Source organism: Lissotriton helveticus, chromosome 3_1 (genome assembly GCF_964261635.1).
Source record: "Lissotriton helveticus chromosome 3_1, aLisHel1.1, whole genome shotgun sequence".
Classification (NCBI taxonomy): domain Eukaryota; kingdom Metazoa; phylum Chordata; class Amphibia; order Caudata; family Salamandridae; genus Lissotriton; species Lissotriton helveticus.
The window spans coordinates 1,831,410,006-1,831,554,184 of NC_136061.1; positions in this window are offsets into that span (position 1 = coordinate 1,831,410,006).

The window sequence follows — 144,179 nt, forward strand, 5'->3', positions numbered from 1 at the left end:
TGCTTGGTTGTCTTTCAACTGAGCAGGTGGCTGTGAGGAACTTGTCACTCTTGGCTGCCTCAGTCTGTCATTATTGTATGGTATTGTAGTTAAACTTGTAAGGTGCTCAGCTACCCACATGGGGTCTCCCGGCGCCGCTTGAGGTGACACTAAAAGTCCCGACAATTATCACTGAGGGAAGAGCCAGGTTTTGAGATCTCTACGAAATTTCATCCAAGAAGGTTCGAATTTCAACGCAACAGGGAGAGAATTCCACAGCTTCGGAGCCAGACAGGAAAAGGAGCGTCCGCCCATTCTCGTCAGCTTAAAACGTGGGATCAGAAAGTTCCCTAAAGATGAAGATCTGAGAAGACGAGGTGGAGAGTACTGTTGGACCAGGGACTGAAGGTATGCCGGATTATATCCTCCACAGTTCCTGTCAGGCAGCTGGCCTCAGTGCATTAATCTTTCCCCCGGCAGTTGCAGTCCAGATTCTCCCTCAACTTGATCATCAAGCTTTGTGGAACTAATGATCACTCAGGTCTATGACACAAAGTCATTACTCCATTACACAGCCAAAATCCATTTTGTTATCAGCATCTTGAAGATCTTAGAATGGAAGAGATAAAGATACTTCATGGACTCCACCCTCCTTTTCTTCTACAATGTACAGAGAGTAGAACTTAACAGAATTATTGCTCCGAGTTGAGAACTCTAAGAGGGTCTGCTCAAGCAAGAGCCACTGAAGGGAGAGCAGATGAAGGGACAAGTGGAAGATGGGTGAAAGGCTGTAGCATATCGCAAAATGACGGAGCCCGCCTGCTAAATAGTGATGATTGGTCCCTGAGTCTTCAACATCCAGCAGGGGTAACTAGTGCTATATGAATGCAAACCTTTCTTCCCCTTTTATCCCTCCGCTATTCTTCTCACTCCACATAACTGACTAATATCCACCACTGAAATTACTTTCATATTTCACCATACTAATTCACCACTAATCCTTTATGGGCTTCCGGAGTAGCGTGCTTCAACACCCCATCAGGGGTAACAAGCGCTATATAAATAAAAACCTTTTTTCCTCCTCTATCCTTCTGATATCATTCCAAATCCAAATAACTGACTAACCTATACACCACTTAAAGTGTACTTGCATGTTTCACTATACTAATTCAACTCTAATCCTCTATGGGTCCCGGAGTAGCTTGCTACACGCCGAAAAAGCGATTCGACGCCTCGTTAGGGGTAGTAAGCGCTATATAAATGCAATTACAATACAATACAATATCTCACAGGTATTCATTGACCTTGTGATGAAGGGCCTCTTGACGGGTTGTGGGCCCCATAAAATGTTGGCAGATCCCCTGCACTGTAGGGGCTTCAGGGCATGTGTTAAGCCCCTGGAGAAAGGTCAAAGAGGGAACACAACCCCCTACATACCCTTCCATGAGTCAACACAGGCACTCTGCACACAATAGGAGTGAGATGGTAAGTGATGCTAAAAGTGAAGTGTTGGAAAGAAGACTGGCATTTCATGAAAGTATTTCCTATTGCTCAAGGTAGGAAAAATGTTGACAACCCCTCTCGGTGAAAGGGGATTTCCTGCTGAGGAGCAAGAAGTCTGAGCGCACCAGATAAGCAGGTTTGAAATTATGCCACATTTAGAAATTTGAAGCAAAATAAGGAAGTATGAAATTGTGCCACGTAATACCCTACCACATGCAGGGAGAGTACTTCAGAGGACCTCCATCAGGCAGAGTTTGAATAATTCCATTCTGAGGAGCAAAAACTAGACGGGGCTCTAACTACTCCTAGTTTCAGAAAAAAGAACTAGAGGACGAGGAGCCATACCTACCCACAACCAAGAGAGCTGCACTTGGCCGGGACCTGCTTTGGGGAAATGTGTCGAGTTTCCTTTGCGTCGGTTCGACGCTGATGATGCTGGCTCTGCTTGAACCGGGCACAAGGGCTGCATGGTTCCCTACGTATGTTGATCTACAAGTTCCCATAGGAAATGTTCAGTGGGAGCAAATGTGCTTGAATCGATGCGCTCGGAAAATAAGTCCAGCAAACAGATGCAGCAGGAGCGCTGTTTACACATCGGGCAGCTCCACCTCTTAAACTGACGGAATATCTTTTCCATTAAAGAGTGTACATATCCTGTTCCTGATTTGGGAGCGCACATAAGTGCACGTGGTCCCGCTAGTAATGACGATCGCTCCAGTGAACTGTGTCGTTGTCGCAGTCCGGTAATCCGTGCATTGTCCTACGGCGGCCGCAGGTGTTGACAGCAGCTCTACAGCCGGATGGAAGCCAAGTTCTGTTTCCTGCAGTGATTTGCTCCGCATCTTTAAGTTTCAGGCCTGCACTTTCGTCATTCTTCTCTGCCAGCGTTTTCTGGCAAATGGATAGAAAGTGCTGGAACACATGAAGCCTCCTGTGTATTACACATCAACCCACAGCCCATTCTCTTCTCGTCATTGTTGCAAAGTCATCCCTTGCAACCCCTCGTTTACTGGCTAACTGGACTTAGGGTGACCAACCGTCCGTAAATTTCACGGACAGTCCGTAATTTCGGCCGTCTGTCCGTGAAGGATTCTTTAACGGAGGCCATTTGTCCGTCATTTTAACAGGGCACCGGTTGCCTCACCCTAAAGCCGGCACAGCTTGCCCCCACCTCCCTTCTTCACTCCGATGCTGCACCAAAGCTCCTCAGATACTCAGCAGCACTGGAGAGGCACAGCGGGATGGCAACCCTCACACCTCCCGCCCTTAATGACCTGTTAAGAGGTGCTTCGAAGGTGACTGAGAGGGAGGGGCTGCAGGTTCAGGAGCAGCGACATCTATTCACATGCAAACAGCCCTCAATGCAACATGTCTCTGCTATTTAGAGGGGGGCTCACACATTCCATTTCTACCCAGGGCCCCAAACATCCTAGACTCGGCCAGATTACACCCCTGATTACACCGAGGCAGCATGTGCTTCTCTTCCCCGAGCTTAATTACTGTCACTAAATTGTAAGCAAACCTCGGTACTTCAAACATGCAGTCTATAATGTAATAAAAAAGAAATGGCACAATCGCACCCACACTGATTAACAAAGTATGGAGGAAAATCAGTTCAATCAGTTCTCTTAGAGTATCTCCTGTAAGTACTGTACATCACAGTGGGGGATGGCATTTTGGACAGAGAGCCTGTCTTCTCGTTGTCTTGTGCAGGAGGGGGCAAGGAGCCCAAGATGATACTAGAATACTGCATGCTCAACCCTGTGCCCACCCTGGTGGATCCTGTTCACTCTCCTGTGATGGCTCCTGTCCCCCCATGTGGTGGCTCCAGTCCACCCCCCGCCTATGATGGCTCCTGTCCCCCCATGTTGTGGCTCCAGTCCACCCCCGCCTGTGATGGCTCTTGTCCCCCCCTGTGGTGGCTCTTGCCCCCCCCTGTGGTGGATCCTGTCTCTGCCCTGGTTGGCTTCTGTCCCCCTCTGTGGTGGCTCCTGTCCCCCCCTCATGTGATGGCTCCTGTCCCCCCCTGTGGTGGATCAATTCCCCCTCCCCCCCGCCTGTGATGGCTCCTGTCCCCCCCTGTGGTGGCTCCTGCCCCGCCCCCGCCTGTGGTGGCTCCTGTCCCCCCCACCCCCCACCTGTGATGGCTCCTGTCCCCCCCTGTGGTGGATCATGTCCCCCCCCCCCGCCTGTGATGGCTCCTGTCCCCCCCCCCGCCTGTGATGGCTCCTGTCCCCCCCTGTGGTGGATCCTGTCTCCGCCCTGGGTGGCTTCTGTCCCAGTCCTAGAACGGCCCCTGCAGCGAGGATGAAGTTCTTGATGGGCCTCTTCTCAAAAGGGCTCAGCTCAAAATTAATATGGAAAGGTGGACGAGTAAGTAAGTGAAGGGATGGGTGAATGGCTGGATGAATTAGTGAAAGGGTGAATGGATGAATGAAAGATTGAATAAATGGATAATGAGAGAGGATGGATGGATTGATGAGTGAGGGGAAGGATGGAGAGAAAATGTAAATAGCTGGATGTATGGGTGGAAGGGTAGCTGGATGATGGATGATGGATGAGGGGAAAGATGGATGAGGGGAAGGATGATGGATGAGGGGAAGGATGATGGATGAGGAGAAGGATGGATGGGTGGATGGATGGAGGGGAAGGATGGATGGATGAGAGGAAGGATAAATGAATGGGATGGATGGATGGGTGAGGGGAAGGATGGATGATGGGTGAAAGGAAGGATGGATGAGGGGAAGGATGGATGGATGAGGGGAAGGATGGATGGATGAGGGGAAGGATGGATGGATGAGGGGAAGGATGGATGGATGAGGGGATGGATGGATGGATGAGGGGATGGATGGATGGATGATAAGGGGAAGGATGGATGATGAGGGGAAGGATGGATGGATGGATGATGAGGGGAAGGATGGATGATGAGGGGAAGGATGGATGGATGGATGATGAGGGGAAGGATGGATGGATGGATGATGAGGGGGTGGGTGAAAGGATGGATGATGTGGGGGTGGGTGAAAGGATGGATGATGAGGGAATGGATGGTTGATGAGGGGGTGGGTGAAAGGATGGATGAGGGGAAGGATGAATGGATGATGAGGGGAAGGACGGATGGATGGATGGATGGATGATGGGTGGGTGAAAGGATGGATGGAGAGTGGGTGGGTTAAAGGATGGATGGATGATGAGGGAAAAGGATGGATGGATGATGAGGGAAAAGGATGGATGGATGATGAGGGAAAAGGATGGATGGATGATGAGGAGAAGGATGGATGGATGGATGATGGGTGGGTGAAAGGATGGATGGAGAGTGGGTGGGTGAAAGGATGGATGATGAGTGGGTGGGTGAAAGGATGGATGAATGATGAGTGGGTGGGTGAAAGGATGGATGGATGGATGAGTGGGTGGGTGAAAGGATGGATGGATGGATGAGTGGGTGGGTAGATGGTGGGTGGGTGAAAGGATGGATCAGTGGATTGGATGGTGGGTGGGTGAAAGGATGGATGAGATGGTGGGTGGGTGGATGGTGGGTGGGTGGGTTTCTGGTGGGTGGGTGGGTGGGTGGATGGTGGGTGGGTGGGTGGGTGGATGGTTGGGTTGGTGGATGAGTGAAATGATGGATGGATTGATGGATTGATAAGTGCAAGGGTGAATGAATGGACATATGAGTGAAAGGGTGGATGTAAGGATGGATGAGTGAGTGAAAGGGAGGGTAGATGGACAAAAGGATGAATAGATGTGTGAAGGAGTGAAATGATAGATGGATGAATGATAGGGTCAATGGATGGATTCATGAGTGGATGAGTAGATGGATGGATGGGTGGGTGGATGGATGGATGGAAGGAAGGATGGCTAAATGAAAGGGTCAATGGAGAGAGAAAGGGAGGATGGATGGATGACTAAAAGAGTGGATGGGTGGAAGGATTAGTAAATGAAAGGATGGCTGGATTGGTGAAAGGGTAAATGGCTGAATGGATGAGTGAATGGATGGATGGGATGAAGAGTGGATGGATAAGTGTACAGATGGATAGGGTGAAAGGGTGGATGGATGGATGGATAATGGAGGATGAGTGAAAGGATGGATGAGGGGATGGATGAAGGGATGGATGAGTGAAATGATAGATGGAAGGATACATGATGGATAGGTTTGCAAATGGTTGAATATATTTGGAAATGGCTGGGCTTACTTATATACTATTGCGCGACCTCTGATGTGTCTGTAAAACGTACCTATTGTCCTGAAGTTTTGTCCTGAATTTTGACCTCCTGTCCTGAATTTGTGTCCTGAATTTTGACCCTTTGTCCTGAAATTTTACACTCACCGTCCTGAATTTGCACCAATGCCAGTTGGTCACCCTATAACTGGTACTGGTGGTAACTGGCTCCGACTGTCCCTGGGCTCTGTCTAAGCAGGCCCACAATCACTGCTATGTTGAAAACCAGTGAAAACACACAAACATGAGGGTACACTTTATATCATTGTACACTTATAATTGACATGACCTACCCTATAAGTCCCTAGTACATAATAGGGCAGGGGGAGTTAAACTACCTATAAGTCACTAGTATTTAATAGGCGAAAAAAGAGAGAGAGAAAAGAGAAGAAGGGCATATACGACAATCAATTTATATTTCTTGTACGTGAACTAATCGGTTATCCAGGTCACAATTAGCATGTGTTCCCTAATTTAGTTCCAAACATGCTGATATGTCCACCAAATTTGGTCTGTTCCAAGCGTCGATGTGTTTTTGTGGTATCTGCCCAGTTTAGACTACCTTTTTCAAGTCTCGATTAATTCCTCTCAAAAATAATCTACCACCAATGTGATCGATACCGTTTCTAATTGTGAAAGGCTCCCACTGGGACTTTTTGGATTAATATATCAAAAATGGTAACCTTCTTTTAGAGAATACAGTACTTTGTGCTTGTGTATATTAAGACTCCTATAGGACCTCTTCCACCTCAACAGATCAACTGACAAGGTTATAGACCTGCAGTATTCCATTTCCACAATAGAACAAAAAGATTCTTCTAAGACAATGAGCTAGTGTTTCCCTTTCTCCTTGGTTACGGCATGCTGTGACTTACCCCAAGTAAGCCACAGCATGCTGTATCTTAAATGGATGTAGTATGCGGGTCTAGTCAACCGAGACGATCATAGAAAAACGTGAGAAATATATTGCTATAGATTGGCTACGTCATAGAGCAGAGGGACGTCCAGTTTAGGCGGACTCCTGGAGTTCTAACTGAGGAGAAAGGGAAACGCCAGCTCATTCTCTTAGAAGAATCTCTTTGTTCGCATTGTGGAGACAGAATACTGCAGGACTATAACCTAGTCGGTTGATCTGTTGAGGTGGAAGAGGTCCTACATGAGTATTAATATACACAAGGACAACTATTGCTCAATGAACAAGAAATATAAATTGATTGTCGAATATATGCCCTTCTTTTTTCTCTCTCTCTCTCTCTATCTATCTTTTCTTCTTTATATCTCCCTTTTTTATACTGTTTGGGTTTTTTATTACATTATAGTGAATTTAGAATGATGTTCTAACGACTTTGTTTTGAATATTGGTGGTGTTTTTATCCTATGATACAGCCAAGTATAAAGTTTAATTTATTGATGTTTGTTTCTGCTGTATGGAATCAGTTTTTAAATTATTGAACTTATTTTATGTTTATTTATGAACAATAAAAATGTTTTTTAATATAGTCTATTGTATGGTACGGTGAACATAATCAGGGTTGAGGTGAAGGAGTAACTTGGTTTGAGATTGGATGTGGAGAGACGTCAATTGGGATGTGATTTACAAAAAGGGAACTATTTCTAGACATGGCAGTTTAGAGGCCAGCAGTCCTTTCTACACTTGTATGTGTGTACTGCTGAGAGCCTGGGGTCATCTTAAAAGCTGCCCTGTGTTGCAGCACTACTTTTAAATGTAAATTGTGCCCAAACTCGACTTTGACAGTAGGGGCACTTAAAAAGTGATAATCTACAATAATTTGACATATTAGGTACCCTCAGTGTCTCCAATCAACTAACAATTATTCTGGGGTTCAAGGGGTGTGTTTTAAGACCATGGCACAGTTATATCCCCCGTAGTAGCATACAGAAAAACAAAAAATAACTGTGGGTCTGACAGAGAATTCAAAACATGCTATGTGTAGCTGGCTATGTGTCTGTTATTCCTCTAGAGATGGAAGACAGATTGGACAGTAAACCACTGTGGAAAAATGTCCATCAGTTACGCGATAGTGGGCGCCCAGTACATCATGTGGTCTACTCCACAGTAGTATAACCACCACTCTATCACCATAGATCAATATTGGAGAAGAAGAGTGATGGATGGATGTCTGGTGGATTGAGTTGTCGTAACTGTGAGCAGTGCACAAAAATAAAAGTGTGAAAATTGAAAAGTATAAGATTGGATGGTGCATACAATTATATTTTATTCTGGCGTTACGCACCTCCAAGGTTAAAAATAAAGTGCAAGTAAGTCAGGTGGTTCAAACAAATACCTTCTGACTGGGCTATCTGGTCGACATGTTTCTGCGGTTATTGGTCAAGTGTTACCATCCGCTTCCTCAGGACCCATTAACTTAGTTGCTACTGCTAAATAAATAATAGGTGAAAATAGGACATTATACAAACATACAAAGTGTCACCTGTACACTTCCATTTTTCTCCTGTGAGTGTCCATTTTTGATATAGCCAGCGAATCCACATGTAATGAAAAACACAATAAAATAGCACTCACATTAGTTAAGGCTATCCCAAGACACAATTTGTCAGTATTTATGATACTACCTCTAGGTCAAAGCTACCTTAGAGTGTCCCACATTGTTAAAATAATCAATGTCTCACCTTAATTTGTAAGGGAAAACGCCTCACCTCACCTGGCAAACAGCTCAGGAAAATGAAGCACCGCTCTGTAGTGCAGAAAAATGTATACAGGGTCAGTGTCAAAAAAGCAGTGTCAGGCAATTACAGAAGCACATCCAAGGTGGGTGCCCAGAAAGACTACCCACGCGTGGGGGGCCCGTTAACCTATCGTAATGCCCGCAAATGGACTGGATTCGGTGTATTCAACATATATATACCGTGATATCAACAGTAAGAGTGTTTACAGAGCTGTGGTGTTGTTAATTGTTATGTCTCATTTGTCATTCGCCAAAGATAAAGAGACAATCAAGAGAAAATCAAGAGAAAATCCCCCAATTGACGAAATATAATCATGGTCTCTCAATGTTAGTACCATCAAAAAATGTACATCACTATCGGTAATGTCGCTCGCTTAAATAAGACTAAGACCGAGTGACAGGAGCGCTCCCACCCATTCAGGCAAGCGGCATATAACGCGCGCTGCTGGTCTATCAAGGAGTTAAATGAAGCCCCTCCTGCTGCCTTACCTATCCGTCGGTAATTCTGACAGCCGGCCGGGCTGTTTGGGGAGGTGCCGTGTACGACGACGTGCACTTCCTTATTGATTCTGTGCCTGCGCATCAGGTCATGCGCGCAGAGGCCAGAACTACAGATACTCATGGGAAGTGTAGTCCGCATGGGTAACAACGAGCGTTTCTGCGCGCGAGTGTGTTCAAAAAACTACAGAATAGGGAAATGTAGTTTTTTTGAAAAGGCTTCACGATCGCGCTCGATTCAGCCAGTCATTAGACATGATGACACGTCAATGACCACCACACCGAGGGGCATGGATCTAGTCATACCTATATTCAGGCTCAGTTTATAATACTCTTCAGTCAGATATCAACACTAATGACATGGTGATGTAATCACAACTATAATCGCACGGAGGCTCCCTGGTTGCAAAAAGACTCAGTGGTGTTCGAGCTCGTGTTCTCTCTTAATGTGGTATCATTAAGTCCCCTGTATGTGAACGGCCAACACACATAGCGATTATTAGTGTGATGAACAGGTCTTAAGTTCTAATATTAACTTCCTAATATTTTCTGATTTTAATTCATGATGGGGCTCCCCGCCCGAGAGTGCGCGACCAGAGGTGTCTGCACGCCCCACGGGGGAGTAAGGATATGGATGCATCCTAAGTTAGGGGTTCAATCATTGTTGTTACTATAGAGAAAAGTGTCAGTCATAGGATGGTCAAATGATCTGAAACTCTCTTGTTAAGAAGCGACCCAGTGTGTATAGAGCTAAATCCTCTATCTCGGTGTGAAACAGGGGATTACTATTAAGTAGTGGACCTAACAGTAACTCTATCTGGATACCCTCTGAGTAGGCTCTGTTCCATGTCTCGTGGGCAGGACCTAACTCAGGATAGCAGACGATGGCCAGCCAGACAGACTTCTCAGAGTACATGCATTCCTGGAGTGTCTACAGTGTCATCCACGGGATGTCTTCGTTGAGCCCGTTCTTATCGCAGTTAAGCTTATAGACCCATTTTTGTTCGATTCTGAACAAGTATCTGGATATATCCGTGATTTGGTTGGGAATGTTGGGTTGTTCTAACACAGTCCACTCAAAATCCGTGGGTCTGTGCCCCACTTGAATGAAGTGATTGGTCAGTCTTGTTGACTGCTTTTGGCATCTTATTGTGCTCTTGTGTTCTGAAATCCTAGTCTTCACCTTACGGGTGGTCATGCCAACATATCTCAAGGCGCAAGGGCAGGTAATTAGATAAATCAAATTGCTGCTGTTGCAGTTAGTAAACCTTCTCTGCTCCCAAGGTCGAGTGGTTCCTATGTCTACTGAGGTAGTTCTTCTCGTTTGCGGACATGCCGCACAGTTGCCACAGGGGTGATGTCCCGTCACTGGTGGCATATTCCAAACAGTGCCCACTTGATGGATTGGCTTGGGTGGAGGTCTGGTATGTACAAGTCTGTCTCTCAGACTCGTCGCTCTTTTGAATGCAAATAGTGGTTGCGGAAGGGAATCTTCTCCTGTATTCAGGATCCTCCAATGTTTGCGGACAATGCGTTGTATGGCGTTGGATCTTGTGCTAAAAGTGTTGACACAAGTACTGCACCAACAAGGAGGACACGGTCAAATATTCAGATGATCTGACATCTAAACTGGCTGAACGGAACTACCCCAAGAAACTGATCCGGCGCTCAAGAAAAAGAGCGGCTAACAATAATAGGGAATCCTTGTTGGAACCACCGGTCCCCAAGACCAAGAACGACAGGCTTACTTGTGTCAACACTTTTAGCACAAGATCCAACGCCATACAACGCATTGTCCTTGTACATACCAGACCTCCACCCAAGCCAATCCATCAAGTGGGCACTGTTTGGAATATGCCACCAGTGACGGGACATCACCCCTGTGGCAACTGTGCGGCATGTCCGCAAACGAGAAGAACTACCTCAGTAGACATAGGAACCACTCGACCTTGGGAGCAGAGAAGGTTTACTAACTGCAACAGCAGCAATTTGATTTATCTAATTACCTGCCCTTGCGCCTTGAGATATGTTGGCATGACCACCCGTAAGGTGAAGACTAGGATTTCAGAACACAAGAGCACAATAAGATGCCAAAAGCAGTCAACAAGACTGACCAATCACTTCATTCAAGTGGGGCACAGACCCACGGATTTTGAGTGGACTGTGTTAGAACAACCCAACATTCCCAACCAAATCACGGATATATCCAGATACTTGTTCAGAATCGAACAAAAATGGGTCTATAAGCTTAACTGCGATAAGAACGGGCTCAACGAAGACATCCCGTGGATGACACTGTAGACACTCCAGGAATGCATGTACTCTGAGAAGTCTGTCTGGCTGGCCATCGTCTGCTATCCTGAGTTAGGTCCTGCCCACGAGACATGGAACAGAGCCTACTCAGAGGGTATCCAGATAGAGTTACTGTTAGGTCCACTACTTAATAGTAATCCCCTGTTTCACACCGAGATAGAGGATTTAGCTCTATACACACTGGGTCGCTTCTTAACAAGAGAGTTTCAGATCATTTGACCATCCTATGACTGACACTTTTCTCTATAGTAACAACAATGATTGAACCCCTAACTTAGGATGCATCCATATCCTTACTCCCCCGTGGGGCGTGCAGACACCTCTGGTCGCGCACTCTCGGGCGGGGAGCCCCATCATGAATTAAAATCAGAAAATATTAGGAAGTTAATATTAGAACTTAAGACCTGTTCATCACACTAATAATCGCTATGTGTGTTGGCCGTTCACATACAGGGGACTTAATGATACCACATTAAGAGAGAACACGAGCTCGAACACCACTGAGTCTTTTTGCAACCAGGGAGCCTCCGTGCGATTATAGTTGTGATTACATCACCATGTCATTAGTGTTGATATCTGACTGAAGAGTATTATAAACTGAGCCTGAATATAGGTATGACCAGATCCATGCCCCTCGGTGTGGTGGTCATTGACGTGTCATCATGTCTAATGACTGGCTGAATCGAGCGCGATCGTGAAGCCTTTTCAAAAAAACTACATTTCCCTATTCTGTAGTTTTTTTAACACACTCGCGCGCAGAAACGCTCGTTGTTACCCATGCGGACTACACTTCCCATGAGTATCTGTAGTTCTGGCCTCTGCGCGCATGACCTGATGCGCAGGCACAGAATCAATAAGGAAGTGCACGTCGTCGTACACGGCACCTCCCCAAACAGCCCGGCCGGCTGTCAGAAGTACCGACGGATAGGTAAGGCAGCAGGAGGGGCTTCATTTAACTCCTTGATAGACCAGCAGCGCGCGTTATATGCCGCTTGCCTGAATGGGTGGGAGCGCTCCTGTCACTCGGTCTTAGTCTTATTTAAGCGAGCGACATTACCGATAGTGATGTACATTTTTTGATGGTACTAACATTGAGAGACCATGATTATATTTCGTCAATTGGGGGATTTTCTCTTGATTTTCTCTTGATTGTCTCTTTATCTTTGGCGAATGACAAATGAGACATAACAATTAACAACACCACAGCTCTGTAAACACTCTTACTGTTGATATCACGGTATATATATGTTGAATACACCGAATCCAGTCCATTTGCGGGCATTACGATAGGTTAACGGGCCCCCCACGCGTGGGTAGTCTTTCTGGGCACCCACCTTGGATGTGCTTCTGTAATTGCCTGACACTGCTTTTTTGACACTGACCCTGTATACATTTTTCTGCACTACAGAGCGGTGCTTCATTTTCCTGAGCGGTTTGCCAGGTGAGGTGAGGCGTTTTCCCTTACAAATTAAGGTGAGACATTGATTATTTTAACAATGTGGGACACTCTAAGGTAGCTTTGACCTAGAGGTAGTATCATAAATACTGACAAATTGTGTCTTGGGATAGCCTTAACTAATGTGAGTGCTATTTTATTGTGTTTTTCATTACATGTGGATTCGCTGGCTATATCAAAAATGGACACTCACAGGAGAAAAATGGAAGTGTACAGGTGACACTTTGTATGTTTGTATAATGTCCTATTTTCACTTATTATTTATTTAGCAGTAGCAACTAAGTTAATGGGTCCTGAGGAAGCGGATGGTAACACTTGACCAATAACCGCAGAAACATGTCGACCAGATAGCCCAGTCAGAAGGTATTTGTTTGAACCACCTGACTTACTTGCACTTTATTTTTAACCTTGGAGGTGCGTAACGCCAGAATAAAATATAATTGTATGCACCATCCAATCTTATACTTTTCAATTTTCACACTTTTATTTTTGTGCACTGCTCACAGTTACGACAACTCAATCCACCAGACATCCATCCATCACTCTTCTTCTCCAATATTGATCTATGGTGATAGAGTGGTGGTTATACTACTGTGGAGTAGACCACATGATGTACTGGGCGCCCACTATCGCGTAACTGATGGACATTTTTCCACAGTGGTTTACTGTCCAATCTGTCTTCCTTCTCTAGAGGAATAACAGACACATAGCCAGCTACACATAGCATGTTTTGAATTCTCTGTCAGACCCACAGTTATTTTTTGTTTTTCTGTACCCTCAGTGTCTCCCCTAGGTCTCCCCTAGATGTCCCAAGGGTGGGCCATGTAATTATGAGGATAGACCTTAAAAAGTATATTTTATATGCCCTGGGGATAGAAAAACCGCACATTTCACCTTCTCCACTTTAGTAAAGTGCCTCCCAAATTTGACTTTCTTGCTAGGAGCACTGGGGAGTGACGATCTACACTATTTTGGTATATTCAGGACCTCGAAAGTCTCCCCTAGTTGTCCCAGGGTCAGGGGGGATATATTACTATAAACAGGGGCCTTATAAAAGATGTTTTATATGTCCTGATGATGGAGAAATTGCAAATTGCAGTTTCTCCATTGTAGATACTTAGCCCCATAGGATAACATTGCAATAGTTTATGAACTCATACCTATAACTAGGAACTAAATGATTCGGAGAACGGTATTGCTAAATCCAATGTTGAATTTATCCTAAAATATACAGAACAGAAGTTAAAAGACTTTATTGGCTCTAAGCCAAAATTCAGCCTTTCTGTGGGGCCCCTTGGTTGGCCAGAGTTAACAGGATTAGCCAGGCTGCTTTGATGAAGTTATAAGTGGCTTCCCCAGAGAGAGGCAATTTGTTGGAGAGAGCTCTGCAAAACAGGAATGCCAGAGCAAGGAGGAGAGGTTGTGAAGCATGCAGTTCTAAGGAGGAATTCGACAGTTAGTGAATCCCAAGTGGAGAAGCGTGGGTCAATGGTTAGTGCGGCAGACCCTGATGCAGAGGTCTGGCCCGGGACCAGGGTTCAATTCCCACCTCGGCGGCTCTTGGACTCAATTTCCCCGGACCTGATCATTCTCGCCTCGGTGCCCAGTCTAATCATGGGTCCCACTCTGTGACTCTGGGCAATAGCTTGCTTAATCTCCACAACGGCCCCAGCAGCACTTGGATGCCTGGCTTCACCTTGGGGGTGCCCAGGAGTGGACATTTCACAGGAAAGCCAGGATGGGTTTGACAGTGGTATGAATACAGCGCTACAAGACCTCTGGGTAGAAGTGCGCTATATAAATACAAACACATTTACATCTACTCTCAGCCCCTCTGACCCAGCCAGACGGCAGGAATTTGCAGATGATAGAGGGAGGAGAGCTATGGAAATGAGCCATACCAGAGGTTGGTTTATCTAGTTCTTGCTCCTCTGCTGGGATTTCAGCCATACTGAATTGTGTAGGAATAGTACTTTCTGAGAGAAGATTATGCCACACTTTGGAATAAGTGGCCATGTTCTGGGGTGTTACCCTGCACCTCATTGGACAGGAGTGGTCTCCTACTTGACCCCAGAGAACACTGAATACATATGTGAGGGGCGCAGAGCCTCTCAGATCTGCTGCATGAAACTAAAAGAAGACAAAGCCTTGCCAAGCTGGAAACTTGATTTGCACCATCAGGCCCTGCATTCTGACTGATTGTGCCTGCTGCATTATTGGGAACTACAGCCCTTTCGATGTACTTGGCTTCAGGAGGACAATAGAGTGGACTCCCTGCAAGATACTGGTCAACAGAGCTCACCTGGACCATCACCAGCAAGAATCCCCTGCCTGGAGTGCGTCCAGTAGGCTTGTAAGAGTTTTGTCCAGGTGCATTGTGGAAATTGTGGTACCAACCTTTCAAGGACCATCTTGGAGATTCCAGACCCTTAGAGTATGTTTGGGACACGCTGGACCCTCAAAAGGAACTTCAGGAAGAAGTTCCAGAAGTTTGGAGCAACTTTGGAGAAAAGCTCCATAAGGGCACCGACTCAACCGCGAGAGCCAAGCCGGCCGCCTTCAACTGCGAGCCATCCTTGCTTGCTGGCTCGTCCAGTTGAAAAGCTCCGGAGGCTAGACTTCCAGAGTTTGACGGAAGCTCTATGGAAAGCAAGCCGGGAAACCTTCACTAAGCCCGGCCTGGTGAAGAGCATCGAGGGACCTCAGCAGAAAAAGCTCCAGAAAAGTTTCTGAGTCCAAAGGTAAAATCTCGACCGAGGGCTATCGCAAGCGGTATCTGAGCAGGGCTCCATTGTGGTCGGCCTGAAACTTTGAATTTGTCCCCATCAAGTGTGCCCAGATGTCCCAAGGTGGTACTATAGGTTTCTATGTGCCATATAGTGCTAAATCTTTCAAAATTTACGTTGTCGGTTGCGTACATTGGATTTTTGGCATTTTGCTGTCATTTTAAAGATAACAATATGTCCTAATTTTATAAAGTAGTGTGGGATTTTTATTGTGTGTTGAGTATTAAACATTAAATGAATTGGTGTTTTTAAATGCTTTACATACCTGTCTCCTAAGTTAAGCCTGCCTGCTTGCAGCCAAGCTACCAAGAGTTGAGCATGGGAATAATTTATTGAGCATCAAAACAACATGACCCGGTTCTCCAAGGCAATTGTTTTGAAATTCAAACGTGTACAACGTATTGGAATTTTTTGTATAAACAATTTTCTCCCCTATCCTTTGTATATTTGGGGTAGAGTGTCACACGTTTTCTTGCCTGTTTAATAAAAAGCCTCCATCCCAATTAAGACAGCCTGTCTGAATACAAAACCAAGAAGGAACTGAGGTACATGTAAACTTTCAATACATTCAGTTCACAGCACTCACGATGTGACAAAGTGAAAAAAATGTGTGTGGGCGAAATGAACCCTCACGGGCGAACCACCATCGGGATACCTGGCAGGTACTCACCAGACAAGCCCATTGTTATCATGATCGGCGGTCATTAAGCCCAAAATAAACGTGTCCAAAAAAATATACGTGCAGTGAAATAGTGAAAAATCTCAAAAAGTGGGTTAAAATCAATAGGTATACATGTCACTATCACTTTTATTCTTAATTTCGTGAAACCTATCAAACTAAAAAGCAAGGCTGGCTGCTAAACATGCATACAATTACCATAAGCCAACATGTTTCATTGCCCGGAACACTTTTAGGCAATTTCTTCAGGGCCAAGATTTTTTCGTCACTGCATCAAAGTTGGACACACCATTCATACAGACCTTACTAAGCCGCGGCGTCTCCTACCGGCTGCAAGGTCCAATTAAAAAGAAGAAGAAAAGCCCCTCATGTGAGTCTCCCTCTCAGATTCAGCTCTCAGTCGTTCAGTCGTTATATGAATCGGTCGAAGCCTCACGGAGCGTGTCGCCTCCTCCTCCAAGAATTGGCCTCAATAATTTATTGAGACCAATTCTGAGCCCTAGACTGTGTTAGTGGCCTAGTACCACTACTAATAACCACTTTCCAACAATCATCATTAGGAGAGAAAAAAAAAATAGATGAAGTACTGAAGTCCCTCTGGAACATCAGACTGTAGCCTGTGAAAGCATTCCTTGTAGGGGCATTTCAGGGCCCTTCTGATGTTGACTGTTCTTTCCATTTCAAACCTTTCCTTTCTCCAGAGAATTGCTCTCTAGCGAATTGGCTGTCTGGAGATAGAAAAGAGCGATGCTCCAAAAACTCTAAAAGCTGCATGAAAATGCCACCATAATGCTTGTGCATAGGCTATATTATCTTAGGCTAGGTTAGTTATAAACCCAAGAACTGCATAGTGATTACAATAACCAGTGAGAAGTGTGCAGGTCAGAGTTTATCTCAATGTCTGTTTGCAGGGTTAAATGAACTGTCACTAGGAAAGCGAATACCATCCCTGTGACACAGATAGTTCTTTCTAGTATAAGGTTCCTCACAGATAAAAAAAATCAGGAGCAAATATCCACCCTGTCGCCCAGTCAGAAATGTAAAACATTTAACTGGAAAGCACTCGCTGAAGCCAGACATATTCAGGAATACAGAAATCTCTCACCTCCATTCCACAGAGAAAAGAACTTCTATTTAGACATGCTCAGGGTTGGATTGGTAAGGCAGGCACTCAGGCAATGGGTGATCGGCCGGTATCTGAGTTGCAGCTGTGGGCTGTTTTTTTTGGATAGTGTGGTGGCCGATTTAGTCTGTGTCTGTGTTGTTACAGATGCCACCTCCAGCCCAGTGGGGGCCTAGGCGACCTTTCCAAAGGCAGATGTTCCTCCATTACCTCCCTTTTACTAACAGGGCAAAGGTATACTTCCCAGTTGTCTCTCGCTGGGCCGGTCCATTAATGTATGCAGATTGAGTAGGGTCAGGGGGCCTAAGCAGAGGGGCCTCACTTATATTTAGGTGTGGTTTGCCATTGTGAACTAATCTGTGCATAAAGAGTCCTAGAAACATTTTTTTATTTTTTTTACTCAGTGAAGATAAGAAAATATGCCTCTTTCAGAGAACCCTCCTTCCCCCATCTTTTCACAATACTTAAACACACTGAAGCAGTGTTTTGTGAAAAAGCTCAATCCGCAAATGTAAGCCTCTGTTTTTTAGAGCGCCGGCTTATTTTTAAACCCAATCCAACCCTGGACATGCTGTGAAGATTCTGGTACTCCAAGGAGGGCAGAGCCATACAGCTGCAAAGGTAGAACATTACACTAAAACATGCTTCAAATCAAAGCCACTTTTTCCAGTTAATTGCAATATTATTCACATTTAGACCTAAGGTAAACCTAACTGGCACAGAGATTCTAAAGGCAGTAGTGTATATTTGACCTCCAAAGAGCACACACGTAATTCTATGTCAGGATCGGAGGCAAGGATTATGTGCTCTTTCTTCACTTTATTAACAGCAGCCATTAAGAGAAACAACAAAAAGACTGCATTTCCCATAACCCTTGGGGAACCTAGTCAACATTTCTACAATATGCAATGCTCAATCAGATGAGGCCAGAACCCCTGAATAGTCCTTTGCTGCTGTTGCTGCCTCCACTTTCTTCACTGTTCCAGCAACCAAGTTAAGTGCCTCCAGCCTCTGCCTTATTATCTCTTCTTCATTCCATTTTAAACTTTGTTATTTTGGTGACTTTTAATTGTTTATTTCTCTGATACAACTGCGTTCCCAAACAAGTCTTCATGGACCACTCTCAGCCTCCACCCCTGGTTCCCAAGAATCCAGGACTATCGGGGACCTCTTTCCCCTCCTGTCTGCTGACGCCCCACAAGAGTCAGATCTCAGGCCCCTTGACCTGTATGTTAGATACGGTGGATGGCGCCAAGCCATTGGGGACTCTGATGTCCCCTGAGGTCCTCTCAGGTTAGGCCCAACTGTGCCTTCTCTACAGAGTGGCACCATTCACTCCTCATTAAGATTAGCCCCAAACAGAGGAACCTCACTACCTCTGAAGTGCGTCCCATTTCCCAAGAGGGTTTGTTCAGCAACCTGTTAATCCCGGAGCTAGGAAAATTTGAGCAAACCTTTAATTTACTGGACAAACCCCATATGTACATAAAATGCATTTTACACCCCAGGTGTTTACTAGTGTTTTCGAAATTAGGGGGCATTCGGCTGGCCGCGCACATCACCCAGCCTCCAGCAGAGGATTTAGCGCCAAGAGGGGACAATATCAGGATGCTTAAAAGTTTGCCAACTTGGCAACCATTGTGTGAAGGGAGGAAACCAAAGCAGTGGCAACGATGGGGCCAATCAAGGTGAGCATCACCATGGTTAAGGCCAGCCAAGTTATTCTTCCCACCCTTATGGAGTTACTTAATAACTCCATAATAAAGAGTACGGTTCCATCTGGCTGGAAGAAAGCTATGGTGAGAGCACTCCTAAAAAAGCCCAACCTGGATCCTAATAACCTCACCAACTACCGCCCCATCTCCCTGCTGCCTTGGGCGAGTAAGATACTGGAGAAGCATATCATTCTTCACTTATCCAGATTCCTCGAGTCTAACCATCTACTCGATACATCGCAGACAGGGTTCCGTCCCAAACATGGAACGGAAACGGCCCTCCTAGCAGTAACGGAAGAAGCCAGGCGGATTCTGGATCGAGGAGGATCAGTGGCAGTGATCGTCCTCGATCTGAGTGCCGCATTCGACACGGTCTGCCACAAAACTCTGCTGGGTTGACTTTCCAATCTGGGAGTGTCCAGAGATGCTCTGACTTGGCTGAGATCCTTTTTGAACGGAAGGACTTTCCAAGTCTTTGAGGGAGATTCCTCCTCCGCCAGCAGGCCTCTGAACTGCGGAGTACCACAGGGCTCCTCATTAAGCCCCACGCTGTTCAATGTGTACATGGAGCCGCTGGCTGAGATGAGGTCCGCCCATATGATATCAAGATCATTTCATACGCGGACGATACTCAGTTAGTGGTATCCCTTGCACAGAAGAACAGCATACCCACACAGACCAACCTAGCGGCCTGCATGGAGGAGGTAAGGGCATGGATGACTACTTCCTCCCTCAAACTCAACGGGGACAAAACTGAGCTTATGTTACTCGTTCCTCCAGCGCTGCTGACCTTTGACCATCTTTGGCCCATCAGCTTGGGTGCTCCACTGACCCCGAAAGATAACATCAAAACCCCAGGGGTCTGGTTGGACAAATCCCTAACTCTCAACACCCAAGCCACTAAAACAGCTGCAACCTGTTTTGGCCTTATCAGGATCTCAAAAAAATCCTCCCAATCCTCCCTTTTGAAGCAAAACAGATTGTGATACAGGGTCTAATACAATCTCGACTCGATTTCAGTAATGCCCTTCACATGGGGGTACCTGAATACGTGTTGCAAAAACTCCAGCGAGTCCAGAACTGTGCCGCACGCACGCTGCTTCAGATTCCACGCAGAACCTCAATAGAAACTGGACTGAGAACCCTACACTGGCTTCCAGTTAGGGAGAGAATAAAATTCAAGGCCATGTGTGTATCCCATCAAGCCTTCTGGAGAACTGGACCCAAGATCAACCACTCCCTTCTCTCCCCTTATGGCCCCAACAGGCAGCTCCGCTCCACTTTTTTGGCGGCAGTCCCCCGCATTAAAAGGTCAAGAGCAGGATGAAGATCCTTCACGTTCAAGTTATGGAACTCACTTCCTATACACTTAAGATCCAATCCCAACCTGTCATCCTTCCGCAAACAGCTTAAAACCTTCCTCTTTGCTAATTAAACTCCCCCTTAAGCTGTGACCTCATGAGGCACTATCCTTCTTTTTAGCGCCTGGACGCCTTATGGCAGCAGTCGCGCTTAACAAAACCCCTTTTCATTTAATTTCATTCATTCATTTCATTTCATTTCATTTCAGCATTCAGCTTTTTCCTAACCAACGTCTGAGGGTCATACTTCAGGATTTTGTTCACAATTGGGAGACCCTTACCTCCAATGTATGGGTCCTTCAGACAAAACAAGGATTCCACATGGAGTTCTGTGGCTCCCCTGTCTCCTGTCTGATACCCTTGGTTTTCACTCCCACTCACGCCGACTTAGTGGATGTGGAAGTACCAGAGCTACTGCAAAAGACCAGTAGTGTGACCACCCTCATCCAAGAAGCTTTTTAGGCAATTGCTTTGTAGTGAACAAAACGGATGGCGAACAAATGACTTATGATCAGTCTAAAAGAGTTCAATGAGTGGTTGGTTTACTGCCACTTCAAGATGGAAATATCCATCTGTTATGGGACCTTCTCATTCCCAGCGAGTGGATGGTGCATCTAGATCACAAGGATGCCTACTTAATCATCCTGATCTTCCCTCACCACCACCACTTCCTTCACTTTCAATGGTCGGGGGATATGTTTGAGTTCTCCACTCTTCCCTTTGATCTGTTGTCTGCCCCATGGTGCTTCACCAAGGTAACACACCTAGTAGTAGAGTTTCTCAAGTCCCGGGTATGCATCTCATCATATACTTAGACAACTTTCACCTTACGCATTAATGCCCTTGGAACCTCTTGATGCATCTACAGATGGTAGTCTCCCTCCTGGAGTCCCTTGGTTTCATCATAAAACAACATTAGTCAGTTCTTGTTCCCTCTCAGTGCTGGTGTTCCTGGGGTTTGTGGTGGACTTTGAGCAACCCTCAGCCTTCCTTCCCAGAAGATGACCAAAATCAAACACCTTCCTCCTCCCTACACTAGATAGCAATTGTGGTGGGGCTTCTGCCATCCTCAATCCAGGCTATTTTCATGAGGCCCTTAAACTAACAAGGCCCTCCAGCATTGAAAGCTTTTAATCTCAGGAACGGTTTTTCGGAGAAAGCCTGAGAGGTGATCCAAAGGTGGCTGGCTCATATGGAAGCATGCAATGGCTGGGCAATTGTCGTGTCCCTTCCGGCTCTAGTCATAGAGTCCGATGCCATCGGTAAAGACTGGGGGGTGGCAGTTGTGGGGACTGCTCCACAGGAGGATGAGGGTCTTCTCAAAAATGGTCCATGCACATCAATTGCTTCGAACTCTTGGCAGGATTGTTCACAGTCCGTTGCTGAACCAAGGATCGAGCACAATGCTGTGTTCTCCTCAAGATGGACAATGTAGAAGTAGTCCTCTACGTAAACCACCTCGGAGGTACTTGATCCTAGAATTTGTTAGATCTGGCCTGCAATTTCTGGGATTACTACCTAGGGTACCAGATTTCTGTGTCTGCAGAACATCTCTCAGGGGAAGCCAATCAGGTTGCAGACTGGCACTCAAGACACCTCCAGTACGCGAGCCTCTGGCATTTATATCCTCAGTGTTCCAAGCCCTTTGTGACAGATGGGGCCCATTCATGGTGGACCACTTTCCGTTCTGCCGGGATCACCAGCAACCAAAGTACTTCAGCTGGCATCCAGACCCAGAGGTGTCAGCAGTGGATGTTTTTTTCCAGGAGTGGCAACCAGAATGGGGCTATGCCTTCCCTCTGTTTGTGATGACCATGCGTCTCTCCACCCAGGTACGATGACAGGGGGCGGACATTGTCCTAGTGACCATGACCTGGAAATTGCAAGTCTGGTATTCAGTTCTTCTGGAAATTTCTTGGGACTTCTAATCTTTCTAGCCCTAGTTCCAGATCTCCTCAAGGACCCAGATGGGTATACCCATCGTCTAGTGCTGGAGATGTCTCTATCTCTTATGGCATGGAAGATTACAGGGAATGGTGGAAATTCCTGGGCCTTTCAAGACAGGCTGCATCCTTCCTCTTCAAGGCATGGGCAGATAACACCACCAAGTGTCATAGATCGGCATGGGCTCAATGGCTAGGCTAGTTTCATTAAAGATGGGTGAATCCTGTTGGGACAAATATTGTCTACATATTGAACTTCTTGGCTTGTTTGGCATCGGATTGTCTCGCACATAGATCCATCAATACCTTCAGGTCTATGATCTCAGGTTGTCATTCACTGGTCAGTGGTGATCCGGTGGGGGAACACCCTACAGTGCACAAACATTTGTGAGGCATTCACCTTTCTACGGAACCCACATACTATGTTTAATAGGATGTAAACAAGGTCCTTAACTTGTTTTTGTCTTGGCAATCCAATAAATACCTCTCCCGGAAAGAGTTGTCGGCCACGCTTGCCACTCTCTTTCCCTGGTTTCCTGCCAGCGTGTTTCTGACATCAGTGCATTTCTGACGTCAGCGCACTGGACATAACGGTTAGAGTTTTCACCCCGGAGGGGATTACTTTCCAGATTTCAAAACGGAAGAAATGCAATTCTTGACTGATGAATTATCCTTCTTTTCCAGATTCCCCAAAGCTGTGTGTAGTGAGGTGTATAAAGAGTTATAAGGCTATAACAGCAGACCTCCACCCCGATTAAGAGCAACAACTGCTCATTTTTCTAAGGAAACCGTGCAAGGTGATCGCTTCCCCTACCATCGCCAGATGGGTACTGTGGCCCATTCAGCTAGTTAGCATTGATACCAAGGTGTTTGGGACCCCTCTGGCCAGAGGAACTATAGCATCAAGGGCGTTCGCCCTTGCGGCCTGCCTGGAAGATATCCTTAATACAAGGGACTGGTCTTTGAATTTGACCTTGAAGAGGTTTTATTTCAAACCAGTCCCTAGTATTGCTTCACTGGTTGTGGATAAGCTATGAGCCAGCATAATCCCCGCCTCCGGTCCTGACATAAAATGAACATTTCTTAGCTATTGGAAGGGAATGTTTCAATTCTACTAAGGACACGGAGGCTAGGAATAACCCACTCGTGATCATACTTTCCCTCCCTACAATAAGAAGGGTTTATGTTCAGGTGTGTGTACCTGATCTTCCTTGAAATTTGTAAATGTATTATATCTGGTGGATTATTGATCATGCACATTTCTGCCCGAGTTGTTACGTAGTCAACTTTAGTTTTCAGCTTCATGCATGAATTAGATGAGATAATGGTATATGCTCATGCTTTCTATCTTTTATGGGCAACCAATAAAAGAGCATTTTAAAACATTGCCAGGTTATGAATTACTAAACACACCTAATCAGTCAAACCGGGCCTTTAATCCTAACTCGTGGTGTCTAAATACAGTCATATTTTATTGCTATGTTGTTCATTTACAGATTTTCACAATTAAGAACTTTTTTTTTACATTACAAAAAAATCAATGCATGCTGAAGGCATCTACCCTTTAACATTCTCTGTAATAAAATGCATACTTGATTGTAATCTATGCGAAATGTTATGAAGGCAGCTTTCTTGAGGGACAAAAGGGGATAATATGGACCCCCAGACACTCCCCTGCAGGTGGGTACAGTAACACATTTCATCTTCCTGCAAGGGGAACTCTAATCCCTTTTAAAACGCAGGTGGATTGCCACTTGCACAGAGAAACATGGAGCAGCTTTTCAACAGCTGCTCTGTATTTCTGTTGAATGAGTCACCTGGGGGGCAGCACAAGTTGGTGGCTGCCCTGAGAGCAGCACATTATTCATAATAGAGCGCACTTTCCCTGTTTGAATCCAGCGCACCTGCTTAAAGATGTGCTGTGGTGCAAACAGGGCAAGTGTGCCCTTTCAGTAAGACGGGCCCACTACATCTCCATACCTGAAAATGTTTGCACATGTGACTATTCCTGGGGAACCTCTGGTAGCAGAAGGTTTTTAGCAGTGCTTGTGGCAGAATTTAATCAGAACTTTACTCAGAATGTAGGTAAGTAGATTCCCAACTTCTTTTGAGAAGGCGGGGCAGATTCACAAGCCCCTTTCAGCACTTTTATGCCGTAGTTGCGTCACTTTTTTTACGCAACGGCAGCGTAAACAATGCGCCACGTTGCGACACATTCACAAAGTGACGCATCTAGGGAGATGGATCACGTTGTAAAGCCCTGCAGGTATAATGTATGCAGGGTGGGCGTTCTGACGCAAGAAAGCCTTGTAAAAGTGATGCAGTGAAATATACAAGATTTCACTGTGCCAATTCTACGACGCCACTGCGTCAAAACCTTACGCCTTCTTGAAGCAGGCATAAGGAGTGACGCAGCACAATGGGAAACTGCATTCCTGAGCTTTGCTGGAGATGCATCGTGCTTGCGACACAACTCCAGCAATGCATTACCTTTACGCCAACAGATGCGTGTGACATCTGTCAATCCTTGTACCACGGTGCGCCACATTTTAAATGCGACGCATCCATGGTGGTGAGAGGGTTTTTTTGCGTGATGCAAGTAAACTGAAGCATCTCTGCTACAATGCAGAAATGCATCAGTTTCTTGTAAATCTGTCCCCAGGGACTCTTAAAACAAGCAGTGTGTGACAGGAAGCAGCTACATTGAGCCGTACCGGGCCAAACCTTATGAAACTGTCTCGGTACAACAGTCAACGAAGCACCAGAACTATTTTTCCAGTGACAAGTCCTGTAGGCATCAAGAAGACTAGGGAGCCATGATACCTTCAAGATATGAACATCTTTCTTTTGTGCTCAAAGTTGTATCTGCTTGCAAAGGTGTTCAAAGTTGCATAAATCCCATACAACGTGGGCAGTTTGTAATCTCGGAAGTATCGGAGGAAGGGGAGACTGATCTCTCCAATTCTGAGAAATGACGTGCGATTCTTCCACGTGGCACGATTTGCACAAGCTGCTTCTGCAGTCTTTTCCTGGATTTCGACAGATGAGAGTTTTTAGGTGCCACTGAGGAAACATTGCACACTTTAGAAGCAACAGTTGACATTCTGAACAATGTCTCTTCGTCACTTAAAGAGGAAGGTGTTGAACAAGGGCCAGCAACATAGTGAAGTGGAGAGAGTCAGGAGTACTGATTCAGAGCAGATGTGATACTGGGGCCTTAGTTACAACAAGCATTCGCAAAGCCAGCAGGTCTTGCCTGTTTAATGCAAGTGCAGAGCTGTGGGCTTTGCCAATGTTTGTCTGTAAAATATTGTTTAAAAGAAGTAAATAGAATTTTTTTTAAAAATACTGGAGGAAAAGCAAACACATATCATATGGTGTCTCATAATTGTACACTGAATTCAATGTTTTTATAAATGGCATAGTTTATTTTTCAAATACTTTCATTCACAAAACTTTGAACTGAATTTAAAAAGAAAAGTGTAGTGTCAGAATGTGAAGGGAAACACTTACCAAAGCCTACTTCATTTTTCACTAACTTCAGCCATTATGTTTTCTGTAGTTTTCCAGAGGGCAGATTTATGGGTCTCCAAGAGAAGTTTCATAAATACTCCTCTTGCCTCAGAGGCCTGCTGAGTTAGTGTAGCAGGTGGCCCTTTCCTCAGTGCCCAAAAAACCTTTGTGTGCAAACAAAGTTTATGCTTGCAAGCAATCTGTGGAATAGTGGAAACAAAACAAAAATAACCCAAAATTCCACTCTACAGTCATTCCACAGCAAAAATATTTCGGTTGTCGAGCTGTTACAGATAAGCCGGGAAGAATGAGGGAGCAACACAGTAAAGGGGGAATGTAAACTATCGATCTGCTATAAGAAAACCCAGATCATGGTTTTATGCCACCCTAAATTCGGAGACACTTGAAATAATTCTAAATTCGAATTGCCGAAGAAGAAGATCACAAAGTAATCAATAAGAATGACAACTCTTTGTACTTGGAGCCATTATTGATATTTGATAGCTTATTTGTGAAGTAGTTAGCAAGAGGAACTGACACGTTTTGACTGCAGTTTTATTTAATGCTGCCTACATTAAGAAAACATACGTTTTGAAAGAAGCCTCGCTTGATTTGACCAGAAGTTGCGTTTCCAGGCTTTAGAATTGTTTTATTTTATTTATCTGACGTCTCATGTTTGATAAGTATTTCACTGAGGGGGAGATAATCCATTTTCAGCCAGTCAGGTGGGAGGTTTTTACAGCTCTGCTATGGACGTCTTTTACTTTCAATATTCTGAAGAGGGGTTATTATCTCACTTGGCCTATAAGGACATGTTAGGAGGTGCAGTACTGAGGAAACTTGGTGGCATATTACCAAGGGCAAGTATCGCCGCTTTTTTGGCGAATTGTGCCAAGAAAGCGGCGATACTGCTAGAGCCCTATTAACAAGGGCATTTTAAAGCCTGGCGCAAGCCCACTTTGCATGTCGGCGATAAACATCGCTAATGACATGCAAAGTGGGCGTTCCCACGTCCAACCACATGTAAAATGTGGTTGGAGGTGGGAACACCCTATTACCTAGGCAGGCGTTGGGAGAGGGAGACCTGCGATAAACTTGTTTATCGTAGGTCTCCCAACGCCTGCTCTGACCAGGTGTTAGGGCATTGATAACATGGGGGAGTGAATCATAAAGCTGAATCCACCCCCCCCATATTATCAAGGAACACATTAGCTCATGAAAACAATGTTAGTTTTCTTGCGCTAATGTGCCACATCGCCGACTATCGCCGGATTTCAAATCGCCTACGTGATGCGCATTGATAATTGCGCGCTGAAAAGGCGATGAAATCCGGCGATAGCCGGCGATATGGGGATGTGCGTTGTGCGTTTACTAACGCACTTCTTGGTAATATGCCCCTTGATTTTGGACTTGAGTTGAATTTTATCTTGGGGAGCTAGTGAGTTAGTGCGACAGTGACTTGACAGGAGGCACCGTTAGCTCGAACAGCCCCATTATGCAGAGCACCTGACGATAACTCTGAGCCACGAAGAAAGGGTCCTGGGAAGGCTCAACTCTATGCTAGTAAATCATCCTCTGCACCGCGCTCCATCCATCACTCTACCGGCAACTACCCCCTGAATGTACTCCATACACTAACATATTGACAAAAGAACCTGAACTACTAGATGACATCTCCCACGAGTAAGATTAAGGCTCTCCCATTAGGGTTCTTTTACAGGCCAAGCATGCCCTTCGATCAGTACTCCCAATGTACCGACCCATCAGAGAGCGAACCCACCAACCATTAGAAAGACGCCATGTTGCATTCCAGACTCAGAACAGTAACTCCCCTCATAACATCTGATCCAGCGCTCCTAATGAAAAACTGTCTCGCAAACGCTATCTATCACCTCAGTACTTACCATTAAACATATAACTCATATAAAGGCCCATAAACCAACGAGACAATTTCTGAGCAACTGAATCATGTGACCTAATTATTTAAACTAATCATAAATTATGTACATGTTTATATACAACTGCAGTTTATTTAATCTCACCATGGATTTAAACATATGACATTTTAATTAAGTCACTAAGGCAAATGGATCAACTGATGGTAACTAGACCATGAATAAACAAGACCAGCTTGTCGTTTCAAATCTAATTTTTATTAACTTTATTATTCAAGAATGAGCAATTTTATTAAGAATCATTATTTTATTAGCAAATAAAGCAGCATTAATAGGAAATGACTTTTAAAGACTGACACTCCCAAAGCAAGTCAGAAAGCATGAATTAAAAACGAAATAACAGTTTCCATTCCCTAATTCTATTTCCCTGTCCAAAACTCACTCCACCTAGAAAGAAATAATCATTAGAGTATGCTGTCCTTACGTGCGCCAAAGAGTCCAACAGAACGTCACGTCAATCAGGAATCGGAAAGCGAGAAGAGTTTTTCTCTACTCACGATGTCAGGTTTTATACCTTTCCTTCTAACTAAACTTTCTACAAATTATATATTTTCTTAGAAATCCAAGCCACTTATTGGCTGTGCCGTGTCAGTCCACGATAAAAAAGTTAGGTCACTACCGTTTCTTGACCAAGTCCAGGCTTTTCTTAAGCCCTATTGTCTCTCAATTCTATGTCATTCGGCTTCCTCAAGAAAGATACTTTCTGCGAGTTTCAATCTATAACTTCCTAGCCTTGGCAGAAAAATCAGGTTTCTGACCTTGGGCCTTTTCTCCGAGTGCACGTTTCAGTACAACAAAAGAACTGCTTTTCAAACACTGATGGCAGCATGGTAAAAGTCTTCACAACTGCGCATGTGCTAGGCTCCACTCTGGACAAGCTTTTCGCATCTGAACCTCTGTCAGCCATTTTTCTGAATCATCTTTAGGCCTCTCTCTCGGAAACTATTATTAAACAAACACAAGACATCAATTAATTAAAGAATTGAAACCCATTCTGTTACTTACCCCCAAAACTAATTAAACCCATTAATTATGTTACTTAGCAAAGCACATAAAAGCAGCATTATATTTACCATTCTTCTTTCTTCTTATGAACTGGACGAATCTCTGCGAGCATTTTATCACAGAAAAGACAAAAGTCATAACATAAGCACACATAATAAGCACATGCCATTAGTTAAACAGCCGCATTTAATACTGAAAAATTTTATTCTGATGAATAAGTCCTTATACTAAGTTGATTAGTAATTTCAGCACATGCTTATTAATCCGATTACTTTTGTTATTGAGAGATTAACTTTGCAAGTTTGAACAAAAGTTTGTCCATCACCTTGCTCCATCAACTCCCTCATCTGGTGATTTCAAAATCACCAAACTATACCCAAAAATGTATACATTTTCAACCCCTGAACATGTTTTGGACTTCTTAATATTAGTATTTCTAAAGTTTGGATTCATCTATTTTTCTGCAACTCTCATACCAAACTCTTCGAATCTCTTCTAATTCTATTTCTTTTTCTTTTTCTTTTCTCAGTTTGTAAATTCTTTTCTTCTCTAAAACATGTTTTCTTCTCTGGTGTATCATTCAACAAATTTTTAACAAAAATATCACTATAGCTATGACTATTAAAGGAAAGACTATTTTACCTATAATTGAACTACCAATCTCTTGAAACCAGTGTTTAATTGCTGTAATTCTTTTACCTAAACGTTCTGAAAAACTATCATCTTCTAAAGGTTCGACTTCAGCATGTAATTCAGTTATATTTTTAATATACATCTCTATATTCTGACTCTTGTCAGGTATATACGTGCAGCAATGCTGGACATGTAAAATTCCACAAACTCCTCCTTCTTTTGCTAGCAGAATGTCTAATGCAAGACGGTTCTGCATTACCATTCTGATCATAGCAATACGTTCTGTGTTCACTAATTGAAACCCACTAGCAGTATCCGTAGATAATCTATCAACAATTGTAGGACTTTTTCTGATTTTTATTTGCATTCAAAGTTATTCCTACCATGGGTATTACTGCACCAAATATATCTCCCAAAATTTCTGAAAAACTTTCCCTCCTGTACCTATTCAGGTTTTTGACAATTTCATTTTTTTTTTTACTTTTTTTTTTTATTGTTAGCCAGCTGACAAAAAAAAGACATAAATAAATTCATACATGTATTAAAGGACATCAAAGTAAGTATGTTATATAACAAATGAATTGATATATAGAGACAATGAGGAAATTCCACATTCATAATCCGTCAATAAAAATAGATTTCTTTACACGTTAGTAAAAAAAAAAAAAAAAAAAAAGGAGAAAGTTAACAATTGTACAGCATTGAGCAGATTTTTACTCTAGGAAGGTTCCCCAGTTTCTATTGAATTTAATCAGTGAGCGTGTTCCCCTACAATTTGCTAGAGCTAGCTCCATAGCATGTATCTCTGTTGCTAATGCCCACCAGTCCCAAACCGTCGGTGGTTCCATACAAGTCCAGGCTCTGGCCAGGGTTAATTTGGCACAAGACATGAGTATAGTAACTAGAGCAGATTGTGGAGATGACAGGGGATAAAAGTCTAGTAAAACCGAAGCTGCCGTAAAAGTAGGTAGCAAAATATTCTTTATTCTCAGAACATTCTGTATGTCCCCCCAAAAGGTCTTAAGTTTGGGGCATGAGAACAGCATGTGTACTAAATTGGCTGCATCGGCTAAACATTTAGGGCATTTAGTGCGATGGCTATAAACGGCGTTAGGGGACCATCTAGAGATTCTTTCAGGGGTATAGTAGAGCATGCAGGTTGTTCTAAATTGTTGGAGCCTAAGGCTGGATGACCGTACAAGTTTATTGATATTAGACAGAGAATGCTCGATTTGTTTCGGGGTAATATTTAAGCCCAATTGGGTGCCCCACTTCGCAGCTAGTTTAGCACCATTGTTCACTTTAAAGTTACTGAGTGATTTGTATGCCTCACTTATAACTGATTTGTTCTTGTTTGAGTATAGGCAGGTCCATACATCGCATTCAGTAACATTTTGGATCTTTTTTTTATTAATCAAGTAATCGTGTATCTGTAGATGTTTGTATCTTGTGGCTTCTGGTAAGTCATATATCCGTTTGAGCGTATTAAATTCCAAGAACCCTTGCATGCCATACAAATCCGCCAAAACCCTAATCCCAAGCGCCGCCCAATTGTGAGTGATATTATCCGTAAAAACAGCCGGGAGGCCTGGGTTACCCCATAACGGAAGCTTTGGATGAAAAAAAGATGTTTTGCAGAATGTTAGTACATTGCCCAAAATCCTAACAATATCTCTAGCGGTCTTGAATCTCACCCTCTTGTAGTAATTCGGGTCATTTGCTCTAAGCAAAAAAATAAGTGAATCTTGTTTCAACATGAAAAAGTGAAAAAATAGAGCTCTTTCTCCGTGAAGTAAAGAACTCAAACGTGTGAAAAATGCAGACCAGAAATACAATTTAAAATCTGGAAAGTTAAGCCCTCCCGCATTTGTATTGTTTTTTAGCAATTTTAATGACCTTCTCGGCTTTTTGTAGCCCCATATAAAGCGACTCAAAACTCCATCTAGATGTTGAAAGAACTGATTATTTAGTGCCAGTGGGATGGATCGAAATAGATAGACAAACTTTGGCAATACCTTCATCTTTATGAGATTAATTCTACCAATCAGATTCAAGGGCAATCTGTTCCACTTTTTAAATAGTAAAATAGTTCGTTTGATCAGTCCATTGTAGTTTATATTGTTAATATCTTGTATTTTAGCCGTTATTTTGACCCCTAAGTAGGTAGCATCTTTGCAGATCTCGGGGACAACCACGGCAGGGGAGTAGTTGGCTATGACTTGTGTCTTCTGTGGATTAAGTTTATAGCCAGACACCTTCCCGAATTTCCCGGCCTCTATAGAGATCCCTTTCAATGCTTCAGCAATGTCGGAAGTATAGATGGCAATGTCGTCCGCATAAGCTGTCATTTTCAGCTCCTGTGAGCCGCAGCTAAAAGGTACAATCAAGGTTTGGGAGTGAAGGGCACGCAAAAAAGGTTCTAACGATAGGGCAAATAAAAGAGGTGAGAGGGGACAGCCCTGACGAGTACCACGCATAATTGGAAATTCTGAAGAAGTCAAACCCCCGTAGCTGATGCAGGCGGTGGGGTTATCATATAGTGCCTGTATACCCTTCAGGAAGTTCCCCCCAAAACCCATCTTAGACAACACGCTCCAGAGATAGTCCCACCCCACTCGGTCAAAAGCTTTTTCAGCGTCTAATAAGATCATGCCGAGTGGGGTGGACTCTGTCTCCGCAACATCAAACGCCGTGATGGCCATGTTTACATGTGTCGTAGTATCTCTCCCGGAGATAAACCCGTGTTGTTGTGGGTTAACAATTTGGGGCATGATAGGAACTAGTCTGAGTGCCATGATTTTTGCGAATATTTTCGCATCAGTATTTATCAAGGAGATGGGTCGATATGACCCTCTCTCCTCCTTGGGCTTATTTTTCTTTAAAAAAAAAATATTTTTGCCCTGTTCCAAGATTTGGGAGCCTTTCCATTTAGCCCAACTGATTGCATAACTTCCAGCAGTAGCTGTTCCAATTCCATGTTACAGGCTTTATATAGTTTCAGAGGTATTGTATCCTCTCCTGCAGCTTTCCCGATAGGCAGGAAGTTGATGGCCTGGTATAGTTCTGCAACCGTTATATCGTCGGACAGTGAGCCCATGCCTGAGATGTTCTCTGTGTTCAATGAATATTCCTCAACATAATCCCGGATTAGATCATGGTTTACAGAGTTATTTGGGGTATATAGATTTCTGTAATAATCGGCAAATTGCTCAAGTATATCTTGTGGCTGGTTGTATAATTTATTGCCATCCCCCCGGCTATTAGAGATTAGGGTGTCTGCTCTATCTTCGGCGACTTTATAGGCCAGGATTTTGCCGATTTTACCCCCCCCCCTCGTATTGTGCAAATTTAAATTTATGAATCTTGGCGCTACTTTTTTGGATAAAATTAGATTTTATGTCGTTTTTACGCGCACTGAGTTTGAGGCTGATTTCTGTAACTGTTGGTAGATTAAGCTGAAGCGCTGAGGCCAGCAGTTCTTCTTGTTTAGTTATGCTTGATATTAACATGGCCTTGTGCTTCCTTTGTTCTGCGTTTTGCCTGATCACATAAGCCTGCGTAAAACCCCTGATACTAGCCTTGCAGGCATCCCATACCATACAGCACCCAGCTGAGTTCTTATTAATATTTATAAATTCAATGAGATGGGCTTTAAGCTGCGTCATATAGGTTGAGTCTGAGATTAAGTATCTAGGAAAAGAGAATGGTCTAGGGGGTGTCCTAATGCTTGGTGTGTCAAATGTCAAAATTAATGCGTTATGGTCTGAAGTAATTCGGGGACATAGAACCATGGAGCTAGTTTGCAATAAATTATCACTAACTAATGCCATGTCCAATCTGGTGCACAATTCATGGGGCGCTGAGAAATATGTATACCCTGGTGTTTTTGGGTGTAGATGCCGCCAAGCATCTTTAATATTATGAGTCCGGCATAAGTCTAATATAGATGACCTGGTCTTATGCATCCTCTGATGAGTACTCGGCTTAGTTGTATCAATGTTATAGTCCATGATGCAATTAAAGTCCCCATTATAATAATTTCCCCCTCCCAATCCAAAAGTTTAATATTTAATTGGTCGAAAAACATTGGTTCATCTAAGTTTGAACCATAAACCACGCATAAAACATATTTGTTGTTTTCATAGTTAATTTGTGTAATAGCCCATCTGCCGTCCTTATCGTGGGCAGTTTGCATTACTTCAACCCTAAAACGCCTATCCTTGAGAATGGCTACCCCTCTTGTGGGGCTCCCAAAAGTAGAGCAGACCATAATGTCATACCCCAATTGACTTAATATTTTCCTGTCGTTCCATATAATGTGAGTTTCTGACAATAAACAAAAGTGGGGATTATGTAGTTTTAGCTCTTCTGACACCAAAGATCTTTTGTTTTTACTGTTGAGCCCCGCTACATTCCAAGCTAGACATTTTATTACATGCATTTATAAAATAGCAGAAAAATCAAACCCAGCTTCAGATAATCAAATAATAGGTCTTGGTCCCTTAAACAACTAACACGGCCAATAAACCATTCAGTAAACAGTGTTTTGATGTCTTTATCAGATTCTTCATCATATTCTCCCCTGTTAGCCTGCAAACAAATTTTAAGTGTTTTTCCCCCCCCCACCACCTCTCCTAGCCCCCCATCCTGCGGAGAGGGGTCCCACCCCCCTGGCTCTCTCCCCAGCCGGGGAAGAACCACCCTCCAGCTACAGCTGCCGTTGGAAAGGCAGCTCGTGTGGTGGATCACCCTGAGAGGCTCCTGCCCCCCCCTTGTCCGCCATCATTGTGCATGCTACGCAAAAGTTAAATAAGAATGGAACTAAGTAAACATTTATCATATACTGAGGGGTGACCCACTATTAAGCCCTCTAAGCTAAATCCTGTTTCTTGAAAAGAATATGTATTTGTATTTGTATTTTTTTTTTTTTGTAGTTATTTCGAGTCTGGCTCTAGCTAGAACTGATACTAGAGAGGTAAGCCTCTGCCTCCTTAGCATCATTAGAGAAATGTGAACGCCCGTTTCTAGTAACCTTAAGGCGGGCGGGTTCTTGGAGGAACACCTGCCCTCCACAAGACTTAATGGGGTCCATCAGTTTACGGAGCTGCCACCTCCTATCCATGGTGTCCCTGCTTAAGTCTGATCGTGCAAAAAACGAGAACTCCCCTACAGCTATTGGAGAGTTAGGGCGGGCTCTCTGCCAGACCGACTGGCACAAAAGAAAGTTGCCAAAATAAATTAGAAAGGGACGTGGAAACTGATTCTCTCTGTTTCTTTGAAACAAAGGCAGACGATGGGCCCGCTGGATTTGCGAGTCCCAATCCCAATCTGCCAAATCAGGAAAGGCCTTCTGGAGTACCCCTACAATGTGCGCCCTTGGGTCTGAGCCCTCGGATCTCTCCTGTATACCAAATAGTCTTAGATTAGATCGTCTTTGCCTGTTTTCCAGATCCTCGACTTTTAACTGTAGTGCAGTCAGCTGGTCATCGTGCTTTTCCACTGCAACTGTCATTTTAGTGGTTGATTCCTCCACCTCTACCACCCGTTGCTGTAGTTCCGTGGTGTCCTGCGAGATCCCTCCGATTTTAGTGGTAAGGTCGCATAGAGAGGATTGCATCTTATTGTTGTCCTCCCTAAGTTGGAGATAGTGCTCCTGTGCTTCTGCACGTTGATTACTCAGCTGCTTGCTCAGTATCTTTAGTATCTTGTCCAGAGGGGAAGAATTGGCTGCTTCCGTTCTTGAGTCTTGTCTCGATGCTCCCTCATCTGGTGGATTGCCCCTGTTTTTAGCCATAGGTGAAGAAGAGGCTAGAGCAGGGCCGGAAGTTGACCCCTCCGAAGAAGGGAAACTGGTGTTGCCTATTGTATGGGTAACTAAATTAATGTTAGGATGCAAAGCGTCGTTTATGTAGGCCAGTGTTGGTTCCAGAATATCAAATGAAGCAGGCAAATTCCCCTGCACCTGAGGCTGTGCTTCCTCCGTCAAGTCCTCAGGAGGCAGACTATTAGGGTCGGTTAAGATGCTTTTATCCGGAGTGATCAGTACAGGTATAGAGTCTGTGGGGCTTGCTCCTGAGAGCCTTAACGTCATGGTTTTGACCAAGCCCTTCGCTTCGATCCATTTTCTAAGTGGGCTTTTGTCCGGCAAGTTCTTCCTTAAAGCTTGGTTGTTGCTTGGTTTTGACCGTTTAGAGATAGCAGCAGCCTTGCTACCTCTCCTTGCTTTTTGTTTGCCCTTAGCCTTAACCTTAAAAATACACCCCCCTGCAAGAGGGTTGGCAGTGTAGTCATCCTCGGTCTCAGTCTCAGCCTCATAGTCCTCATAAGAGTCCAGCTCGAAATCCACTGTAGGCGCTATATGCTCATTTTGTGCCCCGTGTTCGTCATCCTTCAAGTGGGCTTCTGGTAGTCCTTCCAGACTGGTTGGGCCCGGATCACAGGGTGCTGGCTGAGTGACTTTTGTGGAGTCAGGCCGTGGTATGGGGGCTAGAGTGGCAGTGTCACCTCCCTCGAGCAGCGGCTGTTCAGCGTCACCATTACAGTCACCATTACTGTCACCATTACTGTGCCCCACTATCAATGGCTGCGCAGCCGAGGGATTAATCAAGAGTCCTTCAGAGTCAGTGTCAGCGTTAATATCAGCATCATGGTTATGTACAGGAACTGCTATTTGGCCCCCCTCCTGAGTTGCATTGGGGTTTGCAGCAGCTTTTTTTAGAGACTGTGGAACTATTTCTCCTGCCGACCCCGCCGTTTTGGCGGTCAATTTTGGCCCCGTTTTGGCTGTCTTAGGGGTAGAGTCCTTAGAGCCTTTAGGCTGCGTCCCTACTAGAAGGGTAGGCGGTCTCAGTACCTGTTTGTCTTTGACCAGATCTTCAGCCGGATTCAGCTTCTTGGTGGTAACGGCTGGCTCCGGCTCTCCAAACGATGTGGCAACTGCAGCTTTCTTTCCGCCGGTGGTGCCGCCGCTGCTGCTGCTGTAATTACTGGAGCGGCTGTAGCGGGGGGTGCCGCTGCCGCCTGCTTGCTATTCCTCGTCGAACGCGGCGGATTCGGGTTCTTGGGAGACATTCTCCTAAGCCGCAAAACGCCGGCAGTCACTCGCCGGCTAAGACTGAGCCCAATCCAACCGATCCCGGAGCTGCTAATCAAGTCATGAAGCATCCGCCGGAGCAGCCAGGCCGGGTCAGGGAGCCGGAGCATCGACGTACTATTAGAAGAAAGAGCCACCAATGCAGTTTTATGAAAAAAAAATTGAAAGTTTAAGATTTGTTGGTTCAGCGCTAATATGCTCAGTTCGATACGATTCTATTCCGTCTCAGTTCCAATCAGTGCCATTCCGTTAAGTTACAAATCCTTGCGGATTCGGGAGAGGAGAGCGGAGCCTCCAGGAGAGCCGACGGCACGAATCCTCACTCCGCCATCTTGGATTCCCAGGTTTTTGCCAATTTCAAATGACTCCTTTGCATTTCTATCTACATGAAAAATCTTAGGAAAAACTAATCCAACGTAACAAGTCCCATACCAGTGATCAGGAAGATTGTAGTAAGCTTTATTCCCACAAACAAAATAAATTCCAAGAAAAATTGGATCTTTGCCTCCTTTAAATCCCCATCCCCCTAAAATACGATAAGTATCTTCACATTGACTTGCACCTACAAAATAATTATCAAACAAAGTATTATCTCTTCTAATACAACATTTTCCACTAACTGGTTCATCTATATGAATCGCAACATTTTCATTTCTACCATTAAGCTTTTCATCTTCCTTCTGCCAAAACTTAGATTTAGTTTTTTTCAGCATCTCATTTCGCTTGTAAATTGCCCTTCTCTCTTCCACCATGTTTAAGAAAGTTTTCTCTTCTGTTCTCAATTTACATGTTAAATTCTTTCTAAAAGCATACTCATAAGTTAGTTCACTAGTCACTAGGAAAAATTCCCTCATCTGTTTAGCATGTTTTACTTTATTCAAGCTATTTTCAACTTTTAAATTAGCAAAAATCTCATCAAAGTCTGAGTAATAGTACTCTAAACGACCTGTTTGATAAAACAAACTAGCTATTACACTGCAGGTTGTGCCATAAGTAAGAGGAAGCATATTATAGGTCACACCTTCTGAAACAGAGGTAGGCAATTTCACACAAATGTAGCAATCTTTTGCATTCATCACCTTTACATATGCAGGTAAAAGTCTTGAGAAGGTATTACTAGAAAAATCTCCTACAGATCTATCTTGGTGAATTTCTGGTTTATGTACAATAATTTTATTTGTCCTGTCAACTTTATCATGTTTGTCATGATTAACCACAACCTTACTAGTCATGTTAGCTTTATACATTTCTTTATCTATACCAAAAGGAAAAATGACAGCTAAAATTAACCAAACTAAGATTATCAGGATTACACATACTGAAGACATTTTGCAACATCTTCTAAGAATTGAGCATCTCGAGTTATTATTAGTAGAAGGCATCTTCAAAAATTAATCAAAGATAAAAATTAATTAAAAATTACTAAATATACACCCCTCTTTTTAATATATATATATTTTTTTACTCTAACAGTTTTTGTTCGACCTTATGTCATACATTAATGTGTTTTCCAGCTAACACACTTTCTTCGACCTTGTGTCACCTAACACAATTTCTTCAACCTTGTGTCACCAGAACAAAATCAATCATTATCACTTGCTTCATCAAAATTTTCTTGACTATTATTTACCTCTACTTCTGCAACTGGGGGAATGATTATGTAAGTCCACTCAGGCGACTTATACTTTTGATTTGGCTTTATCACTCTTTTTACTCTTCTGTTTATCACTTCAATTTTCTCTCCTGCTTGTTTTACTTTGCTTGAGTTTTCTCCCTTTTGACTAGAGATCTCATTAACCTGATCTTTTGTTTTATTCTATAATTTAAATTTTAGACCTTCATTTCCACTTGGCCAATTATCTCCTTTTCTTGATAATTTCTTTTTTAGTTCAGCTAGATTATACTCCACTCTCCAAGTTCTTTTTCTTGAACTTTTCACTTTTGATTCATCTCCACTTACATCTGTTTCACTTTCTGTGTTTTCATCTGATTCATCGATAACCAGTTTTTCTGTATCAGATTCTTCTTCAGATCAAGGCACTTCTTTACTCTGCAGTTTCACTCTATTAGGAACAGCATCCTTATAGCTGGTACTTGGAATTTTGTCATCTTCTTCTTCTTCAATTACTTCCAATTTTCCAGTTTCAGAATTTTCGTTCCTTCTTCCAGAGCTTCCTATCTGCTTTTCAATACTCTCCTGATCTTGATTTTGAATCACCACTTGTTCAGTTTCTTTTTCTGCTACTCGATCTAGCAGATCTTCTTCATTTTCAGAATCTTGTATCACAATCTCTTCATTTCCTTCATTTAATGCCTCATTCGCATTTGAATCTTCCAGATGTCGACCTTCTTGTCGATCTTCAGGATCTGGATTTCTTTCAGGCTCTTCTTCAGAATCTGAATCAGCTGTTGTATCACCTTCGTCAGGATTTTCAGGTGCTGGCACTCGTATGGTATGACTAGCATGAACCCATCTCTTCAGTCCTCCACACTTTACTGCATTTGTTGTGACCAATATCACCTGTCTTGTCTTCTGCCACCTTGGTAAAAGGCAGTTTCTTCTTCAGTGTACTTATGTTCTCACCCAGTCTCCTGGTAACAGATAATGTGCTTATTCTTTCTGTTTTGTAACCACTTCAGTTCCCACCTGATGGAACACAGAAGTTACCACATGGAAGTAATTGAAGAAGAAGAAGAAGACGAAATTCCAAGTACCAGCTATAAGGATGCTGTTCCTAACAGAGTGAAACTGCCGAGTAAAGAAGTGCCTAGATCTGAAGAAGAATCTGATACAGAAAAACTGGTTATGGATGAATCAGATGATAACACAGAAAGTGAAACAGATGTAAGTGGAGATGAATCAAAAGTGAAAAGTTCAAGAAAAGAGCTTGGAGAGTGGAGTATAATCTAGCTGAACAGAAAAAGAAATTATCAAGAAAAGGAAATAATTGGCCAAGTGGAAATGAAGGTCTAAAATTTAAATTAGAGAATAAAACAAAAGATCAGGTTAATTAGATCTCTAGTCAAAAGGGAGAAAAATCAAGCAAAGTAAAACAAGCAGGAGAGAAAATTGAAGTGATAAACAGAAGAGTAAAAAGAGTAATAAAGCCAAATGAAAAGTATAAGTCGCCTGAGTGGACTTACATAATCATTCCCCCGGTTGTAGAAGTAGAGGTAAATAATAGTCAAGAAAATTTTGATGAAGCAAGTGATAATGATTGATTTTGTTCTGTTGACACAAGGTTGAAGAAATTGTGTTAGGTGACACAAGGTCGAAGAAAGTGTGTTAGCTAGAAAACACATTAATGATTTGCCCTAGTACCCCATCTTGATGAACAGGGTGGTCGAGAGGTGACTACAGGGTTGGCCGCCGGTGGTAATGCCCGGGAGCCAGTGGCGAAGCAAGGTCAAGTGGTACCCGGTGCGGAAAATTTCTTGTCACCTCCGGCTTGACAAAATAACAAAAATAAATTAAAACACATATAGTTGCCATTTTGTCATCCCCCTCAGTGATGACACCCCGGGCGGCTGCACTCACCACACCCCTCTCCCTACGCCACTGCAGAGAGCAACAGAACATTGAACGCCATTTAAGGGCTAGACCTTGGGAAGTACGTAACACCTTAGATTACATGGTAATCAAGTCTTGGAATGTCGCTGGGACAAAATGTAAATTGGGGAACCCAGACTGGCTGAATATTATAGATAATGCCCACATAATCTGTTTGCTGGAAACCTGGCTCAGGGAAGACTTACCCCAGCTGCCCCATCGGCCTGTGAGAGAGCAAAAGGTGACTTGGCAAAGCTAATTTCAACTGTAGCCCCTATCCCCATTAGAAAACAATTTAACAGCTCCCCTTATTACCAGCTGGTACATTTGTCGATCGAGCAGAAATACAAGGTCATTTAATCAATTTCTATAATAATGTTTTTAACAGTACACATAATATAGTCGTTGTAGAATTAATTGGGTAATAAATTAGGCTGTTTAAGAAGGAAATAGGAATTGACTATTTGTATGTTTGGGCTGGGGATTTTCAAACGTGCAAATACAAATGTCCCATTAGTTTAGCCTGTTGCTACTCAGACTGTTATGGGAAAGAACAATCTCATTTTCTTCACGACCCATATGGTGAGTCTATAAATTAATTCTTATATAGACTAAACGTGGAGATCTTTGAGCAGGAAGTAGAGCCAAATGGAGTTTTGCTGCTGCACATGGCAACGGGCATTGCTCCATAGTAGACCACATAATGATTTCGATGACCAAACCAAATTTGGTCAAATCCCTTCAAATATAACTTTCAGTAATTAGTGACCACTCAGCTCTTAAGCTCACACTTAAGATCATCAGTCACAAGATGAGGGGTCCAAGACTAGCAATACCTATTAAATCAGCTTGTAAAACGGGGTCAGCCTCAAAAGGGCGGGCATAAACTGAAATAGGCTATTAGAAACTGCAGTTAATAAGAATATTGAAGCCTTTGATATCTGTACTGAATTGGGAGTGTACCATGAAAGTCTTTTAGACAATTGAGAGCACCAATAAATGACCAAAGTGAAAACAGTATGGCCCACGGCTGGGTCGATAAACACTGCACGAGAACCAGCACGTAGTTAAGGAACATGCTACAAAAATGCCCAAAAAATAGGGGGCTTATTCAAGAATTAAGAAGGAACTAAAAATGAGCCCTAACCACCAGAAACAAGGAACGCCAGGAGCAGGCTTGGGAGAACGTAATACAAGTAGCCGATACGGGTGACAGCATTTTGTTTTGGAAGACAGTCAATTCCCCTTTCCCTAATGATAACTCGCTGCCAACCCCGTAGGTCTCAGTTGCCCCTGAACCATGGAAGACCCACTTTGGAGGGATCTTTAATCCAAACAATGTAGACTTTGGCCTACTTCAGTACCCATTGAGGTGGCAGCCTTCGAACCCCTAAAGCCATTGAGCATCGAAGAAGTCACAACAGCACTAAAAATTACCTCCCTTGGAGAAGCACCAGTGCCAGATGGGGTATCTCTTGACATCTTTAAATCTGATAAATTGCCATGCGTACCTATGCTAACTCAAGTATGTAATGCTGTAGCACACGGTCCCTTCCTTAAAACATGGAGCAATAGTACCATTGTACCCATATTTAAAAAGGGAGATAGGGTAGACCCAAGCTGCTATTGCCCGACATCTCTATTAGATTCCTCTGTGAAGGGGCCTGGCCATGCTGGCGACCAAGATGGGCCCATGGCTATAAAGCTCCAGCCCGACTGTCCACCATTAGCGGTTTACGGGCTTCAAACCCCCATCCATCATTATCCACCTAGCCCACAGTGCTGGTCAATGCGGTATGAGAGTTCTGCTCAGTCATCAACTCGTGAGGCAGTGAACCTGGGATGATGACATCGAGCCATGTGAATGGACCTGGCCTCTTCGGAGGTCCCGAGGCGACAGGGGCAGGGAGAGCCTAAGGTTCGCGCTAGCGAGCCCCACTGACACTGAGCCCTCCCCAGCCCTGCCTACAACCTCGGCAGCCACATACTGGCGGTAGCCCGCGGTCCTTGGTGCCTGGCTTGCTGCTGCAGAAAGAGATGAGACTGGCGTGAGGCCTGGCTGAGAGCAAGTTGGGATGCAGCAGGTCGCAGCCTGGCCCCTTAATGGAAATCAGCATGGGGGCTGTGCCTCGTGACTGAGGAGAGCCCCTACACATTAAGGCAGTCCATAGCATGGGTGATCGATGGCCGTGATCAGGTCATGATCACACCATTGCGCATGGTAAGTGTGGTACCTGTGGCCTAGTGATTAGCCCCCTGTGGTTCTCTCCCCCCTGGAAGCCCTATATTGTCGCTTTTGCTCCTCCCTGTGTGGTGGCCCCTTCCTGACTGCACAGTGGCTGTCCTGGCCACATTGTGATCACCACCCGGGCCTTTGCCCATACTGTGCTGAACACGAGGGGCTCAGCGATCTGGGACCAGCTGCGATCCTCCCTGCAATGCCACCTGCAACAGGCAGTGATACATGCCCTGCATGGTTGGCTCGACGCTGGAGCTACATTTAGGGCACTTTGCCCCACTTGCTGGTCAATTACCACATGGGACCCCCTTCCTTTTCACACTTAGTCACTCTGCTGATCTGGGGTACCTCATTTAACTCACGTGAGGTGCTCACTGTTGTTTCCTCTGTATAACCCCTGCTCACCACCAGTCATCATGGGTAGAGGAGACCCTAAACAACGAAAGCTCCCATGAACGGACCAGGCACCCGACAGACCAGGGACTATGTCAGATGCCAAGGAACGGGGGTCCAACCATGGAGAAATGAAGCACGTAACAGGGACAGATGCCATTATGGCGGAGCTGAGGGATGGATTCCACTCCAAAGATGCAAGATTTGACACATTAAACTCCCACTTGGATTGCATGGGGTAAAGAATTGAATGCCACCACATTCGTCTTGATGGTGCGGAGGGGCGTATTTCTGTCCTGGAGGATGGCACTACCTCCCTAAATAAACGTCTGGAAAAACTGGGGTGACCCCTTAAGACAGTTGCATTCAAAAATTAAGGAACAACATTCACATCATGGGCGTTGTGGAGCCTACCTACATTGGCTGACCAGACTAGTTTGTGGAGCAGCTACTCATGGGGGTATTTGATCCTAAGAGCTTTACGTATACATTTGTTGTAGAGAGGATGCATAGAAGACTTGGTTCCAAGTCACCACCTGGTGCACATTCTCTCTCAATCATAGTCTGATTATTAAACTTTAGAGACAGAGACATGGTGCTCCATCTGTCCTGTGAGCGGGGCCCATTACAGCACCAAGGGACTGTCTTCTCTCTATCTCTTGCCTTCACATTGATGGTGCAGGAGGCACGATGCAAATTTGAAGACGTTAAGGCCATCCTCTGCAAAAAATGCCATAAATATGGTATGCTTTATCTGGCCAGACTCCGAGGGGAAGTGCATGGTAGGGCCCGGTTCTTTGACTCTCCAGCTAAGGCGGTCACCTCCTGTAAGAAACTCCCATCCATTGCCACATACCACTCTGGACCACGCCCAGACGGACTTGCACCACATCGACCTATTTCCAGCGGCCAAGAGTTCCTCTCTTCTTGTGTTGGTGAAAGATTATCTGCTGTGCAGTCCGTTCTAACTACTCCCGCAATGCAGTATTGCTTGGGAAATATAACTTTTCGATTGTAGCCCTGCATTAAATTATATCAGATATGGGCTTCATTTGTTGTAGAGTTTCCCACCCTGATGGTGTTTACCACATTTCGACTTTCATGTTCTTTCTTTACTTGTTGATTACTTGGAAGTCACTGGGCTGTTTGGTGCTCTGTATGGGTGGGGGGTGGGGTGGGTGATTTTTTTGTTTCAATTTGGTTTGTTTTTTTCTAGATTCCTTAAAATCACTTGGAAGGTATTAGATTTGGTGCCTACCGCAATATGCAGATCACACATTTCACATTATACCCATGACCTCTATTGGTTGGGCCACCTACTCTGAAATGACGTTCCTAACCTGGAATGTTAGAGGCTTAAACATCACAAAAGCAAGCAAGTAATGGCCTACCTCAATAGGCACTAAGCAAAAATTGCTTTCCTCCAGGAGACACATTTGCCTCCACAGTAGCGTCCCGCTTTTGCGAAAACATGGTGAACTCACAGGTACTTCTCTAGTTACAGCACACATTAATGGGGAGTGCACACAGTTACCCATAAAAGCATTCCTTTCACCATTAATATTGGTTTCCCTGATAAAGAAAGTTGTTATGTGGCACTGGGGGGTCGATTGGCTGATCACTGTGTACTGCTCATTAATTTATACGCAGCTAATGTAGGTAACCCACATTTTTCCCACAAACTCTCATCCATCATGATGCGGCTTTATACTTCACTGTTATACTAGAAGAGAATCTGAATATGGTACCTAACCTGCAACTAGACTCCACAGAACCCGTAATATTAGGAAACCCCAAGCTGATAGGATATTTCAGGACATCTGTGACACTTACTCCTTATCAGACACATGGCTCCATGTACACCCTTTTTGCAATGATATGTGGTGCAGAAAGATTCCGTTCCCGAAGGATGAGTGCACTTTACAAAGAATGTAAAAGTTTCAGGATTTCATTCAAATATTCCAAAATTAACCAATCCAACTGTATCTTCTTCCAGATTACTTTTTATTCTATATTAATTCATTTGGTTTCCATTTTCCATATTCAAAAGATGTATCCATATTAATCAACAGAAAATTACATTAACCCAATGCATTTCGGGTCATATGTTTGACCCTTCCTCAGGGGTCTATCGAAAAAGAGAGAAACGGAAAACATTGAGCTAGTCTCTACAATAACTCTGGGGCATTTAGCAGAAACAATGTCCAAACAATTACAATCTTAATTTCATAACTGTTTAAGCCTTAAAACCATGCTGGTCTGCTATAACTGTTAGCAAGATATTAAGGACTTTATCATGCTTACTCTGTACTATACAAACACTGGGGCCAGGCGCCAACTCTACGTTCTACACGTACGGGGAATACGCTTATCCTATCTCCTAGCTGAACGCTAAAGATCACAAAGTTTAAGCTCACTTACTTCAAGTGTAATCTCCTGTTCCCCTCGTTAATCCTGTCAGTTCCAGTGTATCGGGACTTCGAGTAAAAAAATGGCGACCATTATTTTGTTTATTTCTTGAGCCATTTGATTGGCGGAATGGGTTACATGATCGGGTTGTGCTCTGTTTATTCACATATACTAATCTTGGTTATCATGAAATGATTGGTGTGTGAAATTAATATAATAATGCACCCTATTAACCAGCAACTGTAATATACACTATATTTCTTGTTTAAAAACGATCACGGTGTTTTTGTTGACAAACACATGATCGGAACTTTAGCCAATGAAATGGTGCGTTAGAACTCTTATGTAATATGATTGGTGGTGTAGATCACATGATCTGCTCATGTTTTGTTCTTTTAACTGCTACATGAGTTCTTGATTACCATATAATAATAACCGAATTCTGAAGAACCAACTACATAGTATCTTGAAATCACGTCCTCCACTGTATCCCGTTTGTGAAAAAAATCTCGGTGGTCTATATTAGAGATCACGTGGTCGTGGGATCGACCAATCAAGTGATGTGTAAATTCTTGTTTACATCGGGGCATCTTTTAATCAATGTAGTAAATGTTACCGATCAAGTGAAAAAATAAAAAAGGAAAGGGAATCTATTCTAACTCCCTATTCATAATGTACTACAAGTGATCACTCCATTGTGTGTGAAATTATGTCCAACATCAAAGTGTTACAACCTAACATTGACTCAATACAGTGGCCATCTTGAGTGTGTGTCTGTTACCCAATATTACTTATATCAGTATGCAGGTTCAAGAGTGCATTCAGTACATATGAATATAATCAGTGGTCATAAAAAACACGTCAGTTCTATCCGGTCATTCATTCCTTGTGGGTGGAAGCTCCCCAATTACTGAATCCAATGGTATTCTCTCCTCAATCTTTGTTTATGTGTATCTATGTCATTCCGTGGATTCATTGCTTCCAGTATTGTAAATCTCAGTTGTGCTATGTTGTGTCCTGAATCTGTCCAGTGAGTGGCTACTGTTGATTTCATGTTCCTCTGCCGAATATTACTTTTGTGTTCCGTGATTCTTATTTTTATTTTCCTCTCTGTTTGCCCCTCATAAAATTTTCCACATGGGCATTTTTTTCCATATATCACATTTTTAGTGTCGCTTGTGCTTGAGTGGACCAAAGAAATGTTTTGTCCCGTCATGGGATGGGCGAGGGTATTCCCTGTGATGACATTATTACAATGTTTACAGTTTTCACATCTTTGCATCCCTTTCCATAATTATTTGGTGGCTGTATTCCTTTTGCTTGTTAATAATTCTTTTAAGTTCTTTGATCTGTTGTATGCGAATGTGATATCTTTAGAAAACAAGTTTTCTAGATCCGGTTCTTGCGTAATCAGTGACCAGTGTTTTCTCATGATGTTAGTTATTCTATGTGCTTGTGTTGAATATTTGAGGACACATACTGTGAGTTTTTTTTATTCCTTAGTTTTGTTCTGTAGTAAGATAGCTCTGTCCATGTTTTTGACTTTATCTTTAGATTCTTCCAGAATTTGTCCGGGATATCCCCTTTTCAAATATTTTTCGATCTCTCTGTCAATCGTGGTTGAAATATCCCTAGGATCTGATGTTATTCTCTTTTGTCGAATGAATTGTGATATTGTACATGTACACCGTATCACGCTAGCATATACATTCTACTCCGCACCTCATGATGTGTGGCCACGCATTGATTACTGGTATCTGTCATCTTATGCCCTTTTGTGGTTGCAGGACACGCAACACTTACCCCGCACACTCTGAGATCACTCACCAGTAAAGGTGACTCTACATGTCCCATTTGGTGAAGGGCTGAAAAGGAGATAGTGCTCCCTAGCACTTCTCTTTTGGACAGTTTTCCTCACCGAACTTAGGTACTCAATATTGGAATATTTTGAATTAAACACTGACTCCTTTCCCCATCAAGAAACCTTATGGGAGGCCTTTAAAGTATATATTCGTGGACTACGCATTTCAAAGCATGCAGAAGTCCTCCAAGACCTTTTAAATAGTCTTGCATGAATAGAAGCCGAGTTGAGAAACCTCGAGGAAACCACCGCACAGTGGCGGGGAGGGTCGCTCTATGCCAGCAATCGAAACTATTGGACGACTTTCGTTCGTTAGCTGAGAGGAAGACCACATTCTGGGCAAATTTGCCTGGGCTTGCCGACACAGGTAGAATGAACACCCGGGACTCTGTCACACCGCCTCCAGCTGATTTGAGGTCCGGGATTCATATCTGAGCTGCTTCTTGAAAGTGGCGGTCGGGTCACAAGTCACTCTGACATAACTGGTGCCCTGCTTCAATACTACGAGCAACTGTACTCCACCAGACTTAAGGGGGAGAGACACCAGAGCAGCCTATCTAGAAGAGGTTGCAATGGTATGGATCACAGCTGTGCAATGACAATTTCTAAGTGAGCCCATCTCTGCAAAAGAGGTCGCCCAGACCATAGTTTTCTTGGATAGCACAAAAGCATGAGGCATTGATGGCCTGACAGGCGCATTTTATAAAACATACAAACATATTCTCATCCCTCACTTATTAGACATGTATTCCAAAAGCCTGGATGGGGCATACTTTTGTGTAACCTTAGGGAAGCAGTGATCACCCTGATGCTAATGCCTGGCACCTTGCACCGCCCGCTCTCCCTACTAAACTTTGACAATAAAATATTAGCTAAAATAATTGCCACTCCGTTGGCATTATTGATGCCTCAGATTATTTCACCAGTCCAGTAATGATTTGTCCCTCAAAAGTCTATGTCCTTCAATCTCCGTACAGTATGTGCAGTCCTCAATAGAGTCTCTCCGGACTTACTTGCGGCCATCGCATTGCTTGATGCGGAAAAGGCCTTTGATTCACTGGAATTGCCTTTTCTGCATGTGACGCTGTGTAAGATCAGGCTCCACAATGCCTTCATAGCACTGATTTCTTATTAAATGTAAGATGCTAGCAGGATCCCGGATGATACCATTTTCCTCCAGGTCCTGCAGCTGTGACCTGTGACCTGCAAAATTCAGTGCCATGCTCTTGTTACACCCTCCAACTTTAAGCCTGAGACGATGCCGCAGAACTGAGGGTAGCTCTCCTGGTGCATTGATGTAACGACCAAGCTTTCTCTTAATGATGCGACCGCGCTGCACGCCTACAGGGAGAGATCAGAGTGATCTTGTTTGCCGCTGCAAACGCTGAGGGTAATCCAGCACGGCCCAGCGTTGGACCACTTTGTCAACACGGAGGGTGTCCATTTACACGAGAACCACTCTGACAACAAAAGGTACTGTGCCCTTGGTTCGGGATAAGCAAGGTCCTCTGAGATTGTATGCCAGTGCGGCGACTCATAGTTGCTCATCCTTGTCTATTTGCGCATAACTATTTTACTGCATACCGGTCCCGAGGGACCCATGGCCAATTCATCATAGGTGGAGTCGGCGACCGCACAGTATGGACCCTGTACCTGCTGGGAGACTTCGGTCTGATGAGACCGCGATGAAGGCCACAATCACAAGTGCTTCTGTCCAGCACTTTCTGTGAACATTACTGCAATGTTCCTAAAGAAAATGAATGCATTTCTAGCACTGTGATTTTCCCTTCCATTTTTTGGGAGCATTATAACTTAAGAAGCACTGATTGATTCCCTGTCATTTTCATCATGTTTTCCTCACTATAAAGAGTAATGTCTTTGCAACGTGTATAGTTTGAAAATTATCCAACTTCTTTTTACTGTTCTGATCTTGTTTTGAACATAATACAATACTCTATCTTAATAAAAACTTATTTGAAGTCTTTTTGTGGTGTATTCATTGAGATATTCTGTGTTTGTTACACAAATACTTTACACATTGCCTCTGATGATAAGCTTGCTGCTCTACGCCAAGCTACCAGAGAGTGAGCACAGGTTATCTTTGTTGTGTATCTAGCTTCTCCTGACTAGAGTGGTGGATTCTGCTTGCTTGGGTATTTACCTTTGCCAAACAAGAATCCCCATTTCTAACACTGATGTATTGTTAGCTCTTACTTTCCATTAAAAGACCACTGACTCTCACAACCTGGCGATATCTAGGTCTTTGGGCAGCATCATAAATATTTATATTTTTTCATTTATATTTTGGTTTGAATTCTAAAATGCAGAACAGCAAAATAACTAAACTCTAAAATGAAGACGTTCTTTCCAGTTTCAGAGGTATGAACTTGGCTGGATGTCATTGAAATCCAGGAATTGCCCTGTCAGACGGGGAAGTTAAGGTATTTTACAGGTGGCAGCTAGCTCAGAATTGTCACTCTTCATCCAAAATCCTGCTGATTCATCCAACTAAAGCAAATATGCTTACGACTCATGAGTCCTCCCTCAGACAACAGCAAAGGCTCTGACTATGCAAACAAGCAAACAGAGATTCACTATAATCACTTGCCGGATAATCTTGCAGAGACGATGTGAAGTCAACATTATTGCCACAAAGGTAAATAGAATCGAGGACGGAAAATGGATGACCCATCAGCTTGAAATCAGTCGAGCTCATTGGCAAATGGAGTACTTACTATGTGGTATCCTTGAAGAGAATCTTACTAAATCAGAGTTCTCGCTCTAGTCTTAAGGAGCATGTGCTCTATCCCACACTGTCCAGCGCTAATGGTCTCCATCTCTGGCTGGCTCAGCTGAGAAAGGGCTCAAGGCTGATTGGCAGACAGTGAGGCCCAGCATCTCCTGAACCATCATGCAATAGACTAAAATAAGGAACGGGGGAGCGTTTATGAAAATAAGAAAAAAATAATTGGGAAGATTTAGCAAGATTAGAGTTCACATAAATTAAGAGGCCATTTGGAAAAAAACAGAAGCATCTTTGTGTAAAAGTAGTCACGTAAATCATGTATAACAATATTCATGACATATGCTAATTTTTACTACAGATTTCTCATTTACTAATGCCAGCTTGGTGAAATCATCTCTATACATTTACCCATAGGAACTGCAACGTTTGTAATCATGTAAACATCACGTTTAATTGGGATTTCAATCACACACGAGCTAGAGTTTAGAGATTAAGAATTGCACTTAGAAAGACCCCAGCGATGAAGAAATAAGGCATGGACTTGAACTAAATTAATCTGGTGCTCGAGAGAATTTAGGTGAATCAGGCATGTACTAGAGCTAAAATGCCAAGTAATCAGGCAGTGACTACAGTGCAAAGATATGGAATCTGACACCGAGCAAGACTCTGACATGGAAGAAATAGGCATGGTATTGCAGAGGCCGCCGCTCCCCCCCGAAGGGGGAGAAGGCACAGGGGCCGGTGCATTAACCCACGCTGAGCCCCAGGGGGAGAACTAGTTCTGGGCACCCAAAAGCGCCCAGAAGCACACGCCTCGCCGGAGCGCCCGGGGACCGCCAAACCCCGGCAAATGGGGTAACGTACCAATGGGGGTTCATGATCTGGGCTGCAGGTAGAGCGAGGGGGGGATATAAACCACCCCTCTCCCAGGTAGCTCCTAACTTCGTGAAGCAGGGGGGAGCAGCGCACTGGAGCTGAGTTTCAGGGAACTGGTGACAGGGGCGGAGAAAGAGATGACCCCTTTCCCAGCAGACCTGTGGGACCTGGGGGGGTAGATCTAGCCACATTAGTGAATAAGTCCCTCAATCCGGAAGCATCTAAACGATACGAGAAATACGCAGCCACAGTAATGAAGATAGGGGGCATACGATCACTGAAAGATAGGGCGGGGACCCAATGAGCAGTGGAGAGAGTCACACAATGGGCATGCACCAACAAAAAGACAAGGTCTTCGGCTCAGGCCCATATAGCAGCCATAGCCCATTTCTCCAAGATTCACACAGGGGAAGATCCCACAGCATCCCTGTACCTCAAAGCGGCGCTGAAGGGGTGGAGAAGAGCTGGAGGGGCAAGGGCAGATAGCAGGCGCCCCATTGACTTCAAGAAGCTGGGCCAGCTAATGGAGGCACTGGCGTCATGTACAAGAGCCAGATTTGAGCTCCAGCTTTTTCAGGCAGAATTATCCACTGCATTCTTAGGTGCCTTCCCCATCAGCAAACTGATTGCACTGAGGAGGCAGGGACCAGCACAGCTTTGCCTCCAGGCCACAGACATCAGGCCCAGAGCAGAGTCAGTGGAGATACTTTTGAGAAGGTCAAAAACGGACCAAGCAGGAAGGGGCGCTGTGATACGCCTGCAATGCATTAAAGAGAGCAAGTTTTGCGCAGTGTGCTGCTTGTTCCGATACATGGTAGTCCCGCCCTGCAGGTGAGGGGCCACTTTTCAAACATCAAGATGGGAGCAATCTGAGCAAATTTCAGTTCACCGCCGTGATGCGCCTGGCCCTCTCCAAGGCTGGGCTTCCCTCAGAATCCTTTGCCCCTCACTCTTTCAGGATTGAAGCAGCTACCTTGGCATTGCAGTATGGCATGCCAGAGGAAAGAATCCAAACAGTTGGCAGGTAGTGGTACCGGGCATACAAAACTTATATTCGACCACAGCTAATATAGGGCACATTGGCAAGGTCCAGGACCACTCACTTTAGGATGCCGCATGGCAGGGTGAGTGGCACAGTGGGTCACCTTGGGATGCCGCACAGTAGGGTGTCGAAAGGGACAAGACAGGGCACCGCCAATACTGCAACAACCGCCTGACCGTGCGATTCTTTTCTACAGCAGGAAAGCGTCCCTGGCTGCTGTGGGTAGTGGGCCATTCCTTTGTGTCCAGGATGCAGACATGGTGGCAGCAGTCAGGCCATAGGATGGCGGCTAAACCCAGAGCCACGTGCATCCGCTGGGTGGGGCAACCAGGGATTAAGTGGAGCCAGCTGCCGGTCACACTCGGAAACCTCCTCGCAGAATCAGCTTGGCACCCGAATGTGCTAATCATTCATCTTGGTGGCAATGATCTGGCCCAAATGGGACGTAAAGCATTGGGGCAGGCCATTCAGGCGGACCTAACGAAAGTATCCACATGGTTTGGTGGCACGACCATCGTATGGTCCAAGATGGTCAGTAGGAAGCAGTGGAGGGGCGCCGAGTCAAGCAAGGCAGTGGATAACGGCAGAAGAAAACTGAACATCGCACCACACAAATTCTGCAAGACCAACGGTTTGGAATCCATCAGGCATGGGTTAATTCACCTTGGACGCCCGGAATTATACTCTCAGGACGGGGTCCACCTGTCTGACGAAGGGTTGCAGGTGTTTTGGAATAACTTGTGGGGCGCAATGGCCCTGGCAGGTTGTAAATAAAAAAAAATTAAAAAACACTGGCCGGCGAGGGGAGCCGCAGAAAGACGTTAGCCTCCTTGCGGCATGGCGGAAATTGGAACAATGGTTGCCTAAGGTGACACACTGACAGCGCGGTGTGTAGAAGGAGGGCCACCCACTTGGATGCCGCATGGCAGGGTGAGGTGGCCGGGCCAAGGACGGGAGTAGCAAAAGGAGACGGTGCTCGCGGCTCAGACCCGGCCGGACGGCAGGGCACAAAAAGGTAGTGTGCTGGGGGCCTAACTCCGGGGAGAAGCTACCCCTCCCTACACACAGAGAGCATGGGCAACCAACCAAATGGTGGTCCCAGAAGTAACATGACAAAGAGGACTACCAAGGACTAACAAAGAACTGGTTTTGGTGGGCCATTTATGAACTGAATGTACCACAAGATAATCTACACAATATGATGATGACATGTATGATTTATCACCACATATGGCAGTTCACAAATGACCAACTGTAACCACGTCTCATGCTAATGATGACCAGACAACCAGTCCATGTTTAATCCTAATAAAACTGCGGCCAACAACGACCACAACATCTACAATCCTTGTTGGCTAATGGTATTGGGATAGCAGGGAGGCAGGGTTGGGGAGTATCTCTCCCACGGAATGGGTGCAGTGCAAGGGTTATTGCAGAGGCCGCCACTCCCCCCCAAAGGGGGGGCTCAGGGGCCGGCACCATAGCCAACGCTGAGCCCCAGGGGGAGAACCAGTTCTGGGTGCCCAAAAGCGCCTAGATGCACACCCCTCGCCGGACCGCACGGTCGGCGCCAAACCCCGGCCAATGGGGTAAGGTGGCTAGGTTTGAACCCCCAATGGGGGTTCAGGAACTGTGCTGCTGGTAGAGCGAGGGGGGAATATAAACCACCGCTCTCCCAGGTAGCTCCTAACTTCGTGGAGCAGGGGAGAGCGGCGCATTGGAGCTGAGTTTTAACCCACCCCCACACCTAGGAATCAACAGTGTCGCAGTGCTGGACAGCAACAAGAGCGTTAGCGGAAATTGGTACAATGGTTGGCTAAGGAGACACACCGACAATGGGGTGTGTAGAAGGAGGGCTACTCACGTTTGGATGCTGCACGGCAGGGTGAGGTGGCCGGGCCAATGATGGGAGTAGCAAAAGGAGACAGTGCTTGCGGCTCGGAGCCGGCCGGACTGCAGGGCACAAAATGGTTGCGTGTTGGGGGCCTAACTCCTGCGAGAAGCTACCCCTCCCTACATGCAGAGGGCGTGGGCGACCAACCAAATGGTGGTCCCAGAAGTAACATGACAAAGAGGACTACCAAGGACTTACAAAGAACTGGTTTTGGCGGGCCATTTACGAACTGAATGTACCACAAGTTAATCTACACAATATGATTTATGACCACATATGGCAGTTCGCAAATGTCCAACTGTAACTACGTATCATGCTAATGATGACCAGACAACCAGTCCATGTTTAATCCTAATAAAACTGCGGCCAACAACGACCACAACATCTACAATCCTTGTTGGCTAATTTTATTGGGATACCAGAGAGGCAGGGTTGGGGAGTATCTCTCCCACAGAATGGGCGCAGTGCGAGGGTTATATTGCTTGATAGGGAATATTCAAGTGTGGGAGGCACTGGGCATGGTATAGTGCTCATGATGGAGTATATGGAAGTATTGAAAACTTCTTTGAGATTGAAAAATTAGGTGTGGCATAGAACACTGAGAATGAGAAACCTTTTCGGTGGAGCTCATGAACATGACATTTCTGGAAAATAGAATAATACATGGGAAAGAGAATCACTGATCTGTATATTTTGTATTTTCTTTTGATTTTGTCAAGTGGTGATCACTAGACTACAAGCTATAACAGGCATGGTGAACAAAGGCTATAACCACCATATATTGATGTCTCACAACTGATACTCTTGCAAAACACAGATCACTTTTCTGCATAGTCAAACAAGACTGTGTGCTATGGCATAGTCATTATCTCAGTTTAACTCTATAACAACCAACTGCTGATCATACCACATTTCTAGCTGCAATCCTATGCCTCATTGATTTTTGGGTCATGAACCTTTCCAAATGATTCTCATGAACTAAGCCATCAACAGTTTTCATCCCACCTACTCAAACCTGATCTGCTGTTATGTATATAAAAGGGAGGACTTGAAAAGGGATGATGCATCATAACACATTAGTTCCCCGATTTTTCATTGCTCGTCACCCTCTTGCTATGCATTTTTTTCCGAGGTTTTTCTCATCAGATTGTATTCTTCATTGTGAATTATCCTCCGATAATCTAATGTTTGCTTAGCATTTTGATACTGGTGTTATTTTATCCCCAAAGTATTCATGGATCAACTTCCTTGTGGATCATCTGACTCTGGATCTGTAACCCTGTTCTGCTCTTTTTTCCCTACTGATGTCGGAGGTACATTGGTGCCTTGTTGATTTAACGCATTCTACATCTTCAATCAAGAGCTACACAGATTGCCAAAGAAGGATTTTTTTCCCTTTGTTGGTTTTTCCTCTTAGCTGTGACCCTGCAAAAGAAACATCTGTCAACTTTCTCATATAATATTCTGTGCAGTGTGACACCATGACAAAAGGAGCAGTTACTCTTTCATAGGGCAATCTTGAAATGCACTCAAAAGACTTACTCTGCATCAGTCCTTGACAAGTAGATGTTTGAGGAAGAAAGGCAGGAACTAGCAAATCTGCTGGAATTTTCCACCTCTGAGTTGTAAACACACACGCACACATACACACACACAAAAACACATATATTACATATATATATTTTCATTAAAAAAACATAGGTTTCAGGGACGTTATAGTTAGTAATTAGCATTTACAACACCTTGGAAATTCACTGAAAAATACCCAGGTTTCAGGGACATTATAGTTAGTAAATAGCATTTACAAAACCCTGGAAATTCACTGAAAAAACATAGATTTAAGGAAAGTTATAGTTAGTAATTAGCATTTTAAAAAACCTTAGAAATTTACTGAAAAAAACATTTGTTTCAGGGACGTTATAGTTAGAAATTAGCAGTTAAAAACACAGGTTTCAGGGACGTTATAGTTAGTTGGACATTTGAATCGTACAAAAGCAGAGAAATTCGGCTGTTATAGTTAGTTGAGCAAACCATAACTCACGCCCCGCAGTGCACTGCTGATGATGTCATATATTAGATCACTCATGACAATGTCAGTGACATCACTGATGACATCACTGATGACAACATCCACTTAATATCTCATGCACCTCCTCACACCCGGATATAACCTTTCATATAGACACTCTAAAATACAGTCTACCCTTCTCAAAACCATAGACACACCAATACCAGTAAGTACATACCCACTCGCTGATTCATAAGTCTACACACATCCACTCACTCACTGATACAGCCACATACTGCCACTCATCCACAGAGATACTCACACACCTAGTCAGTCACCCAAAGACTCAATCACACTGCCATTTACTCACCAATACAGCTATACACACCTCACGTATTGATACATCTTCTAACACATACTTACTCTCTTATGCAATCACTGACACAAGCACACACTCATCCATACAGCCACTCTCAGAACCACTCACTCTCACATATAGTCAGTTATATACTCCAACACCCACATATACTGCCTTCCACATATGTCACACATATACCACTGAGACATCCATTCCCCCAACACAATAATATGCATTCTCACTCACCCATACAGCCCCATGCAGACCCACTCATGAACCTATATACCCACTGAATCACCCAGTCACACATCCATGCAGGGAGTAACACCCGACCCAGATATTCAGGCACCCATACAGGTACTCAGACAACCAATCATTAACCCATATATGCACTCATGTAGCTACTCACCAACCCATGCAGCCACTAACATACCAACTGACCGACTGATACCGTCATTCACACAGATTAGTCACTCACCCATGCATTCACTAAGATACGTTTAATCACTCACTTATACAGTCTGTCACGCACCCACAAAATCATCCATTCAGACATTCAGACACCCATTCATTCTTCAATACACCTTTGTGTATCTATATATAACATTCTTCAACCTTTAAAATCACCCAGTCTCTGGATGATGTCATCAGTGATGTCATTTGAATGTCATCAGTGATGGTATTGACCATGTCATGAGTGATGCCCCCTCCTGAGGGCATTATTGGCCCGGGGACCCCATCCCCCGTAACATTGCCTAGTTTTTTTTATTTTTATTGTGCTTGGGAGGGGGCCGCATGGTTACCTTTCCCTGGGCCACTTTTGGGCCCAGGGACTCCATCTCACAGGGCCTGGCCTAAACATTGGGGACAGAAGGGGAGCCCCAATGCCCCCTCGGTCCCTGCTGGTTCCCCACCTGCGGGAGCCAGCATTGCTTTTGGGCAAAGAGAGCTGTTGTTGACATGCAGCTCCCATTGTCCAAAAGCAATCTGCTTTGCATCATAGGAGGAAGAGCAGGTTTCCTGCTCTCGCTTCCATGAAGCAAAGCAGGAGTTTGCTATGACAGGTAGAGAGCCGCGCTCTCGCCCTACCTGAGCAAACAGCAATTGCTGGAGCAGGCCCTGAGGGTGGCGGTCCCCAGGGCCATGGAGGGCTCCAGGAGGGTGCCCACACGGCCCCCCTCCCAGCATGATCAAAGCCCCGGGGAGGTGGTGGTCGCCCGTAATTAAAGTTTGCCCTGGGGAGGTGGTGGTCACCGGTTCAGTGTGGGGAGTGTCGGGAGCCCCCCCACACTTTCTTTAATGATATTTAAGCCCCAGGTAGGCTCATAATTCTAGAATGCCCTGTTGAGGTGGCGGTCCACAGGGCAGTGTGGTGGGGGCAGGAGCCCCCATGCATTTTTTTAAGAAAAGCCCAGCGGAGGTGGAAGTTCATGGGGTTGCAGGGGGCACACATAACAAAGCCCCAGGTGGTGGCAGTCCCCAGGGCTGCTGGGCCCCCACAGGCCCCTGCATAACAATCATTCATTGATCCCAAGACCTGGCCCACTCAGGGACTTAAATACATCAATGCGCAGGAGACCACGCTTCTTTGAAAAAAAATGTCAGCAGGATTCGTGGTTCCAACACAAATCATCCCAAACTTTTTTTAAACAAATTTTGTTGGGGGTCCTGGGGGTCCCTGTGGGTCCCTGACTGGGCCTAGGGGGTTAGGGTGTTTCTACCCTGCCCCCTTTTCTTTTTTTGATTATTTTCTTCTCTTTTTGCTAGTGACTCGGTTTTACTCAGTTACAAGATGGCTGCCAACACTTCTTGGTTTGAAGTGTTGCCAGCTAATCAGAGAAAAGCTTGTGATCGGGAGGGTTCGTGGATCCACCGCTGTCACCAGATACATAATTTGTTGTATTTTTGAATTTTTCAGGAACTACTAAATGGATTTACAGCAAAGAGTGCACTGTGGACAAAGAACTACCTTTCTGCCAAATTTGGTGTAATTCCGTTCAATAGTTCGGGCTGTAGCCGCGACAACATTTTACTAGGGAAATTAACATTGAGACCCTCCTTTTTTCTCGGCTCCTGCTGGACATTTAACCCCTAAAATTTCAAGGCAGGAGCTGACCGGAGCACCCCGTTAGTTTTGAAAATTTCCCAAAGATTCGCCAAAGATATTGGCAAATCAAAAAACGCTTTCCCTATGGAAACTAGGTCCTAACTATAACTACTATCAGTGATGTCATTTGAGATCTCATCAATGATATCATCAGTGATGTCACTGACCATGTCATGAATGATGAAATATGTGACATCATCATCAGCGGATTGCGGGAACGCGAGTTATAGTTAGTACAACTAACTATAACGGAGGAATTTCAGTGGTTTTGTACGAGTGAAATGTCCAGCTAACTATAACATCCCCAAAACCTATGTTTTTTTCAGTGAATTTCTTAGGTTTTTTAAATGCTAATTCCTAACTATAACATGTCTGAAACCTATGTATTTTTCAGTGACTTTCGAAGGTTTTTTAAATGCTAATTCCTAACTATCACATGTCTGAAACCGATGGTTTTTTCAGTGAATTGTGAAGGTTTTGTAAATGACAATTTTTAAATGTATTAATTGCTATATTTATTTATTTTTATACTGATTTCCTACATTTTAAAAAAAAAAATATTTTTTTTTTCGATATTTTATTTTATTTTTTAAATGACATAATTACATTATATATTACATTACAAAATATACTTTCTCAGAATGAATTACTTTAGTTTAAATATTTTGCAAATAGGCAATAGACTTTTAAGTACAGTAGTTACAGTTGTTGCAATGGGCAACACAATTTCAAACAACAATGCAACATTGAGTTGAATGGGAATTTCTAGTTAAATGCAATTAGTTACTTTATGGATTACTCTTCTAACCACAGGACTGGATCCTAGATTCAGTCCTGGGACATCTCCTGCAAACAGTTGAGTAAAAGCGTTTTGGTTACAGTAGTGATTTTTAATTAATAATATTGTATTTTAAAAGTTTACACGCTGAAACTTTTTCACATAGAATCACCAATGGTATCCTATGGGAGGAAATTCACTTAGCAAGTAAGTAGTGTTATCGTTACTTTTTCTTACTCAGTGGTGGATCCTGGATCCAGCACTGGTGCATCTCCTGTAAACAGTTGAAAGAATGTGTTTAAGTCATACAGGCGATTTTTTAGGAATATTTGTAGTTTGTGAAAATAGACACTTTGAAACTTTTCTGGTGAAAACCAGACAATTGATTCCTATGGAAGGAAATACAAGTTACTGGTAAGTATGGTTAGAATTACTTTTCAAGGTAGGTGCTGTGCTAAAAGATGCAGCACTGGGTTCTCTCCTGATAACAGGTGAATAAATCGGAATTCGTTGTTCGGATGATTTTAGGTGAATATTTAAAAGTTCCAAAACTCCACACTTAGAAGAATTTCCAAGTGAAACCAGTCAATGTTAGCCTATGGAAGAAAATTCAAGTTACTGGTAAGTATGGTTAGAATTACTTTTCAGGATCAGTACTGGGCTCAAAGATGCAGCACTGAGGTCTCACCTGATAACAGGTGAGTAAATCGGAATTCGTAGTACATCCAGTAAGCACCACAGAGCTGTGTAGCAGAGAGATGTAAAAAGGGGCACGGCCTGCACCACCTCTCTGCAACGAGGCACAGTGGCACTTCCTGGAAGCACCTGGTGTGCTACTTGGCCCCATGGTCCCTCAGGTTTGAAGTGGAATTTTTTTCCCAACCAGAGGGCGTGTTTGCACACATCATGTCAGGCCCAGTCTCCTCCCTTCACCACTGTGTAAACGCGTCCTGTCACCGTTCTAAATTGACAGATTAAGTCCCCTTCAATCCTAAGGGTCCCTAGGCTTAAACTAGCCCACTAGGTAAATCCAGTAAGTGCCACAGAGCTGCGTTGCTAAGAGGTGTAAAAGGGGCATGGCCTCTGAACACCTGTCTGCAACGCAGCTCCCTGGCGCATACTGGAGATACCTGTTGGGCTATTTGGCCCTCAGGTACCCTCAGTATTGAAATAGAAGTAGTTCCCCAACTTAAAACACACCACAGGCCTCGTTTGCACAGTGGTGAAGGAAGGGGGCGTGGCCTGAGGCGATATGTCTGCAAACAAAGCCTGTGGCGCTTTTCAAGCTACAAAATTAATTCCTCCTCAATCCTGTTGGTCCCTGGGGGCCAACTAGCCCACCAGGTACCTCCAGTATGCCCCCGAAGGCTGCATTGCAGAGAGGTGTACAACACACTGCAATGCAGCTCCGTGGCGCTTCCTGGAGGTACTTGGTGGGCTAGTTGGCCCCCAGGGACCCTCAGTATTGACAAGGAATTAATTCCCCAACTTAAACCGCGCCACAGGGCGTGTTTGCACACATGTGAACTCAGGCCCCACCCCCTCCCTTCATCACTGTGCAAACAATCCCCGTGGTGTGTTTTAAGTTGGGGGATTAACTCCCCTTGAATACTGAGGGTCGCTGGGGTGCAACTAGATCACCAGCTTTCTCAACTAAGCGCCACAGAGCTGCGTTGCAGAGAGGTCTAAAAAGGGGCATGGCCTCAGAACACCTCTCTGCAACGCAGCTCCCTTCTGCATACTAGAGGTACCTGGTGGGCTAGTTGGCCCCCAGTGTTCAAGGGTAATTTGTTCCCCCTCTGCAAACGCACCAGGGGGCGCGTTTTCAGAGTGGCGCGATGATGGGGCGTGGCCTCCGGCCCCGATCCTATTTTTTTAAATGTATTATATTTTTTGAAGGAGGGCTGTGTAGCCCCCCTTCTTTTTCTAATTTTTTGGCCCTGGGGACCCCATCCCCCAGGGCTTGCCCCCAATTTCCTTTTTTAACCATTTAAAAATTGGGAAGGGGGCCATGTGGCCCCCCTCCTAAGGCCATAATCTGCCCCGAGGACCCCATCCCCCGGGGCATGAGCCTTTTTTGTTTGCATTATTTTTTTATTTGGAGGGGGGCTGCCTTGCCCCCCTCCTGTGGCCACTTATGGCCCCGGGACCTCATCCCCGGGCCCGACCCTTTAAAAAAAAAAAAATTCCTTTTGGGGAGGGGGGCTGCGTGGCCACTCTCCCAGGCCACTAATAGCCCAGGGGGCCCCATCCCCTGGGGCTAGCCCACTCTGTTGGGGACCGTGGGGGGTCCCCAATCCCCCCACGGTCATAGCCGGCTCCCTTCACCCTGCGGGAGCCTGCATTGCTTTTCCACATGGGGAGCAGCTAACATGCTACTCCCATTGTGGAAAATCAAACTGCTTTGCTATTTGGAAGCAAGAGCAGGTTTCCTGCTCTCTCTTCCAAATAGCAAAGCAGTTTGCAATGACAGGATGGGAGCGGCGAGGCTCCTGCCCTGTCATTGCAAACGGCAGTCTCCCAGGGGTGGGCACCCTGGGACACTGCAGGAGCTGGCCCGGGGGGGTAGCGGTCCCCAGGGCCTGTACAAGGCTCCAGGAGGGGGGCCGCGTGGCCCCGCTCCCACATTTGTAAGAAGCCCCGGGATTGGTGGTCCCCAGGGCTCGGGGGGCCTCAGAGCCCCCCACACTTAATTTGAAGTAGCCTGGGGGTGGCAGTCCCCGGGTCTGGGGGGCCTGAGAACCCCCACACCCAATTTTAATAAGCCCCGGGGGTGGTGGTCCCTGGGGCTGGGGGGCCTCAGATCCCCCCACCCAATTTTAATAAGCCCCAGGGGCTGGCAGTCCCCAGGGCTGCGGGGGTCGTGAGTCCCCCGCCTATAATATGTTGAAGCCCAGGGGGGTGGCAGTCCCTGAGGCAGTGTGGGGGGATTAGGACCCCCCCACTTTTTTTTGATGATGCCCCCGGGATTTGGTCCCCCCGGGGGCAAATTTGCATATTTAGCCCATATTTAGTCCTTGTGCGACCCCCTGAGCAGGCCTAGGGGGTCAGGGTGTTTCTACTCTGCCCCCTTTTTGCGTTTTGCAATGTTTTGTTTATTAAGTTTCTTGTGCCTCGGTTCTACCAATTAGAATACAGCTCGTGCACGGCAGGGTGCGCGTAGGCTGCGCTTAGGATACGCGGACCCTCCGAGGCCTTAGATATATATGTACTTTTAATTGTAATTTTCTAAGAAACTACTGAACAGATTTACACCATTTAAGCAAAAGGCATGAGTCTGAACTAAGGACTACCTCTTTGCCAAATTTGGTGTAATTCCGTTCAGCAGTTCGGGCTGTAGCTGCGGCTAAAGGTCCTATGGGAAATTGCATGGGGAAAACACGTTTTGGGGTCCCCCTTTTTTCTCAGCCCTCGCTTCACAAATCACCCCAAGACTTTAAGGATAGGAGCGGACCGGAGCGCCCCACCAAGTTTTAAAATTTTGCGAAGATTCGTCAACCAGTGCTAAAGTTATTCCAAATAGAATGTTGCGTATTTCTTATGGAAAATAGGTCTTAGCTATAACTATCTACTGGCAACTGCCAGTAGATAATATATATATATATATATATATATATATATATATATATATATATATATATATATATATATATATATATATATATCCAAACAGTATTCCCCAAATCGTCTCTCGCACTCCAGCCGGCAATGCTTCAGAGGAAGTGAAATGGACACCAGTTTACGTGGTTTGGCAGGTCTTGATTTATTTGAGCCTCGTCAGATGCGTTTTGGATAACAAAGTATCCTTGATCAGTGGCGGAAACGTAGTCAGCTTACTGTTTTTTTGCCTTTTTTTAGTGATGCCTACATCCTTGTCACGTGATACAATAAACATGAAAGATATACTTGCGGCACTTTCTTTGTTTTACATTTTACACATGGTGGATGTGAAAAGTATATATTGGTCATCCCATATAGATTGAATTACAGGGGGAAACTTGATAACATTGTTTGTCTGCGTGAATGCAGGAATCCATACAGTACATTGTTGTTGCGAATTTAAATTCAGGCATTTAAATAAATAATGATAAAAAGAGGTATCAAAATTCAGGCATTTAAATAAATAATGATAAAAAGAGGTATCAAATTTCATCATAAAATTATAAATTGGTTATATGTGCCATATGTCAATAAATACATAAGTACCATATTTATTAAAAAAAACTTTCTACAAATATTAAAATTCACTAAAGTACTGAAAGTGAAGATTGATGACTGAATAAATTCATATGATAATCATTGATAAATAAGTCCGACTGATCATATATGTTCAAATGTTATATCAATGGGTATGTGCAAAATTTCGCCTTGTGCAAACAATATGTTGGTCAATATGCATCAAGTAGTGCCCAGCCAGAAAGTGCCCTAGTAGTGCAAAATTATATAATTGTGCAAATGTGCAAATATTATATAGAAAAGAGGGATTATTTGATTTAAAAGATATATATATTAAAAAGTCAATATATATATTAAAAACAGAAACACGGGGGGGAGAAGATAGTTGTTTCAGCAGCTGAGGAGTCCAGTGTACAAAATTGAAATTCATATGTTACACTAGATTACAGCTTTAGAGAAAGTTGTGAAGATCCTCTGTGTTGTTGAGCCCTTTTGGATGCTTACTGTCCAGTTCTAAAATAATTTTAGACTCTAGTTGTCTTAACACTTTTTCCCTGTTGCCTCCGCTAGGGCATTCTGGGATAGCTGAGATCACAAAGTACTGGAGACATTTGAGATCATATCCATGCACTGCTTTAAAGTGTCTGGCAACCTGGTACGCTGTATCGTTGTTGACTATGGCCCTAAGGTGTTGCAGGATTCTGACATGCACCTGTAGTTTGGCGCTGCATACATATCTGAGGCCACAGGTGCATGTCAGAACGTATACAGCGTACTCGGTTTTGCAATTAAAATTGCCTTGGATCTTGAACTCGTTAGGGCTAAAGGGTGTCTTGTATTTGGTGGTGGAAATGCCAAATTTGCAAGCCCTACATGATGAGCATTTGTAGAAACCTTGTCTGGGTTGTAACCAGGTGTTTTTTTTTTCATTTTTAAGGTTTCTGGATTACTGCGCACAATTTGAGATCTTATGGAAATCCCTCTACGGAATGTGATGGTAGGTATGTTGGGTAAGTCGGGGGCTAGGACTCCATCCGTCAAAACTATGGCCAATTGCGATTAATGATAGATCAAATTTGGCGTTGCTGCCTGTTAAAAGTGAGGATGAGCCTGGGTGTGTTGGTTTCATCAATGGATTCTGCAGTGGCATTTGTGGATTCTAATAGTGATTCTCTTGGCCTCATACTGACCTTGGTCAGGGCTTGATTAAGAGTACATCTGCTGTAACCTCTCTGTCGAAATCTCTCAAGTGCCTCCCTTGTGCATACCTCGTGTTGGTCTGTGGTGCTACATATTCGCTTGATTCTCAGTAGTTCACCATATGGTATGATTTGGATTAAGTGTTTGGGGGTGGGCACTCGACGCATGTAGTGTTGAGTTGCCCGCTCTGGCTTTTCTATGGAGCGTGGTATTGATTTTCCCTGCCTCCACATAGACTTTCACATCTAAAAAATCCACCTCCTTTTCACTAATGTGAGAAGTGAGTTTTAGATTAGCCAAGTTGTCATTGAGGTTATTGACAAAAACATTAGCACTCTCTTCATTGCCATGCCACACAATAAAAACATCATCAATGAACCTTAGCTAATGTCTGACATGTGTATTGTATTGTTCATGATATACCTGTTTGAGGATCTGCTCCTCCCACCAGCCTACCGTTAAACAGGCGTACGTGCATATATAGTTTAGAATTTGTGTATATTTCACACCACTGTGCCTTTGCTAAGGATTAGTGGTGATTCGCAGTTCTGGAAGCTCACACTATGGAATCTGAATGGGTGCCGAATACATGAAGAAAAACCTGCCCCTGCAATTTTAATACTCTGGGACTTGGACACTGTGTCCTAGCAAATAAGAAAAAACATATTAAAAAGGAGAGGGGCATGGACATCCTGACCCCTGGGCCTTGTGCGTTCAAGTTAAAGTAAAATTATGTTTTTCCTGTGTTTCTGTGGCACTGCAGATGCACCATGATGCCCAGCCTGACCCCTGTGTACGTTTTCTAGGGGAGCCATGAATCCATGGCATCAAGAAAAAAGGGAGGGTCTGGGGTGCTGCTCAGGCGTGGGATTTGACTGCCCCTGCCGGAGCAATCTCTGTTTCCCTGACCACAAGAGCATGGGCCGTGAAACAACTGTGCACTCCCACCCAGTGGGAGCAGACAACAATGCTGTTCCCGCTGCACCCTAGATGGCTCCCTCATGTCCCTTAATATCATGTGTTGTGGGGAACCTAGATAAGGCACTGGGGGACGGGTCACTGGGGCCTGTAAAGGCTTTGGAAGGGGAGTTGCACAGACTTTCCCCTTAAAAATTAATATGGCCCTAGGAGATAAGTTTCCCAGGGCCTGAAAAGGCTTGGGGGGTGCATACCCCTCCCCTTTACATGTAATCGAGCCCCACTTGATGGGCTTGCTGGGGCCAGTTTTGGCAAGCACCCCTCGCCATTAATAAAAAATAAAGAATTCTCAATTCCTACTGGCATCCAGGATGGGTGCTTTTAGATGAGCCGGTAGGACCTTGGGTGCTTTGGGGCTCCCCCTACAGCCCCCAACAAAAAAATAAGGATCTGGGAATCCCAGGTGTGCACTGAAACACACAAGCCAATAACAAATTATGAATAATAACTGAGCGTCAGGAACCTTTCATTTAATATTCACAGCTCCTTGCAAAGAACTTCCCATTATACACTTTGAGGGCTTTTTAACCATATTCATTTGAGCCTGGTAGAGTCCAAAGAAGGGGAGGGACTCCACCAAGCATTTTATGTAATGTTGTGTGGGGGTGCAGGGAGTGCAGCAGCCCTTCAGCAGCATTAAAAAACCCAGCAAGACCACTATTACGATGCAGACAACTTTTCATTGTGGAAAGCAACCAACTATAGGTCGGCAGTTCGGCAAACCGTATTATGATGCGACCGCACATGGCGCAGTCGCAAACTCCCATTTCTCTATGGGAGCTTGTGCTGCAGGTGGTTTTCGTCTGAATCACAAGCTCCCATAGAGAAATGGGAGTTTGTGTAAATCCCTGCAACATGCAAGGATTTACAGGCCGTGGAGGAAAGGAGGCCCCATGGAAAGCCTGTTGAAAACCAATATCATAAACCCTATGGCAGAAACGTCATACGTAAGAGATTATGTGACGGTTTCTGACTGGCTGACGGGTTCCTTGACTCCATTGGAAGCCAGCTGGATTGACCCACCGGTTTGAATTCCGACTGCCATAATCGTAATACGGCGGTTGGAATTCAAACCAATGATGTCAGTTGGAAAGCCTCCGACCTGCAGTTGGAGGCTTTCCGACCGACATCCAAATTAGGGCCTAAGTCTCCTAGGCCATTAAATCAATGACCCTGAGAGATCTTACCATATTTTTTCAAAGCAATCCTAGCTGGAGCTCTGTGCTCTTCCGCTGGAGTGCAGAGCCCCCTTGTGGTTAGTGTTATGGCTGTACTTTATAGCTTGAAAAATGTTAACAAAGACTCAAGCCCACATTGTTTTTTTAATGTAGTGTTATTGCATTTTTACCGACAATGACTTTAATTAAAAATTGAACTGTGTGACTTAATAAAGTATACATTTATTTATAATTATTGTATATTTTCTGACCCCACAGTACATGTGCTTTATCTATGCTGCTATCCTGATGCCCTCATAAAGCAAATAGTCCCAATTGTTTAGGTCTGCGGTTAGCCAAGACGTTTTGATTTTTTTTAAAAATATGTGCAATATGCTTTCTTTTTTTTAAGCAAACTTTATTGGGTTTTTCAATTTTCAATACTCTCCAACATCATTCTGCTATTAAACATTGTGTATCAGTCATGTGGTTTCTGCATATATATGTCAACATCATACATTTGGTCATTCCGAATCAGGACCTCAAATATGGTACATATCATGGCATGAGATTGTATCAACAGGATATATAACCATTAGTTAAACTTCAACCCCTCGAAGTCCCCCCTCCCATTTCCCACCCTCCCCCGCGCTCCGATTACATAAGCACGCAAGTCATATTGACATCCCCTGTTAACATCCTGATAAAGGCACAGCCTCGGTCCATATAAGGGGTCCACCCCCGTTATCACACTGCATTCCTGCTTACCTATAACTTGTTTCAGCTCACTGTGAGGTTGGAGTATCCGGTATATCGTCTGGGTTTCTTCCTTTGAGGGCCTCAAGGGTTGTGTCCCACTCTAATGAAATTGGGGTCTTCCTGAGTCCCCTAGCCTCCTCCCTATGGAAGGCTGCGCTTTCTGCCCCCGCCCACCTGATCAATTCACCATGCCATGTATGTAGTGAAGGAACTTTGGCTGATCTCCAGCGCATAGTGATGGATCTTTTCGCTAATAGTAGCACTAAATCTAAGAATCTCAACTGGACCTTTTGCAGCTTACTGCGCTTACGGAGGACCAACAAGCACTCCAGCGCCCCACCTCCTATAGTAAGATGGGTAAGAGCCTCAAGTGTTTGTGTCACTCCTCCCCAGAACCCTCCTAGTCCTGGGCATGCCCATAGCATATGGAGCAGGTCAGCCTCCAATAGCTTACATCTGGGGCATTGATGGGCGGTGGCCGGGTAAATCCTCTGTAATCTATATGGGGTAGGCTCTGTGTATAATCATGTATTGTATGAATTTGAACTTTACATTTCACGTTATCTTTCTCGGGTACTCTAAAATATCTGCCCACTCTCTATCCGTGAATTCCCGTCCCATGTCCACGAGCCACTGTGCCCCGAGGGCATCCAGGGGAAGCCTCACGTGCACACGGATACTGAAGTACAGCCATTTAACAAGGTAACTACCTGGGCCCATACAATATAGGGCTTTAACTAGTTCGTGTGTCAGGGGTTCTGTCCGGTTGGGGGACCATAGCTTCCTAAAATAGTGCAGTAACGCAGCATGCGTCATATACAACGTAGTGTGAGCCCCAGTTTCCCGTACAAAATGATCATGATGAATGAGTGTTTCGCCTCCGAAAAGAGCCCCGACCGTGTCCACTCCTGCATCTAGCCAGGGTCCCAAATCTTGTTTCGTCAGTCTGCCACTGGCCAGCGGTATCCCCATTAGCGAGATATTCTCTGCGTATGGGCTGCAGCTGGATGTATATTTCAAAGTCTTCCTCCAGCACTCTAATGCGGTTTTTAGCAATGGCGGTAGAGCTAGAGGAATTGTACTATGTGGCAGCAGTAGAGTGTGCAGTAGACCCTGCTCGATGTGTTTCATAATATAGCCATTCTCCTGCAAGTTACGTCCCGCCGTCCAGTATGATAACCATTGCAACTGGCATGAATAATAATAAGCTTTAAAATCCGGCGCACCTAGGCCTCCCCCACGAGTGTCCATCTGTTGTTTCTTAAGGCTTATCCTATGGCGTCCTGTTCCCCATATAAGTTCCAGCTGAATAGTATCCAAGGTGCTAAAAATAGCCGGAGGTACCACCAGTGGTAGATTTGTGAAATAATATAAAAGGCGCAGAAGCACTTCCATCTTAGCTATAGCTACTCTGCCCATGGCCAAGAGAGGCAGTGTAGTCCAGAAAGCCATCTGAGAACGTATCCCTTTAATGACCCTCCAGCATTTCTGCCTGGGAGCGATATACATTTATGCCCAGGTATTTGAAGCTATGCGCAGCCGTCGGTAACGTTAATCTTCCATAGTTGACAGTATCTGAACGTGGATGCTCATGAAAAAAGAAAGCATTTGATTTAGATTCATTGATTGCTAAACCAGGAATCCTTTCAAAGTCAGCAAAAATTATTGGGATTGGATCTAAGCCACCCAGGAGGTCTGATACATATATAATTAAGTTGTCCGCATACGCCAAGAATAGATGCATGGATGTATCAATTGGAATACCACATTGTGTAGCTTCCACTTGAAATCTGAGTGCCAATGGCTCCAGCGCTAAAGCAAACAATATTGGGGACAGGGGGCACCCCTGGTGTGTGCCTCTATGTACACGATATTCTCGCGAGATATGCTTCCCGATCCTGGTCCTGGCCGTCGGGGCTTCATACAATAAACGCACCCACTGTACATACCCGGGGGGCAAACATGCTGTGGCCTTAAACATATATTCCCAGATCAATGTATCAAATGCCTGCCTCATATCCAGCGCAATACATCCAGCCTGCAGATAAAGAGTTAAGTCAGTTGACATGATATGATGTAGTCTCCGAATGTTTAGTGATGTGCTTCGTGCTAGTATAAATCCACATTGATCAGTGTGGATTAGTCTGTTTAGATATGGTTAAATCCGATTTGCTAGAATTTTACTTAATATTTTATATTCTCTGGATAGTAAAGACAGAAGGGCGGTATCCAGACATGTCAGCCAGGTCCCTTCCCTGTTTAGGTAAGGACACCACCAGCGCCTGAACTGTAGTAAGGGGTAAGTTTCCTAATTCAAGGGACCGATTGTATACCTCCTCTAGCTGAGGCACTAATATCTCAGAATAAGTCTCAAAGAATTTCACCGGTAGGCCATCCAGGCCTGGCGCCTTATTACGTGACAGCCCTCTAATAGCCTTCTTAATTTCTGCTCTAGTAACGGGTGCTGCTAGTTCGTCCTGCATGTCCTCCGGGACCTGTGGGTATGGTAAATCTGCAAGAAAATCATCAATATGTGTTCCACCCAGTGGTTATGGTGCCCCAGATAATGTTTCTTAGTACCCACAAAAGGCCTCATTTATTTCATACTTCGTACATACTGTGTCCCCTCCGGGCAGGCCAATATGACTAATAATGGTGGTAGGCGGGTCATTTCGAATCAATTTTGCTAATAGGGTACCCGATTTATCCACGTCTGAATGTTTTAGTTGAGTGTAGGAACTATAATCAATCAGTCTGAGTGTCTCTAACTGCTCTGCATGTTGGATGCGTGCCTTTTGTAACTGATTCTGCTTATCAGGATCATGCACCACCTCCCGTTCTAGCGCTGTCATCTTATCCTCAGTCGCTTTTAAGTTCCTATGCACTTCTGTAAAAAGCAGCGAATCTCCTAAGACCCCCCAATGCTGACTGGCGTTTGCCTGTAAACAGAGATGAAAGGAAAAAACGAGTTTGTGGCAGCAAGTGGTGTTGATGTTTGTCGTGGCGATAGTTTATCGCCCCCAGCTCACATACCAGGTTGGACAGAGGGATGCTAGTATGGGCAAGGGGAAACAAAGGTGACCAATGGAATACAAAATGGCTGCGGTGGTCAGAATGACTGCAGTCTATGTGCGCGGAGGAACTTCCATCAGACAAGATGGCGCAGATAATGTTCATGATTGTCGTTTTTGCTTTTAACACTTCCTGTCTTGCACCTACCATGGCACTAATCGCCGTCCCTCTAATAACTGTTTTCAGTGTGTCCCACTCAACTAGGATTGTGGATGCAGTATTTTTATTTTTGGTGAAGTACTGCTGGAGCATTTTAGAGAGAGTGGCACGGAATACTGTGTCTTCCAGCAATTGGGGACATAGTTTCCATGTAGGAACCGGGGTGGGTATCCTGCCCCATGTAAAAACAGTCTCTAAATGCCATTTAGGGGGAGGGGAGTGCGATCAGTCAAGCCCAAGATCTAAAACAGCGTTACAGTCAGCCCCTATTATCCGGGGAAATGGCTCCTAGCCCGCCAATATCCAGTTCAGACCTCGAAAAAATGTATTTTGTTCAAAATTCGGTGCATACACCATTTCCAATACGACAGGTACTCGATCCAGTGTGCTCCGTAAAAATATGAATCTACCTTGCGTATCCACCCGTTTATCTATGATGACAAATGGAACACCTCCCCTAATCCAGACTGGCACCCCGTTGGCAAAGGCCAAATAATCAGTAGATACTAACTGCCCCCTCCATTTCTTCCACATCTTTGCAGCTTCACCTTCAGTCAGATGCAACTCCTGGAGGAAGACCACATGCGCACCACGTCGCAGCAATTGTGCAAATACCCTGTGTCGCTTATGTACAGAGCCCAGTCCCCGGACGTTCCATGTGAGAAACTTATATGTTTCTAAGTTGTACATTATTCCCAAATCGTATCAGATATGACCTGAGTGGAGGACCACCTAAATGGATGGGACTTACTAATTGCATCCTGTCAGGGCCATTAAACCCCCCCAATGAACCGTAATACCAGGCCCTGCCGGTGAACTAAACAAGGCCAAACTAAACATAACAATCAATCAATCAATCAATCAATCAATGCATTTGTATAGCGCGCTACTCACCCGGAGGGTCTCAAGGCGCTTGGGGAGGGGGGGTCCGCTACTGCTCGAACAGCCAGGTCTTGAGCTGCTTCCTGAAGGTGAGGTGGTCCTGGGTCAGGCGGAGGTGGGTCGGGAGGGAGTTCCAGGTCTTGGCGGCGAGGTAGGAGAAGGACCTTCCCCCTGTGGTGGCTCTCCGGATGCGGGGGAGGCCGGTGAGGGCGTGGCCGGTCGATCGAAGCTGGCGTTTGGGAGCGTAGACGTTGAGGCGGCTGTTGAGGTATCCTGGGCCTTGGTTGTGCAGGGCTTTGTGTGCGTGGGTGAGGAGACGGAAGGTGATTCTCTTGTTGACTGGGAGCCAGTGCAGGTCTCTCAGATGTCTGGAGATGAGGTTGCGACGGGGGATGTCCAGGATGAGTCGTGCTGAGGCGTTCTGGATCCGCTGGAGTCTCTTCTGGAGTTTGGCGGTGGTTCCGGCGTAGAGGGAGTTGCCGTAGTCCAGTCGGCTGGTGACGAGGGCCTGGGTGACCGTCTTCCTGGTCTCGGTGGGGATCCACCGGAAGATCTTGCGTAGCATGCGTAGGATGTTGAAGCACGACGAGGAGACGGCGTTGACTTGTCTGGTCATGGATAGGGAGGAGTCCAGGATGAAGCCCAGGTTGCGTGCATGGTCTGTTGGTTTGGGTGCGCTGCCTAGTGCGGGGGGCCACCAGGAGTCATCCCAGGCGGAGGGTGAGGATCCCAGGATGAGGACTTCCGTCTTGTCCGAGTTCAGTTTCAGGCGGCTGTTCTTCATCCATTCGGCTACCTCTTTCATCCCTTCGTGTAGGTTGGCTCTAGCGGTGGCGGGGTCGTTGGTGAGGGAGAGGATCAGCTGGGTGTCGTCGGCATAGGAGATGATGTTGATGTTACACACATGTAACTGATACATAATAAACTTTAGCATTCGTATAGTGGGGACCGGCAACCATCACCGTCACGTAAGAAAATCGTACAATTTCTAGAGCTCCTCCGAGCCTGAGCAGATAAAAGAACTATTATGATATGCTACACATTGTAAGAGATACCAGAGCAAAAGGATAAAATCATCTTGGAGGTTTTGCGCCATCACCACACAGGGCCACGGCGTTCCCTTATTTGAAAGGGGTACAGAATGCCTGCATTCCCTACAATACATCTGCTGTTTGTGGCGTCACACGGGTTGAAATATTGTCAGACTGTTCTCCGACTCAGAGCGGACAGTACTATGTTCAGACGATTCCGAGTCCCGACGTGTAATCGTGTCTCTAAAAGCGTTTGCAGCAGTCAGCGCCGACTCCCTGCCCTTCTGTGCCTGTTCGTGTGTGGCACCTGGGAGAGCTGAACTGCCTGTGATCCTAGCAATCCGTTGTGGGTGTCGACCCTAGGAGCCCCCAGGGCTATGTGGATGCATCTGGAGAGTCTGACCAGACAGCTGTGTTGGGTCCACGACTTCAATCAGCTCCTCTACGTCCTACGGGGATTTGAAAAAGTACGTTTTTTGGTCATATATTATCTTCAAGTGTGCAGGGAATAATAAAGCATATTTGAGGTTCAATGTGCGCAACTTTTTCTTTACCGCCTAATAGGAAGACCGTTGTCTTTGGACCAGCAACGTGTAGTCGGGATACAGCGATACCTGCCAGTTCTCAAATTGGATCTGCGGCCTCTCCCGTGCCTTCTGCAAAAGAATGTCATGGTCCCTATAATTGAGGATCCTGACAATCAATGGTCTCAGCGGCGCCCCCACCCTTGGTCGCCCTGTGGGGATACGATCCACCCTCTCAATATAGAAAAATCCGAGAGACCTTCAGGGGCCACATGTGTCCGGAACCAGTGCTCCATGAAGGTGGCCGCGTCTGGCCCCTCCCTGCACTCCGGCAGGCCAATGACGCGTATGTTATTGCACCAAGCTCTGCCCTCTGCATCTTCCACCCTTTCCATTAGCCCGGTGACCTGCTTATGAAGAGTCTGTAGTTGTTTGGCATTATCCTTGTGTTGAGGTAGTATTTCGTCTAGAGTTAGAGTATGATCCTTCACTGTGGTGGCCAATTTGTCGTGGTCTGCCTTAAGTAATGTGAGGCCAGTGGTGAGGGTGCCTATTTGTTGAACTATAACTTTTCTAGACTGCCTGACCTCATTAAGTATCAAATCCAGCTTGTCATGAGCCCCCACTTCATTCCTAGGTGGGACATAATTAGAAGATTGCATGGCGTTATATGTGTCCTGGTAGTCCGTGTCATTTGAGGCAGGGGTGGCCGCCTCCTGCGGTTTCCCTTTCGGGCGTCCCATGACCCACACTAGTTGCCCGACACCAGCCACCCCCTCAACGAGCCCCGCTCTCTTAGGTGGATATGAGGAATCCTGCACCAAAAAGACCGTGCAGATGCCACCCCCCCAACAATTGCCCCACTTAAAAGCACTCTATGGCAGGGCGAGTGAAGGACCTCCCGAAGAAGAAAAATGGTGCTGCACTTTCCCTTGATGGAGCTGTGACTCCGCTCAGTGCCCCCCACCTCAAGGGGAAAATGTCAGGAGGCCGGTCCTGCAGCTGGAGGGTTCTGGACCAGATGTGTGGTAGTACCCACTAACCCATTTTGGAACACCAGTAAATGTGGGCAACAGTTCCCAAAACGGGTCGCCATGTCATGTTGAGTGCCCTTATCTCTGCCGGAACAAGTAGTGGGGCAATGGCGCAGCTCACCACCTCTACGCCGGGACGCTGTGTAATGCCATCAACGCTGCCAGGTGAGCTCCTGACCAGCCCTTCACCTCCAGCACGTAAGGCAGCACTCACCTGAATGAAATCTGGTTACCAACAATGATGGCCCTCTCAGGCAAGCCCCCGGATTCCACTGTTTCTCAAGTACTTGATGGCCGCCTCCACAGGCCACACTGTGAGAAACAAGAGTCCAGGCCCCGGGAGGGTATCTCCTTGTCTCCGCTGCCTTCACCTCTGTGGTTGCCCAGGGGCCGCCTGCATTGCAATATTGGGGATCAATGGTGCAGTGTGCGCCCGCCACGCCTGGGCCATGGGTATTGGCCTCCGCAGTTCCAGGCGAGCGCTCCACCAGCCCTCACCTCCTATACGCAGGGCAGCACTCACCTGGTCAATCTCTTCCCGCTGGCGTCGCGACCCATCTCAGGTGGGCCCCAGACCTTCACAAGTGCCCAGTGGTGCAATCCGACCTCATCAGTCGCAGTTGCAGGCTGCAGCACAGGGGGCTGAGTACGGGCCCCAGGTGGACAGCGCCACAGGATCGCCGCAACCCTGCCGCAGTCGCCGTTGCTCCGATGTTCTTGGACTCCGCAATCTTTATTGGCCTGGCAGTAGCAAAGATCCCCACTCAGGCCACACAGTCTCCCGGCGCGGCCCGCGACCACACCCGCCTCACAGGCCGCAACCCAGAACTTCAATCTCGCTGTGGGCCAACGAGATTCTGGCACCAGGATGGGTGTTACTCCTTCCCACAGCAATCCTCCCTCACAGCATGACACCAAGGGGCCAGAATTTAATTACAATGCAGGATATCTGAGCTCAGGCTCTGGAGCTCACTCAGATCATGTCCGCCATGATCGGCGGCTAGCCACGCCCCCCCCTGCAATATGCTTTCTTAAAGTGGCTTTCAGCCAGCTTTCGTCATTCATTGGTATGTTGATGTGTCATTTGCTTTTTGCATTCACCCACTACAACATACAGGCACTGGATAACTTCACTTTGAGGGGCTTCATTTTGCTCTTTCACAAGGAACACATCCACAAACAAGCTAGTTCCCTTCTGTGCCAATTTTCTTTTCTTTTAATTTATTACTTTGATATTGCCTTTGTGTTTAGAGTCAGGCCACATTCCACGCTTTATCAGTTCCTGTCTCCTGCCAATGCTGTTGTAGATTCTTTCTGAAGTGTCCTTTGTTTACTGGTTGAATGCTGGTATTTCACAGCATAACAGATTGCGTCAATTTGAAACTGTTCTGCATTAAGATATTGAAAGCTACAATATTATGCTTGTGAATTTAAAAGCAGACAATTCTTTACAACACATTATTTTGTGCTCAATTTTACCCATGTTTCTTTAATAAACTTTGCCCAAAGTGAAGGAAGTGGCCTGATTAGGGTCACCCGGGTCACTCACGACCACCTCTCAGCCTTTCATACCAAATTAAGAGTTGGTCAGACAGTAGAGAATACAAACCAACATCTGTTTATTCAGGTACACTCAGAGCGGAGACCAGTATACCCAGTCGCTTAGGAGTGCCGCAGAGGGACTAACCAGCAAGCATAAAGGTACATTATGTACATTTAAAAAACAATGAAGGCACGCCCACTGTGGAATTTTCCAATCAGATGCAGCAAAACAATGAAGTACAGAGAATAAGTTTTGATTCTGAGGCCGGGCACTCACTATCTACTACTCAAGGTTGCCCTGCCCGTGCCCGCCATTAGACAAGTGGGAGAAGGCCTCCATCTAGAGGGAAAGGCATGCGCTAATGAGAACAGTGTATTAGTTAGTTAAGCAAAACTTAGCCTTAGAGAAACACAACTCAACAGAGGCTTTTTCTTAGAAATAGAGAAGAATAAGTTATGATTATAACTCAAAATGGCACCGACCTAGAAAATGGCACTGCGAATGCTAAAATACAAAGAACAATGTGCAAGCATGAATTTTTCTATTCTAACCGAAGAAAATCTGCCTTTATTGTGTTAAATTTGCTGTACTTGTAACACTTTTTTAATTGCCTTCTTTCCTTTCTTTTTTATTTTTTTATTTTTATTGAGCATAACCAAGAAATATGCGTAGTTCCGGGCTAAATGATAGAAATAAAAGGTTAAAGTGGTAGAAATACTTAGAGTTTGGTGACTGGATATAATCTGTGAGCAAGATACTCATATTCCCTGGGCAAAAATGGATTTACTTCAGATTATGGGATATTCCCTGGCAGCATGCACCTCTACTACTAGGGTGGTAACAATATTAATGAAGAGAGATTTGACTGTGTGCAAACAGAAGTTGGTGGATACACTTGGCCGATGGGTGATTGTTGAATGCCAGGTGATAGAGTCTACATTCACTGTATGCTCGATCTATGCTTGATTTTGGATGAGACTAGAATATGGGTGGAGCTGACAGTTGAGTTTGCTGGGTGGCCAATCCCATTGATAGTTTGCAGGGATTTTAATAGCAACCTGGAAGCGCGCATGCTGGATCAGAGAACAACTAGATATTTGGGGAGAAAGCCGCAGGTAATGAGACCATTAATTCAACTGAAGTAAAGCCATGGGTTAGTAGATATCTGGTGAAGGTAGAACTACCTTTAACCCTGGTTATGTTTTTTTCTCGTTCCCTCATCAGAAATATGCCAGTTTGGACTATTTTTGGTGTCTGAGGGGTTTGTGGCTAAAGTAAATGTTAGAAGGCTTCCAATAATTTTTTCTGATCATAACCCTTTAGTGCTGGAGCTCCCGGGACTAGATAAGGGCAAGTGCATTGGCAAATTGCTTTTAGATTGGAATTATGTAGAGTATATGAGGAAGTGAATAGTGGAGTTTATGAATATTAATAGGAATAGTGCTACTAAAGGCGTAGTATGGAATTTACTAAAGGCTGCTGTGAAAGGTGAGACAATTAGCTTTGCTGCTCATACTCACAGGAGAAAGAGATCAGGGAATTAACCGCGAAGCTGACATCTCGCGAAATGCAGCATATGGGCTTGATACAGGCAGGACAAGATGGACTTGAATTTAAGCAGGCAATTGTTATAAATAAGTCTATGATCAACAGCCATTATTCAAGAATTCTTGCAAAGAAATTCCAGGCTTATAAATCTAGAGCATACAAGTATAGCAAGTTGGTTAGGAAGATGCTGGCTGTCTATACTTGACAGCACAAGGTGGAGCGAGTAATTGAAGTGATTGAGGGGAGTGATGGGGTAGGGGTTACTACACCGGATGGTATAGTCAAACTGTCCAGGATTTCGCGATTTGCAAAAAAATTGCGAGATCGGCAGTTTTGTAAAAATGCCGCGATTTTTACAAAACTGCCGCGAAATTTAGAAAATGGGAAAATGCGCCCAAAACACTGAAGGCATGCATATTTTACCCACAGTGGCAGGCTCAAAGGGGCCCCCCTCCCTCCCCCGGAGTGTTTGTCAGCCCGGGCTGAGACAGCCCTGGGCTGGCGGTCGTCTTGTCTTAAGGCAGCTGCACCCGAGTACTTAACAGGTCTGTAAAAGACCATTCACTTGATAACTAGGCTTTGTTCTATTTTCACACCTTCGAGCCCCCTGCCCCTCCACTCTGCCTATTGCTATAGGAACTTGACACCCCCTCCTCCCCCCCTGCAGCTCACTGCCTTAAGACAAGACGGCCGCCAGCCCGGGGCTGTCTCAGCCCGGGCTGACAAACACTCCGGGGGAGGGAGGGGGGCTGAAGCATATTTGTTTCTCTCGCACGTGGCCACTGCTTCAGGACAATATGCCACAGAGGCAGTAGAATGGACTCAATGATTTGCACACAATATTCCCGTGTTTTCTATTTCCTTTTTGCTTATACAAGAGGACACCAACACATTATAGTCACTCCCAGGCTTTCAAAGCAGAAGTGCAATGCTACAGGATTGAGATAATGAAGAATGCATTATAGGGCAATACCGCAATGTGTACTATTTCCTAGAAGTAAAACAGAGCATTACTTCACCGTGACGGATGAAAAGTGAAGATGGAAAAAGGCAAAAGGGACCTACATGCTCTGCTTTTTTAAAAGATATTGTCCAATGACATAGAAAAAATAAATGTGTACTTTAAAGTTTAAGGGCATGCAGCAAAATTATTGGGCTTCTTTCCAACCTTCCACAGGTGCTACAGACCCAATCTGAGTCACAAGGGAAGAGTAGTCATGGGAGAAATATTTTTGTTACTAAACAGTTATGTTGTCCCGATTTGAATAATGGAATAACAATCACCATAACTTTTTTTGTTTTTCTCTGAAGAATGCAATTGGCACTTATAAGGTGCAGAAATACGCTGACATCATGACATAAAATGGGCTAATACATGACCCCATGAAGTCTTGTTGCATAAAAGAGTTTGAAGTCGCTGCCAGCCTCCGGGGACAGGAGATGTACATGCGTATGGTATGCACATCTCCTGTCCGTACGCGTGCACATCTCCTGTATGCTCGTGCCTTCTCTTGTCTCCCTTCGGGACAGAAATCAGCAGCAATAGAGTCTCATAGCTTCATGTTGCTAAATAACTCAAAAACAAAGATATCTGTGTTTGTTGTAGGAAAAATGGCCAAAATAAATGCTGCAAAATTGCCGCTAAATTTCCATATTTGTGCCGCTAAATTTCCTTTTTTGTGCCGCTAAATTTGCTAATCCATGCCGCTATATCCTGGGGGGTCTGTATAGTTAAGATCTTTGAGGAATATTATCCAAATCTGTACACTGAAGATAGACATGCCTGAAAAGGGCAAATAGATGCATTTTTGGGAGGGAGGAACAATTATCTTAAAGGACAGGGAAGCAGAGATATGAGACTCTATTATCACAATAGAGGAGGTAGGGGAAGCCTTAAAGTCATTGGCCCCAGGTAAAGCTGCGGGTCCAAATCAAATTCCGCTAGAATTCTATAGAAAATGTATCCCAGTTTTAGCTCTTGCTAAAGACCTGCTGGACTGGGTCTGAGAGCTTCAACAAGAAGGGGCTCTACCTAGCTCCTAGCAAGGGACTAATATTGTTGTTTTTAGGAACAAAGTAAAACCCCCATAGAAACCAGGGTCGTACAGACCAATTTCTCTGATTAATGCGGATTCTAAGATACATTCAAAGATTTTAGTGGCACGTCTGGGGAAGGTTATTGGACTGTTAGTCTTACGTGGTAGCATGAGCTCATTCCAGATCGGAGTACAGCATATCAAGTAAGGTGTACTATAGCTTTGCCCTGCAGTCACAGGCTAGACACCATCATTAAAGATTTCATGGGTGGCTGCTGCAGACAGGTCTCTTGCTGAACACTATATCAGGTAGCAGGTCTCAGGCAATATCCCTACCCTGAATATGTTGCTTTGTCCTTATTTTATTGTAACCTACTCCCACAGTGAATACGAGTGGGGCATTATGCTTAGCTAATAGGCACTCTAGATACTGCAATATTGCATTGAAATTCATTTTAACACTGTAATGATACTCAATAAGTAATAATCGAAGCCGCCAAAGTTACAGAACACCACAGTATCATCTTACTCTGTATCACGAGCTGCGATAACTTAATGTTATAATAATACATGATGTCGCTACGCTAAAATTAATGTTTGTAACGTTTATGCACAAAATGTCAATAAAAAAAGATTTAAACAAAAAAAAGGTGTGCTATAGCTTTCTTTGATGTAACTGCAACCATAGGTACCCCTTTGGCCATGATTCTTCTTGACAAAGTGTTTGAATGAGTGGCCTGCGGGTACCTCTAGAGGGTTCTCGAGCAGAAGAGATTTAGAATCGGTATGGTGAAGGCTCTGAAAGCTTTTTTTTTATTTTCACTATGCTCAACTTCAAATTAGGGGCCAATAATCATCAAGGATTCAGATCTTGCAGGGCACAAGGCAGGGCTCCCCTTGTTTCCCTGTATTGTTTGCTTTGTATATCGATCCCTTAAAAAGAAAGATAATAACAATCGGAAGGTGCAATCAGTCAGGGTGAATGGATATGAAACTAAAATATTGGATTACGTGGATGATATTGCGTTATTAACACCTGAACCTCAGACAGCTCTTTTGGATGTGGAAAAACTGGCTGAGGAGTTCAGAGTACTCTGAGGATACCAAATTATTAGGGGAAAACACAGTTGGTTTGTACCAGCAATATTGAATTAGTTGACATTTGTAGGATAGATAATGCCACATATTTGAGAGTGAAGATTACAGGCCAAGTGGACTCCATTTACATATTAAACATGGTGCTGTCACTTGGGAAGATCAGTCAGGATTTAAGAGGAGGATGAACAGATTACATTTGACCTCGGTTGGCAGGTGTCATGTATAAATGATGGTTTTGCCTAATATTTTGTATCTGTTTAGGACTATTCCTTTGGAGCTTGAGAGGCAGTGGCTCAAAAAGTTGAAATCAATGTGTACTAACTTCATGTGACAATATTCACGGGCCAGACGAGCACTGAAATACATGGGTCTCCCAAAAGTCCAGGGAGGGTGGGCCATGCCTTGTTTTAGGATATATTATTGGGCTGCGTTGCTGCAGCATGTGAGAATTTTATTCACAGCCGAAGTCCATGATAGCCCACATTAATCATCAAGCAACCCTCCAAGTATATATAAGGTGGTGTTGAGTGAAGCTGCAGCTGGGTGTTTTTTTAGGCAGATTGAGCCCAGTTACTATAAAAAGGTGAAATTTAGGGTAATTGCAGAAATAGGGAAGATTTGACACAAGATTAACAGGGTGAAGAAGATTGCCAATTTTCATCGTAAGTAGGAAAGTACGTTTATTTGTTGATTAATTAAAATCATTACAAACAGGAAGGAAAAGAAAACAAACAGATATACACAAAAAACTTTTAACAACCTCAAAAAGATCCACCAATCATGAGATAATTATTGACGATTTTAGCAATATAATAAAAACCTTTAAAAAAAGTGCATTATGCTTACTAAGGTGCCTTATGCTAGCAGCAAATACTATACTTGCAACATCAAACTAAAGTGACTTGTGTTAGCAGCAGGTATTATAATTGCAGTTATTTGCCATTATCAATTCACAGGCAAAAACAAAGTGCAATGTGCATTCAGTACCAAGGATAGTTTTGCAGATATTATACCTTTGACAACAGAGCTAAAGTGACTTATGCTTGCCGCAAGTATTATAGTTGCAACAATTAGCCATTAACAGTTCACAAACCAAGTAAAGTGCAATGTGCATTCAATACCCAAGACAGTTTTGCTGACCATTCAAACAATTTGATAAAAACATTCTACAGCAAAGAAATAAAGAACACTATATCTAGGGCATCTAAATTAAGGTGCCCTTTGCTAGCAGCACTTAATATGATACAGCATGAGAACTGAGTTGGCTTATGCTAGCAACAACTATTATAATTTCAACGGTTAGCCATTAACAATTCGCACCCAAAAACAGTAAGCAATAAACAGCTAATATCGGATGTGGTTTTGTCTCCAAGAATTGTCAACAGACTCCTTAGATCGATAGTGCTACTGACACCCTAAGCTAGTATCACATTATTCTTCATACAAACTATAACCATGCATCTAGAACAAAGTGCATTATGCGTTCTGTGCAAAAAGAATAACATTCTAACAAGAGAATTAAAGAGATGTGAGCAATACTTTAAAATAAAATCCACAATTATAGGGTAATACTCAATATTGTACAATTATTATTTACCTAAAAACAGTCTCCCTTAACACTTTTAAGAACCTTATAGCCAAACCAGTTTTATCTAAGTTAATTTACCACGAGAATTAATTTGCTTAAAATGTCTACTTTATGGAATTTCTTTTCCGCAATAGTGATAAACTTAACAAAGAGATGAATACGTTTAATATCACCCCCTCTTAAACAGGCAATAATTGCATTCCTACATGTTCTAACTCCCAATTCGTTAAGAATCGGTTTGAGGATAGAATTCCGCGTCTCTGCCAGGATTGGGCATAGAGTTAATTACAATATGCAATAAGGTTTCATCACTCAGCCCACAGAGCCTGCAGATACTCGTTGGCCATTTGTTCTCCCATTTTGGAGTTCTGTCTTTAGTCAGATATCTCCCAAACCTTAGGTGCATACATTTATTCCTGATCAAAGGTCTTAGGTGATATGACAGATACGGTTGGGGTGAAAGCCTACCAAAAGAGTTGGCTATTGACCACAAGTGATTTTTTTTCCTTAGGTCCTCCTTATCCACTAAAGTAGACAGTAATGCAGCCGTTTGATTAACTACTTTCTTAAAAACTATTGTACTCATCTTTCATCTTCTAATTTTGAACATTCAAAATTACATAGACATTCATTTAAATAAAGCTGCCAATTCCTCGAGTATTCACCTTTTGAAATTTTGAGCCAGCACAGCTTTGCTAATGATCCATCCTCTGCTCGAACTAATGATAATAAAGACTTTAAAAATGTAGATTGACGGGCCAATAAGTGGTTCTTTAAACCGAATTCTAGTCTTATATTGTCACGACTAATGTATCTAGGAATTCTAAAAACCGATTTATATGTCCTCATTTCTATGTCGTCAAGCAGTTTCGCATCTTTGCCCATAAAGATGATGGAGCAATAGTCCAAAGATGGAATTAACTTTGCTCTCATCACCCTCATTAGATGTTCATAATTAGGGCATGATAGTTTATCCCTCAATTTTCTAAAGGCAAATGTGAGAGAGGAACCCCTAGCTTCAAGGTTATTAAAATGCTGCCTAAATGTCATTCCGTCATCAAATGTTATTCCCAAATATTTATATGATTTAACATTTTCAATAACCAGGCCGTTAATATTCCATTCTTTTATTCTTAGTTTGCCTTTTCCCATTGTCATTATTTTTGTCTCATTTATATTGATTGTTAACCCATTTTGTGTAACATAAGAGTTAAAATAATAATAATAATAATAATAATAAGGACATTTGTAGGGCGCATGGATTACGCCATCCCGGGGTGTGTCCCCGCGCTAAAAGGAGAGGAAAAGAAAACTCCTCCGAGGGGGTCGGAATAGCAAGGGAAAACAGAGGAGCCTATGAGGAGAACAGATGGGTTTTCAGCTGCCGACGGAAGATAGGTTCTGCCGGCTCCAAGCGGAGGCTGATAGGGAGTTTGTTCCACCCTTTGGCAACCGCAACCTTGAAAGAACGGCCTCCCATTTTTTCTCTCCTATATCGGTGGGTCACAAGCGTGCCCTTGCCGCCCGATCTAAGCGATCTGCGTGGTTCATACCAAGTAGCCAGACCTGTCAGATAACTAGGAGCTTTATGCCATAGGATCCGATGACATGTAAGGAGGGCTTTGTACATTATTCTTTTTTTCACTGGGAGCCAGTGGAGGGCCTTCAGGGCGGTTGCGGAGTTGGCTCTTCTTGGGAGTCTAAGCACTAGACGGGCTGCAGCATTTTGCAGTATCTGGAGTCGGCCAATGCTTTTACTAGATGCTCCCAGGAAGAGGACATTCCCATAGTCGAGGCGTGAAGTAATCAATGCGTGGGTCATAGTGCGCCAAGCCTCCAAAGGAAGGAGGTCCAGGGTTTTATTGAGAGTCTTTAGGACTCCATAGCACTTGCCTACTAATCGATTGATGTGTGTCGGATCCATCCATATCCCTAAGTTCTTTGCTTCAGGACAAGGTATAGGCATAGCGCCTCGACAACTAGGCCACCAGTCACAAGTCCAGAGCCGCTGATCACCACCTACTACCAAGACTTCAGTCTTGGAGCTGTTGAGTTTAAGGCAGTGACTATCCATCCAGGTGGCCAATGCTTGCATACAAGCTCGGAAATTATTTGCCCCCGCTGCCGAAGTTTGGGTGAGGGTGAGTAAGAGCTGCGTATCGTCGGCGTAGGAGACAATCTCTACGCCGAACGAATGAACTAGCTCAGCCAGGGGGGCCATATATAGGTTAAAAAGGGTAGGACTTAGAGCTGAGCCCTGTGGCACCCCCTGTTCTAAGATCCTCTCCTCCGACTGAAAGGAGCCCCGTTGGACCTGAAAGCTTCTGCATGTCAGAAACGATTTAAGCCAACCGAGTGCTCTGTCAGTCACACCACCTCTGTTCAGACACTGTAGCAAGGTGATATGTGCTACAGTGTCGAACGCTGCGCTGAGGTCTAGCATGACAAGTGCCATGGTTAGGCCTGCGTCAGCTCCTAACCGTAAAGTTTCGGTGGCTCATAATAAGGCCGTCTCAGTGGAGAGACCTCTTCGGAACCCCGATTGAGAGGGGTGCAGGAGATTATTCTTTTCCGCAAATGCCATCAGTTGTATATTAGCAATTTTCTCTGCAATCTTCGCAGTATATGGTAGCAGAGAGATAGGTCGTAGATTTTCCAGAACATCATGGCTTACATTCGTTTTTTTCCTAATAGGTAGCACAATCGCCTTTTTCCAGTTTATCGGCAGGGTCTGGGAGTCAAAGGATGTTGTGAGGACATGGCCGATGTAAGGTTCTAGAACAGCTATGCTAGCACCCAGCACTCTCGGAGGAGCTGGATCACTAGTACAGATGGTTTCAAGTTCTTTACTGGAAGGTACAGTAAAACACTCTAACCTCTGCTCTGAATTCAGCAGTTCCTCTGCCTTCAGTTCTATGAAGGTTTCTCCATTAGCAGGACAACTGGAGAAGGAGCTGTATATATTTTTTACTTTATTGGCAAAATAATCTGCCACCTTATTGCATTCAATGATGGAGTCTGTTTCCGGGACATTGGAGTTTGAGACGACAGAGATTTCTTTATATATTTTAAAGAGTTCTCTAGATGAACAGTCCGCCTCACAGATTCTGTTCCCATAAAAGGTGGTTTTAGCAGCCCTGACCTGCTTTTGGTAGCTTCTCAGTGCTGTTCTATATTGACTTTTAGTGGACTCATTCATATCCTTGTGCCAGAGCCTTTGTAGTTTTTTACATGCTGATCTGATAGTCTGCAGATCTGTATTATACCATAGGGCTGATCTCCTAGCTCTGTTTCCCCGTTTAGGGATGGATATAGGGGCTACCTTGTTCAGGGCCTCAAGGATTCGGGTTTCTAGGTTTAAATTAGCACTTTCGCTATCCGTGCCTCCTGGCATCCCTCCTAAGCTTAGCAACTCGCTGAAGATATGTTGTGAATTTTTTTTCCATTTGCGGTATGGGTAGCTATTGTTGCCATCCAGCAGGGGTGTCGGCTTACCTAAAGTGCAAATTTCGAAAGAGACTAGAAAATGGTCTGTCCAGGGAAGAGGGTTAGGAGAATTCGTCGTTATGCCCTCCCAGTTAGCAAACACCGGGTCCAATAAGTGGCCATGAGTATGGGTGGGGGTTAAATTTATTAGTGTCAGATTCATATGTTGTAAGTCCTGTCTCAACTCCGTGGCTTCCCTTTGCTGGAAATCATCGAAGTGAATATTTAAGTCACCTAGAAGGAGAACCTTCCTGTGTCTGAGTGCAAGGTGAGCAAGGTGTTCTTGTAAGCTCTGCCTAAAATTTCCCAGGGTCTCAGGAGGTCGATAAAGAAGGACACCCGAGATGTGGTCCTGAGGGCCCAGTTTCAGTGCGAATTTGCCAGCTTCACAGTTCTCTATTGCAAGAGGTTCAAGGGAGCAAACCAGAGGGGCCTTGCTGATCACTGCAATCCCACCTCCACGGCCTAATAGTTGATCCACCCTGGCTATATTATAGCCGGGTGGAAGGGATTCGATGATCTCAGGGTCAGAATCGGCACCCAGCCATGTCTCCGTCAGAAAGAGCAAATCGAGACTCTCCTCAGAGAGCAGGTCCCAAATTTGCAAAGCATGTCTAGGTAGGGATCGACAATTTAACAAGCCACCTTTGAGGTTCCTTGACCGTTCATTATAGTCTATCTGTTTAGTAGTTTTAAATGGGCAATGAGGGCATTTGGTAGAGGCTACAGCCTCCATTTTGGGCCTGCAGCACTCAATGATCGGTGGCCTTAGGTTCCAGAGGTCCTGCCTATTATATGTTATCGGGTTATCAGGAGAAAGGGCAGGGGTTAGGGCCCTGGGCCGTGCCCGGCCGCGGACGGGCGCAGACGGGCTTGCCTTAGGCGCACCTTCGGCGCGCAAACGGCGCGCCCGCTGCGCTCGCCCGCTGCGCGACCGATGAAAGCACATAATTTATATTATTCCGGGCAGTGGGTTGAGGGGGCGTGGCCAGAAAGGGGCGTGGCCTCCGCTCGTGGCGGGAGGGCGCGGTGGGGAGTAAGCGATCAGCGTGCAGCGTCAGCGCTGGCTCCGCTGCGTACACCGCCTGTGTCTAAGGAAGGTGAGTTTTGACAAGCACAAGCAAATCTGTGATCGTACCAAAGTCTAAAAACACAAGTAATATGACACCGTCAAATTCTCACACACAAGTAATCTGTGATATTAAGTTTTAAAAACAATAGCACCTCGCTCCCGGCTTTCCGCCTCAGGAGCTTACCTCTCAGTTTTGCTAGGTCACCGGGGTGTGTAGGCTTTAAGCGAAGTGGCTGGGGGCGTGGCCAGAAAGGGGCCTGGCCTCCGCTCGTGGCGGGAGGGCGCGAGGGGGAGTAAGCGATCAGCGTGCAGCATCAGCGCTGGCTCCGCTGCGTACACCGCCTGTGTCTAAGGAAGGTGAGTTTTGACAAGCACAAGCAAATCTGTGATCGTAACAAAGTCTAAAAACACAAGTAATATGACACCGTAAAATTCTCACACACAAGTAATCTGTGATATTAAGTTTTAAAAACAATAGCACCTCGCTCCCGGCTTTCCGCCTCAGGAGCTTACCTCTCAGTTTTGCTAGGTCACCGGGGTGTGTAGGCTTTAAGCGAAGTGGCTGGGGGCGTGGCCAGAAAGGGGCGTGGCCTCCGCTCGTGGCGGGAGGGCGCGAGGGGGAGTAAGCGATCAGCGTGCAGCGTCAGCGCTGGCTCCGCTGCGTACACCGCCTGTGTCTAAGGAAGGTGAGTTTTGACAAGCACAAGCAAATCTGTGATCGTAACAAAGTCTAAAAACACAAGTAATATGACACCGTAAAATTCTCACACACAAGTAATCTGTGATATTAAGTTTTAAAAACAATAGCACCTCGCTCCCGGCTTTCCGCCTCAGGAGCTTACCTCTCAGTTTTGCTAGGTCACCGGGGTGTGTAGGCTTTAAGCGAAGTGGCTGGGGGCGTGGCCAGAAAGGGGCGTGGCCTCCGCTCGTGGCGGGAGGGCGCGAGGGGGAGTAAGCGATCAGCGTGCAGCGTCAGCGCTGGCTCCGCTGCGTACACCACCTGTGTCTAAGGAAGGTGAGTTTTGACAAGCACAAGCAAATCTGTGATCATAACAAAGTCTAAAAACACAAGTAATATGACACCGTAAAATTCTCACACACAAGTAATCTGTGATATTAAGTTTTAAAAACAATAGCACCTCGCTCCCGGCTTTCCGCCTCAGGAGCTTACCTCTCAGTTTTGCTAGGTCACCGGGGTGTGTAGGCTTTAAGCGAAGTGGCTGGGGGCGTGGCCAGAAAGGGGCGTGGCCTCCGCTCGTGGCAGGAGGGCACGAGGGGGAGTAAGCGATCAGCGTGCAGCAGCAGCGCTGGCTCCGCTGCATACACCGCCTGTGTCTAAGGAAGGTGAGTTTTGACAAGCACAAGCAAATCTGTGATCGTAACAAAGTCTAAAAACACAAGTAATATGACACCGTAAAATTCTCACACACAAGTAATCTGTGATATTAAGTTTTAAAAACAATAGCACCTCGCTCCCGGCTTTCCGCCTCAGGAGCTTACCTCTCAGTTTTGCTAGGTCACCGGGGTGTGTAGGCTTTAAGCGAAGTGGTTGGGGGCGTGGCCAGAAAGGGGCGTGGCCTCCACTCGTGGCGGGAGGGCGCGAGGGGGAGTAAGCGATCAGTGTGCAGCGTCAGCGCTGGCTCCGCTGCGTACACCGCCTGTGTCTAAGGAAGGTGAGTTTTGACAAGCACAAGCAAATCTGTGATCGTAACAAAGTCTAAAAACACAAGTAATATAGTAAAGAATCAATTAATCTTTTTAACCCTATACCGTTTGGCTAATTAACATGGTATCATCTGCATATTGCAGATATTTAATCTCCTTACCATATACAGAAGGTGAATGCGCATTAACATTTTTAAAATGGGCTGGGAGATCGGCCATAAAAAGATTAAAAAGGCAAGGAGCCAGAAAAACAACCTTGTTTCAATCCGACATTAGGAGCCAGGCGACGGGTCGTATGTCTACCATCCCCAATTTTTATCTGTACCCAGGTGTCGGAGTATAATAGTTTAATCATTTTTAAAAGTGTTTCCGATATACCCCAATTCATTAACTTCCACCAAAGAATATTTTGCGGCACAGAATCAAAAGCTGCTTTTAAATCAATGAAGCACACATACATCTATGTTTCCTAATTTTGTCTCTTTCGCCTAATAATATTAATAAAATCATATTAGTATGAGTTGATTAACCCTGTCTGAAGCCAGTTTGAAAGTTAGGAATCAACTCCTCTTTTGTAGCCCGTAATCAAGCGATAATTTGCCGGATTATCCTGGGGGCCACTTTTATATATTGGTTGAATGATACTTCCATTCCATGATAACCGGATTAGGCCTGATTTAAGTACATCATTAAACAGGAGCATTAATAGCTCTGGCCAATTCCTTAATTTAGCTTTAAATATGGCATTCGGAATTCTATTAGGGCCTGGCGCCCCATTAGTTCTAATCTTATTTATCACTATTTTTACTTTATCGAGCGACCAAGGCTCAATATCCACACTACTTTGTAGGTGATGAGTACTAACATGCCTCCCTCCATTTATTGTCTCATACATGAAGTTAGGAGTATTACTATTACCGTTGTCCTACTGTGGGCTTTGTGTAACAGTTTTCAAATTAAAAAAGTTCACCCAACTTGATTCGTCTACATTTGCAGTATTGCTTCTATTATTACCATTCTCAAGGTTATTATTAATGCTCCAAAATAACCGCAGTGCTTTGGATTTACAAGCATAGTGTATCTTAGCCCATGTCGCTTCATAATAGGCTTGCTTTGCTTTCCAAATTTCCTTCTTATATCCCTGCTTTAATTCTCTAATTTTAAGAGATGTAAAAAAAAATGATAGCCCATTTGTTTTCCTATACAGTGATCTTATTGCTTTATTAAGCCCTCTTTTAAGGTATAATAAGCGATAAGAATACCACCCTGAATTCTTAGGGTTCAATGTTATACCCCTAGAGGGCTTCTGATTCACAAATTTAACCAGCAATTTGTCACATAGATGTGACCATAAAGCAACCATGGATTTCCCTTCACCATTTGCAGCCTGCACATCTTGTATTAAATGGGAAATAACTCCCACAATATTTTTCTCCGTTATATCATTCCATATTAACCTTTTAAGGTTAATAGGGGTAGGAGCTGTTTTCAATATTCTAGTTTCAGGCAGATAATCAAATGCTAGGTCGAAGAAAACCACTTGAGGATTGAGATCACTCTCAATCCTCGGGACCATCTGATAACTTCTTACTAAATTATTTAATTTTTCAGACATTATTGTATAATCTATTATGGAGAAACTACCTACTTTATTGAAAGTCGGGATATTATCAGAATCATGCATCTATATATATATAAAAACGAACGTATGTCTGTCTGTTTGTCCTTATGCATTACTACACCATTCATCCGATCGGCATGAAACTTTAAGAAGTTGTACACTCCAGCGAGGGTTTCTGGCAAAAACAAAATTGTTAAAAGTTGTTGGTACACTCCCGTGAAGGTTTCTGGCAAAAAAAAGAATTGTTAAATATCGGCCCCCCGGTCCCTCAGGGCCCTCATAATCTTTCCAAAACTGAACGTTTACAGTTTCCGGTGCGACTCGCTTTTGCAATGACCATCAACAAAGCACAAGGACAATCTCTGCAATTGTGTGGACTAGATTTGAAGAATCCATGCTTCTCGCATGGACAACTGTATGTGGCCACCTCACGTGTCGGAAAACCTTCAGATTTATTCGTGTACGCACCAGACGGAAAAACAAAAAATACCGTCTATCCACAAGCACTTGAATAAATAAAAAGAATTAAACCAACACTTTAAATTGTTTTCCACATTAAAATGAATAAGTTTCAATAAAAATGACACAATGTAAATTGAATGTTATCATAACAAGTTTCCTTAAATTTCCTTTCTTCTGAGATCGCAGCAACGCGCGACGGGTAAGCTAGTAATCTTTAGATTGTATTTTTTGAACTCACAGTCTGTCCCCATTGAGCTAAACAGTTTAGATTAATTTGTCCGCTTTTTAAAAGCAAAAAGATGCATGTTAAAATCGCCTGAAATAATAAATACTGAATCTAGATGATCAAAATATAACATTTTCACCATTCCCCATAATTGAGTCATTTGTGTGGATCTAACCTTTTTTTTAAATCTCAAATAAACATTTAAAAAAATAATCGAATGACTGGCTATTAATTTAATACACTGCAGCCATTTTACCTGGAGGTCAATTTCGAAATGTTCCACTTTAAGACTCAGAGAGACATATATAGAAAGACCACCACATGGACGACTCGTATAAGCTTCATGAGTTGCCACATTAGAATATTCAAAATAACCACTAAAGGGTTCACTACAGTTTTCAAGAAATCTATTACATTTGGGTCCTCAATTAATGATTTTAGTCCATTAGTATTCCAGGAACAGAGTTTAAGGGAATTTGATGCTTTTTCAAAAGATGGTCGACATCAATCCTTCTTTCCAGAATTTGCATTTGTTAATATTCCCGGAAGCCAACTCCAATCATCTACTGGTTCTGGGACTTTCTTTAACTCCTCACATGATCGTAAACCAGACTGACTGCTTCTGATCTTGATACCGCATGACAAATTTAACTCCGTAGATGGACCTGAAGCACCTTTCAACACTCTAACCTGTGCTGCAGTAACTATTTTTTTATCATCCTTTTTTGGAATCATTCTGTCAGGTGACTTTATTGGAATCAGCAAAATTGGATAACGCGGTCCTTGAAGTCTCCAAACTTTGATACCCCATTTCTCAAATATTGTGTCATTAGCCATTATTTTATCAACAATTTCGATATTTAACCAGGTTGTAATTGTTATCTCACTGTAGGTGTTATCACTGTCTTTCTGAAACTCTACAGCTTCCAGATCATCCGATACCACATCTTTAAGATCTGAAATTGCATGTAACACGATTCAAGATTTCATAGAAGCCTCCCATTATATATTGGGGACAGAAGACAGCAGGTTTGAAGGCTCCATATCCTCCTTATCTCCAAGGACAGTTGGATACCTATTCCCACTAGAGGGCGCCAGAACAGAAACTGTCAAGTGATTAACTTCATTAACTTCCTTTGTTTTTTGATCTTGAGTACATGAGTGGACCACCTGATCGTTCCTATTACAACCTTACTGCTTAATGAGATTTACAGTTTTCTGGTTAATAGTATTTTGGTCTGCTTGTTGAGTGGGTGATTAATTTCTGGGCTTCAAACATAATTCATACCCCTGATCATTTCTACTACTACCTAGGGAATAGTAAGATCTACCGTTTTCTGATTGAGACTTAATTGCTTACCTTGAACAACAGCCCTTTTATTTGTAAGTTGTTCCGATACATCTTCCCCCAACTTTTTTGAGAACTCAGCTATGGGCCCTAAACTCAACTTAGACTTATCCTGCCCAAACTTGTTAACACACTCCTTTATTTGATTTTCCTTTGCGTTAAGTCCCAAATCTTTATTGGGACCAAAAAATCGGAAAATATGGTTTCGTTTCAATTTCGGTTTCCTCAGAAGTTTTAAGATTATCAACAACTTTCTTACTAGGCGATTGTAAGTCATGCATTTTCTTATTATGTGTCTTCCTTAGCCTTTTTTTGCCCATTTGGAAAGAATCACTGATTTTGAAAGAACACTTATTCCCTGGGTTTGATTGGGGCATGTTTTTTTTAAACTGCTTGACTTTTGAATTGGCACTGGATAAACAATAATTGCATCTCCAATTACCATACAGTCTTTATTTATATTACGTTCAGGGTTAGGTGGAGGAGCCTCTGTAACCTGCAATTTGTTTTCGTCATTTGCAGGTTGGGCATTGCTATCATTAACTATACTGCTTATACTGTTTCTACTATACGCATCTTTTTGTAATATGGCCGGTTTATCTTGCATCGATAACCCAGGTCTACCTGAATTGTCCTTTTTATCAGTTAGGTTGCTAATTTCTTCATTACCTTGCACTTTTCTGCCCGACAGCAATTTTACTTCATGCACCATTGAACTTACTATTGATGGTAGGTCCGAGATTTTATCAATCAATTGTGCACAGGTACAGGTTATTAGCGGGCTCTCTTTGTCGGCTTGCACCTTAGTAATCAGGTTCGTTAATTGCAAAAGTTTTGTATCAATACCCACTACATGAGATGCTAATGTATTTAAAATATCTACTTGAACATCTAATTTATCTGAATGAAAACTGAGAGCATTAGTGATTGAGTCCATAGTGTGTAAGAGACAATCCCATAAACCCAGCTCAGGACTAACAACACTATTTTCTAGAGCACCTGATCTAGCCTGAAAATTCCCCTCAAGTTTAGTTAATAAAGATATATCAGCTGGGTTAAACTAACCGTTTAAGTCTAAACTGCATTGGTCATCTGTTTTAATAATCTTCTCAGTACTGCCCACACATGGAACCAATAATGATTTAATGATGGTAAAACTATTCTCCATGATTATACTTGATTGGTCCAGGTTAAATAAACTGGCATTACCACTTTCATCAAGTCGGCTATTTAGACTAGGAAGCGAGTCCTCTGAAACTTATATCGGCTCACTAGACTCATCCTTGTGGTTTGGCTTCCCAACTCCAAAATCTAACACACTAACATCTTCACTTACATTCTGTGCCGTACAGGAAGACCTATCACACACTACACCCGACCATTTACTACACCCGGCTGGTGTTTTATGACGCACCGCCTGGCTGGTAATCTGAGAATCATCATCCAGCTGTAACTCTGCCTGATGGGCAATAGGGACACAAGTGTGAATTTGTGCCTGAGTCCGTAACTGCCCAACTACTAATAATGGCGGGTGCGAGGATGACAACACATTCTCCTCTACAGCCTTTTCATCAATTGCACTCCTATCCTGGCCACCTGTTACAACATTACATTTTTAGACTGAATCAGATCACAGGAATAACCACTCTTTTCTCCTTTTCCACATAGTGGTGACTGTAATAGAGAGGTTAATGCACAATCACTAGCAGTCCCACTAAACTCTTTGTTTTCAGTAATATTTCTTTTATGTTTGTCAGACTGTCTTTGATGGTACTTAAAAAAGAAGCTCTTTATAGACGGCGGCGCTGCATATGGTGACTTCATGCAGTCCTGGCCAAAAGTTGTAGATAAAGCCACTTCCTCGGCTGGCTGACACGTATGTCCCTCTAAGACAGCGCTGCCACTGCTGTTTTCCACTTTTTCCTCATTTTCTTTGCGCAGCTCCAGTTGAGGTGAAGCAACTATGGAGTCCTCAGTCGTCTGTCTTTGTATTGGCTTTGGCAGTGCCCCATGCTGGCGGCCAGTCCTCATCTTGGCAGGACAGGGGTAGACAGAGTTTTTTTTTCTTTTTTAACCTCGCCTCTCTCTTTCACCTTTTCACCTTCACCCCTTCTATCCTTAAATCCTTAATTCCTTAAATTTGTTGTTATCATAGTCCGCAGCACAAAGCTCAAGGTCCCAGTACTACCGTTCACACTGAGCCTAACCAGCTGGGAGGCGGGAGCGGGGCTGCCAATGGGCGATGTGGACAGGACGGGAACCAGAAGGCAAAGGGACGGGTCGCAGGGGAGCAGCGGCGGGAAGCGGGGAGCGGGGAGGGGGGCACAGAGGGCAAGGGGCGCTAAAGGGCCCGACTAAAAAAGAAAAATACAGAATACAAATGTCAATACAGAATCAGAGCAGTACAGTACAGGAAAAGAAAAAAACAGTCACCAGACCGCAGGAGCACACCAGCGACGAACTCCCAGCAGCGGCAGCAGTGGGGCAGAGTCACAGGCACACAGGAGGAGCCGTGCAGCGTGGGGAGAGAGCTGACCTGAGATCACGGTCAAGGGTCACACTCACTGCCACGCGGCGTCCTCCATAAGAGGCCAAGTGGGAGGGAGGAGCAGCTGGGAGGCAGGAGCGGGGCGGCCAATGGGCGATGGGGACGGGACGGGACACAGAAGGCAAAGGGGCGGGGCCGCAGGTGAGCAGCGGCGGGAAGCGGGGAACGGAGGGGGCACAGAGGGCAAGGGGAGCTAAAGGGACCGACTAAAATAGAAAAATACAGAATACAAATGCCAATACAGAATCAGAGCAGTACAGTACAGAAAAAGAAAAAAACTGTCACCAGACCACAGAAGCACACTAGCGATGAACTCCCGGCAGCGGCAGCAGTGGGGCAGAGTCACGGGCGCACAGGAGGAGCCGTGCGGCGTGGGGAGCGACCTGACCTGAGATCAGGGTCAAGGGTCTCCGCAGTCATAAATTTACTATGAGTAAAATTAAACTCGTAGTTTGTAAACACCAAAAAAATACAGAACATACACAAAAGTGCAACTTTACCTTTGTGGGTCAGGCCCTGTAAATACCAAAAACTGTTTTTAGGGCAACTTCACTCACAAAAAAAAAATTGTCAAATGCTCTGTCTTTAACTACCAACTGCCCAAAGGCACACTAAAGCTGACTCATCCTTCTTCCTCTTTTTACCATCCATTTCTCTCCTCTTTTCTTTTCACATCTCGTCTCTTCCAATTGATGGAGCAGAAGTCTCATTTCAATTTTGTAGGGGTGCATCATAATCATTGCCGGACTGGGAGCTCGACTGGCCCGGTGGGGAGGGGCTCAGGGGGTGCGAGTGTGAAGCACCACTCCTGCTGCCGCTTTTGTTACAGGCAGCGATATTGCAGCACTGCTGCAAAACCGTCCCCCTGTGACATAACTGGCCCCCAGGTGTCCAAAACAAGCCCCCACCCTTCCAGCCCACAGGGAAAAGGCCCAGTGCTTTCTACAGCCAGTCTGGCCCTGATCATAAACATGAGAGCGCACCCACATATATTACGGTCTTGTGTAAATGTAAGCAATAGAATTGTGAACAGTATTAATGTATCTACCTAACATATGTTAGTTTACTGAAGTAGTAGGAGGATTTAACGAAGGAAATAATTAGAACCAGCAGGAAACATTAACATGAAGAAACTGTGTCATGAAGTTTGATACTATTGATGTACTAAATGTGTTTGAAAATAATCTCCTTACATAATTAGGTAAATGTGTTAGTCGAAAAATGTAAATTACTAATGCAAACTCGTTATGCTTAAGTGATACGTTCTTATGTTAGCCACAGCTGTAGCCCTGAAATGCAAACCCCTGACAACTCTCACTTTAGGATTAATGTTCTCAATTTCATGTACACTGCGGAAGCTGGTCTTTCTTATGTTTCGCATTACAGGTGGAGAAGCATTCTCGTAGGCAAAATTGATGTTTTTGTTTTAGCAGCTTGGAATGGAGAGAAGTTACAATTACATGGCTTGAAAGTGATAAGGGAAGAAGTCGGTCACATGGGAGAAGCCACAGGAACCAAGGACGAATTGTTGTAAAGGATTTACATGGAGAACACCTTGGAAAAGCACGCACATGACTGTACCCATTTTGAATTATGTGTATGAGGTGCATCATGGGAATTCGGCTTCTGGATAACTGGTTGTTGGAATTAGGGAAAGGGGCCCAAATGTCTTTTGCCTTTGGATAGGGAGCATCTCAGAGTGGCTATATGCTGCTTTACCCAGCTTAACGGTGGAGAGACTTCCTAGGAAGACTCCACGATTCACACCGTTCCTCCTGTTTTGGAATGCTTACTCAACGTAGGGATGTGATTTTTAGTGGTAGAGTAGGGATATATTTAAATGCTCTTTGTTCAACAACCCTCAATGCAGTGGAATTTGGACCCTTCCTTTTTGATTATTTGTATCCTTTGTTCATGTTGCACCATCTGAACTGGGTGAGTAGATTTGGCTTTATACTGTTTCCATTTGATTTCTATACCCTTGTGTTGAGGTGTGTCTCTGATTAATTATTTTTGGCTTAGTATTAAACCTAACTAACCTTCTTTAGTGGTCTTTTGGTTATTATGTATTCAGAAGAGTTATTTCTACATTTACTGTGTATTCATGATTTTCTCCCCATTACACTTTCATGCTGCTGAAAATGCTTTAAAGACCCATTGAAGTGTGTCACTTGAAAGGTTCTAGAATGAATGGAAAACCGCCTTTCAGTTGGTAGCAGAGTAGGACGGTTTCCACCTGAAGTAATAGGAAAATCTAGAATTGGTTTAGCATATGTGGAACCTGGAACCCCAAAAGCCTGAAGTAGAACCCAATGATTGAGAACAGAGCATGACGGAATCCAGCAGAGAACGACGCAGTTTGATGGTGCGGCGAGATTAGCGGCAAAAGGAGTGAATATTAACAAGATGTGTGTAGAATGTTACATTGCGGGAATAGTTTAATTGTGTGATGTATTGTGGAGTTGGGTAAATGTGGTTTCGGGTGTGACATAGCCCAAAGATTGTGATTTGAGTTGCAGGTCCCGAAGTGGCCTAAGATCCCAGGAAAGGTGCAATTATGATTGCCTGAACGGAGAATTACGGAGTTGTGTTCATCATCTAATGCACCTTGTGTATAGGGGCTAACTTTACCAATTCAGGTGATCCACGCTGGAAAAGGGTCACCGTGTGCAAATGCTCTTGAGTGGTTGAATTCTATTGATCTTTTAGACTGGCAGACAATAACAGACTTAAGCAGGTTCTGTGAGTGAATGCATATAGCGAAATTGTGAACGAGGGGGAGTGCTGCAAGGAGTGAGAGTGACGTTGGGTTGTGCCACTCTGTAATAGGTTGGTTGGTGAAACGCTGGAATTGGTTGGTGGTTATGGGGTTGACAAGGATCATTTCACCTTATTTGTTGAACAATTATTGCATTTTTGTTGGGGAGAGTTTCCGAAAGTGTTAGAAATCCTGCTATTCTTTAGAGTGTTATGGGATCTCTTCAGAGGTGATGAAGGGGATATGAATCTAGTGGGCAAAGAGGCGACACCCAAGGATACTACAGGTCATTTTATGGCGACAAAGGTTGAGCTCCATACTATAATTTGGCTCCAAAATTGTCATAAAATCATTGAAAAAGGAGGATGAATTGTAATTTCCACATTTTGGCACGTTCAGGCTAGATGTATTGAACCAACTTAGGGGGACGATGTTCGCAATGCGACCTTTGCCCAGACCCATACAGTTTGAAACGCTAGATGCATGGATGTGTGCAGCTCATGCTAGGCAGAGAGAAAAATATCAAGGGAGGGTGAAAAAACCATGAAGGCATTTCAGGATGCACAGTGGGATGCTAATCTTAAGAGGTGGAGAGTGGATACCATTGACGGAGAGAGAATATACCCAGTATTGGTAGGGAATGGAGAATCACAGGACAGGGACAGGAATAGAAGGGCAAATGGGAGAGACAGTAGTGATACAGAAGACAGCTTGTTGGATGGGTTGTTAGCTGAGCATCCACCACCTTGCAGTCTACAACCGGGAGAAAAGGGACGAGGCCCTGATGACAGCGATATTTTGGGAGGTGTATCAGCTTCAGTGGCTCCTGATCCAGAGGTTGTGGGAATGATATCTGTAGGAACAGGAGTGTCCTTTTTGAGAGGTATGGAACAGAATGGTGTTGACGCTCTCTCATGGTTGCCGGAAGCTCATACAGTACCGGTTCCCATTGGACCTGTCATTCCTGTTAATGACGCAGGTCCAACAGGAAGCCTTAGCCCGAGACAACCCATGCACGTGGAAGGGACTCTTTTAGGAAGAACAGGGAGTGCGAATGGGGCTTTCCGTACTTTAGTACCCATGAAATCCAGTACCCCTCTTGCGGCTACTGCCGACCCTTCCGGAGTACGGATTGGTTTCAAAACTATAAGATCTACACCTATGGTAAGTGTTAGCTCGGATCTGCGAATATGGAAAACTCCTATGAGAAGACCTAGTGGTAGGTCTCTAGAAGAAAGTGCAAGTCACAGAGCATCCGAGAATCGTTGAAGGACCATAACAACAGCAAGGAGATCTCTTGAATGTTAAGCCGAGTTAGGATACCATCAAGGCTGCAATGAAGGTGAAGCTAGTGGATATGGTGAGAATGAAAACGGAGCTAGAAGAGATTATCAATGGGAGTCTAGCTCTAGACAGAATAGAGATTTTTGAGCCAGACAACTTGTTGTTTATGGCTAAGGACATCGGCTGAGGACAAAACAAGCACATGAGAAGTTGATGGATTTGGCTTAGAGGTATGGGGTAGATCTATCCAGAAAGGAGGCATTGCAGGGAAACCACAGGTTTACTTACAGTGACCAAGACACAGAGGAAAAGGAGTGCCTGCATTGAGGACGCACATCCGGGAACTGGTAGTAGGAATAAGAGCTTGGAGTATGCTGGGTAAGTGGGAAGAGAGATGGCCAAAGAAGAAGAGTGCAAGACAGGTAAAATTGCAGACCCCTTCTCCAGGAGAGGGGACATAGGGAATAGAGTCATACCCATTGCTGGAAGTGCCTAGTGGAGTACATGCATATTCCCTTGAGTCAAACCAATGTCCCAATTTTATTCCGTCTTTCCAATTTCTCAAATGAAAAAAGGTGACTTTTCTAGGCACAGCTAGATCTTCAATTCACGAAACAACAGTAGCCAACACGTGTTTTGCCGTGCTATCTATCGCACAAAAGACTTTTCAGGGCTGCGAACCCAAGAGAATCACAATTACTCTATATATACACTATAGTGACATGTATATATCACTGAAGAGTATGATTAAGTATCAATAGAAAGTGTGTTGAACAGAAGTTATAATCCAAGATTCCGAATATTGTAAACACCACCACCATCCACAAGAATGGAGAAATGAAAGATGAATGATAAGCTCCAGTGACAAAAGGTTGGAAATATATAATAAAAACACCCTGGGCGTGATTACCAGAGAGCAGAAAAGAGAAAGAAAAATAGAAATGCTAATTACCTGTTATGAACGATTCATATTTGTTAGAACACGATAAATCAATACAATGAATTCAGAAATCTGTCAAAGCAAAAGAACACAACATGAAATCCTCTCTGTTCTGGACTGGCTATACATAGACCAATCTAAGTTTTTAAGACAACCATATTCACCTTGCAATTATCTTCAGATTCCTTGATCCAATATTCAATAAGTAATATAACCCAGAAAGGCTTGTCCAAATACTAAAGTAAAACGCGAAAAACACAGATTCAAATCGGCAAAAACGCTTGTGAACATGATTACAAAGGTTTATGACATCCCATTCAATATCAATATAAGGCTGACACCTAAATTGTGCAAGAAAAAATCATAAATGTGATAATTCAACACGCTACTTTCCCGACACTCATAAAAAGGCACGAGTGTAAGGGACACACTAAAATCCACATGTCATCAACCTGAAAAACAATATATAGCAAAAGGTCAAACCAAAAGAACTACATCCTCAAAATATGACCCTCCAAAAAGTCTATAACACACTATATCATTCATACCTGTATGGAAAGCCATATTCCCAATTTTGGAAACTTTCCACGTTGTATAGTATCTATATAAAGGAATATGGCAGAAAATACAAATGTTACGAGGAAAGTAATATCATATTTATTGTCGTTATTAAAATTCTTAATTTTATATTTAAATCAGAGAACGCCTGGATTCACAATCTACCCCTCTAGAGCTCACTCCCTCTCTATCAAAAGGGTGTAAAAATGTCTCACCTATGTTAGTAAAAGATGTAAATATGATCTGCTTTACTTGATCCAACACGAGTAATTCACACAAACAGGAATCAAGAGTTTGTGACCTTAGAACATGTATAAATGTATACGAAAAGAAAACGAACCACGTTTCAATAAACTGGAATAAGAAAATAATAATCGTCAATAGGAGACACGCCGAGGTTCCTGTATAACAAACCTTTCATGGAGTACCGCGTCCCGGTAATCCAATTCATCCAAGGGCGTTCAGCGTAAGCGCCTATTGGTATGGGTTTATGTACTATTCGGTTTTGGTTGCCATTATTAAGTGGTGAGGTAGGACCCAATATTAGATACTTCTATTTCCTAAAGCTCATATAGGCTTCCGAAAAAAGAGTCAAGGCTACATATTACAAAACTGATTGTTAGACAGCACCAGTCAAGTTACGGCCAATCGAGTAACCTGAGATGTAAACTCAGAAAGGCGTTCCGCATTTAATAACTCCTGTTCACTCAACAATATCTGGCACGAGCACAATGTTTAGCTATAGGCGTCATCTTAGGGTAGTAAAAGAATAATAGTAATAACGAGTATCTCTACTCACTATAGTCAAATATGTTAACCACAACGGAAAATATTTAGGTATGAAAATATTCGATACATATCAAACCCTCTGTATCAGGAGATGTGTTCTCTTACCATGTTTCACATGATAGCGCTAATTGTATAAGAAATTACAACTGATTCACTACTCAATCGAACTTCTAATAAGGAGTTTAGTAACTCGAATAAAGTCAGAAATAAGTGTAGTAAAATGAAGAAACCTGTTGATCTCTAAAGTCCAACGCTACAAAGGGCACCATAATAAAACAAACCGCCGACCCCTAAAATCAAATGCTACAACGGGCACCATATTGGAAGGCCGAACAAAAGAGCTTGGCGGCACTCCCAACCCACCGAGGGAAGTGGGGGGCGGCCAAGCACTTTTCCAAGGCCGGTTTGGGTTCCCAGTCCGGCCCTGTTGAGTAGCCTAGTGCAGAGCCAGAAAGTGACTCAGTAACTTATGGCCCTTCGCTATTGGTCATGAAAAGTACGATCAGGTGATCACATGGTTGCAGTCAAAATAGCCCCTCTGGACATTGATTGAGTCAAGATAGATCGAACAACACAGCAACCTAAAGTGTTGGTAAACCCCTATTATGAAAGGCTGTTACAATCCTTCAAGCAGTACAGTGAGTTAGATACCCTTGACTCCGAAAGGCATGGGGCAATTTGTGTCCAGGTTTGTGACTATACTGAGGCCGGAGATCAGACTCACAATCCAACAGCATCTAATCTTCTAGCAAAACAATTCAGTAGACAAAATTTTACGGTAAGCCAGGTACTGCAGTGACGTGGTGGACTCCAGACATAGGAGGATCAAGGAGAAGTTTATGTTAGTCCAAATGCATAATGCCCAGAAAAGAGAGCAGGTACAGGGCGGGTGGGAGCTGTGACTCGTGGTCAAGGGAAAGCCTCAGGAGGCGTACAAGTGCATCAAGTTGAAGGGCCAATGGTTCAGAGATCAGAGGTGTCCATATAGATCCAAAGACAGGCATAGATGTCATCATTCTGAAGAAGTCCAATGCATGTTATCTTTGTCACAAGATAGGGCAGTGGAAGCGTGAGTGTCACCTCAATCCTGCAAACCAAGAGCAGGGAGGAGAACTCATTCAGATGGTGTCAATCAGTTACAGACAGTGACAAGGTCATGATTGTTTAATGTGGGAGGGAATCAGAACCAATCAGTGCAAGTGCCTTAGTCTCTGAAAATTTCCCAGGGCAATCGAACATACAACCAGATGCTCTTAATGGAGTCTCTGGATGTATTTGGTCTGGACCTGTCCTTATGACGGTGCCTTAGAGGGGAGGAAGACTATACACTTGGCACAGTTAAAAGAGGTAGAGCAAGATGGACCCTACGTAGAAGCAGATGCGGATGGTCATCCTATTACATTCTTAATTGACACTGGTGCTATCCATTCTACTGTGAGATGTGCAGTAGCCCTAAACATGCCTCTCTCTGGAAAATCAATCCAAGTTGTGGGAGTTGTTAATAAAAAGATGACGAACCCTTTGACTGAAGGGGTGACTGTGAAAATCGGATCTTTCCAGTATCATTATCGTGGTGTGTGATTCAAGCCCAGGGTGTCTATTAGGGCATGAACTGTTGTGTAAACTGAATTGTACCTTCTACTGCACTCCAAAGGGAACTGAGTTGCAGACCAATGACAAGAACATTGCTTTCACATTGGTCAACCAGAACTTTGCACGCCCATGTTTCCTTTACTGACAGTGGAAGACATGTAACTAGATCTCAGAGACAATGTTTCGACAGTGGTGTAGGATTTCTCAGGAGAGGAAATTGGACTGATTCGAGGAGTCCAGCAAGTCCGCATACACGTCAAGCCAAATTCAGAGTTTCAGAGAACACCTCAGTACAACATGATCCCAGAAATGGTGGCAGGGATTACACCTGTAATTTAGTCTATGATTTTGCAGGGCATCCTAGTAGGGAATCATGGGAAGTCCATGCCTTTTCTACTATTATGGGTTTGCAGAAACCTAGCAGAAAGTATTGCAATGTCCAAGACCTCAGGAAAATTAACAGCATTGTGATTCCATGTTGTCCTGTGGTACTGAATCCTTCTGCGATCCTATTCCAGATTCCTTGTGAAGCTGAATGGTTTACAAGGATTGTGTGCTTTACGTCTGTAAAATTGTGTCTTAACGGGGTGTTGTATCCCTCTAGTGTATGCTGAAAATCCATCAAATTTGTAATCAGATCTTGAAAAAGAACCTTGAAAGTCTGATTCTGCCCCAAAACTCAGTACCGCTTCAATACATCAATGACCTTCTTATTGCGTTCGCGAGATGGGATGCTTGCAGGGACGATACTAAGCATGGGCGGATTTCACGGATCCACGATCCGCGAATTTTGCGGATTTGCGTATTGTTGATCCGCAAAATCCGCGGATTTGGGAATTTGCGGATTGCGCTCGTGAAAGTCAAGGATGCAAAGGCCTCTATCCAGCATCACAGCTGATTTTCGATGGTAGATTTGGGAAGAAAGCACACCTGCCCAGCCTCGACAATGCTCACGATTGTTTTGGGCTGATTTATGCATCACTGAATTTGAGCTTCAACTGTCCATCATAGTGGGTAAATGGCGGGAAGACGGTTCACACCGCAAGTGTGTGGGCGGTGCCAAACGGGCAGGGCTTCCATGCGAGCACACATGCCTCTGGTGTGTATAAAAGGTCAGAGACCGATCAGAGCAGCAGATGAAGAGAAAGAAGCTCCTGGTCACAGGAACAGCCAGGGGATTGCGCTCGTGAAAGTCAAGAATGCAAAGGCCTCTATCCAGCATCACAGCTGATTTTCGACGGTAGATTTGGGAAGAAAGCACACCTGCCCAGCCTCGACAACGCTCACGATTGTTTTTGGGCTGATGAATGCGTCACTGAATTTGAGCTTCAACTGTCCATCATAGTGGGTAAATGGCGGGAAGACGGTGCACACCGCGAGTGTGTGAGCGGGACCAAACGTGCGGGACTTCCATGCGAGTCCATGCCTCTTGTGTGTAAAAAAGGTCAGAGACCGATCAAGAAGCAATAATAGCTAAAATAAAGCAGGTGCTCAAGCACCTGCTTTATTTTATCTATTAGTGCTTCCTGTTGAAGATAACTTAGCTGACTTAGTAACAATTTTAGGATGGCGCTGGCAGCTTGCCGGCGCCATCCTAAAATAGTTACAACTTCAAGCTTGAAGGCTTGAACTTTTGCCCCCTGAATCCGCCGCTCGCGTATTCGCGGATTTTCGGTAAATTCGCGGAGAGAGTTCGCGGATTGCGGATTTACCGAAAATCCACAAATTCCGCGAGCGGAACGGATTTTACACCCATGCTTAGACGATACCTTTGTCTTACTGAATCACCTGGCTCTGAATGGCCATAAGGTGTCTTCGAGCAAGCTTCAGTACTGTCTAAATGAAGTGCAGTATTTGGTCCATCGGATTGAGAAGGGCAAGATGAAGGTTCCACCGTAAAGAGTGGAGGCGATCATGAAAATGAATCCTCTTAGTACCCAAAAAGAGGTCAGAATGCTTTGAGGAATTGTTGGCTACTGTCGACAGTGGATTCACAACTTTTCCCTGATGGTGAAACCTTTGCAGATGTTGACCCACAAGGATGTTTGTGATGCGGTGCCTTGGAATAAACATTTGCCTACTTGCTTTCCTGGAGTTGAGAGAGTGCCTGTGTCGCACTCCAGCTTTAGGGATGGCTGATTACAACAAAGCGCTTTTTCTGTTCTGCCATGAAAGGGGAGGTTTTTCTCTATCTGTACTCACACAGACACATGGAGGTGCCCGTAGACCATTGGCCTATTTCCCAGCTACTCTAGATCTTGTAGCCTCAGTATTGCCTGGATGTCTCAAATCCATTATTACAACAGGTGTAAGTATTGAACGATGTGAGAGCATTGAGATGGGTCATCCTCTGTATATGCCACACTCGGTTGAGCTTCTAATGATGATAACCAAGAAACAGCAATTGACAAATAACAGGTTGACAAGGTATGAGCAGGTGCATCTTGTAGCTGAAAATGTAACCCTGAAGCTGTGCTCTGGGATAAATCCTGCTACCTTGTTACACATTCCAAGTGCTGATGTGGAAGTATGTGAAGACCATGATTGACTATCACTGAACTAACAAAGTCATACTATCACCTAAGCACATTCACTAAACTGTCTATTAATAAATGCTCAATTGCTCTCTAAAAACAAACATTACATCTACGACCTTCTCACTGATGCAAAACCCAGACATACTATTCATAACTAAATCGTGGTTGATAAGGCTCCTGTCTTGCATGAAGTCATTCCTCTAGGCTATCAAAGTATCACCCAAAAAGGTATAGGCAAAAATGGAAATGGCCTAGCTGTTGTGTTCAGGCAAACATTATATATCACTAAATCTGACGACATCTCCATAAAAGGTTGTGAGGCCCTTTTCACCAGATGCAATCCTACACCGTCTTCCTCCTGTAACTACCTGCTCCTTTACAGACCTCCACCTAGCAATGCAAAGTTCCAAGACACACTTCTAGACACTGTTTTAAACCTGATAACTCTGCACTCCAACCTATGTATTCTGGGTGACCTCAACATTTGGTTTGACAAGCCCAATATGCTCATTCTGAAGACAATCATAGCTGGCCTGCATGTGATGAACGTGCATCAGATCGTCAACAAACCCACACACATCACTGGACACATCCTATATGTAATTTTTGCTAATACAGAATTAGTTACCTTTCAAACAATGACTCCAGTCACATGGTCAGACCACCATTTGCTTGCTTTAAAACATAAAACAACACTAAGCAATACACGTAAAACCACCATATGTGCCTCCAACTATCGACTGTGGAACAAACTCAATTTGGAACACTAAGAAGCACAAATAACATCCAGTGCAGATCTAGACATAATAAATTCTGTTAAAAAACTATATGAGTGGCTACATGAAGCTTTAGAAATCCTAATACCACTAAAAACAGTACAACAGAACAATAGAAAACAAGCACCGTGGCGAAATACAGAGATAAAAGAGATAAAAAAACAACAAATTAGAAAACTGCAACATGCCTGGCTTCGACCTAAAGAAAATTAACAGATTATACAAGTCACCTATCAAAAAAGCTAAGAAAAGGTACTCTTCAGACAGAATTCAAAAAACTAAATGTGCAAATAAAGAATTCTATAACATTCTCAATGAATTTCGTAAATCAAATTGCCTAGAAGACGCTCATCCTGTAACTCAAGACTTCACAGACAAACTAGCAAATCATCATACGGCCATAGCAGACACGTTGGACTCATATTTAAAACAAAGACAAAGCACCATATCCAGCCCTTTTTCAAAAAAACTATCCAAGAATACTCTAACCTAGCATCTCCGTTCTTTCCAACACATTTCACACAATTTATGAACCTGGTCAATGGAAGCAGGCCTGCGGACAACCCGTCTGACCCGTGTCCACTGCAAACCTTCAAGACAATCCTTCTAACAACCTCTGCTGCCACACCAGTTAGAAGAATCATCAAAAATTCCTTAACTACCATAACATTTCCAGAAGAACTCAAAAGGTCAAACATATGTCCATTACTGAAGGCAATAAACTGGGACCCGCTGAAGTCTGACAACTACAGACCGATTACAAATGGACCTTTCCTTGGCAAACTGATAGAAAGAGCAGCATTTGCCCAGATGTCACAATTCATTGAAGATAATGACATACTTCCAGACTCCCAAATGGTATCTCGTCCAGGAAGAGGCACAGAATCTGCCCTTTTCTCCATCTGGGATGACCTGAAGAACACAGTTGACTGCAACTGTATTGCTGCGCTACTTCTCTTGGACCTCTGAGCTGCCTTTGACATGGTTGACCATGACACTCAGGTGCAAAGACTCTACAAAACCAGCATAGAGGGGACTGCTCTAGACTGGATCACATCCTACCTTCGTAACAGAACTAATGTCATCCATTTCCCCTCTTTCTCGTCCAAACTATACTTCCTGAAAGCAGGGGACCCTCAAGGCTCTATCATCTCACTCATGCTTTTCAAACTTTTACACATTCAGCAAAGGAACCTTCACTCTAGAGTGGAACCTAGCCTCAAAATACCAACGAACAAGAAAAAAACATGAGCGGCACATCCTTCTCTGCTTAAGCAGCCAAACTATGGAACTCTTTACCCCCCAACATAAGATCCACGGATAAACACCTTTTCTTCAGAAAACTACTCAAGAATTGGCTCTTCCCCACATAACCACCATAAAAAAACTGAAAAATACAGCATATACCTCTGTATATGAGCATTATTATTTGCACTACAGATTAAACATGGGCTGATAATCCATTCCGCTCACGGAATTTGCGGATTTTTGGCAATTTCCCAGTCTGCATATCCCGCGAATTTGCCCCAAAATCCGCAATTTGCAAGCTGGCAGGTTTTTTTTTGCTTGGTTGCGCTTGAAAAATACAATCTCGCGCGTGCGGCGTTGATTTACCGTGATTCTGAGTTCGCCGAGTTGTTATTCCTCCCGGCTTCCATGTGCTGTGCCATTTTGGATCTTGCTGCGTGATCGCGCAAGAATTTTTCGACCGCGAGTACGTCATCGCGGCCCACCATCTTGCACAGCGAGAGTTTGACATCGCGAGTACGTCATAAGGGCCCGCGATCATGCATCGCGGGATTAAACAATTGCGAACAGGTAGATGCCGGGCGCAGCTGACTTCCGGCGGGAAATTTGAACAAAATTGCAAAAATTGCAATTCTGCACAAGAAATCCACCGCATGCAGCATAAACCTTCTGAAAATTATGATTTTGATCAGAATAACTCCTCAGATTGACATTTGGCTGCACTTTTTTGTGCAAGGAGTCAATTTTTGGGGGGTGGGAGGAAGGAAGTGCCCCAGAGTCTCCAACTTCCTGTTCCTGTCCAGCAGGCTCCTCCCAGTGCTTTGTCCATGTCCTGGTCACTTTTCATTTGGATCTGGAGCTGGAAGGATTACTTTTTGTGGCTGCTGCTGGATATTTATATTTGAGTACTTTTTGGACTTTTGATCACTTTTGGATTTGAGATTTTACAAGCAAGTTGGTGTTATTTGTTTGGGGCATTGCAGTTGCTGCAACTACAATTTTAAAACTTTTTCACAACTTTAAAAAAAATATATTGTGGGTAGCTACAGTATCCACTAGGCCCAGGGTTAGTCATGGGTGCATGATACAACTGTTTCTGTGAGTTTTGTTGAACTTAAATCTCATTTATGTCATGGCATTTTAGCTCGCTGTTATATGTGGAATTTATTTTTTTAATTTTGGGGTGCCTGTAAAGCCACACTAGCCAGTAGGCCCAGGGGTAGTGAGTGGTGCATGGACCAAGTCTTTCTGTGGGGTGTCTTGAATTTAAACATCATTGAGGGTATGGATGGCATTGGATTGTGGTGATTTTTGTGTTTTTTGACTTTTTGGGGTGTTGTTGGGGCCTGACCATGTGGGTGGGGGCCATTTTGAGGCCTGGTCCAGGCAGGGCCTGGCCATGTGGCTGGGGGTCAAGGGGCCATTTTGAAGCCAGGCAGTGTGCTCAGGCCTGCACCCAGTTTGCCTTGCTTTCATCCATTATGCCCAGGGGCAGTGAGTGGTGCATGAACCAAGTCTTTCTGTGGGGTGTCTTGAATTTAAACATCATTGAGGGCATGGATGGCATTGGATTGTGGTGATTTTTGTGTGTTTTTCGACTTTTTGGGGTGTTGTTGGGACCTGGCCATGTGGGTGGAGGCCATTTTGAGGCCTGGTCCAGGCAGGGCCTGACCATGTGGCTGGGGGTCAAGGGGCCATTTTAAAGCCAGGCAGTGTGCTCAGGCCTGCACCCAGTTTGACTTGCTTTCCTCCATTATGCCCAGGGGTACTCAGTGGTGCATGAAACAACTCTCTCTGTGTGGTCTCTCTTCTATTAATGTAAACATCCATTTTTTATTAGAATTGCAATATTTATTTTGGGTCTTTGGGTGTGTTGAAATAATAATAAATGCCTAGTTGCAAATATTAATTGCATATGCAACATTTATTTAATTGATGTTCCTCTGGCTTCCTTTGCTTTTAGGTGCACAAGGGAAACCACATCAGTCATCGTTCATCATCAGTGCCAGGAAGAAGTCCTGCAGCTGTGTGTGCAGCACAATGTCACGTGACGTCACGTGTGGCCACAGACAACTCTGCCACTCGTGCAACTGCGGCCTGCTGTTCTGACATCTGAAGAAGATGGGTCCAAAGAAAGATGGCCGTAGCTCCTCTACCAAGAAAGTTGCCAGTGCAACTGCCAGTAAGAAGGAGCAGAAGAAGCAAGTGGCGCCACTTACCAAGGAGACTGGTGTGCCCACAGACACCTTCTTTGGGAGAAAAAAAACTACGCCTGCAGCATCAGCGGTGTCCGCTGGGGACCAAGCTGGGAGCAGCACCTCCGCTTCATTGGTCTCAGTGCCACCACGCCAAGTTAAGCCCAAGCCCATGAGTGTCGCAGAGGCAGCCACGTTAATTGCTCAATCACCATCGACCAGTGATGTTGGCGTTGACTCATCGCAAGAAAGTAGCATCCAATCAACGCAGGGTGTAACTCATCTGACGAGTGTTCAACCACAGTCGCAACGACAACCACAGGTGCAACAAGGAGAGGTGCAAGTAGAGGCGCAAGTAGAGGCGCATGAAGAGGCGCATGGAGAGGCGCATGGAGAGGCACATGGAGAGGCTCACCTGCCCACAATGCTTGTTCCTTCAGAAGTAGCGGCACATGAGGAAATCGAGATTCATGAGGAGGTATCAGCCGAGCAAGCCACTCCTCCGAGTCCTGATGATGATTAAGCATGGGCGAATTTTGCGGATTCGCAATCCGCGAAATTGTGTATTTACGGATTCGCAATCCGCAAAATTCGCGAACTCTTGCAAATTTTGTGGATTTTTTATTTTTGCGTGTTCGCGGGTGTTCGTGGGGCGCTTTGCGTGTTCGCGGGGCGCTTTGTGTGTTCGCGTTTTTTTTTTGCCTGGTTCATCACTGCCACCCTCTCGTTTTTTATGCCCTTCTGCCCTCTGTACCACTTGTTTTTGTGCTTTTCTGCCCTCTGCCCCACTCTTGTTTGTGCCCTTTTGCCCTCTACCCCACTGGTTTCTGTGCCCTTCTGCCCTCTGCCTAACTCATGCCCTCTGTCCCACTTTGTGCCCTTCTGCCCTCAGCCATAAGTCAGCTTCAACAGGAAGCACTAATAGATAAAGTAAAGCAGGTGCTCGAGTTGAAGGTCAAATTGAGTTACACAGTCATTAATCACCCCAAGTTTGGGGTGATTTATGATTGTGTAACTGAATTTGACCTTCAACTCTAGCACCTGCTTTACTTTATCTATTAGTGCTTCCTGTTGAAGCTGACTTTTGTAACTATTTTAGAGGCTCTGGCAGCTTGCCGACGCCATTCTAAAATAGTTACAAAAAGTCAGCTTGAACTTTTGACCCAATCCGTTCCGCTCGCGGATTTTGCGGGGAATTCGCGAATCTCGCGGATTGCGAACTTACCGAAAATCTGCAAAATCCGTGAGCGGAACGGATTTTCCGCCCATGCTTAATGATGATCCATTGTCTTCCAGATCCCCCGTAAGGGAAAGGTCAAGGAGCGTTAGTACAAGTTCTTCTACAAGCCCCCTTCCTTCTGATGATCTCGATCATGATTGGCACCCACCAATGCAGTCTGAGAGAGAGGCACGCCATGAGCCAACAAAGTTTGGTAAAAGGAAGGCTCCCGCAAGACTTCCACTCATGGGTGATGACGAAGAAGAAGTAGAAGTGGTGTATTCTGCTTCTGATGAACAGCCTGACGATGACGACCCAGTCATCACAGTCTTCACTCCAGCCCCCGCGGGCATGCAGCAGACAGACCTTTTTACCCTATCCCGAAATGCTGCCCTGCAGGATGTGGGCGGCGAGGCACTGGTACCACCACCAACACAGGTACTAACTACTACACCAACACGACCTACAGCTGCCATATTTTCTCATTAGAAGGACCGGTAGGGACCTCCATCCAGCTCGACCTCCATTACCTCAAGTAGTGGTGCTGTAAGTGCACAACAGAGTCAAATTCCGCCACGCCCATCCTCCACTTCAACTGGCATTGAAAGTAGCACCTCCACTACCCCCAGAAATCTCAACTCCCCAGTTTGGGGACTTCTTTTGTATTAGCCAAAGGGTGGATAACCTAGTCATTTGTTCGATTTGTAAACAAGTAGTTAGTCGCGAAACGTTTGGTACCAACTATGGTACCAGAGGCCACAGAGGTCATCTCCAAATACACCACATTATCCAGTGGGAGGCGCACCTAAGTAACATCCGGAAAAAAGCAAAAACGACAAATCCAAATGTATCCATTGATATTGAATCTGAGGATGACGAGGAGCTGATCGTGCAGGGGGGAGGTGAAGAACAAATCAGTCTGACCCTGTGCCTCATGGGAACAGTCCAGCCCGAACTGCCAAGCCATGCCTTCCATTGACAGGATTCAAGCTTCCTAGGACCGGTTTCTGGCATTACAGCCATCTTCAGCCAGGCTTGCTTGAATCCAGTGGCAAAGTGAGCAAGGGACTCACGTCTGAGCATACCCTGCCAAACTTATGGCCAACAAAGCGGTACAAAAGGGGGTGGTGATGGACGGAGCATCTGAACCAATCAAACACTCACACCCAGTCAACAGATCTGAGTTTGATCCATTACCGTTCTTTAGCCCACTCCGCCACCCCAGTTCAGACATGGCCATATACAAATCAGTCTGACCCTGAGCCTCATGGGAACAGTCCAGCCCGAACTGCTAAGCCATGCCTTATGGGACCTAGTTAAAAGCCTGATAGACATGCTTCGTCCTTTTGAGGTCTTCACCCGTGAAGTCAGCAGGGAGGACTGTAGTTTGGGCAAAGCTATCCCATTGTTGTGCATGCTAGAGCACCAACTGAAGGTGGTGTCTTCAACGTTCCGAGCTGATGTTCACAAACAAGACGCATATCAGTTGGCGGAGAGCTTATTAAGCCGCCTACTTGACAATGAAAGGCTTAAAAAAATACATTCAGAACAACATTACATTTGTGCCACTATTCTGGACCCACGGTACAAAAAGGCACTGACCAGCAAAGTATTCATTCCTTTTGATGAAGAAGATGTTTCAAAGTACAAATATTGGCTAGCTCTGTCAGCCACTCAGTTCAAAAAAGAGCGGCAGGAAATTGAAAGAAACACCACAAGTACTACTGAAGCAGCAGGCTATCCGGCGTCAAGGTCCACTTCTGTGGCCGAAGGCAGTCACTTTCCCCCACAGCTGTGACCGACAGCAGCAACAGTATCCTTATCATCACCTGCACCAGGCCCAGCCATAATATTGTCGGAAGCGGATTGGATAACTCAGCAAGGGTTTGCTCGCTCCAGTGTTGATGCAAAGGCAACACATGGTACGCAGGGTGGATGGTGCAGGCCTATCTGGATGACCCAACAGAGGTCTACATTGATTCTGACCCATTGGTGTATTGGTATGGGAAAAGGCCTCACTGGCCACTGCTCTGCAGGCTGGATATAAATTATTTGGCTTGCCCACTCACAAGCGTGTCTTCGGAACGAGTTTTCAGTGCTGCTGGTGCTATTGTCACTTCAAAAAGGGCCCGCCTCTCGCCCAAAAATGTGGAGAGGTTAACAATGATCAAGATGAATCAGCACTTCATACCACCAGATTACAAAATACGTGAATCCACGCAGGACGAACACCAACTTAGGTGACGAAAGCTCTTCTCTGTTAGCTGACCTACTCCATGTTCAATTCACAGAGTTTGAGGATGCGCTCTACTTCCCTGACAACTAGGCTTGAAAAACTTACTTTTTGTTTTCTTCCATCCTTATTGACTTTTATTTCTGTGTATCTTTTTTTGATTTCCAACTTTTAGCACAACAAACCTTTAATCACAACAAATCCATCAGCAGCACTGTCTTTGTCTTATTTTCCATATTGAAGGTGCCGCTGTCTACATTCCTGAAGTTCACAAGTTCACAACTCAGTCATGCTCCTCTATCCTCCTCCTCCAGACTCCCCCTATCCATTTCCCTCAAGGCAGATGGCCGGATTACGCAGAATCTAGAAACTGTCGATTCAGTTCGTACACGAGTCCCCTCAAAAGAAGTGGGACTGGAATGACTCACTATGCTGACTGCACCTTCTGAAATTGACACAAGAGGCTTCCCTGTGGCCCTTCACTTAAGAATAAGATGCTGACAAGTGGAACAGGTAATGAATAATGAGATGGCGTGCAGTGGACAACACTGGCTGTCTGGCTCTGATGAAAGCAATTGTTGTTTGTTGTGCATGAAGTGAATCCAATCTATGTGTTCTGTTCTTATTATTTAATCTTTTACACACTAAATGTAACTCAAGTGTACTCTTTTACCTTGTTTAATACAAAGTGTACTTCTACTGCAGGGGCCAGCCAATACGTTACATTTTTCAATATGGAAAGTTTCCTTAGACTCACTGTGTGTGTAGACTGTGACTGCATGAACAACATTGAGTTTGCCAATATACCTTGATGATGATGATGAGTCTTGATGATCAAAGTTACATAACATCTTTATTCTTTACACAGTCACTCACTGAGATGGATGGAGCATCATCGTCGGTTTACGGAAGAACTATGGCCGTTTCGTGAGTGGCAAACAGGTAAGCAAGTCAACAACAACCACAGCAGACCTACATGTCTGTCTAGTCATCGTATGAGAGTGGTTGAGCCAGTGTAGTGTTATGCCAGAGAGTCAGAGTAGAGACCAGACAGCAGTTCATGTAAAATTGCGGCTAGGTGGCTTGCTAGATAAAATTAGATATGCTTTGTCTGTCTGTGTCAAAGAGGTAGGCTACATCATCAGGTTGGATCACTCAGTGGTGCCTGCCTTGACCGTCTGCATGGCCCTGGCCTGTTGTGTGCTAATTACTATCCTTGAAAAGGAGACTCAGAGTACGCACTTTAGAAATGATGTTTGTAAGTAATACTGTCGCCTCTGAAACTGAAAGTGTTATTTTGTGCACTAAACACCGTACCTTATATTTTTTTCTCTGTTGTGTTAATATCAGTTCCTGTTTTTCCATCAACAATTACAGGCCGGCTTTTACCTTGTGCGATGATGAAAAACGATTAACCCAGGCTTACCATTAGCGATCCGCAAATCCGCATCCACCAGGCAGGCAGTTGACAGTCTGTCTGGTGACCAAGATTGATCGACGGAGCGTCACACGGAATGAAGGAGTACCGCGAATTAGAGGAATGGCTGGATGCATGCAACTTCCCAAATTGGACAGGAGTCAGGACAACTACAACATACAGTTACAGTATACTCTTCACTTCTCCTTATCTTTTAAATAATGTTATTTTTGTGAACTTCTATGAGTGTGACTCTGTTCGTTTGTTTGCTCTCTGCCTGAAATTCATCCCTCCAGCTGTTTGATAAGTTCCTTTGCTATTTTTAAAACTAAATTAATGTACTAATAAGTGTTTATTCTCTCTGAGGGCAGATAGGCAAGTAAAATTGCGTAATTACTGCAGCCCTGTACTGTCACATTGTTTCTTTAGTAAGTTGTATTAAGTACTACTTTTCAGTAACCTAACCATCAATTTAGCAAACAACTTCATGCATGCAGTAGTGCATGCACTTCCTTTATGTCCCTTAAAAGATTTATGGATATCTTTGTATCCAAAGATTTGTTGTTCTTCATTTGTTGTTTGTCTATGCTGTGTTTTTTTCCTCTCTCCACAAAACTTTCCCAAAAAACCCCATTCCCATCCAATTTTCAAACCCTAACCCTCTTCCCCCGGGATGTGTGGTTTTCATTGAGGTGTGACTAAAGGACAACAATAATTCCACACACTTGCTGGGGAGGAAAGGTGCAAGCAACCTCCTCAAATCAATTTTAAGACAGCTAGATGAATCCTAGGATATTGTAATTCTGCTTAAAAAACACCAATGAGTATTTTCAAATCAATTCTGAATTTCATGCCCACCATCGATTTGATCCATTGTCAACAGCATCTTCCAACATGTCAAGAAATGTTACGCTGCTGTGTACTGTTTTTTTTTGTAGCCATAATCATCCATGCAAATATTTTTTTCCCATATTTATCTTCAGCATTGCTTAGGCTACAAATATACTGTTCCTTCTCATACTCCTCTAAGGCCACTCAATGTCTCATTTCCTTTTTCTTTCATATGCTGCTACTGCTAGTGTGGTACCACTCCTACTACCACCACAACAATGGAATTTCTGTCCTGGATGGATTTCATGGGCAACCGTAATCGCCATTTGCCATGCAGCCAGCGCTATGCCTAGCTCTATTCTCAAACACGAATCACAGGTAAGATAAGCATTTTGGGGAGGTAGAATAAAGGGCTAGGACTCAGAGGAGAGGACAGCAGTACTAGTAAAGTACTAGTAGGCCAATTGAATTCACTAACTCTGTTAGTGGCACTTTTGTACATTTTTGGACGTTTTAGATAATTCATGCTGGTAAGTTTGAGGAAACCAAACGTGCAGTAACCCCCGCCCACCACCCCACAAAATAATATGAACGTGTACACTATGTTGAAGTATGTAAAATAAATAATAATATTTTCCCTAACAAAAATAAATTATTCGAAAGACCCAACCCACCCCCCTCCCTAACCCCAACAAATGTCCATATGAATGTCCCTCAAAAATTCCCAACGCCCAACTCCCATCTCTCAACTGTCTTTAAAAAAGGGGCAAGTGACAGTCACTTCCGGCGGTGTCCTGTGGACAGATGGTCCCGCATGTCTTTGCAGAGGTCCTGGAGCTGGTGCTTCAGCTTCTCCACCGTGCGCTCCAGGTAGTCCACTCTCTTACGTAGACGGCGCTGACGTGCCTTCCAGGCTTTGGGGGGGGGGCAGCTGTTGTTTTACTTGCTACTGCGTGGCGGCGGCGGGAGGCTGTCGGACCACGGCGCCGTACAACTGGAGCCTGCTGGCTGGTGGCCCCGGGGGCACTGTAGGAGGATGAGGTTGTTGCCTCCTCCTCCTCCTGCTCCCAAGCCCACAGCTGCCGATATTCAGCACAAATGGCCTCCAGCTTCCGGGCCCTGGCCCGGACAGCCATCTCCTTCCTGGTGAGCTTTTGTGGAGCATATATATGAAGAAAGAAAGAAAAATAAGGTAACCAATACTCTTTAACATTAACACAAAATAATTCAACAGAAAGTTGTCTCACAGTAACACGAGCAACTTGCAAGCACAGTATAACATTTTGGCATGTATCTTTACGCCGTCTTTGTAGGCCTGTAACATTAGTGGGAGTTTCAGGATTTCTACTAGCAGCACTCTGGACTCATTACGTAGTCAGAGAGTCAGAGAGCACACCAGTCTTATTCTTTTTTTCTCTTGTTTTGCGAAAGAAATTACTTGAACGTGAACTTGTGGTAGCGGGCATAATGCCAGCTCCCTCAGCTTGCACCCAAGAAAAACAGACACAAGCCATGATGACGCAGACTCGCATTACTTTAAGCAGTACATGCAGGTGGGGATAGGGAAGCTCTTACTTTTCTATAGGGGTGGCACTGGCCATACTCGGTTACATCAAGGGCTACTGCTCAATGTATTTTATATTTCGTACTTCCCCCGTGGCCTTGACTACTACAAAAGGAAAATGAAGATTATTCATTTCTGATCATATATCCTGCCGATCACATGATCTTTGCTTATATGATGGATGAATTCAGGTGCTTTGTTTTGATAGAGTGAGTGAACAACAGCGATAGTCCACTCATGATTGACACAGCTGAAAGAAAATTATTAACATAGGGAGTGAGTGTGGTACCCATAATTGCCGGAGGAAGGGACTTGACTTGATATAATGTCAACTATACAATACATACACAATATATGCTGTGCTTGCAAGGTAAACTACTGTACTGTTAGTCAAGGGAGTATTTCTGAACAATCAAAACTTCTAGTATTTGGATTTCCTCTGCTTTGCTACTCTGGCATGGACATGCTGTTCAAAGTAACACTGTTCATCCACTGAGCGTCTGCACTACATACACCTCTGCTATCTATGAGGAAGAAGATACCATCCAGGCTTCCAAAGTAAACATCTATCATTCTTCTTAATGTCTCAACTGTACCAACTTTACTTTTTGTCAACATCCAACTAACACCCTTTTCATTTTATTTGGTAAACCACCGTCTTGACTTGCATTTTAGTTCCACCCAAATGATATATTGCAATGCACACCAAACATGCATTTTCTAATTCACCCACACAGGCAGTCATCTTTTCTTTCTCCTCCAACCATCCTTGCTTCAAGCAGCCATGCATCTCATTCCTTCCTATCAGTCACCTCTGCATGTATTCAAAAACACGTATCATTCTTTAAAGTCATAAATGTTACGACTCGCTCGTCCTTCCTTACACCCTTCTTTCCCTTTTAGTTCGTCACATCCCTCGAGTTCATCTGATCTGACTTGGCTTCACGATAAAAGTTTCACAGCTGAGTTGAAGTCAAATAGAGGAGGCCATTGCTTACTCAAGAACTACCGCTGCTAATGCTATTGCTAAGTCAATGGTGACTGTCTTCTCTGTGATTTGCAAAAAAAATGTAGTTCTAAATTAGTAACTGTTCTTAACAGTACAGTGTACTTGTACTAGTGTACTGTCTATTGTACAGTACATCATACACCCCTTTGCAAGCCTACTCTAAAATGTCAATAAGTAAGGAGTATAATAACTTACCACTGTCCGCCGCTGCTGAGACATCCCCCACAGCAGCTCCTCCTGGTGGCACTTGTGGCGCCGCCGCATCAGCCCCTGGAGTAGTGAACGCCTCCGCGCTGCTGGCCCCGGCACTGATGGTGGGAGGTGCCGCATCCGATGTTGTGATGACGCCTAGAAAAAACATGTCATATTTTTAGATGCCATACACCACCCCCTATTTCGTCTCGTAATGGAAGAAAATGTTAATACATAAACAATTTTAAATTATTGGGACTGAAAAAAAAGTCACGGGTTTGGGGAGAGTGTTAACTTATATGCTTAGCCATAACATGCAACACTTTGGCACAACTGATTAATGCTTGCTTTTTAACGTGCGCTATTTTTCTAATTACAGACAGAAGACTTCATTGCCCTTCTGCCAACAAAAGCTTTTCAATTTTCACCATCTACTGCTCATCACCCCAAGTACTTGAAGTTCCAACAAGGTGACGGCTCCCGCACAGTTACTATAATAATTAGATGTGTTAAGTTAAAGTATATTCTAGGGAAGGGTGTTTAAACTTTAACGTCATCTATCACCACTGCTCGCTGGGAATACTGCGCTATTAAAAATAAAGAAATATTTTTTTTATTTCTTATTTGAAAATAAAACCTTAAAACTAAAAAACACTGTGTGATTTTTGTTCACGAGTGAGTGAGCGCAATGGTTTGCAGTTGCACTACTGCACTTTGCAAGCATGCTTCCGTGACTCTGATAGGTCGGGACTCGATAGTCTTCTTCTGTTCTTCTTGGTCGTATAATCATTGGTCAGACACACTAGATAGTCGGTCAGGGGATAGGGGGTTCAACTTCTGTTCTGACTGAGGTATGTGGAAAGTCGAACTGCACTTATCATCACCAAAGCCCTATTTCTCTTGTTCATACTTCTGTATGTGCAGAATAGTCCCTGAAACACTAGCGGTATGGTATGTGCTCCTATGAAATCAAAAAGCCAACTACTAGCTTATTTTTGGTGGACATTGACATTTTGTTGTTGGGAATTTTCAAAGCACTAACATTAAGAAGACTGGAATTGACAGCAAGGGCAACCCAGAGGACTGCACTCAGTGCCTAGAGCTATTGCTGGATCAGAGTTTTGTTTAACACCGTTTGCCGACTGGGCAAGTTTAGCTACCTACACAGACCGACTCATAATATTAGTAAATAGTAGTAGTACAGAGAGTGATAGTAGAGGCAGGATGAGAATGTAGAAACAGTCTACAAGGAGATCAAAGACTATTTTTTTAAAAATAGACTTAGGAAACTGTTTGGAATGAATAGGTGCTGTAAAAGTTAGGGAAGTATAAATATTAATATTAACAACAGAACAACTTACTGGGGCCAGCAGAAGAGAGCGCAGAGGACCGATCCTGTCCACCTTGTTCCGCCGGCGTCTCTGTTGTGGTCTTCTTGCCCCTGGGAGGTGCTGATGATCATGAAATAAACACAAACATGGATGATTGCTTTTTTGAAATATTTGATTTCTTTGACCACAATCTAAAATTATCTCGGGGAAACAAATTACCAACAATTACACTATCTGATCTGGTCAACTAGGATAGATAGTACAGTATTGCTGGATTCACAGACTGTCTACTTGGAAAGTTACGTAAATCACTAACTAAACCAACAACAAAAAGGTTCTACTACGACTGCCAGCACTCAGCAGCACGCGACATGACAGACACAGTCCGTCATCATAATTGCAGACCACTAAAAAATGTCCTTCTACTAAATAACAAGTCATAATATACTCAACCTATCAATCCACCACTATCTCTTCTTAGTGGCCGCAGGAGTACAAAGGAAGGACTAGACTTGAGTCTCTAGTCTCTCTAGTATTACGCAGTTCTGTAAAGTACTACACTCATACATAATCAATCATTCCAAATGAGCACAAAATTGCAAACAAGTAAGGATAGTAGCAACGCCACTGAGAAGGCGAGAACCTGCAATCACAGAAGCTATTTAAACATTAATTTACCTGCAATGTAATCGAATCAGCAGCATTCTTGCTCTTCGGGAAAAACATATTTTAGCAATATAACACAGAGCAGAAGAAAACAAAGTAGTTATTAAATAGCTACTCACCAAGGCCAGGGATCCCTACGCCTAGCAGGTGGAGCTGGTCCTGCTCCCGGTCAAGGACGTCTGACCACCGGTGCGTCGCCTGGTTGTAGGTGCGCCGGACCCCCGACTCCCTACACATGGCCCAGCACACCTTAGCCCAGAGCTGGCGACGCTCCTGGAGGCCACACCCTGAACCGAGCCTACCCCCTGCTGCGACGGTCTTCGGGAGGTGAGAAGATAAGTGAGGCCACCTCCACCGCACTAAAGATCTCCCTGGCTTGCTTATCCTCTGCCCTTAAGCTCCCGCAAGGGACCCGGCTATGGGGTGCGGGACCCTTCCCCTTAAACTTGCCGGCTCCCTTTGCCATGGTCCTGGGTGGAAGAAGAAAAGAATAGGGGGAAAAAAGTAAGTAAAAGAAAAGAGAGAGCTAAACAAAAAAACTAGTTATTAAAGTAACAAAAAGTTGAAAAATAACACAAAATATAGATGTAGAAAAAGAGAGGGATAGATAATGAGTAAAAAAGATTTAAAAAAAAATTCAAACAAACAAAGGATTGCAAAGATTAAAGCAGGATAGAAAAAGCATGCCCAGAACCATAGCAATGAATGAAAAACAAGATGGCCGCGCCCATTGAGTACCGCGTGGGTAAGTTCGCGCGATATTTCCCCCGCTAACACGCAAAAACGGCCGCGAACATGTAATTGCGGCCTGCACGTAGGAAATGCACCACGCGAGCATGCAACTGGCGCCCGGAAATGGAAATACGCAACCCGAACACGTTAAACAGGATGGCCGCGCCCATGTACAATCGCATGAGTAACTTCGCGGTCGGCGCGCTGAAAAAAACCCTGCAAACACGAATGCGCCCCGCGAACACGCAAAAATAAAACAATCCGCAAATTCGCACAAATTCGCAGATTTTGCGGACCGCGAATTCGCTTTCACATGAATTTGCGTACCGCGAATTCGCAAATTTCGCCCATACTTACTATAGATATGTATCTATTTATGTGTATTACTTTGTGTAAACATGTATAATAATAAAAATATAGATATTCATTACTTCTGCTTAACAAATGTACATATTACTGGTAGTTACAAAATTCTATGTTTTTAACATGTATATAAGTCGCTGCATAAATAAGTACATCTTTTATCAACTATTTATCTACAATTGCTTCACTTTGGAATTACAAAAAAATCCCCAAATAAATTAATTTAAAGTACCACAATACTTGAAAGCCAGAGTTTATTAAATGCATCTTTAATCTGCATATACTACCTTCCCTGTGCATATATATATATATATATATATATATACCTTCCATGTACTTATTTATCTATATATTTATTACTTTTCTTCTAATTCAGCATATCCAATGCATAACCCTATTTCTCACCCTATTCTGCTTTCAATATATCCTCTACCTCAACTCTCTGACTAATCTTAAACCTCATTCTACTACTCTTTCAATGCACAACCCTATTACTCACCCTGTACCTCTTTCAATATATCCTCTACCTCCACTTCTTCATTCATCCCATACCCATACCACTACTATGAGCCCCAAAAATAACCCTTTCTAGATTCTTCCCTACTCTACCCTCCTTACATCATCTCATACCTCTTCAGATCTCCCAAACAAGACTTTCTAAACCCTTCCCTCTGACTCTTCCCCCTCCAAATCCCTTTTACTCATCTCACGCCACTGCCTACTGTCATGAGCTCCCATTAAAAAATAAATTGAAATCCTACCATTTTCTCTCCCTCCACTATCCTTTTCAATCCAAATAACAGACTAACATGCCCACTTCTCAAATTAATTTCATATTTCACTGTACTAATTCACCACTAATCCTTTATGGGTTCCAGAATAGCATGCTACTCACCAAAAAAGCACTTTAACACCTCATTGGGGTAGCAATCACTATATACATGCAAACATTTTCCCTCTTCTATCCCTCCACCATCCTTCCCAATCCAAATAACTGACTAACATATCCACCACTCAAATTAATTTCATATTTTCATTATAATAATTCACCACTAATTCTTTATGGGTTACAGAGTAGCGTGCTACTTGCCGAAAAAGCACTTGAACACCTTATCAGGGACAGTAAGCACTATATGAAGCATACCTTTTTCCCTCTTCTATCCCTCCACAAACCTTCTCAATCCAAATAACTGCCTAACATATGCACCACTCATATTACTTTCATATTTCACTATACTAATTCACCACTAATCCTTTATGGGTTCTGGAGTAGCGTGCTACTCGCCGAAAAAGCGCTTCAATACCACATCAGGGGTAGCAAGTGCTATATAAATGCAAACCTTTATACGCTCTTCTATTACTCTACTATCCTTCTCAATCCAAATAACTGACTAACATATCCACCACTCATATTACTTTCATATTTCACTATACTAATTGACCACTAATCCTTTATGGGTTCTGGAGTAGCATCCTATTCGAAGAAAAAGCGCTTTGACGCCTCGTTAGGGGCAGTAAGTGCTATATAAATGTAATTACAATACAATACAACTTGGTACAAAACCAAGGCCTAGCATTGTTGATGAGCCATTGTCTGATCCTGATAAAATCCTCTTTGCTGATGGCTCATGCTTAAGAGAAAATGATGGAAATCTGAGAGCAATGTTTGCTTTCTGTACCATTTCTGGAGTGGTGAAAGCGGCTTGGTTACCACAAGTACATTCCGCACAGGTGACAAAAATTATTGCTTTCACATGCGCATATCGCATCACTGAACAAATCTGAGTCACGATCTATACCGATAGCCATTACGGGTTTTGTGTGGTTCATGATTTTGGACAGCTATGGTCACAGTGAGGGTTCCTAATGTCATCTAGTTCTCCTATAAGAAATAGGGAGAATGTGAGACAACTGTTGGAAGCGTTACAATTGCCAAAGGAAGAGGCTGTTATCAAGTGCACAGCCCATTGAAGAGGGAATGATTTTGTGATTACTGAAAACCGGTATGCTGATGAAGTTGCACGCTACTGTACTTTTAATGCATGTATCTTTAATGGAGAATATACTGGAGAAAGTATAGGGAAGACCGAACTCAATATGATGTTAGAAGTTGCTGACATATGGGATGAAGTGAGGCATTTTCAAATAGAAGTTGCAGAATAAGAACAAACAGGTTGGATTACAGCAAGCTGCGAGAAGGGAAACAATGACATTTGGGTGTCAGCTGATGGCAGGGCAGTATTACCGGATTGTTTGATGCACCCAAGGGTGAGGCAAATTCATGGAGCAGCTCACATAGAAAGGGTTGCAAAGGTGGGATTGTTCAGGCAGACTTGGTTCAATCCAAAGTTTTTAGTGATTGAGGAAGCTGTATGTTATCGGTGTGTCATGTGCCAGCAAGTAAAAAGGCCGGGAAAAAGGCTGTTGTTGCCTTGACCCACATTGGTAAGTCAGGGGGTCCCTTTAATCAGATCCAAATGGATTTTGTTGAGATGCCTGTGTGTAATGGTTTGAGGAACATTCTGGTTTCTGTGTGAATCTTTTCTCAATGGGTCGAGGCTTACCAAACTAGGAGATGTGATAGCCTCACAGTGGCTAAGTTATTGCTAAGAGAGCTCATTCCTAGGTTGGGATTTCCACCTACATTGGAGTGGGAAAGAGGCACACATATCCATAACAAAGTCATGAAATTGCTTTTTGCAGCTCTGAATGTGGAACCTAGCTTGGATTGTAGCTACAGGCCAGAAGCATGGTGGTGGAGCTGGTATGGTGGAGCAGATTATTGGTACCCTAAATCGAGGTTGGCCAAAGAGTGTTCTTCAACATCTTTGAAGTGGCCTGATGCTTTACCATTAGCGCTAATGAGTCTTGCAGCCTCCCTGACAAGAGAACTGGTTGTCTCTCCATGAAACACTTATGAGGAGAGCGATACGTTTACCTGCCATGCGTGCCAACGCGCTTGTGAACATTTCAGATGATTTGGTTCTGGACTACTGTAAAGGATTGGCTGACATGGTTCACTCTGTGTCTCATCAGGTTGAAGCAGCCACTGTACAGACATCAAAGGATCTCTGCCGTGACCTGAACCCGAGATTGGGTTCTCCTCAAAAGACATACGAGGAAAAACTGTCTTGATCCTCGTTGGCGTGGTCCATACAAAGTGATACTGGTGACTACGACTGCTGTGAAGTGTGGGGGCATGCCGAATAGGGTCCATGCTTCACATACACTTTGAGTTCTAGGTCACTCTGATGAAACTGCTCCTCTCCCAGAAGAATTTCCAGCCATGACTGACAGGTCACGGGAGGGTACAAGCCAAGCTGTACATGTGCCTGAAGAATCAGGATACACACGAGGTCCATCTGAGGGGGGTCAAGCTACAGAAGACCCTGACAGAGACTCTGAGGGAGAAGGTCCCATTGTGAGTGACAGAGAGTCTGACACAATAGAAGATACTAGTGTGGCAAGACGTCATGAACTGGCGGGGAAGAATAGTGCAGCAGCTGAGACAGAGGAGGAAGAACCTGATATTCACATCTGAAAGAGCCAATAAGTGAAACTTCAGAGTCTGATCTGAGTGAGACTGAGCAGAACACAGAAGGTGTAAGGAGTTCCTGAAGAGCTTGATTGCCTTATCGGATTGAAGTAAATGCACTTCTGTTGCTGATTGTTCCTTTCGCACCGAGGCTATGTGGCTTATGGACTTTGTTTTTGGAAGACGTGGAATTCCCAAGCTTCGGAGCACCACAGTCTCCTCTACAGATTACAGCATTGAGAGCTGAACTGTTATAACGAGATATTGAGGAGATTTGCTCTGAATAGGGATGTGAAGTGAACTATGAACTGTAAACATTTGTGTCTGAAGACGATAACCTAGGCCAAGGTGGAAGAAAAATACATTAAGGGGTTCTATCTAGAGGAATAAGAAGAAAGAGGGCTAGGGAGATCTTCTGAGCTGGGTAAATACTGCAAAGCAGAGACTGCTGAAAAAGAACTTTCCAGGATCTTGAGAGTTGCTCAGTAACTTTGTCATAAGTGGAGATTGAAGGAGAAAAAAAGGCTCTGGGGCATATTCACGAGCCCCTATTGCCACCACTTTTAGTGACGATGTTGTTGCAAAAGTAGTTTTGCCTTATTTACAAGGCAGCATTAACCCACGTTAAATTAGTCTTGACCATGCTCTCCATGGGAACAGTCCAGCCCAAACTGCCAGGCTCGGTCCTCCCTGGACTATAAACAAGTATCCTGTGTCCAGTTTTGGAACATCACTTCTCATCAGCCAGGCTACCTTGACTCCAATGGCATGGAGAGCAGGGAACCCACGTCTGGGCATACCAGGCCCACTCGGGTGACAAATGCAAAAAGAACAATTGATGGACAGAATGCTGAAAAATGTGAAATATTCACCCCAGAAAATAGATCTGGGCCTAAATACATAATTTGTTTGTTCCCCAGGCACAGGGTCAAGCCTGATTTGCATATGGCTGGGTCCAAACTGGAGTGGCGTGGTAAGCAAAAGAACAGTGAATTATACCAAAATCTTTATGACTGCGGGTAAATGTTTGCATTGTTTAGCACTCTGTCCATCATTTGTTTCTTTTACTTTTGTCGCCCTAAATGGGAAGGGTATGCCCAGACATGGTTCCCGTGCACCTGATTCAAGCTAGCGTGGCTGATGAGGGGTGATAACAAAAATATATAGTAAGGGTACTCCCGAATTTACTTTTAGGTCTTGAGGAGGGAGAATGAACAACAGATGCGGATACAGAACCTCTAATCTGACCTATAAATACTTCTTAATAGAATTAATCTGAAACTTACACAGAGATGCAACAATGAGGAAATATATTCATATAGGCATGATACTTTTTAGTTGATCATTTATTTTCATTTTCATAATTTAGGATTGAAAAAAACATTTTTAGCTTTTTTAGTATTTTTTGACACCAGACATTAATGTGAAACAATGTTTTACAATAAAGGACTTTTTATGAACCCCACATAAAAGCTAAGCAGTGCTGTTACTCTCTCTGTCACTCAGTCTACATCCTTCATACCGGTTACACACATACTCATACTAATGACAAAATACCATAAAATACAACAAAAGACATCAATACATCTGAGTATCCCGTATGCTCTATTGTGATTGGATTTCCATATTTTTCTCCACTTGGAGAGTTCAATTGCTATGTTATTTCTTGATTCAGTTCTTATTCCTTATATATTTCTTTATGTAGGGGTCCCAGATGTATAGGGCCTACGTACGTTTCTGTGAAATGTTTAATTTACATCACCTTCATCAGGGCCAGACAAATACAAAGACATACACATATTAAAAGGAGGGGGTTCTTCACATCTGAAATAAGAAAATATAATATACTGCATATTAGTTTAACAGTATAACGTTGCATCCTGTACCCAAAAGCCAGTTTGTGTGCTTATATTTATTTATAGAGTGCTGATTATGATACTAGGCCCACCTGGTGGTGCCTGTTTCAAGAAAAATGACTGCGGTGATCAGAGAGATTAAAGACCCAAAGGTTCCTAGCTTGTGGTAAAGTTAGAGAAATAGAGTGAATAAAGATTAGAAAAACAAGTAGTTGATAAGAAGATTTAAACATTTAAAGATTTAAATATGGGTAAGGTAAACTTAGGGGTTATCTCCACAGTGAGTCTCATTTCAAAAAGATACACTCTGTGACAAAGCCACCACCTCATAGAGTCATGCTTCAATGTACCTGCTTGTAAAGAAAAGGGGCTGCTTTGCGAAATGCAGTTTGCAGAAATAATATTCAGAATTGTTTGATAAACTAGAACAAGGAAGAGAATATTCACAAAAGTTAGATTCTAGGTTATACTCGTCATTATTGTATTAGGAAGGGAGGAAAACATTTATTTTTCTACCTTTTAGCCGTGTAAGACAGCTGCAGTGTCTGTTGGGGGAGATGCTATGGTCTGTTCAAATGCTGATGGGGAGCTGATTCTTTTATCACATTTCTTTATTAAGGACTGGGTCCTAAAGAGGAGGTAAATATGTCCACTATGAAGATTGCTATATGTGCTGGTCCCTAATATTGGTTACAGAGGGTCTGACCCATACGTTCACACCGGAGTGGAAAGGCCATCTTACCTTTGAACACTACACACCGGTATGTGTGACTCAATATCTTTCTTCTCCGAGTATTGTTGAAACAGGAAATAGCTCTGCCTAGATTGAATTGTCCTATTTTTTTATTTGAAGTCTGTTTTTATTTCACCCCCTAGGTTGGGAGTACGCAAAAAAGGGTGACATATACACGGCGATAAGCCTACAACCCCACAGGGGCTGGCCGCGTCAGAGGAAAAGCAGTAGAATAACATGAGATTCGTGGATACTTCCTAACCTTATACACAGCGTTCCGCCTACAACCCAATAGGGCCGGCTGCGTCTGAAAATCAAGGAATCTTTCGGGCATGTCAAAAGGTCACTGCTAATAAAACCTGGCCCCTAGGGCCGAATGCAGACCAAGAACTAGAACTAATAGAACTACCGGACCAGAGCGGTCCGAATTGCAACCAAGAGCCTAGAAGGAGGCAACAGATCAGAAAAGGTAACAGAAGAGAAAAAAAGAAAAGAATCAGAGAAGAGGAAAGAAAAGACCTAGAGGACAGCTAAGGGACCGGAGGGGTACGAGTCCTCGCAGGTCTCACCGATAATAGGAACACCCGCCGTAGGACACATGTCGGACCCCAGGGCCATTATAACACAGGCCTGCGTGAGGTAGGGGGAAGCACAGCGGCATCCACTAAATGTAACGCCCTAAGTTTAGGGGGCATGTTTCGCGCATGTTCTGTTTTGCACAAATAGGACACCAGAGCTGCCATACCGCCTTGAAGCGTGTGGTGCGAGACTGCAGTCTAGCTGAGAGTAACTCCATGGTAAGGACATGCCAGAGTCTCACAAACCACGCAGCAATGGGGGGCGCCTCCGCCTTCTTCCAGTATAAAGCAATGAGTTGTCTGGCGGAGCCCAGCATTTGTAGCGCTATGGTCCAATCACTCCGGGTCAATGCTAACAAATTTGCAGGTTTGACTCCCAGCAATAGTGTACTAGCTGCATCAGGCAGAGGAAACCCCAGGACCCCCTTAATGTGACTCAGGACCTCCTTCCAGAAGACTGTTATCAAGGGGCAGGTCCACCAGATATGTAGGAAATCTCCAGCTGCAGCCCGGCATCTCCAGCAGTCAGGAGAAGAGGATGGGAACATTTTATGCAAGCGTTGGGGCGTGTAGTACCACTGGGTCATCATTTTATATGTGTTTTCTTGTTGCGGGATACTACGGTATACTTTAGGAATATCGCGCCACAGACGAAGCCACTGCTCCGGTGTAATATCGGCTCCTAACATCGTGTGCCACCGCTGTTGATAGGTCTGCGAAGGCGGTACCTGAGGGTGCTGCAGGATCTGATATATCTTGGAGATCAAGCCCTTCGTTTCGGTACAAGAACGGGCTAGTCTCTCGAACGGGGTAAAATCTCGTGTGGCCCCGGGATATGTTGCATCAGTCAGGACCCAGTGTCGCAACTGGATATATTGCATCTCAGCTTCTGGCGGGAGGCGAAATTCCTCCCTGCAGTGAGCGAAAGACTTCAGGGTGCCTCCGTCAAAGAGGTCTGTAAGGACCCTGCAATCACCCTGAGTCCACCCACGAAAGGCTCTAGTACGGAAGGCCGGTGGAAACCAGGGGTTCCCCTCAATGGGGGTGTGCGGGGATGGAAAAGTCATGAGACCTCTACGCACCGCCACTCTGTCCCATATTTCCAAAACTGTTTTAGTGGGCATCGCCAAGTAGGCGCTCGGGGATCGCCCTGCCTTATGATTCCACGCCAAGTCCCAGATGGTGTGACCAGTTACCTCCCTATCCATGTGGAGCCACCCCTTTTCACTTTCTCTGGTGCCCCACTCAATCACAAAGCGTAAATGGGCGGGCCAGTAATAATCCACCAAGTTAGGACACGCCAGCCCTCCGCGGTCTCGCGGCGCCATAAGGAGTGCCTGGGAGAAGCGTGGTCGCCCCCCCCCCCAGATGAAGCTGGTTAGCTCTCTTTGCAAACTCTGAATATTATGTAAGGGGATGGGTGTAGGCAAACAATGGAACAAGTAGAGAAGTTTGGGCAGGATGGACATCTTTACCGCATTGAGTCTACCCAACCATGATGGTATCAATGATTTCCATCTCCGCAGGTCGTCAAGGACCGATCTGCGACAATCCTTCCAATTGACTTGTGACCAACCATCCAATGAAGGAGTCAGGTGTAAGCCAAGGTATCGAATGTGGTATTCCGCCCAGCGATACGGGCAGATCCGCTCCAGCGAGGGGACCTCGTGTTTGGGGATGGTAAGGTTGAGTGCCCAGGATTTGCTATGATTAATTTTTAGACCAGAGGCACGCTCAAAGAGGCAAAGCGTAGAGTGGACCGCAGGTAAGGACTCTCGGGGTTTACTGAGGGTGAGAATGAGATCGTCCGCATAGAGCGCCACTTTATGGTCCTGTCCCCCCAGAGGGATGCCATGAATTTCCGGTGCACGACGGATCATATCCGCCAGAGGTTCAATCGCCAGGGCGAACAGTAAAGGCGAGAGCGGACAGCCCTGCCTAGTCCCTCTCTCTATACTAAATGGTTCCGTTAGCTGTCCATTCACGCGGACCCTGGCCTTTGGCGCAACATAGGGCGCCATAATTCTAGTGATCATCTTTGGGCCAAGTCCCATCCTGCAGAGGACCGCCCGGAGGAACGGCCAGTCCACCCGGTCAAACGCTTTTTCCGCGTCCAATGAGAAGAGACAGGCCGGGATCTGCCAGTGGTGCGCCTTCCCCACCAGATGGGCCACCCTCCGCACGTTGTCAGCTCCCTGACGGCCGCGAATGAATCCCACTTGATCTGGGTCAATCAGGTCAGGCATATGAGGGTCCAGTCGCTTTGCCAGCACTTTGGTGTATATTTTAAAATCGGTGTTTAGTAGAGCTATCGGGCGGTACGACGAACATAATGTGGGGTCTTTCCCAGGCTTCAAGATTAAGGCAATTTCCGCCATTCCCATATCCGGAGAAGGACCCAGGTCATCCGTGAAAGAGTTGAAGAGCTGAAGAAGATATGGCCCCAGCTGAGCCTGAAACATGCGATAGAAGGAGAGCGGAAGCCCATCCGGACCCGGTGCCTTCCCCAGGTGAAGTTCACGAAGAGCCGAGGCCACCTCCTCCAGTGTTATCGACTCCTCCAGGAGGTCTGCAAATTGGGGGCGTAATGCCGTCCCCCCATACCGCTCCAGGACTTCCTCCACCACTTCAGGAGGCGGTGTCTCCGCAGCGTACAGTGAAGCATAGTAATCCCGGAAAGCCTGACATTTATCCGTAGCCGCCGTAGCCCTGGACCCGTTTGGTAGCTGAACATTCGCTATGTGAGACTTAGCAGCTCTGACCCGCAGTCTCCTCGCTTAGAGTCTCCCAACCTTGTCTCCCCCCTCAAAATGTGTCTGTTTTAAAGCCAAGAGGGAGCCTTCCGCCCTATTCGCACGCAGCAACCGCAGTTGGCCTCGAAGATTCGCTAGGTGGCGTCTCGTTTGCAGAGTAGTGCCGCCCTGATCCTGCGCTTCCGCCTTCCTTAGGTCTTCCACTAGGCCATCCTCCACCGCTCGTGCCTCTCTTGTTCTCGCAATCACAAGGGATGTAATATGGCCCCGGATCGTGGCCTTTAAGGTGTCCCAGACCACCAGGAAAGGCGTCTCAGGTAAGTCATTGTTCTCAAAATAGAAGGTAATGGCCTCACGGATGTCTTCAACACTTGCTGCGTCCCGGAGGATGCTTGGCGGCAGGAACCATCTCCTCTCTCTGGGAGGGCCCGCATCCGGGTCCCGAAGGAGCAGCTACACATGAGCATGGTCTGAGATTGAGATGTCGGACATCTCCACTCCCCTCACATTCCGGACGAGGTCGTGCGACACAAACACAAAGTCGATGCGGGAGTATGAGCGGTGAGCACTCGAATAAAATGAGTATTCACGTTTATCCGGTGAGAAACAGCGCCACGCATCAAACAGCCCTAAAGTCCCCGATCTGCTTGTGAAGCGCCAGAGACATTGCTCCAGCCCCACTAAAGGAGCCCTCACTCCGGTCCATCTTTGGGCACCATACCATATTTAAATCCCTTCCCAGAATCAGCGAAGGGCTGCCCTGTGGTATCTGATCTCGTAAGAGGTCCCGGAGGAAGCGGTCCTGAGCCTGGTTGGGGGCGTATACGTTACACAAGGTTAATCGGCGACGTCCCACCTCAACACTCACCCTGAGAAAGCGGCCATCGCCACTTCGGAAGGGCCTGCTCTCTCCCCGCCTGATGCCAGCCCTGCACAAAACTGCTACCCCTGCTGTTTTTGTATCCGCCGCTGCCCAGAACTGAAGTGGGTACCGAGGGTGAGCCATGCGCCCAGTGTCAGCCTGTAGGAGGTTGGTCTCCTGCAAGAAGATGATGTCCGGACTGTGATGCAGGAGATAGTGCCAGACCTGTTTGCGCTTGTTGGGCGAATTAAGACCCTTCACGTTGAGGGTCATGACCTTCAAAGAGCTAGCAACATTCACAGCCATACCAAGATATCACAGAGGCGAACATGATTCACACATCAATCACACCATTCGCAGTGCAACCCCCCCTAGTCCATGGTCGTACATCCCCATCTCCCATCCGCAGTCTACCTCCTCTCCCCAGGTCCCCATAAGAAGAAAGGAAAAGAGAGAAAAGGAGCAGCAAGAAACCAAGAGAGGTAGAAAGAGATAGTAAGGGAACGGAGAGCCACAAGGGCCATCCAACAGTAGAAAACAATCGCGGCCAACCGGGCCGCAGGACACTGACCCCGTTACAGGGCATCCTACACCCACAGGTTCGGACGCTCTCTGGGATGTCACTCCCTAAGGGGCAGGTCAATTACACAGAGGGGGGTGTGTCGGTCTCAAAGAGAATCCCGCTAGGGAGCCCCCGCCATCCCCGCCGCCCACAAAGTCGGAGTCAGGGGTGGAATCAAGGAATCTCACTGCACCTCCCCACTTAGAGCCCGACATGATCAGGGGCATATCCCCCCCACATCAGGAGCAGAGAAAGATACAGACCATTGATCAAGATGTGAAGGGGCCCTCATCAAGCTCTGCCTTATCCCCCTCCAGGGACCGTATGTGGGCTATAATGTCTTGCTTGGCCCTGGTGGGGGAGAACCCTTCTGCAGGGGGGGGCGGCAATGCCGGTGTACCGTGGTCCAATCTGGTCCTGCCGGTGTCCTCTTTTGTCTGCGGGGTTGTGACGGGCTCGGCGGAGGGGTCATTGCCAGGCGAAGGAGCTGCGCCGCCTCTTTGTAGGATCTCACCGATCTACGCTTCGATTCCCATTGAAAGATAAGTGCGAAGGGGTGCCCCCATTGGTAAGTAATGCCCAGGCTTCGCAACTTCTCCGTTACCGGCCGAAATGCGTGGCGCCGCTTAAGGGTGTTGGGAGCCAGGTCCTGGAAAATTTGTATGTTATGGCCGTTGTATCTCAGATCCGGGTTGTCACGGGCACTCTTCCAAATCGCCTCCTTTTCAGTGAAAAAGAGGACCCTGGTTAGGATATCCGGCAGGAGTCCCGTCCTCCCCGCGGGGCGGCCACCCGATGTGCTCGGTCCAGCGTTGGGGGCGAAGCGTTCTCGTCGCCCTAAACCTCGTGCAGAAGTTGCGCCACATAGCCCATGATGTCTTCCCCTTCTTCTCCCAATGGAATGCCCCGAATGCGGAGATTGTTGCGCCGACTTCTGTCCTCCAAGTCCTCCTGCTTCACCTGGAGGTCTATGTTCTGTTCCTCAAGGGCCGCCAGGCGCTGCCATAATTGTTCCTGGTCTTCCGTTCGTGTATCCATTCTCCGTTCCAGTCCATCAACCCGGTCTCCAAGGTCCGTCACCTCCTTCCGAAGCTCTTTCACACAGCTGTGGACCTCGGAGCGCAAGGAACCTATCTCCGCTTTCAATTCCACCATGAAGGAGGACATGAACGCTTGAGTGACCGGCGGGGAGCTTTTGGCACCCCTGGAAGGGCCTGCATCCGCCGCAGGTGCCCCCGCTTTGTCCCACATGGCCACAACCGTATTGTCCTTGGGGGCTGCTGTCGAATCGGTCTTGCCGCCTTTATTGGAGCGCGTCATCCCCGAAGGCCCGTCCGAGCTGGCAATGCAGGCGACTCTCCCGCTGACTCTGGGAGGAGGTCGGCTCTTCGCAGGCTAGACAAGGGATATACCCCGGCCCCCACCTCACCCTAGGGATTCCGACCTCACACCAGTGCAGAACCCACCACCCACCGAACAAAAGTCCGGGTCTCCAGGGGGGCCCTCCACTGCAGTTTATTGTGTGCCAGGGGGTGACCAGTCAGCCGCCCCACCACTCAATGCCCCAGCACACCCGACCTTCCCACGCTGCACCAGGAGGGCACTTCAGGAAGGCAGTCCAGGGACCGGTCCGCTTAGGCCCAGGGCTCCTCAAGCAATGCTTCCCCCGAGGGGCGAGGGCGCAGCTCAGTCACTCCCGGAACCGGGGCACTCCACAGCCAGGGGCCGAAGATGCCGCGGGAGAGAGATCCCCCCCGCAGTTCCTCAGAGGGCCTTGCATAGGACAGCAGGCCTCCAAAGGCCCACCTCACCGGAGGCCACAGATGACAGCTCCAGACTCCTCCGCCACACCCCTGGGACAACTCCGCTCACTTGTGGGCGTCCGAGCCCTCACCTCTCCAGGCCGCTTCACGAGGGATTCAACGCCTCCACTGCAGAACGGCGCATGGGGGGGGCCAGCACACAGTTCGACCAGGGCCAGCGTCGTCCAGGGTCCCAGTCCGCGCCGGTCTCGCAGCACTCTCAGCGCGTACAGGCCTCAGCACATGCCTCAGCAGCAGCGCCCAAGATGGCGGGTCACGGTGGTCCCTCGTATGAAAGCAAGTCTCCCAAGGCCTGTCCCACAGGAGTCCAAAGAGAACGGGCTGCTCTGGTCTCCTCTGCTGCACCCCCGGGACGCTACTGCTCACCCGTGGGCCTCAGGACCTCGCCTCCAGATCGCCTCCGCACCTTCACTGTAGTCGGCTGTGCCAGGGCGGCGCCGGGTGGGGGAGGGGCCGGCACCCGCACACAGTTCGCCCAGGGCCGGCGCTGTCCAGGGCCCCAGACCCCGCCGTCTGATAGGAGCCTCCGCAGCCGTTTACAGATGTAGCACCATGCACCCGTCCCTCAGCGCTCGCAGGCCTCTTCCAGAGCGCTCCAGATGGCGGGCACGGTGTTCGGCGGAGCAGCCGCTACCGCTCCGCTGCTCCCGCTGCTCAGACGAGCCGTCGGCAGGACTCCCGCGGGCCGCACCTCAGGACTGCAATTACCGGTGTGCCCACAGCGCTCAGGGCCCGGCACCCAGGCCGCCACCTCGGCCCGACTGGCACCTCAAGATGGCGGATCCTCCTCGTCTGACCCGCAGCGGGGACCCAGCACCTCCGTTCGTCCGCTGCACGTCGGGACCGGAAGAAGGTCAGCCGCAACCGGACAGTAGAGTGTCCCTCCGGGAGCACCTCAGCAGCGCCCACAGGCTCGCGGTCTCCTCCCGGTCGACTAGGGCAATGCCAGCGGCGGGCCAGAGCACCAAGATGGCGGACACCACTCCGATCCTCCGGTCGGCGCCGTTAAGGAGTTCTGTTTCACCGCTCTCACGCCAGATCCCTCGACCGGACCCCGCTCCGAGGTCAGCAGCCCCCCCCCGTCAGACTCCGGGGGTGTGTTGAGAGCCCTCCAAATACGCTTTAATCGCTCATATATGCCGGGAACGTCGGGAGCTCCGGCAGCGCACGTCTGCTCACCTCACCATGTAAGCCACGCCCCCCTGAATTATTTTGAAAGAAGATCAAAAAAAAGATTGTCTGTAATACTGCCTGTGGGCCGCGTGGGTGGCTGAATATGCAAACCAACGTGTAAATTGCTCGCGTTGTAGCTGTTACACTAAATCTAGGCTAGTTAGCAAAAAGACTCTGTCCGTAGAATATACTAACCATTAACTATTTAATGAGGATGGTTATCCCATTATCTATTTAAAAAGGGCTGCAGATGTCAACAACAAACGCTGTGACATTGACTTTTGTTACGATTGGAAGTTAATACGCAGGGCGTTACTACGGTGCTAAAATGCACATGACCCGCGCTAGAGCTCAAGGTTCAAATGAGCATAAGGGGCTGTTTTTATTATTGGAGAAGTACGTCTAAGGAACAAATACTGCTTCCATTTACATGGGGGACTGACCTTTAAGCGATCTCCAAGTGGGTTATACGAGATAGCAAACAGACTGATAGTATGCTCTGTAGACATAGTTTGCTTGCTGGAAATCGTCTACAAATAACTAATATAAATAATTTGTCCAGCTAGTGTCTAAGTAATGCTTTACGCTAAGCGCTCTTACTTGCATGTGTTCTATATTACCGCTAAGAATCGTCACCTACCATGATAAACAAAACGAACAGAAACGGATTTGCTAACTGCTGATGAAACGTACCTGTGCCATATTAAAAATGCCGCTCCAAAAGTCCGTAATGCTCCCGTGAACAGCGTGGCTGATAAAAACGAGTTTTAGCCGATTTATAAAGGCCACGCTAGTCGGCAAACTGCAGGTGGTGCAAACTATGTCTACAGAGCATACGGACTAATAAAAACAGCCCCTTATGCTCATTTGAACCTTGAGCTCTAGCGCGGGTCATGTGCATTTTAGCACCTTAGCAGCGCCCTGCGTATTAACTTCCAATCGTAAGAAAAGTCAATCTCACAGCATTTGTTGTTGACATCTGCAGCTCTTTTTAAATCGATAATGGGATAACCATCCTCATTAAATAGTTAATGGTTAGTATATATTCTACGGACAGAGACTTTTTGCTAACTAGCCTAGATTTAGTGTAAGTATGGGCGAATTTTGCGAATTCGCAATTCGCGAAATTGTGTATTTACGGAATTACGCAATCCGCAAAATTCGCGAACTCTCGCGGATTTTGTGGATTTTTTTTGTGTTCGCAAGTGTTTCTGCCTTTTCGCGAGAGTTTTTTACCAGTTCGCAAACGTGAACTTACTTGTCGGGTAGCAACGGTCGAGAACCATGTTGTTTCTACATCTGGTTCATCACAGCACCCTCTGTTTCACACCGCCACCCTCTGTTTCACCACTGCCACCCTCTGGCTCACCCATGCCACCCTCTGGTTCATCACTATAGATTATGGGGGGAAAAGCACACCTGCCCTGCCTCAACTGACATGAATTAATTTGGGGCTGATGAATGTGTCACTGAATTTGAGCTGGCACCTGCTTCCTTAGCTGTAAGTGCTTCCTCATTAATGATGAGCTTGAACTTTTGCACCTGCTACGTGCTTTCAGTTTTGTAAAATTCGTTAGCACACCTGCCCTGCCTCAACTGACATGAATGAATTAGGGGCTGATTAATGTGTCACTGAATTTGAACTTCCAGTCTGGCACCTGCTTCCTTATCTGTAATTGCTTTCTGTTGCAGTGTAATTTTTTTTAACAGGACCTTTGTGGCATACTTGTAGCTATTCTCTGAGCCTGCTGTGAGGGTCAGAGCAGGGTCATAGAATAGTTGCAAGTAGGCAACTGAACTCTGGAGGGGCCCCTCAGGAAGCAGTACAGGGAATAGTTACTAATGATGAGTTTAAAATTTTGCACCTGCTGAGTGCTTTCAGTTTTGAAAAAATTGTTTTTCTTTGGGGCGCGAATATGCGCGAGAACGAATTCGGAAGCCGCAAATTCGTGCGAATATGCGATTTGTTTTTTTGCGGTGTGTTAGTTCGCGTGGTTTTGTGCATTTTAGCGAGCCGCTCGTAGCGTTACCCTCGCGGTCGTACATGGGCGCGGCCATCTTGTTTGCGTGACGTATTTCCTTATTTCGGGCGCTATGTGTAATCTCGCAGAGTGTGCGGCTCGCTAGTACAAGTTCGCATGTGATCGCGAGGGAAATCTCGCGCGAACTTACCCACGCGGTCGTGAACAGGCGCGGCCATCTTGTTTTTCATTCATTGCTATGGTTCTGGGCATGCTTTCTGTATCCTCTGTCAATCTCTGCCATCCTTTGCTTGTTTGAAGTTTTTTTTAATCTATTTTACTTATTATCTATCCCTCTATTTTTCTAGCTCTATATTTTTGTGTTTCTGCTACTTTTGGTTAATTTTAAACTACTTTTTTAAACTCTTTTCTTTTCTTCTTCCCTATTCTATTTCTTATGTATTATTTACCTTCCTTTCTGCCCAGACCATGTTAAAGGGAGCCGGGAAGCAGCCTGAGAAGGGGAAGGGTCCAGCACCCCATGCCCGGCTCCCGTGCGGGCGTTAGAGGGGGGAGCAAGTCACATCCCGGGAGATCTTTAGCACGGAGGAGGTGGCCGCACTAGTGGTTTATGTCCAGCGCCGCCTCCCCAGGACCATCATGACAGGCGGCAAGATCGCTAGAGGCTACGGCGCTCCGGGAGTGCCGGAAGCGGTGGGAGAAGGTGTGCCGGGCCATGTATCAACACTCTCGTGTCCGGCGCACCTACAACCAGGCCACCCACAGTTGGACGGATCTCCTGGACCGGGAACGCAACTTGCTCGACCTGCTTGGCATCGAGATCCCCGGGCTTGGTGAGTAGTAGTAGCTATTTCATCACTACTCTGTTTTCTCCTGCTCTGTGTGTTATTATATTGCATTTTTTTTTTTTACCAAGAGCAATAATGCTGCCGATTACATTGTAGGTAAATTATTTTTCAAAATCTTCTGTGCATTTCCGGTGCACTGCTCCCCTTGCTACTATGCTTATTTGTTTTCGATTTTGTGTTCATTTCATTGGCCTGAGAAATTATGTATGAGTGTAGTTTAAAGAACTGCGTAATGCTAGACACTAAGGGTTAGATTTTCAATTACCGGCGCATCCCTGCAAAGTAGCAGGGATGCGCCAGTAATTGTGCGCCACGCCACCACCACCCATGGTGCGCCGTATTTACAATGAGGCGCACCATGGGCCCAAAACGTCACCGAAGCGTTATGCATCTGTGCCGTAAAGGCGGCGCATTGCTGGAGTTGCATCGCAACGATGGCGCAGCTCCAGCAATGCTCTGGGGTGCCCTATCTCCCCAATGCTGCATCAAGCCGTACGTCTGCTTCAAGCAGGCGCAGGGTTTGAGTCACATATCATTGTCCTAAAAGTGACTGATTGAAATCTTGTAGATTTCCCTCAGCCACTTTTAGGATGCGTTCCTGCGCAGGAACGCCCTCCCTTGTGCCGGAACGCCCCCTGATGGCGCAGGGCTTTACAACGTGATGCATCTCCCATATGCGTCATGTTGTTAATATACGCCGCACCATGGCACCTCTTTTGTTCTGCCGCTGCGTCACAAAAGTCACGCAACAATGGAGCAAAAGTGCCGCAAGGGGCTTGTGAATCTGCCCCTACAGACTCAAGTCCAGTCCTTCCTTTGTACACCTGGCAATAGGAAGAAATACTGGTGGTGGATTGATAGTTTGAGTATTTTAATGACTGGTAAATGTAGTAGGAAACTTTTTAGTGTTGTCGCTGATCTGCAATCACGATGGAGTTTGTCTGTCACTTTGCGTGCTGCGGACTGCTGCCTGCCAGTCCTAGGCGAACCTTTTTAGTAGTTTGTTTAGTGAGTTACATAACTTTCCAAGTCGACAGTCCGCAAATCAAGCAATACTAATATCGTAGTAGACCACATGAGATAGGTCAATATATCCCGTGGAATAGTTGTCTATTTGCTATTTCGCCAAAATATTTTGTTATTGTTCTTTTGAAATGTTTTATTTGGTTGACAACAATCATCCATGTTTTCGGGTCTTTCTTTCTTTCATGTTGTTCATCAGCTCCCCCCAGGGGCAAGAGGACAGAGGAGGAGGGGTTATCGGCTGCTGCTGCTGTTCAAGGCCAGGATCGGTCAGGCGAGGGCTCCTTTGCTGGCCCCAGTAAGTTTTAATTGTAATATAGAGTACCTATTTTTTCCTAGCGTTCCTCATTCGATTTTTTCTAAATCGTCTTTGATCTTGTAGACTGTATCTAAATTCTTATCCTGCCTCTACTATGACTCCCTGTGGTATTACTAGATTATTCTTATTAGTCTGTCTGTGTAGCTAACTAAGATTGCACATTTGGCAAAAGGTGTTAAACGAAACTCCCATTCTAGTCAGCAATATCTCTATGCACTGAATGCAGTCCTTTGGGATTGTCCATAATGTCTTTTCAAGTCTTCTAAATGTTTATGCTTTGACAATTACCAACAATAAAAAGGTGAATGACCACCAAGAAAGAATAAGATACTACTTTACTTTTGGTTTGGATAGGAGGACAATCCATACTACTACTGTTGCAGGGACAAATCTGCACAAACAGAACTATGGACACTAAATAGTGCATTGTTTATCAATTATAATAGGCGCAGGTAGACTTTTCACATACCTCAGTGATATCAGACTTTAAAGAACCCCCAATCTCCTTACTGACTAGATAGTGTGGCAGAGTCATTTAGCTCCCGAATTCATCGATGATTGATCCCCAATGATGATTATCCAACGCAGGACAAGAGTACGGAGTCAGAGTCCAGAAGTGTCAGAGGCACGGACTCATGCTTGCAAATTGCAAAACCTTTTGCTCATTCACTCTTGACCAAAAACCACAGAGTCTATTTAAGTTTTAAAGCTTTATTAAAAGTAAAAATATTTATTAAAATGAAGCTTGTCATAAAACATAAACGGTTGATTAAAAATGGAAAAGTGCTTAGTGATTTATTTCACACATTTATTGTGGGCGAGCCGAGCCCTCACCTGGTTTGAACTTTAATTTTTCTTTTTGGTGCTGAATCGTTGGTCACTCCGTCCTAGTGATGATGATTTGTTCTTAGAAGTGAAGCTTCTGTCAGTTATGAGAAAAATGGTGCGTGTTAAAAAGCAAGCATTCATCAGTTGTGCCAAAAAGTGCAGCAAGACAACACCCTTCCCTGGAAAAAGGGACATTTTTACTTTAGAGTAGACAGTCACAAATTATTAGATTGGTTTCTGTATTCACATTTCTTCATTCCTAGACAAAATACTAGTGAGTAGTGTATGTCTATGACATCTAACATTCTTAAATGTACTTTGTAGGTGGAACATCTGGTGCTGGGCCCAGCGCGGAGGTGGAGGAGGACACTTCTGGGGAGGAGACAGTGCAAGTGCCGGACGAAACTGCTGTGCGGGTTGCCACAGTAGTGGCGGGCAGTGGTAAGCTCTTATATTCCTTACTTATTGAGATTGCAGACTGCATAGTGTGCTCTCTGCACGGGTGTAGTATATATGTTCTACAGTTAAGTTACTATACTGTTAAGCAGACTTTCAAATTTAGAACAAAGTTTTTATCAAACAGGTAGTAGCCTCCTCTAAATTTACTTCAACTCAGCAGTGATTTTTTTTTCGACAATCCAAATCAGATCTGAGATGAACTTGATGGATGGGATGAACGAAAAGCGAAAGAAAGGTGTAAGTAAGTGTGGAAGGACGAGCAAGTTAAAACTAATGATGACTGACAAAGAAGAATGATATATGTTTGATTGGTGCCCGAGGTGGCTGGGAAGGAATATGATGCATGGCTGGGTGAAGGATAAAGCAAGGATGGGTGGAAGGAGAACAGCCTGGGTGGGTGAAACAGAACTGTATGTGTGCGCAATATATGCTTTGGTTAAAATTCAAATGCAAGTCAAGCACGGATGTATGGCTTGCGGTTTCCCAAATAAAATGAAAAGGTTGTTTTCCCGTGAGAAAACGTAAGGTTTGTCCAGATGAGAGACATGAAGAAGAATGATTGACATATAGTTTGAATGGATGGATGCCTGGATCATGGTACTATCTGACTCTTAGATAGCATATGTGTATCTAGAGAGAGTAGACGGTCACTGGATGAACTAAGTGTTACTTTGAAGAGCATGTAACACCGCACCCGCACGTCCGTCCCAGTGTAGGAAAGGCAAGGAAAAGAAGTTGTAATTTTGTCCGTATACTACCATGAATAGTAGCAGTAGTTTGTATTGCAAGCGCAGCATATATCCGGCTATTACGATGGCCACTCACTACCTCTGTTAATAAGTTTAGTAGAACTCGGTCATTCATGTGTGGATGTATCACTGTTCACTCAATAAAAAGCAAAGCACCTAAAGTCATCCCATATGTAAGCAAATACATACCATGTGCAGTGATAGATAATCAGATTATTTATCTTCTTCATTTTCCTTTTCTAGTATTCATTGGCACTGTAGGGTGAAAGTTAAATTAATTAAGCAGTAGCCCTTGTAACAGAGTATTCTCAGTGCCACCCGTAATAGAAAAGTAAGAGCATCACCACCTGCATGTACTGGACTGGTACAGTAACGCAAGTCTGTCTAACTCATCATGGCGGGCGTCAGTTTTTCTCGGATGCAAGTTGACTGCTCTGGCATTATGCCGGCTTGCAGAAGTTAACCTACCAATTTTGCTAAACAAGAGAGAAGAAGAAGAATAAGACTGGTGTACTGTCATAGTCGACTCTAATGGAGTGAGCCCATAGTGCTCGTAGAATTGATTCCTTAAATTCCCACTAATGTTAGAGCAAGGATGAAGAAGTGGGAGGTTAGATAGATACTGGCCAAAATAGTTATGTACTGCGCTTGCAAGTTGCTAGTTCTACTGTGACACAACTTTCTGCTGAATCATTTTGTGTTAATCTTAAAGAGCATTGGTTACAGAATATGTCTTTCTTTCTTCATATAGATGCTCCTTCCAAACCAACACGGAAGGAGCTGGCTAAAAGGGCCCGGCAACGGAGGCTGGAGGCCACTGTCGCCGAATATCGGCGGCTGGTGGCCCAGGAGGAGGAGGACACGCAGAGTACGTCGACAACATCCATGGCGACACCTGCATCCTCGTCCGCGCTCCCTGGGTCAGCCAGTTAGCGCAGCAGGTCTCCAGCGGTACAGAGCGGGGGTACCGCAGCCACCCGCCACTGCCGAGCAGCAAAGAAATCAGCTGCCCCCCACAGCAGGTGCAAGGCACGCGTGCACCTCCTTTCACTTAGGGTGTCCTACCTCGAGCAGGAGCTCCTCAACACCAAAACCCTGCTCGAGACCCTCCGCAAGGAGCATGCCGACCTGGCCCGAAAAGTCAACAGCAGCCAGCAGTAGGAGGAGACTGTCCCTTGCCCCTTTTTTAAAGACTTCTGGGGGGTGGGAATTGGGAGTTGGGTTTTCGACTTTTTTGGACTTAGTTTTCACAGACATTCGTTGGGGTTCGGGAGGGGGGAGGGTTGGGTCTTGCAGGAGATTATTTATGTTAGGGATATATAAATATACTTTAAAATTTATCTTAGCATTTGTGTTTTTTACTGCTTTTGAGGCTGGTTGGTGGGGGTTTAACAGTAAGTTTGTTTTCCTGAAACTTAAGTGGCATCTTGATTCAAGTTGTGTAAGTACTAGTAATTGCCCAAATGTTTTCAAAACTAAGTGCCTGTCACAGAGTAAGTGAATTCAATAGTCCTGGGACCGTCAGTCTCTCGTCTCTCCTAATACTCCATTATACTACCTCCCACCAAACGCTTATCTTACCTGTAATTTGTGTTTGGAAATAGGGCTAGGCACAGGGCTGGCTGCACGGGAAATGGCGATTAAGGTTGGCAATCCTGGGCGGATGAAATGTCATCATTGCGGTGGTACTTGTGGTGTTACACAGTGGCAGTTGCAGCATCTGAAAAAAAAGAAAATGAAACCTTGTTTGTCCTTACCGTAGCATTAGAAAGGTACGATAGAGAATATAGAAGGTGACAGTACACTAGAACAGTGCCACAATGTAGCCTAACAAATGGTAAAGTATTGAAAGTATAACTAGTACTTGCGTTGAATTTCTTTGACATTGGCTACTACTACAAGAAATAGTACTGAAGGTGAAGGACACAGCAGCGTAATAATTTGCCACGTCTAGGAGGAGGATGTTCTTGATGACCAATCAAGTTGATGGCGCACATGAAAATCTGCTTTCATTTGCCAATAGTGACTCAGTGTCAAGCTGAGTAAGAATATATCCTCGGATTCCTTCACCAGCCTGTTGCTATGACCTTATCCTCCCCAGCAAGTGTGTGGATATATTGCTGTCATTTAGTCACACATCAATCAAAACCACACAGCCCGGGGGAAGAGGGTTAGGGTTTGGAAAATGGATGGGAATGGGGTTTTTTGGGAAAGTTTTGTTGAGAGAAGGAAAAAAAGCACAGCATGGACAAACAATAATTGAAGATAAGCAAATCTTTGGGTACAAAGCTATCCATAAATCTTTTAGGTGACATAAAGGAAGTGCATGCACTACTGCATGCATGGTTACTGAAAAGTAAGTAGTACTTTCGACAACCGTGAATGAAAGAATGCGACAGTACAGGGCTGCAGTAATAATTATGCGTTTTCACTTGTCTATCTCTGCACTCAGAGAAACACTTCTTACATTAAATTAGGTTTAAAAAATAGCAGAAGTAAAACCTATAGAATGGCTGTAAGGATGAATTTAGAAGCAGAGATCAAGGAAATGCAGAGTCACACTCATAGAAGTTCACAGCAATAACATTACTTAAAAGATAATTAGAAAAGAATGGATACTGCATCTGTATGTTGTTATAGTTTTCCTGTTGAATTTGGTAAGTTGCATGCATCCAACCATTCCTCTTATTAGCGGGACTCCTCGATTCCATCTGACGCTCCGTCCATCAATGTTGGTGACCAGAAGACACCCTGTCCACTGCCTGCCTGGCGGATGCTGAATTGCGGCTCGCTAATGTGAAGCCTGACTTCATCCTTTTTTTCCCATTGCACAGGCTGAAACCAGGCCTGTAATTATTGATGGAAAAACAGGAAGTGATATTAGAACACCACTGACGAATAAATATAAGGTATGTACGCTGTGTAGTGCAAAAAGTCACACTTTGAGTTTCCTAATAGACAGTACAATATTTTTGAAAGTGCCTACTCTGTCTGAGTCTCCTTTTGAAGGATAAATAAGTATGGGCGAATTAATTTAGCAGATCTTTCCCCTCAAGCTAGGTGTACTGTAAACTGTGTTTTAGAACAAAATTAGACCTTCCCAGCAGTGCTCCCAGACCCTTACTAAACCCAGTCGCAAAAATGTAGAAGACCCAAAAACAAGGCCTAGTAGAAAATGGTGACAAAACGTACTTTGAAAGTAAAGTAGGCCCAAATCCCCCCTTACCCACCATGGTTTGTATTCAAACCACTTGCAAGCAAGCAACAGTATCCATACCAGCAATGCTCCAAGACTCGTAAACCCCCCCACAAACACCAGGAACCCCCACAAACAGCCCCCCGAAAACGGTAGAGTGAGCGAAATCTCAGAAAATGCAGAAACTTTTTCCCCAGGGATTGTCTCCAAAACACTTTCTTTCGGGTATTAGACCTTCCCAGCAATGGCCCCAGAACTGTCAACCTGGGGGAAAACAAGTTTAACCCCCCCAACAAGCCAAAAGGCAAAACCCGGGAAAAGCCACACTTAAAAAACTTTGGGCCTACCTGGAATTCAGTCCAAATGAGCACTGCAGCTAGGCCCCAACTCCCCTTTTCCACCATGGTTTTCCTGAAAAACAAATGCAATCAACATTAGACTGTGCCAGCAGTGCTCCCAGATCCCAAAACCCACCCACAAACACCCGGATCCCCCCAAACAGCACCTCAAAGACAAGCAAGTCAGCAAAAACGCAAATAAATTGTCACCTCCGATTTTGTCCAAACCACTTTTATCCGGTATTAGACATTCCCAGGAATGGCCCCAGACCCCTGCAGCCACCCGCAAAAAAGCAGAACACCCCCAAACAGGCAAAAAGCAAAAATGGGCCTACTACTTTCAATTCTGTCCATATACGCTGTGCAGCTAGGC